Below are 141,597 nucleotides of genomic sequence, written 5' to 3'. Positions count from 1 at the left end.
GGCAATGAGGGATGCGTACTCCTCCCAATGTTGGACAACAAGTTGTGTTTTTCTGTTTGGCTCTTGAAAAATGAGCAGTAGTCCGTGATCAGCTTGTGGCTGCGATTGTTATAAAGCAAAAGATACTGGTGTAGTTTGTTTGCTGGAATTTGTTCAATCATATTTTGTAGGGAGTCCAAGCATTTCCCAAAATTTACTTCCTGAGTGCTTTTCTTCAGATCTTGATGGATGGCGTGTGAGGTAGCACTTGGGGATAAGTATTCCTCTAATCAGGGAGACAAATGGATCACATGAGGTCCCAATGGCATTTCAAGATCAGAATCATCCTTGATCATGTCTGGTTGTAATAAGCTTGGACTTACCTTGATGCTGCTCTTGGTAAATTTTTACTAGGTTGGCGGCCTCTTCCGCTGCCTCTTCATGCTCCCCTTTGCCGGAGAAATAATCTATGAGGCCTATCTGTGTTGCTCCGAGTCGCTCAAAAGTCTGATCTCCTTTCCAATCCGGGTAAGGTTGCTGAATTCTCCCCATCACTGGAAGGATGTTATGATCGGGTTCAAAGATCTCCTTCAGCAGCCATTTGAATAGTCTCTGGTGCTGCAATCTCTGGGCGGGTGCTGTCATCCCCGATTTGTTCAGAACGGTCTGATGCAACTCGTAGACGTATGTGAGCAACTTCTTGAAAAGTACCTTCAACGCACTCACTGACTGCACACGATTCTCTTTTCCTTGGGAAAGAACCCTCAGCAATCGGCTTGTCATCGCCGCGTGTTTAGGATGATTCATGGAAAACCGTAGACTCGGATGGAATTCCGCTGTCTCGTTTGTCGTAGAGCAATCAAATCCTGGTGAACTGATCTTCCCTTCAAAACTCCTCTGGCATTCTCTGACAGCCGCAACCGGAGCTTTGGTATTTTTAAAGTAATTAAAACCATTCAGGTGTGATATTTCAGGCTGAATGAGATTCAAACGTGCCTGCTTGCCTTTCGGCTCATCCGCAGGTAGCCTCTCGATGTTGGCCACTGAGTTTGAGGTATTCAGGCTCGTCGATTCCTCATCACGGGTGCGTTTTCTCGAGTGTTTCAAGGGCTGTGGAGTAATGCTTGTGGTGATAGAGTTTGACGGCGACCCGCACAAGGCCTCATGAGCTACAACGTCCTTTTGTTCAACAAAGCTTTCCTCCGCAACTGGCGGAAGGTTCAAGTCGAAGGGTCGTGGTGCCAAGATTCTATCAAAACAAGACAGTATCAAACACAGAAGGCAAAAATGCCAAAAAATCGCTTGAAAAGCCATTGTTTGGGGGGCTTTTGTGTGGTAATGACCTGCTGTCTACATGAACTAAAAATCGCTGGCTCTATATCTCAGTTTAACTTCACTCCGTAAAGATAGCGTGTTATTATGTAAGTAGCCTGCCAAACACCTTCCTTGCCCTGACCTGCGTTGATACATGTGAAGGATAACGGCTGGCGGACCCACGTTTCACTGGATAGTGCGTGGTACAGAAACTTTCTACTGACAAACTTTACGGCAAGGTATGCCTCCAAAGATACTTTTGGTCAGACTCATACACCCTTTGAGTTGGATCTGTACATACTTGGGTTGTCTCAAGGGTGAGGGAGGGTCTGGGACTGCGCATCTGCCGCAGGGACATGCAGGCCGCGCACACGACCTGCCGCGCGCACTTGCCTGGTTGCAGCAAAACTGACTTGGGTTTTTTTCCCTACTGGACTGAGAATTAGCAAAGAGTTGTTTGGACAGGGCCAATAGGCTTATGCCAAAGTAAAGCTTTTCTATTTACCACAGCAGTGTCACCCCACACACATTTTGTTGAATTATTCATTGTTCATATAATTGAGGCTTGGAAAAAAAAAACTCCCAAAAATTGGGAAAACAACTCCAAAAAGTCGGTTTGTGTCCCGCGGCCAACCCCTCCCCAACGTCCAACCAGACCCATTCTTGGGTCACAGGTTTTTTGGGGGCTGTTGACTAATAGTAAATTTGGCCAACATTTGGGAGTTCAGGCCGCCAATAGAATACAATGCATGTGAATTGGGTCACCAACACAATCCAATACTTGGTATATTGGTAGAATCTGTACTGTATCTTTTTTTGTCAATAAAATCCACAGTGTTGGAATTTTTCTTTGACACGCTACATGGTATTGTATTTTTATTGAATAAAATACATGCTATTGTATTTTTTATTTGATACAATACACCATATGATATTGTTTCTTAGATCCAACACATGGTATTCTATTGTTTCTTTGATAAAATACAAATTATTGTATTGTTTTTTCGGACTTACTTCGCGCACTGCGTAAAGCTCTTCGCGCACTGTGCAGTGCGCGAAGTTTGCAAACACTTCGCGCACTGCGCGTGAAGGGCGCAACTTTTTCAAATTATTTTTTGACCAATCAATAGACAAGCTTATTATTGTCCTCTGTGAATTTATTTGGAGTTTTTTGAAGCTTCCTTGTATGCTTAAAAATCCCACCAATGAAAAAAACAAGTACAGCCATTTGGGGACCTGGAATTCATATTCCCACAGGCCAAAAAATACAAATAATTTAGTGAATCATATTAAATATGTATTTAAAAGTTTTGGAACTTTTTGGCCACTTTGTACAAGGACAAGGCTTTCAAAAACCAGTAACTTTTTCTCAAGATATGCCAAAATGCGCCAGTAAGTGGTGAACTTTCCTAATTTTTGAAAGCCTTATTCTTGCACAAAGTGGCCAAAAAATTCTAAAAAGTTTGAATTCATATGTATCATGATTCACTAAATTATTTGGATTTTTTGACTCGTGGGAATATGGATTCCAGGTCCCCAAGTGACTGTACTTGTTCATTTTATTGGTGGAATTTTTAAGCATACAGAGAAGCTTCAAAAAACTCCAAATAAATTCACAGAGGACAATAATAAGCTTTTCTATTGATCGGTCAAAAAATAATTTGGAAAAGCTGCGCCCTTCACGCGCAGTGCGCGAAGTGTTTGCAAACTTCGCGCACTGCACAGTGCGCGAAGAGCTTTTCGCAGTGCGCGAAGTGAGTCCGTGCTTTTTTCAATAAAATATATGGTAGTAAGTTCTGATGTATGTGGTACAGTACCACAAACAAAAAAAAATACTGGATTGACTGATACCGGTATCACATTGGATTGTTTTACTGTTGCCACTATGCTACCACCTCTGTGTTGCGTTATGATACACTACAGCCTTGGTGTTGTGTCAGGCTACACTACTGCTGCCTCTGTTTTGTGTTACACTAACTACTGCCATCTGCATTGTGTTACACTACACTACTACCTCTGCATTGTGTTACACTACACTACTGCCTCTGCATTGTGTTACACTACACTACTGCCTCTGCGCTTTGTTAAGCTATACTAATACCTCTACACTGTGTTACAAAATTTTACTGCCTCTACACTTTGTGACATGTACACTACTGCCTCTGTGCTGTGCTATGCTACACTGTAACTGCCTCTAGGCTATTTTATGCTAAACTATTGCCTCTGCACCGTGTAGCCTGCTCCCAGGTAGCTTTCCTTGAGCTGACCACTGAAATTTGGCCCAAAATTCAGCCCAGTCTTTCTGGGGTATAAGTACTAGGGAGCTTCACTAGTGATAAGGTCCCTCAGATCAGTTTACCAAGCCCACCAGATTTGTTGCATTTGACTACCCCAAACTCAACAATTGGGGCCTTTTGATAATTTCCCCATTTTTTTACCTTCAACTCCTGAGCCTCCTTGAATTACCTTCCTGAATCTGTAGGGCAGCTTTGTACTATATAGGACTATCCTACTATTCCATAAGGACTCTGGTTGTATTTGCTTAAACCGCTGTAAGAATCAAAAGTGGTTGTGAGGCCCTTTTTCTGAATGGTGAAGGGGATGATGGAGGTAAAAACTCTGATCTTCGGCTACTCAGATAACAGGACCCACCAAATTAAGCTTGGCAAGTTTTTATGAAGTGATAGGAGTGGTTGGCTCAAGATGAGTTTGTTGATGACAAAGTATAAGGGTGAATTTCTGATATAAGTGATGTGGTTTGGAGTGATGATTCAATTCCTCACAACAAACACGCACTCCTACTAGTGTCTAGTGAGTTGGATGGTAACCCAGTAGCTGGGTTGTGAACAACATCTAACATCAGAGGACTGGCTGTTTTGCATAAACTGATGGATTACTTCAATCAACAATAGGGTGAAAATCTTTCATGGATGGAATTTATATGAGCACCTTTCTTTAGGCTCTGGGTTTTGTGTAATCATAAAGTGTTATAAATGTGGTAGAACAGGGTTACATGAATATTTTTCTTGTTGGTGCAATATATTTTCACAATTCAAGAATAATGCATTCACACTCAATAAGGACACAGAAAATGGGGCCTTCTGCAGGTTCATGTTTTAACACAGGATGAAGTTCATGGTGAGTTGTAATTCCACCTCCTGAATATCACACCTTGATCAGATAATTGAATCTTTTTACATCTATGCATAAAGTTTCAGATTAAATAGGGTTTCAGGAATTGTGTTGAGGGTGTTCAAAGTTGAAATCATAAAATTTTCAAATCATTAAATCACGAAATCATGCCACTTTTGAGTGATAATTTTGTATGTACCATTTTAGAATTATTGATACGTTTTGAATTTTTGGGGAGTAGATATTTTTTCAGCTTGGATTTTTATGATTCTATGGTGTTTTGATTTTATGCAAGTCAACTTTGAACAACCCTATTGATGATTAATAAAAAAATTGAATATTTCTGGATAAAACTCTTGAAGAAATGTTGCCACAGTAAAAGCAGCCACAAGTTTTAAATTCTCTTCACTTCTCCATGCTCCAGAGAAGTAATTAATTAATTCTAGTTGAACTGGTTCAAATAATTCTAGGCCTTCATTCTCAAATTCTTCCCAAGGTGCAATTATCCCATTGGCTTTGGTTGGACCCATGATAGGAAAACTCTTTCTTGATTTTGGATTCAGAATAATTCCACAGAACCATTCACAAAGTTCTTTTAACCCTCTTCTTTTTTCTGATTCTGTTTGGGTTCCATATAATGCTTCCATGAGCATCATGTGAAGCTTGCATATTGATTTGAGAAGTCTGGAGAAGATATCTTTGATATAAAGTTTTACTGTGCTCCCTGATTTTTTGTCTAGTACTTGGATATATACTACATTCTTGATTCCTTTTAGAAAGTAGCCAGCCAACGGCAATGAAAGATGCAAGCTCCTCCCAATGTTGGATGCCATATGTTGTTTTCCTGTTTGGTGCTCAAAAGATAAGCAATATGACTTGATGAGCTGATGAATCGGATCATCATCGCGAAAACAATAGGAATGTAACTTTTTTGTTAAAGTTCCTGGAAGTCTGTTTAATATTGAGGCCAAGCACTTCTCAAAGCGTACTTCCTTTTGGTTTTTTCCATCAGGTCTTCATGGACAATTTTTGAGGAAGGAATTGACATCAAATTTTCAGCTGAATATTTCAACATTGGGACATTATAATAGTATTGGTTAGCATCATCATCAATGCTGTGGGATGAATCAACACTTATATACTTACCTGAGTTTTTCTCTTGGTAAGTTGCTACCAGATAGACAGCCTTCTTTGCTGCCACTTCATGTTCTCCTTCTCCAGAGAAATAATCTATCAGTTCAATCTGCGTTCTTCCAAAGCTCTCAAGGGGCCGATCTCCTTTCCAATCCGGGTATGGCTCTTGTATGATACCCATGACCGGAAGAATTTTATAACCAGGGTCGAAGATCTCCTTCAGCAGCCATTTGAATATGCTTTGGTGTTGAAATCTTTGGGCGGGTGCTGACATACCCGTTTTGATTAAAACTACCTGATGTAATTCGTAGATGTATGTGATCAACTTCTTGAAAAGTATCCGCCACGTCGCATGCGATTGCACGCGAGCACTTTTTTTGGGCAGAACTTTCAACACTCGACCGGGCCTCCCATACCTAGATTTCATCATGGCAAATCTTAGAGTTGGGTGGATGTCCGCCTTCTCGGGAGGAGCCGTAGTGGAATCGAATTCTTTGGAATTAAGCCTCTCTTCAAAAATCAACTGGCATTCTCTGACAACCGCAACTGAAGCTTTAGCACCTGACATGTAATGAAAATAATCGAGGTCAGAAATTTTATGTGGAATGAAATCCAGACGTGCTTTCTTGTCTTTTGTTTTGGCCAAAGCCTCGATGTTATCCCTTGGGGCCGAAGAAGAAGCACTCATGTTTGAAGGCTCCTCGTCACGGAACTTGCGTCGTCGCGAACCTGTATTGGAATGCCGTGTGACGCTTGGTGCCAGACAAGTTGACGACGGCCCGGCTAAGACCTCATGAGATGCTACTTGTTCTTCAACCGAGTTTTCCTGGGCGACCAGCGGATAGTTCAAGTCAAAACGGAAGCGTGCCCAGATTCTTCCAAAGCAACACAAGATGAGATAGTGAAGGAAGCAGCGCCTCGACACCAATGAAAATGACATCCTTATTCTTCAGGGGGGGGGGGAGAGTCTGGGTTCCATGAAGATTCTCAACATCTTCTTATGTATCATTAGCGCAGCTAGAGTAGCTACTTTGAACGCCGCTAATTCTCCAGACTTGTTAGCGCAGCTAGCTACCTTTAAACACCGACAATCCTTCAGGATTTCCGATTCTCCGGTCGGATGAGATCATCAGATCTCCTGTGAATTTTGTTTTTTTCTATCGTCTGCCTGAAGTATCAAAGTCAGTGCTAGAGTCTGCGGCACAGAGCGTGACGGTGGCATGTGTTTCAACCAAACCTCAAAAAAAAAAAATCCACCAGGCGCCCATAGCACGGAGCTTTCCTGGGCTCATGTAAATATGTGTATTTACAAAGAGGGATTGTGATTTTGCCTTCGGCCGTATTGAGATTCCTCAGTATTAGCATACTTGGCAACCGGTTGATGGCAATAGACAAGATTTGAAACCTAGATGAAACCTAATTGTACCTGCTTAAATAGTAACCGTTGTACTCAGTTTCTATTTTTCTTCATCTTTGTTTTGTTTCCGATCCGATCAACTCCCTCGCACAGGTGTGCTCGTCGTCTCTCGTCCCTCAGTCTCTCTCTTGTGGTTATTGACACTCGTGGTCTTTGCCAAAGGTTGTTTGTTTGTTTTCTTTCTCATTCACATTTCTTGTTTTTGTTGAAATTGCAACTATCCAGTTTTCCATTTCTCTCACTGTCACATCTCTGTCACTCTTTTCCTCCCTCCTCGATGAATATGCATGTCCACCTTCTGCCCACAACCTGTCCTTCAGTTGTAATAGCTATAAAAGTTTGTGCATCTAGATGATAAATCCTCATCAGTTCCTGGACCTTTTCCCTGAGACCCTTGAGTCTTTTATAGTGAGAGCATTTTTCCCTCTCACAAACTAGCAGTTTAGCCCTCTTTGAGGGCTTCCTTGTTTTTTTCTCCGCCTCAAGCTTTCTTTGTCAGGCTTGTTTTTCACTCTTCCCTCCGGCTCCAAGTCCAAAATTCATCAGTTTTCATTCTCACTCATCAAGAAATCCAATTTTTTTTTGTTTCCAATCCAATCAACGTCTCCCTTGCACAGGTGTACTTATTCTCTCTTGTGTGGTTATTGACACACTTGTGGTCTTTGCCAAAGACCGTTGCACCCTATTATTTCTATAGGCCACTGGTACATACAGCAGTTTCAAAAAAGAATGGCAGTTGGGTCTTGGATCTTCCATCCAGGGATTTAGATCCAAGACCCAACTGCCATTCTTTTTTGAAACTGCTGTAGGAGGCATGTTGGGCCATGGGGTGTGATTGGAAGCCCCCCCTCTTGTGGGGTCTGTTGGAGATGAAGCTCAGAGCATGATCAATCAATGATCTTCATTAAAACTCAGTGGAATGAACTTATAAGGCCCATGTCCCATAGCCAGAATTTCCAAATTTCAATTTCAAGCCCAATTTCACTTTCATCAAAACTTTAAATTCACACACTTGAAATTCATCAGCCCAAAATTTCTAACCTGACTAAGTCCCTCTATTGGAGGGGGGACACTGTCACGCAGGGACCCTCCAAAGGAAGGAATTATGCTCTATGTCAACCCCACGGGGATAGAGAATTGACAAAAATTGACTTAATTTTTAATCTCTTGTAGCACTCCGGAATTTTACCATACAGCTACAAAGTTGCTCAACAATCAAAGGGGCTTATCCAGGAGATTCAGACTGTATCACTCTTGAGTTGGCAAGGTCCTTTGCTGCTTTGCTATCCAAGGTTTTGTGCTTGCATTACTCCAAAGTCATTTTCATACTATACTTGCTTAGTCTTGCTATCAACATGTGTATTTAATTTCCAAGAAATCTGAAACATTTTCATACTTTGTGCAATACTACAACAAAGTGACCAGTCATCATTCATCAAACATTAAGACTGTCATCTTTGAAGGTGGAGGAGAGTTCAATTTGAATGATTTTCTGGATTTCCTCAAGAGCACGGGCATTATTGTTCAAGTCACAGCACCTTGGAGCTGGGACAAACAAACCTGTTGCAGGTACCCCCTATCCGCTTGCGGGTACCTGATTGATTTCAGGGGCAGTCAAGAGGAAGTACTGGAAATCTGGTGTATCCATAGTAGCCCTCTTGGAAAGCTGGTGTAAATTATACATACCAGCCTGTCAAGAGGAATCTATCTTGGCGAGTTGGTATATGTATACCAGCTTGCCAAGATGAATCCCTCTTGGCAAGATGGTGTATCATACCAGCCCATCAAGAGGAATCCCTCTTGGCGACGAGCTGATGTATGTGTAGTATACCCACTCGCCAAGAAGAATACATCTTGGTGAGTTGGTATATGTATACCAGCTCGCCAAGTGCAACAAAGGGTAGTTACCTTATGTTGTGTTATCCGCGCAATTTTGGTAACGTACCTACCCCTGTTATCCGGGCCCCCTGTTACTTTACTAGTAACAGGGTCATTTCAGGCCCCGCGCGTAACGTAACGGGCCTCATTTCTGAGGCCTGTTATCATGTTATCCCCCGGATAACGCAATAACGGAGCTTTTGAGGCTTTTTTAGCCTCATTTTTCGCCTGTTCTCAGGGGCTCTGCGCGCCTGGATAGCGCAACAAACATAAAAAAAACGTCTTAATGTGGTGCAATAACATAATCGCACCACTGTTACGCGTAATGTGTAGATAACGTAATTGCACCGCCATTACGCGTAATGTGTAGATAACGACAAAAATTCCGTTACATTACTGTTATCTATGTGTTATGCGTAGCGTAACTACCCTTTGTTTCCAAGTGGAATCCCTCTTGGCAAGGGGTTGTTTGTATACCACTTGTCATGAGGGATTCCACTTGGCTAGGTAGACGGGTATTGGGGGGGGGAGTACCTGCAGCTCATCAGGCCAGACACCTGCACCTGCTGGCAGGTACCTGAGTGATTGCCGCCAACAGTTACCCACCCATGGACACAGGGTACCTGATGAAATCTTTACTACTGACTCAAACTTACACTACCACTGTAACTATAACTAAAATAACCACTGTGACCAAACCTTCCTAGGCTGATGGGGGAAAATATCTGATGAGAGGGGGAAAGAGGCCTTCTTACATATTGAAGTGTGAGGGAATTTGGCTCTAGGGGAACTCCTTGTGAGGGCTATTTTCTGCAGGGGATATCACTTGCACAGCAAGATATGCATGTGTTGCACTGCCTGCCAAAAAATGAGGTAATGGATTCTTCAGGAGGGTATATCAGTTGCTCAGCAATATATGCATGTGTTTCACTGCCTGCCAAACAATGAGGTAATTGATTCTGCAGGAAAGCTCCTTGAACACCTTATCTGCCTGCATATGCTGCACTGCATGATATCATGTGTTGCTAGGTGACCCAAATAACCTTCTGTAACCTACTATATGCCTGCCTGTCCAGCTTTTGCCTTCTTCCATTCAGAATATTGGGGTTCAAAGCCTCTCCTACCACCTTGCTCCTTCCTTCCTCCTTCCTCCTTGCCTAATTAATTTTTTCATCCATATCCCATCATACTGAATCCTAGACCCTTATAAAGTAATATAACACCCTTACAAAGATAATATACCCTTATACAAGTAATATAACCTTAGAAACGGCCTTCCTTGATACACCACACCATTCTCCCTTCCATTCCTGGTTGAGAGATGTGCTCCCAATACTTTCCACCTCTTCTGTTGATACACCACACCATCCTCCCTTCCATTCCTACCTAGTCATGGTCCTCATTCCATCCCTGCCAAGACCATACATCCTGCATAATCCTAGTCTGCTGTTCCATCCGTGATAACACCATCCATCATCCATCTGTCCTCCCTCTCTCTGTAATGACTCCATCCCTCCCATGTACACATACACTGCTTTTATTTATATATAAATTCTGTTGGAATTTGTCTTACAATGCTGATTCTTGAAATAGAACTTTCCTAGGTGAGCTGTAAGTGTGCACTCACAACAAGATAAATATAACTAAATGTTTAATGCATAATGTTGCAGATTTGGCAGGTTCACAATTGGAACAGCCAATTAGAAAGACAGCAAGGTGCTCAGGTAATGATGTCATTGATGACAATGTGGATTGAAGATCTTTGAACTCAAAGTGAGTCAAATGATCCTAATTCACAAGAGAAGAAAAGATATTAATTAATCTCTTTTATCTCAGTCAAACACTCTTGACACCAAATATTGATCTATTGAATCAAAAGATAACAAATGCAAATCTCATTAAATGTATAAGCTCACCATCAGGTGAGTAGTATACATTAATGAACTTATCAGAATAAAACACTGATTAATAATTGCTATTGTTATCAGCCATAGATCAAGAACATACAAGTTAAATTTATTCCTCACTGATCTGCTTGCAAAGCAATTCATAAAAGTAAAGATGCTTGTTTTGATCAAGCAAAAGATACTAATAAGTGTTTCTTGACTGTATTATTTGAATGTTTATAGGAACAGATTATTAGCCTTGAAAATCGTAATGCACTATTGTCATTATCAATTTATTTCTTGACTGTATTATTTGAATGTTTATAGGAACAGATTATTAGCCTTGAAAATTGTAATACACTATTTTCATTATCAATTTAGTATCATTTCATTCACTCTTAGCTAGCAGGTTTGTATTCCTTCAAGGTAAAATTTAACTTATTTCTATCTCTAAACTATTATTGTTGTACAAAGAAATAAATACTTCAAGTTGTTTGAAATCTTTTAACTTCCTCCTCTCACAATGAATGATAGCTGTATCTATGCTGTCCCAATACCTCAGCAATGTGCTTTTGACATTGTCACACCAATGGAGCACCACAGCGTGAAGGTAGCTCCTGGTGGATGCTTGGGCATGTCTCCTAGCAAGCCAGAGGCTTGCAACTTCCTACACAGCGGGCCCACAGCAACCAATTGGGGATGCACCCAGATGGTCGCACTGACCCTGCAACAAGGGTAAATTGGTTTGCGTTGTGGTCAAGCTAGTCAGGTCCCACGCATTGGGGAAGCAACACATGAGGATCCTGGATGGGTGGCAAAATGGGGGAAGCAGGTCCCCGGAACACACTTCTGAAATTTGAAAAATGGGATCCAGTCAGATCACCTGGGTCACAGGGCTCAAAAGGTGTCCAGATTTTATGATCTGGGGCTCATCCAACCGGATTAGTGGCTGGAAGACTATTTGATTGGATCACATAGGTCATGTCATCTGGTGGCAGGTTTTCAAAAGCTGTCCAGACATTGACTCACAATCAAGTTGCAAGATATTTTTGGGGGGCACATGTACTTGGACAGATGGACCAAGCAATATGATTGTTTTTTGGATCAGACACGGTTACAGCAAAAGACACTGCCAATGGTATTTTCTGGGGGGGAGGAGTACACAGATGGGCTCTTGAGATCATCATTGGGACTGGGGGTACATAGGAGATTGCACAGACAAAATACTGTGGGGCAGGAAAAATACTAACTTGCTATCTGGGCAGTCAGTGTATGGGGGAGTATGGGGGTTGGGTGAGCGCGGAGGCATGATTGTTCTTATGATGGCAGGAAAGATATGATGTACTTGTTTCTGCTGGATGTTAAAACTCACAATGCATTTTGCAGAAACTTAGCAGAAAACGATTGACTTGGGCAGGATTTGAACCAGCGACCTTAGCTTGAAGCTAAGACACTATACTAGAAGTGCTGCCTTTACCAACTAGGCTACCAAGTCCATTCCTGATGTGTTGATTTTGACCACTGAGGATTACAACATTTCAACACTGGAGAGGGTGGAGATGAGTCTGGAGTCTGGGGGAGGAGCCAAGGGTCTGTCCCTCAAAGGTGAGGAGATGTTCTAGGCGGATTGGGAAGGTGGACTGTGGGTGGAGGAAACATTTTGGATTGCACAATCCACACTTCTCTTAAAAACTCAAACAAACCAGAAGCCCCCTGGAAAGGGCTCCACTGCTTTAAAACCACTGTTGAGGTCAGACCTGTGGGTGGAGCCAAGGATGGGCCCCCAGGGAAGGGGCTACACTACCACTGGTTTTTGGTGGTGGCACAGCGTGGGTTGACCATTTAATGACAGAGCCCTACTGTTCTTGTGATGCGGGCAGGACAATTGAGTCCTTTCTGAGTCACAGGTGCGTGGGGGAGCCGGGCTGGTGACTGGGAATGTCCCAGCACTGGTACAAACTTGACACAAGTCCCTTGTACCCAGTTCGGTAGAGGGGCGCGGGTGGCGTGTGCAACCCCACTACCATTGGTGGAGGGACTTGCACACAATGTCAGCCTTTTGGCCTGAGAGCAGAAAATCATTTTGGTGCATAGCACCCTTTTTGCACACTACACCTTGCAAATTCAGAAAACCTTGATTTTTTTTCAACAGAGATGATGGCCGGCATCATTCCGTCATAATGATCTCTTCAAAATTTTAAATTTGACATTATAATTAGTTTATACCTTTTTTTGAAAGTTGCTGTTTTTGGCAAATCCTTCTTGACCATCAGAATTAAACCCCATGATATGTAGTGAAAAACCTAAATAAAATCTCTTATGCTTTTTCTTATTCTTTTCTGGCCAAACTGAATTAATAATTCATTTGCCATAAAGTGGAATAAGGCATTGCACTGTCAAAAAGAGGATTTTGACTTGATTTTTGTTTGTCACTCAAAAATCAGGTTCACAAGGCATGAGAAAGCTACATATCACAAAAGATGCACATTGGGACAAAGATGGATTCCATCTGTTGGGATAGTCAACCAAGTGTGTTGCTTTCCTGCAATAATTTCTAAAGAGGTAATTTGAGTGATTTTGCAATGCTGCCAGCCCCACGACCCGACTTTGCGCACCTATCTACAAGAGTGTTGCCCCTGCAACACCTCCAGAGCGGCTGCTTGTATAGGTGGGGGATGTTGATTTTTACATCCTGCGCTTTACACGGTATGTGCAATGTAAAACCCCAATTATGCAAAATTGCACGTGTGAAGCCAATTAACTAAATTTACGTGTGTCAAGCTAAATGGGGTACCACGTTAAATCTCCTATGTAAAGTGTGACATGTAAAAGTGCACGCTCGGTGATGTAAAAATAGAAATTACAGGCTATAATTTGGGTGCCCATAATTTTGCAAGACTTATTTTGCAAGACATAAGCCCTGTGAAACGGATTGCGTGCAAAATTCCAAAAGACCCGGGTTTCATTGTAATTTTGCATGACATTGTGCGTAACACATGACATGCAAGAATAATGCATGCAAAACATCCCCCGCAAAATTATTCCCGGGGACCCCCGCCCTGTAATTTTACAGGCCTCCTTGTGCAACACTTGCACTACAGTCATGCAAGATTACAGCTTGCACCCACATCAAACAATTTTGCATACCATGTTCTTGCAAGACAATATTGCATGCAGCACATGCATTGCAAAAATATCCTGTACTCCGGCCAATTAGAATTTTGCGGGCTATTATAATATAAATGTAGAGAAGGAAGAGGCTTTGTTAAAGTCGGGTATTTTTCTTTGGTTGGTTGGTGGGTTTTGGGTTACTTACGTGCTCAGTAGCTCTTGAATTTTTCTGGGGCCAGTGGGGGGTGGGCCAGCGTACTTGCATTCTTCCCGGTTGCAAAGCATAACTCCGAGGCACTTCACATGTATCACTTTCCACGAGTTGTTGTTCCGATTGTTGACGTTGACGGTCTGGGAGTAGCCGACCTTGGGGATGTTTTCAAACCTTGTGTTCTGCGGAACCACAAATGTTGTAGATTGGTTGGGGTAGAGGGGGTAACCTTGCCTGTCAAGCAAGGTGCCGTGATCAATGAAAGTGCTAAAGCCACTTTCCATTGCGACAGGCAACTGCCATTTGGGCAACTTGGGTCTTGGGTTTGGTGGCGGTGGGACAATATCTGGTGACGGGACGGTGGCGGGTAGTTGTTTGGAGCGGACTTTGCGGGCCATGGGATATGTTGATAGTGAGCGAGTGAGGGTGTGGATGCAATTAAAAGGAATGATGTTAGCTGATACTGGTAATTATTTTGGTCGTGCTGGGGACCGGTTGAAAGGAATGTGTGTGAGAGGTGGGGAAAAATTGTGGAGGGGGGGGGGGGGGGGGTTCTTACTTACCTCAATTTCTATCCAGAACCGTTGAGCAAATCAAACAAAAGGAGGGAATGGATGTGCCGTGTTGGGAGATTGAGGTTGCCGCATCTGTACCAATTGTGAGTGTGGCCAAGGTATGGCCGGAACCTATGTCAAAAGCTCAATGAGGGTATACAGAGTTTGGATGATCCAAGAAGGGGAGAGTGGTATGTGCTGAACTCTAGAATCTCCGATGGGTGTAAGAGTTTGTATGTAATTTTAATTTACACTGCGGGGAATTACAAATTTGCATGCTCCAAACGGAGCATGTTAACTCGCAGGGTGTGAAACTGGGGGTGCAGGTCCGCAGGACTAATTTTGCAAGCCGTGCCTTACATGTCAAATGTTTACGTGCGGTGGTTTGGCCTCCGCCGAACGCAAATTTAATCTGCAGAAGCCCAAAGTGTAAATTTACATGGGTGCTTTTTACATTGCATGAAGCGTGTAAAACATACAATGTAAAAATACTCCACCCCGTATAGGTGCGACCTGCAGTCACAGGTGCGCCCGATTGGGTCGTGGGACGCCACGGCTACCCACGGCACTGTCACGCACTGGCGGCGGTTCCAATTCATGCGAGTCCCGCTGTGTACAGGGGAAGGGAGGTTCTGGTGAAGCGTCCCAAAGCCTGTCGCTACAGGTTGGGCCCAAGAAGGAGTACGGTGGGCAAGCTAGCAGAATCTACGCAAGCCTCCATTCAAGAATAGCAACACCCCCTTGGAGAATAAGTATGGCGGTTTTCTTGGTCTTGAGGCGCTGCTTCGTTTGCTATCTCATCTTGCGTTGCTTTGGACGAGTCTTGGCACCCTTCCTTTTCGACTTGAACTATCCGCTGCCGGTCGCAGATGATATCTCGGTTGAAGAACAGCAAGTTGCAGCTCATCATGAGGTCTTAGCCGGGCCGTCGTCATTTTTTCTAACCCCAAGCGTCACACAACATTCCAATATAGGCTCAAATCGACGAAAGTGCCGTGACGAAGAACCTTCAAACTCGAGTGCTTCTTCTTCTTTGACCCCCGTGGAAAACGTCGAGACTTTAGCCGACCCAAAACACAAGAAAGCACGTGTGGATCTTATTCGGCCTGAAATTTCATACCTCGATGATTTCCATTACATCTCAGGTGCTAAATCTTCAGTTGCGGTTGTCAGAGAGTGGCAGTCAATTTTTGAAGAGAGGCTCGGTTCAAAACAATTCGATTCCACTTCGGCGGGTCGCGCGAAGGCGGTGATCCACCCAAATCTACGGTTTGCCATGATGAGGTCTAAGAACAGGACGCCCCCCGGTCTAGTAGTGTTGAAAGTTCTGCTCAAAACAAGTGATCACGTACAATCGTATGAGAAGTGGAGAAAACTTTTCAAGATGTTGATCACATACGTCTACGAATTGCATCAGGTAGTTTTAATAAAATCCGGCATGACAGCACCCGCCCACAGATTGCAGCACCACAGACTATTCGACTGGCTGGTAAAGGAGATCTATCAACCTGGTTATGGCAATCTCCCAGTGATCGGTATCATTCAAGCGCCTTACCCGGATTGGAAAGGTGATCGGCCCCTTGAGGGATTTGGAAGAACGCAGATCGAACTGATAGATTATTTTTCTGGAGATGGAGAGCATGAAGCGGCAGCAAAGAAGGCTGTCTACCTGGTGGCAACTTACCAAGAGCAAAACCCAGGTAAGTGCATAAGTGTCGATTCAGCCCACAGCATTCACGATGATGCTTACCATTATAACGTCCCATAATTGATTTGTCTCAATGATTTATTCAGATGAATATTCGATGTCATATCCTTTCTCGAAAATCATCCATGAAAATCTGATTGAAAAAAACCAGAAGAAAGCTCGCTTTGATAAATGCTTGGCCTCGATATTAAACAAACTTCCCGGAGCTTTACCAAAAAAGCTGTATTCCTATAGCTTTCGTGATGATGATCCAATTCATCAGCTTATAAACTCATACTGCTTATTTTTCAAGCATCAAGCAGGAAAGAACTACATCTTATACAACATTGGAAGGACCCGGCATCTTTCATTACCATTGGCCGTTTACTTTCTCAACAGAATGTCAGGTGTGAGTTATATTGAGATACTAGACCAGAAAACAATGAGCCCAGTCAAACATTCCATGATTGATATCTTCTCAAAACTTCTCAAATTAATTTGCAATCTTCATTTGAATCTTCTGGAAAAATTGGATGGAACACAAACAGAATCCAACCAAAGAAGCTCAGTAAGAGAACTTTGTGAATGGTTCAGTGAAATAATTATGAATTCAAAATCAAGCAAGAGTCTGCCTATAATGGGTCCAACCAAAGCTAATGGGTTAATTGCACCTTGGGAAGAATTTGAAAATGAAGGCTTAGAGTTATTTGAACCAGTTCAACTAGAATTGATCAATTACTTTTCAGGAGCTTGGAGAATCAATGAAAATTTAAAGATTGTGGCTGCTTTTACTTTGGCAACATTTTATCAAGAGTTTCATCCATCACTATTCAATCATTTAGTTGCTCACCAAACGCACAAAAGTTGAAAACCAACTTGTAGATGAAATCCAGAACTTCAGGCTCAGTTAAATTGTATTTCTTATGTTTGAAAATTTAGTATTCAGACAATTGAATCCCAGCTCAGTATGCCTGTTGGACCTGTAGAACAAGTGGGTGCAGACTCCAGAGGAACTTGATAAAGACCAGCAATTTAGTTAGCATTAAAATCTCAAAGTGGTGTATTGGATTGGCAAACCAAACCAATAACAATAATTTATTGCTGGTATTTGTACGCGTCCAGTTATTTAATTTAGGCTGAAAAAACACCAGGTACCCATGTCCAAGAAGGGTACCCGCCATGGTGCGTGCGGGCCAAGCGCACCTCAGCGCTTGTACTGTTGGATTCCACTGATACTGCACACCACCAACTGCCGTGTCATACACATCTGCAGAGATGCTTTGTATAGTGCTGGGTGTCTGTTTTTGGGGGAAAAGGGTGGTGATGGACGGCTGGGTGTGGGGCCCAGAGGTTTGGTGACACCTCAGCGCTTGGCCCGCGTGCAGTGGTTTCAAGCTGCAGAAAAATTGGTATGCTGCAGCAGAAATCTTATGAGGATGTGGCACAGTTGTCCTTTTAAGTGTGCTGTTTCCAGTTAAGTCACCTGGCGGGTACACAAGTACCAAGGGGACATAATACATATTATTATTTGTGCTGTATTGGATTGGGATACCCAATACCTATATCTTCAAATCCTTGTGTTGGATCACTTTTAAAATACACACTCTCAAGGGTGAAAGCGCAGCACAGCGGCTTTGGTGGCCGCTGCACTGCGCTGAAAGTAGCGGCCCTGCCCGCTGTGCTACCGCTTTTTGGGTCTGGCAAGAAGCGGGGACCTGCTAATTTCAGCGGTAGCACAGCAGAACCGTCGCTGCGCTACCGCTTTTTGAGCTGGCCACGTAGCGCTCCCCGCTGCCAGCCAAAAAAGCGCAGCGCAGCTGCTTTGGTGGCCGCTGCGCGGCGCTGAAAGGAGCGGCCCCGCCTCCTGCGCTACCGCTTTTTGGGTTGGGGAAAAAGCGGGGGCCTGCTATTTGCAGCGGGACTGGCGCTGTGCTACCGCTTTTTGGGCTGACCGCACAGCAGTTCCCCGCTGCACTGCGCTAAAAGACCACTTTTTTGTAGCGCAGCGCAGCGTTTCAGCCTTGACACACTGCAAGAAAAACTCTAGAAACTGCTTGCAGTTGAGATGCAAGAGCTCAAGGCAAGCTGTGCCTCATGCATGAATCAAGCATTGGTTGATTCCATGCACATTGCCTAATTTATGCAATAGTGAGTCTAAGGTACAACAAACTGAGTACAGGAGTTGATACTGTGCAAATTGCCCTTTCATGTGCAAATTCCCCTTTCATGTGCAAATTCCCCTTTCATGTGCACATACCCCTTTCATGTGCACTTATCCCTTTTGTATGCATTCACCCCTTTCATAATGTGTACATACAGCAGTGGGTCAGCTATGCTACCATAGCTGTTAGCGTAGCGTAGCGCAGCACAAATGCGCTGTTTTTTAGCGTAGTGTTAGCGCAATTGCGCGCATCTGCGCTAACGCTACACGCACAGGGTGCAAAGCTATTTTAGCTTTTAGCGTAGCGTTAGCGCAGATTCGCGCAATGGTGCTAACACTAAGCACGCAGGGCGCAAAAGAGTGTTTGCTACGCTGCGCTACAGCGCTTTTTGAGGCAAAAAAGGCCTTTTTTCCCCTAAAAGCGCCATAGCGCAACGTAGCGTAGCGTAGCGGCTGTAGTGTAGCGCTAACGCTAAACAAAAATTAGCGTGCTGTTAGCGCCGCTGAAAATTAGCGCAGCGTAGCGGCGCTAACAGCGCGCTAACGCTATTCAAAAAATGCCAGCGCTTTTTGGTGCTACGCTAAACGTTAGGGCTAAAATAGCGTAGTTTAGCGTAGCGGCCCACTGTTGGTACATAGCCCTTTATGTGCACATACCCCTTTCATTTGTGTATATCTCTTTCATGTGCATGTATCCCTTTCACAATGTGTACATACCCCTTTCATCATCTTTTCATGATCCTTTCATGTTGAAATGTCCCCTTTGAGTTATTTACATCCCTCTCAATACCCCTTTCATCATTCAGGTTTACATACCCCTTTGATGTTTACATATCCCTTTCATGTGCAAATACCCCTTCCTGCACATACCCCTTTCATGTGTTGAGTTGTCTGTTAGTCTGCTACCATGATGTATCATGTGAGCCTGAGTCTCCATAGTGACAACAGGACACAAGAAATGGGGGGGGCAATAGTTGTATTTCTTGGGATAAAGAAACTACAACTATAAGAGAAAAAGAGAAAGAGAGAGAGAAACCAAGCAGGATAAGGAAAAAGAGAAGTACTAGGTTATTCTAGTGGGAATGCACGTCCACTGGCAATGCTACTCTTCAGAAGAGTGCTGCTAATCTGTGCTAGAAGTGCTACAGCTTCCTCTCAGGAGGGTATCTGGATTAGATAAGTTTAATCCAGCCACAATCTTTTAGCTTCCTTCTGGGTAGTCAAGGTTCTTAAAGGGAAACCTGAGGGACAGCCCTGTAACCTAAATTTGAGGCAAAGGCCAAGTGATAATAAGAGACAGCCCTGTGATCAAGATAGAGGCAAAGGCCTGTGGATTTGGAGGGACAGCCCTGTGATCAAGAAGGAGGCAAAACTAGAAGAAAGAGCAGATCAAGCAAAACACAGAGTTGTACCTCTGAGATAAACAAGGTTCAGTGAAAGAGGTTACTTACTGTCAATATCCTAGGCGCCTGTGACGGTAGGTATACTGGGAGTATAGTAGGCTCTTTGGTGGTGATCCTGGAGTTATCTGGGTGGTGGTTCTGGTGTGCTTGGAGTCTGTGCATCCTCCAGCTGCATGGGGGATCCTGACTTCAAAAAATTTCAAGTTTGGCTGACATAATCACACATGTACATGTGGTTGGAGCGCTCTGTTGCGCCTACCAGGCGCTGCTGCGCCTGCACGTCACAAACAAGGAACTCTATGAAGGAGTTGAGCTGTTGGAAAGTGGCCAGTGGACACTAGGGTTTAAATTCCATGAGAAAACAGAATCTGAAGTCAAAACAAGGTTAAACCTTAAGCATGAAAAGATATAAGAGATTTGAGGTAGAAATAATGATAAAGGCAGACTTTAGGTCAGCTGCGCTGACTCTAAGGCTGACATATCACCACAGTATGGAGGGCTGTTGGATCGACCCATGAGCAGTACCAACCAACCACCCAGCTGGCAGCCACAAGTGTCTGTAGCCTAGTTGGTAAAGACAGCACTCTAGTATGTGTCTCAGCATAGCTGAGGTCGTGAGTTTGACTCTAACCAGACACATCTTCATTTTACAGTCTCTACAGGTTATGAGCCCAGAGCTACCTGAGTGCTACTTGCTTACAATAAAGACTTGATGAATTTGTGAATGCTGACTTGTAAGACCACGCAAACTCCTATGAGCCTACATCTAGATCATGGGTTCAATCCCTACGCTGATCATCTTTCCTGGGTCTCATTCCCACTCTCTCTTGGGGTCAATCCCCACTTCCCATCATGTAGCAAGGGGGGGGGGGTGTTGAGTTGTCTGTTAGTCTGCTACCATGATGTATCACCACAGTATGGAGGGCAGTTGGATCAAACCTTGAGCAGTACCAACCAACCACCCAGCTGGCAGCCACAAGCGTCTGTAGCCTAGTTGGTAAAGGCTGCACTCTAGTATGTGTCTCAGCATAGCTGAGGTTGTGAGTTTGACTCTCACCAGACAAATCTTCATTTTGCAGTCTCTACATCATGAATACTTACCCCTTTCATCATGTGTAAATATCCCTCTTATGTGTTAATACACCTTCTCACATTCCCCTTTCATGTGTACATATTTCTTTCATCTGTACATATCCCTTTCATGTGTACATACCCTTTTTTTGTTATTCTGGCTGGATTCAATGGTGCATGAAGTGGACAATAAAAGAAAATAAAAGGGTGCTCAGGGGGATGCTCATTTGCCTCAGCCTACTGCATGAGCACTACAGCATGTTCAACATTGAAATGCTGAACAAGGTACACACTCAAGGTTCACCAGCACAGAATTTGGGTGCTTGACTCCAGCTTAATCTGATCCTTGATTGAAGCTTGCTGCATCTCAACTGCAAGCAGTTTCTAGAGTTTTTCTTAAAAATCCATAGTATTGTTGGAAAAAAAGATCCAGTATGTGGGTTGGATTAGTTGCAACATTGTTTTACATGTTGATTTTTTTGTGCTTCATATTGGTGGGTGTTCCATGGGATCCAGATTTTCTTCTGTGTATGGTTGGAAGACTGGAATCTTCTCAAGGGTTTATGGGTTGCTTTTTTTGTTATATCCCCAGGGTTCAGGGCATGCCCCTGTTAGTCCGGGGTCTTTAAGTTGGGCTGAGCCTCATGCCCTGTACCAAACCTTGGGTCCCACCCTTAGGCTGGCTCAATGATTTACTGTTAATTGGGCTGGGGCTTCCCAAACATGATGATTACTGGTCATTGTATTTGAGTTTGAAGAGACAGGGGATGGATGACCAGTGCACTTGTTAACCACAACATTTGTCCAAACCTTGCAGTGGACAGCTGTCATGGCTCATTTAGTTGGGGAAGCCCTAGCCCAATGAAAAGAGCACGCTGTCCATCAATCTTGTCATTTCCAAGCTTGGTAGGCAGTACATAATGGGCATTGGGCCTGGAAAGGCCAATCTTGATGTCCAGTATTTATATGTCCAGTAGAGAATGTTAAATTAGACCTGGATGCTGGTTGGTACCAGGTAGAGATGGCAAACGGGTACCCGCGCGGCGGTACCCGGCACCCACCGGCGGGTACTCATCAGGGTTGTGGGTACCGCCGCCGCGGGTGCCAAGTATGGGTACAGGTGTTGCTTTTTGTGTGATTTTTGGGTGTGTACCCGGGTACCGCCGCTTGATACCCGCCAATACTGCTACCTCTTTTCCGTTGTGTATGTCCCCTGCCAGTCCTGTGTGATATCCGCAACTGCGGCGCCACCAGCTGGCCGAGAGAGATTCCTCTTGGAGAGCTGGTGTATGTACAAATGCCAGCTTGCCAAGAGGGAGTCCTTTTGGCGAGTACTGGTATACACACACCAGCTCGCCAAGAGGGATTCCTCTTGGCAAGCAGGTATACGCCTACCCGCTTGCCGAGAGGTCGGAGAGCTGGTGTGTGTATACCAGTGCTCGCCACTTGCCAAGAGGAATCCCTCTTGGCAAGCTGGTGTGTGTATACCAGTGCTCGCCAAGAGGAATCTCTCTTGGCAAGCTGGTAATGTATACTTGCTCACCAAGAGAAATCCTCTCTCGGCGGCAGGTATACTGATACCAGCTCGCCGAGGCTCGAGAGGGATCCCTGAGAGAGTCCCTCTCTTGTAGAGCTGGTGTACACACACCACCTCGCCGAGAGGGATTCCTCTTGATGAGCACTGGTATACACACACCAGCTCGGCAAGAGGGATTCCTCTTGGCGAGCAGGTATATACACCCACCAGCTCGCCAAGAGGAATCCCTCTCTGCAAGCTGGTGTGTGTATACCAGTGCTTGATCTCTCTCAGCAGGCAGGTATATGTACACTTGCTCACCAAGAGAAATCCTCTCTCGGCGGCAGGTATACTGATACCAGCTCGCCGAGGCCCAAGAGGGATCCCTGAGAGGGATCCCCTTGCAAGCAGGCACATATTTACAAAAAACAACTTGGCGGGTACCGGCGGTACCCGCCAGAAAGACCCGGGTACTGCTGCCGCGGGTGCCAAGTACGGGTACGGGTATCTGTTTTGGGCCAAAAAAGCAGGCGGTACCTGGACAGGCGGCGGGTACCCGGGTACCAATTGCCATCTCTAGTACCAGGGTACCCATTGTTTTTTTGGCCAAAGTGTGTACCTACTACCATACCCGGCACCGCCTGGTGGGTGCCAGGGGTACTTAAGGCAGGTCATCTAGGCCATTGAGAGTACATTCTTGATGGCTGAGATGGTTCCTCCACAGTCATCTTGACACCAATGATGTAATACACATTAGTGGCCCTAGTAGCTGGCTGCTAACAATTTTGCCCATTAGCTTTGGCTGTAACATACAGCTGCTCAATCCGGCTAATTACGCTAAATGAAAGCTAAATTACTGAGAATTAGCTACCTGTTACCGCTAAATTAGCTGTAATTTGTAGCTAAAATTAACCTTTTTTTTCAGATACCTGGTAGCTGTAATGGTAATTAACAGCTGGCATGCCACAACACAGTGCAGTGCAGCAGTCCCAAAGAAAAGCGGCCAAGTTGGTGTTAGTTATGCTAAATTTAATTTGATAGTTGCATCATGGTTGACACGCAAGATGGCCTGGCAAGCAAGACTGTACAGTCTCAATGGCTGGGAAAGAGCGGTTGTGAGCAAGCAGAATTTCTTGCCCCACTGAAGCAACAATCAGAAATTCCAAGTCAAGCTGCTTGGGAGGGTTGGGCTTGTAGTTGGTGAGGTGATTTTATTGAAGTTGAGTTGATGAGGGAAGAGGTTGATTGATGTGGACAAGATAGTTAAACGTGGAAGGGAAGGATGCATGAGTGACCTGGAAGTGGAGGGAGGATTGGGGAAGAGTGGCAATGGCTGGGTGAAGGTTGAGGTTCTTGGAGATAATCTAAGTTTAGGTTGATGAGATTAAGTTTCAGTGACCATTACCATTGATTTTACAAGTAACATTTGGGGTGGGCAGCCCGTTGGGTGTAACAGTTGTGATGAGCTGTGAAATATTCAGGGGTGTGAAATTCAATGAGAAAGGTTTGATTTTCAGTGCATTTTCAGATGAATCAAATGGTTAAATAGTGATGGATAAAACTCTTGATAAAATGTTGCCAACATGAAACCAGCCACAGACTTAAGATTTGCTTCACTTCTCCATGCGCCAGAAAAGTGGTTGATTAGCTGCAGCTGGACTGGTTCAAACAACTCTCGGCCTTCATTCTTGAAATCTTCCCAGGGTGCAATTATGTCATTCACTTTGGTTGGCCCCATGATGGGCAGACTCTTGTCTTCGTTTGGAAACATGAGTATCTGACAGAACCATTGACAAAGTTCTTTTACTGATGTTATTTGCTCGTCTTCTCTTGGTGTTGCATCCAATGAGTTGAGAAGATTGAGATGAAGCTTGCAAATGAACTTGAGGATTCTTGGGAAGACGATATCTTTGGCCTCAGTTCTGACTGGGCTGTTTGCTTCCTTGTCTATTATTTCGATAAACATCACACCTTCCATTTGTTGTGGGAAGTAACCGGCCAGCGGTAATGAAGGATGAAGAGTCCTCCCCTTGTTGGGTGTGAGGAGGTGTGTTGCTCTTTGTTGCTCAAAAGATATGCGGTATGAATTGATAAGCTGATGAACTGGATCACCTTTGTCAAGATTGTAGGAATGCAGCTTTTTCGGTAAATTCTCGGGAAGTCTGTTCAATATCGAGGCCAAGCATTTCTCAAAGCGTACTTGTTTCTGGGTTTTTGCCATCGGATCTTTACGGATGATTCTTGAGGAAGGTATTGATCTCGAATATTGGTCTGAGTATGCCATCATGGAGAGAAATCGACGTTATGATGGTAAGCGTCATCCTCAATTTTTGTGGGTTCATGGATCGACGCCTATGTACTTACCTGGGTACTCATGTTGGTAGGTGGCGACTAGGTAGACGGCCTTTCCTGCCGCTTCAGGCTCTCCATCTCCAGAGAAATAATCTATCAGTTCGATCTGCGTTCTTCCAAGTCTCGCAAAAGGCCGATCTCCTTTCCAATCCGGGTAAGGCTTCTGAATGATACCGAGGACTGGGAGAGTGTCTTGACCAGGTTGAAAGATCTCCTTCAGCAGCCAGATGAACAGTCTGCTGTGCTGCAATCTCTGGGCGGGTGGCGTCATTCCGGATCTCATTAAAACGGCCTGATGCAATTCGTAGACGTATGTGATCAATATCTTGAAAAGTTTCCTCCAGTTCTCATACGGTTGTACGTGATCAGTGATTCTGTTCAGAACTTTGACCACTCGACCGGCCGTGCCGTCCTTCAATCCCACCATGGCAACCCGTAGTGTTGGGTGGACGTCCTCTTTCTTGTGACCACTCGTGCTGGAATCGAATTCTCCTGAATTGATCCTCGTTTCAAAAAGCATCCGGTACTTTCTGACCACCGCCACTGAAGTTCTCACATTTGGCTGGTACTGGAAACCTCTGAGGAGAGATATCTCAGGCTGAATGGGATCCAAGCGTGCTTTCTTGTGTTTTGGCTTGGCTAAGGCCTCGATGTTCTCCACTGGGGCCACATAAGAAGAAGAAGAAGAAGAAGAAGAGGTACTCGTGGGGTTTGAAGGTTCCTCGCCACGGGATCTGCGTCGACTCGAGCTCGCGATGGAATCTTGTGCGACGCTTGGGGTCAGAAAATGTTGCTCTTCAACCAAGCTTTCCTCGGCGCCCGGCGGCGGAAGATTCAAGTCGAAAAGGAGGCATGCCAAGACTCGTGCAAAGCAAGACACGAGGAGATAGCGAACGAAGCAGCGCCTCAAGACCAACACGAACGGCATGCTCGAGGGGGAGTTATGTAGTTATCTTGAGTGATTCAAAGAGGTTCCCGAATCTGTGGCAGCCCTTATAATATACCGCGCCAGTGGTTTTGGTTCGATTTTCGGCAGCGTGTTTCAGCTTTGTTATCCGAAGATGGCGGTGGAAACCCCCGTGCAGGCTTTTCTCAACACGTATCCGACACTGGTGGGCTCGGAATGTACAGAGCTCGAAGTTCATGGGCCGAGCTGGCACATGAAGAGGAGCTTGTCGTGGACCGGCAGCGCGAGCTGTTTCTCCGGTGGACGCGGCTGGACAGTCTCGTCGGCCAGGATGGAATCTGCCTGGTCCACAAGGTCATGCAAAGGGATCACTCAGGTTGGACACGATTAGGCGTGATTATTCCGGCCCGGGTGAAGGATATTTAGTTTTGTCGGCCAGCTGGGGGACATGCTTCGCGGTGTTTGGGGTGTGGGCGAGGCTGCACAGTCTCGGCGGTCGGGAGGCATTGCTCCCAGCGGGAAGCTCGTGAAAAGGGAGGATGGATCTTTCCCCGGTTGCATTCCCCCGGGTGGACAGTGGCCGGGCAGGGGCTGGACAATGTGTAGGACCGGATACATACATCTACGTGGTGAGCTATCCGTCGGATCGGCCTAGGAGCGGATGTCCCACCGGATAGCGTGCCCAGGGGCGAAGAGCGAAAGAAAGAAAGAAAGAAAGAAAGAGTGAACCAACGATGGGCGAGCAACCAGCCGAGCGGCCAGCAGACGGGCAGCTGCACGGGAACGCACTCGGCTATCTCCTCGTACTCAGCCAGCCCAGCGCACGCCTGGCACTCAACTGCCCCGAGACCACCATCGGCTCATCACCCCACCTGGCCACCATCTGCCTCGAAGACCCCGCCAGGATACAGGCCATCCATCTCATCATCCACATCGACAACAACCACAGGGTCAGCCTACTCCCAGACCAACAAACAAGCAAGCAAGCAAACAAACTAACTAACTAACCATATCCCAACACTCCTCCACAGGCTTCCCTCCAGGTCGTCGGCCCATCCGGAATCACCCTCAACAACAGCCATCTCCAGCCATCCCCAGAACCCGTGCCCCTCAACGATCGGGACACGTTCTCTATCGACCAGTTCCCGTTCAGATGGGAACAGCGCTGGGACAACCATCTCACCGACTGGTCAAGATTCACCTCCCCCAGCAAACAACCACAACAACAACAAGAAGAAGAACCACAAACACTCCTGCTCGACATCACTCCAGAAAAACATCCCAGCCCGCCCAAACTGCTCATCTCTCCCACCAAGAACAACCAGCAATTCACATTCCAATGGGACCAAGAATCCAACGTCTCCTTCCGCAGACGCCCCAGAAATTCCATCGACACCCACAGATCCCGCGCCCACAGCCCCACCGACGCAGACCAGTCGAGCGAAGACGAAGAAGAAGAAGAAGAAGAAGAAGAGAGCGATGAGCTGCCAACAACAGACCCATCTTCGCTCCCACTGACCGGGATATCTCTGCAGGAATCTCCCCAGGATCCGCCGCCGCCATCATCCCCACAGGAAGCCAGCCCCTCCCAGCCCCCTCGACTCAAGAGTCTGCTCCAGAACCTGCTCATCAAACAGGCCGTCCAGGTCCATCTGGCCCACCACCCCCCATCCACCCTTCCCGACGACGAGACACCCTCCTCCTCCTCAGCCGCCGCCTCGGGATTCAGCAGCAGCGAAGACGAGCAGGAAGACGACGATCCAGAGTCGACTGACACGGACGATGAGATCCTGCAGCGTCCTGCCGAGCCTGCTGACGTCAGCATGGCCTCCTCGCCGCCTGCCAGTGTATGTCCCTTCAACATTCTCTGCCACGATCCATGTCTCCTTAATAACTAGTCACATCAGCCGAACCCCACCATAGCCCCTTCAGACGCGATCTGCCCCAGCAACCCGGTCTCGCTCCCAAGCACGCTCGTCCGGCCCACATTCGACCGCCGCTCGCTCTCGCCCAACGCCCAGCTGCTCTCGGAGTTCCAACAGACCGGCTCTCCCACGCGCACATCGCCCCCCAAGACGCTCGTGTTCCCGCTCAAGAGCAGCTTCAGAAGACAGTCCTACTCCGCCCACGAGCTCGCCGCCTTCTCATCACCCCCTCCTTCCTCCTCATCCACCTCGCCCTATCCTACCACCCCCTCCCCTTCCTCCCCCTCCTCCTCCTCGTCGCGCGCCGTCCGGCTCAATACCCAGATCAACAGTCGCAGTCCTAGCTTCCCCGTCGACCCTCACCCGCCGAGCAATGCAGAAGCGCTTCGTAACCGTCTGCGTAGCAGCGCAAGAGCTCCGGCCTCTGCCCTTCCTTCCCCGCCGCCACCGCCGCCACTACCACCACCACCAGTCCCAGAGCCCACCCATCTCACTCCAGCAGCAATCCCTCACCGGATCATCCGGACCCCCCGCTCTTTCCTCATCAAACGTCGCGGAAGCCTGACCCCCCTCACCGCGCCCGTCTGCGACAACACCCTGCTCCTGCTCCCATCGCAGAACGAGGAGGACTACCAACACGCCACCCTCGCCGACGACAACAAGAAGCGCAAAGTCCGCTTCGACCGCGACGTCTTCTGCTTGGAGTTCGACCAGCTCCCCGAAGAACTCCCGCTCTCTCGCCAGCCCAAACGGGCCAAAGTCCTTCCGGAAGACGACCAGCCTGATCCAGCAGTCAGTCTGCCCCCTTTTTTTTTCTTCTTCGTTCCTGGTCCGAGACGAAGAGAGGAGGTTGAAAGTGTGTGTGTGTGTGTGTGTGTGATGCAGACTACTAAGCGCAAAGGACAGCGGAGGAACACGGTCTCCGTCGACCGGCCCCGCCGCCAATCGCCCCGCCTGGTCGTCCCGCTAACAGCGCCGATCGAGGAGGAAGAGCTGTCGGATCTGGAGGCGCCGAGTGCGCCGGGGGAAGGAACGCAGGCGTGTGCGGCCGCCGCCCCGGTCGATCTCAGCGGCCTCTCGCTCTCCAACCCACCTTCCCCCAGCCCCGCCGATGCCGCCCATCTTCCCTCAGGTACCGCTGTCGATCCTTGCACCATCATCCCTGCTTCTCCCCCCTCCTCTTGACACCGCAGCCCCCTTCCGTGGACCCCCACCCCGTCATCCGCACCCCCGCCCCTCTCTTCTCGCCGAGCCGCCGCACTAACCTGTTCTTCAAACTCGGGCCACGCTGCTTCTTCAGGTCCCCGTCCGCCAGCTGACCCGCGCCCTGCAAGCCTCCCAGGACCACCCTCCTCGAGCTCAGTAGCCGCCGAACAAGAAGGAGAGGCCAAGAGCCCGGCGCGCAGAGGATCGATGATCGACGCCCTCGCCGCCCGGCTCTTCTCCCAAGACCCCTCGTTGATGACAAGCCACCGAAGACGGCAATCGGAGCCCGCACGCCTAGACGAGGTTGCGCGCCGCTTGGACACCCTCCAACTGAGCTCCACCGGCGACGGCGTGGAGGGGGCAGACGAAGTCGGCCGGCCGGGCCGCGTCCGGCCCCACTCGGCGCCCGCAGCAGCCTCCTCCATCGTCCCCTCCTTGCCCGCATTCTCCCCCGCCCTCGTCGGCGTCAAGCAGCTCTTCTTCGGCTCTTCCGCCGCCGCCCGCGCGTCCTTCGGCGACGGCTTCAGCGCCCTCTTCAGACGGCTCCGAGGCCACCCTCCGACCCCGCCGTCGCTTTCGTCCACATCCGGCTCCGACTCCGACTCTTCTGCACATCATGATGACGATGAGGATGGTGGTGGTGGGGATGATGATGGTGGGGAGGATGAAGAGCCGAAGAAGGACGAGGAGGCCCGGCGCGCAATACGTCCTCTTTCCCCAGACGCCATGGCCGTCCCTGCTGCCCTGGAGCGCACCGCTCCAGCTCCCGCGCCTCGGCGCGGCCCGGGGCGTCCCAAAGCCGGGCCAACGCCTGCTCTTGCGGCGCCCGACGAGCTCTCTGGACCCGCGGCCCAACCCACAGAAGCGGATCGGCCGAGACGGCCCCGAGGGCGACCGCCGAAGGCCCGCCTGCCTCCGCCCTCCTCCGCCGTCACCAGCCCCGCTGCCGAGCCCGCCGGGCGGCCCCGCGGCAGACCGCCGAAGCCCCGTCCGCCTCCCTCCGCGCCGGAAACCGGCCCCGCTCGGCCCCTCTCGCCCGACACCCTTCCCCGGCCCCGCCGCCCGGCCAGAGCTGCCCTGCCCCTCTCCGCCGCCGCCCAGGACACTCTGGCCCCGCCGAGCCGGCCCGCTCTGAGGCCCAGAACCCGCCGCTCTCCCCTCCCCCCCTCCGCCTCTTAACCGTTTTTTTGCAATAAGCGGCCTTCAAAAGCGTCAGTCCTTGGACGCTTGTTTTCTTGAGTGTGTTCTTTTTTTTTTCTCGGGGTTCTTGTACTCTTGTTGTATATTGCATATCTATATAGTTCTAAGGAAGCATGAATTGAGCGCTTATTTTTCGCGGGTCTGTGCTCTATATATTCCGTGAATCAATGGCAATGTGCGGCGCGGGTGGATGGAGTTAGTTCGAGTCGAGCTGGGCTAGCTCTTCTTCCGAAAGCCCGTCGAGTCTACATAACAAATACTCGACCTAGTTTTGTGTTGTGATGAGGTGTGCCCCCAACAAGAGCGAGCAAGACCGGGTGAGAGTGAGTGTGGGTTTATATACAAAAAAAGAGCAAGGGATGTATAAGGGGGGGACTGACTTCGACCTCTCTTGTCAGCGGGATCACCCAATTCTTGTACATTTCGACGACCACCTTAGCGTCCATCTTGTGCGTGACCTCGGCGCCTTTGTGATGCGCCGCCGGGCCATCGCCCTCGGAGATCTCCTGGCCATAGGTCAGCGCCTTCTTGGCCAGCCGCTCGATCAGCGCGACCTCGACCGCCGGCTTCGTGATCAGGCCTTCCAGCGCCGCCCGGTCGCGCGCCCGGATGTGCCCCACAAAGGCCTCCGGGTGCGCCCGGAACTTGGACTCGGCCACAAACTTGCCTGCTCATTCACCGGGCCGGACAACTTCGTCAGCCGTGTGCTGCGTCCTCTCGTCCACCACAAAAACCCCTCTTTGTGGGATGATGGTGGCGGGGGTATGCAAGAAAAAGAGAAGAACAGCCACCATAATGGATGCGGCGGGAGACGGCCTGCAGGATCTCGACGTCTCTGGTCGCCGCGCTTCCGTACTGGCCATCGTCGTCCGACCGGCCGTCTCTCTGGGTGAGGACGGGGACGATGTTGTGGATGTAGAAGTGGAGGATTCTGGGGTTGATGTTGATGGGGTTGGGGTGGAGGACGGTGGGGGGCAGACGGAGGAGGGGCAGGATGGGCCGCGGGAGCTCGTCGGGCGGCGTGAAGGGATACTCGTCCGGGGCCTCGTACCGCCGCACTTTCGCTGTGCTCCGAGCCGCCATCATGTCAACAACATCCGCCTCAGACGGCTGCGCGGGAGCAGCCGGACCTACCATGCGTCCTCTCCGTCTCGCGCAACATCCATCCGAGAAACGAGCGCTCGTTCGACTCCGTCTGGAGCCCCGTGAACGCCCCCGAGCTCTCGTATATGGCCCGGTTATGAGCGAACTGCGCCCGCTCGATCATCACTGCCCTCCCCCCCCAAGTAGACAACAGCCCCCGGTGAGTGTTGTGTTCGGCAGCGGGCTCTGGGAGATCGGCGCAGACACGTACGGAAGGTGATGGTGTCTTCGAGACGCATGAGGATCCGTCGGATCGCATCGAGGTCCAGCAAGTCGTCCATCGAGCCCGGCCGTCTTGTGCAGTGTTGCCGTCCACGCCAGCGCCGCCGCCGCCGCCAGTCCTGTGTGCACATCTGTCCCGCGAGTGTCACTGGTCTGGGCGGGTGACTTCCGCCGGCCGGGCAGCCTCAGCCTTCGCCTGCATCCATCCTCTGGACCCTCCTCTCCATCCATAGTGAGAATGGAGGTGTGCTGTGAAAGCACCCGAAAGAGTCCACAGTAGAGAAGCTTGTGGGTGGATGATCAGAGGCGGCGGCTTGAGGGATGCTCAAGGAGTGCGAAACCTCTTTAAGGAAAACACTCCTACACATCTTTATCCAGGACAATCCTGGTCCCGTCAGCCTGCACAGAGCAAGAAGGACAGCGAAGCGAGCATGTTTCTGCGCCTGGACGAGCTGCGTTGGGCGCCTCGCTCTGGAGCAAAAACCCCCTCGATCCCTCGTCGGACAGTGTCCGGCTTTGCACGCGCAGTCCGCGTGGAGAGCTTATCTGCAGCCCATAATCAGGCCCTCACAACCATCCACCCCGCACATGCGCCCACAAAGAAATCACGATGGAGAGGCCCCAAGAGTCTGTATATTACCAGACCGAACGAAGGATCACCGCACCAATAAACAAAACACGACAAAAAAAAAAACGAGTTATTTATATATAAAATAAGACTGGAGGAAGGGATAGGACAGTGATATTAAGTATGTATGTGAAAGGGGGCGAGGGGACAGACGTATATAGAGCGGGGAGGCTTGGGGGAGTCGGCGCGCTTAAACAAGTACAAGGGGGCGTGGCAACAAAGAAGCAAGACGACGGGCAGGGCAAGCGGAGGCAGACGAGGGGGGACTACTACTAAGGGGACGTAAGATCAAGCAAAAAAAGGGGAGAGATCGGCGGGGGGGGCGGGGGGGGGAGTTATCGGGCCTGTTTGTGGGCGTGGGTTTGGATGGGGTAGTTGGGGACCTGGATGGGAGCTCTGGAGGCGTGGGTCGGGGGCGGATGGGTGGGCGGAGTGGACGGGTGGCGTTGGCGGGGGCCGAGGGGGTTTGATCGGGGGGGCGAGGGATGGTGTTGTTGGTGCTGGGGATAGTGTTGGGGGCTGGGATGGGCGCGCGGGGGCAGCTGTTGTTGTTGTGGGTGGTGGTGGGGATGGGAGTGAGGAGGAGGGAGGGGGTGGCGGGCGGGAGCGGCGCGGGCGTAGGCGAGGTCGGAGGAGGGGAGGTCGTTGTTATAATGGTCAGGTTTAGGATGATGGTGGGGGTGGGTGGGGGCCGGGACGGGGCCGCGCTGGGCGACGGGGGCATGCATGGCGCCGGGAGGGAGGCCATTAGAAGCCGGCGGCCCACGGACCTGTTGTTGTTGTTGGGGATGGTACGCGGGGGCTCTCTGGGAAGAGGGGATGGGGGAGCCGCCGGAGCCGGGCCGGGGCTGGAGAGGGCCCGCGGGCCGAGGATGGGAAGAGGGCGGGGAGGGCCCGGGAGGCTTGGGGTTGGTGGTGGTGTTGTTGTTGTTGTAGACGGCCGGGCGGATGGGCGCGGCGACGGGCGGGCGGTGGGCGTTTCCGGTCGGATGCAGCTGGCGGTCTTGCGCCCGGCCGGCTGCCGGATGGTGGCCTTGCGGCTGCGGCTGGTGGGCGTGCGGCTTCTGTGGAGCCGGGTGCGGGGCCTGCTGGGTCTGTGGGGGTGCACGGGTGGCCGAGGGGCGGGCGGAGAGCTGGACGCCGGCAGCTTCGGCCGCTTTCGAGATCTCCTCGTCCAACACGTTCAACGCTGCGCACACAAGGATCCCTACACATAGTACAGATATCATCAGTTTTGGGGGTTTTTTTTTTTTGGTAAGGAAGGGGCAAGTCCGACTGACATTCGACCATGTCTTCGTTGCCCTCGCCCAGCGTGCGCCAGACCGCCTTCTCTTCTTCGGTCTTCCCGGTCACCGTGATCTTGGTTTCACCGGAGGACTTGGAGCCATTCGGCTGGGCCTTGAGGATTTTGCCAAACTCGATGCGTTTGGGCGGGATGAGATGGCCCGCATATCTGTATAGAAAGAGAGAGTCAGAGCAGTAGAGAGTGTATGTGTGTGTGTGAGTGCGGAGACTGACGTGAAGTAGAATAGGGTCCACCAAGGACAGTTGGGGTTCGGTTTGCTGACTTGGAACAGGGGCTGTTCGATCTGGGGGTTCTCCGGGTTGGGCAGGGTAAGCTTGTAGACGGGGTTCTGGATGCCTTCGTTGCGGATGGTCCACTTGAGGTTGCGGGAGGCCTCGCACTTGATAGCCGAGCGGTCGGCGGTGGACTGGGGGTGGCCGGTGGATGACTGGGTTTTCCTGGTGTGCTTGGGCGGGAATAGCTTGGCTACGCAGAGGTCGCCCTGGTCGGAGGGCGTGAGCAGGTAGTTCTCCTGGTTGCAGTTGGTGTGGAGGTAGGTATACAGCACCTGCTGGGGCTTGCCCTGCGGGGTGACGATGAGTGTCGGCAGATGGTCTGGGATCGGCTGGTGGCTGGGGGAGGTGTAGATGGCGTAGTTGGCTGACATCGTGGTTCGTGCTGGCTCGTCCTGGCGGGGGGCGGGCTAGGCCCAGGCGGGTTTTATTGCCCAAGCACAGCAACCGCCCCCCACTGGCGACCATGGGAGAACAACCCAGCCTAGCTTCTCCTCATCCGGCCCACAAGAACCAGCGGACGCTCACCCTCCAGCAAATTCCTCACCTTTCTCAACTTCTCAAAGCGGGCCAAATTCTCACCGGCCACTTCTTTCTTCTGTGTAAGTAGGCATGACTTCCTACTGTCTCTAGCCCTTGAACTAATACCCCAGGGCCACCGGAGCCAGCGAATGTAAATAGAAGTGGGGAAATCGAGGCAAAGGGCATGGCATTCGGGATATCTTTTCTATTCATATTGCTGACCAAAAAGACAGGAGAAAAAAAAATCTGGATTTGTTCTGATTGGCTGTGAGCATTGCACACTATGTATATATTCAATTTGTTTCATCCACCTGTGGCCACTACATACTAACATACTGTACCGAGGTATGTAGGGGCGGTTTAATACACGCTAGAGGGTGTTTTTTAGTGTGCGATTCTAGCAACTCCAAAATCCCCAGACCTCCCGCAAACTCCAAAAGTCGGGCCACTCATTTTTTTACAAGTCGGCGGCCGGCCTACCGGTCATATGATCCCCCTACTGCAGCCAGCCCACAGCACATCACCCCCGTCATCACACCTCCACTCGGCACTTTGTCCGGCAGACCACACCCCATCGGATCACCCGGATTTCCAACCGATTGTAATATTTACAGTGCCCAGTCTACAGTCTATCCACCGTTCTAATTCAACTCTCATAAATCAGAACCGTGCCAAGTCCAACATTAGCGTAAGTCATATCCTCCCAATAATTTAACCAAAAAGGAACTGTAGTTGATTTAAACCCACACAATTTTCTGCTTTTCTTCAGATCAAACAACCTTACACCACATATTGCTGACTCACAAGCAACACCGGTAGAATATTGCTTCATGTTTTATGATCCCACCAGCACCCCAAATAAGGCAAATTTTGACTGAATGAAAATAAATTTCTTTTCCGCTTCCATCCAGATTGAACACACAGATTATCTTCAAGCCAAACGATCAATCACACCTCCAAGAACTCAAGCCGCACTCACACATCTTCCACTTGCCTCCGCCATCCCAAATGGACTTATTTGGATACATGTCTCAGTGCCCGTCCTTGCTTTGTCTAGATGACGGATTTGAACCATTTGAACTCTTGCACCGTGAATATAGCGCTTCCGATCCATTCGAAACTGTTGTTAATCAGTCAAATGATCTGTCTCACTACTATCCAGACCCATACCAGCCATTGAACCCCGACCCAAACCTGCAGTATGGAAGGCCCCTCAGTCAGGTGAACCCCCGAGGTACCTTTGAAATACCGTTGGATCCAACGAATGGTCTGACAGTGCCAGCCCACTTTAAGCCGCCAGGACCAGCTCCGTTACCTCAGGACGGCCAGCCTATGTACCATACTGGACAACCTGATTTATCTGCACATCGTCCTCCAGCCACCACTAGCGCTGCAAACCCCACAAACTTGGCAGCCCACTCAAACTCAGTACACTCGTGTACCACCAGCCACGAATCCAACCCTGAAATCGCCAAACTAAAGCCCCCTCCACGTGCTAAGACTGCAGCCAGCCTAGTTGAGAAAGCCGATCATATGGAACTCGACCAGCTCATGAAACTTGTCGCTCAAAATGCTCAATATGCTTGTCTTACAAGTGAAGACAAGCTTGAGCTTAACTCTGCGTACAAGGAGTATCAGCAGAAGCTTTACTTGATAGCGTACAAGAACAAGCTTGAAATCGGACCGTGTTTACGATATGTTGGCGAGGGGGCAAATCCCAGAGGCTCGACCACCTATAACACTTTCTGCAAGTACGATCCAGTTGCTAGGAAGGCTTTTAATGATTGTGCGCTTTCTTGGTATCTTCCTTGAATTATTGAGTTCGGAAATTCACCGGTAATATTTTTTTGATTGCAGCAAACATGCATCCCGATGATCGTAAGCGTGAATGCGGTAGACTTTGGAAGCTAGTAGATCCTGCGACTCAGAAGAAGTGGAAGGATCCTGACTTCTTAGAATCCTTTTTGGGACAAGACAATCCAACTGATGGCATCGATATTGCAACCAACAACGAAAACGCCTCCACATCTTTACTTAAAAAGCACAAATCAGCAACCTTTGATTCGGATTGCTGGGCTCGCAAGGTCGTTGCTGACGTAAGTGATGCCTTGATTTAATTCTGTTTGTTTGGTGTGTTGCATCTGATCGTCCCTTTTCTCATTAAGAAAGTTGAAACAGCTCAGCCGAAGGTTTGGTACTGAAGGCTTTCTGGTTGTTGGATTGCAAGGCAAAGATGCCACTCTAAAGTTCAGCGGGGGCAGTCATCTAGGCAAATTTTTTCTGGATATGTACTCGACTGAGGACGATCCGGTTTTCAACTTTGTTGATTTTCTTAGAGGTCAACACGTCATCAAGAAGATCACCGGCAAAGAATCTACACCAGTTGTAACAAAGAAGAGACCCCGCACACAGAACAAGCCCTGTCAATTGTTCACAAAACACGACAAAGGAGAAAAAGAAGCCAACATTGATTTCATCCGAGCCAAACTCAATTCTGCAATCGGTAAGCTTCTTCTTTTGAAACCGTGTATGTATGTAAGAAAATTTTTATCAAATCCACTCTGCTTTTATCCAGAAAAGGCAACGCATGGTCAATGGATCAAAGGATGGCCTGGTACTCGCACTCAATGGCGACTTTTGAAACTCAAAGTCAGTTTGCAGGTGAAGGACAACGATTGCGGTGTTACCCCCCAGCACTTCTGTAAGCGACCGGGGGACATGGGAGATAAACACGCCCAACTTGTTGTTGAAGCGTTAGAGGAAGATTGGGTCCAGCTCATTGGCCCACCCGCTCCCAAAAATAACGCTCTAGGATTCCACGTTGATGGTCAAACTCTCGAGGGTGACACTTCACCAACCATAGTTTCTGTAGGTAAATGTGATGTGGTCCTGAAACCGCTGAAGTCAAAGAGGAAACAAAAAGCGGCCCCAAAGAAAAAACGCAAGCTTGGTTCTTCCACCACTTCTGACTTGGAGAAATCTGGCGAAAGCAGTGAGGAGGAGGATGAAGATGAGGTAGAACAAGCGGAAAAAGGTTTCGAGGATGATGAGGAGGAGGACAGTGATAATATGGAATAAGTAGTTGTAACCTGTCTTTTTATTCTTAGATAGTCTTTGCACTGTGTAAGGCATTTTTAACCTTCCTTAGTGCAAGGGTTGTTCTTTTGTAGTCAATTTTTTTCTAATATTCCTTCCTCTGTCCAAGGCTTGCATTCTAAATATCACTATATATACACAACTGACTAGCAAAACATGATGGTCTTTTTCCTCCAATTCAATAATTTTTATACTTCTATAAAGAATATTAGATAGAGATAGAACAACCCAACTATACATTTTTTCCCTCAGGCATAATGTTGACCACTTCTCCCAAAAAAAAACAAATTCTAAATTGTAGATTGAGCAGATCTGGTATGGGCTCAGTCTGGGCAGTTTGGAAAGAAGGGATATGCTTGACAGCAGTGATGATCTTGACAAGTCCACAGTTTTGCGGGGCATATTGCTGTAAAAAAAAGACTATTGCAGAGGCACTATTAAAGGCACTATTTGCTGTGGAAAAAAATCAAGAAATTTCAAGAAACTGCTGCCAGTTGACATGCAATATTATAAAGGCGCTTTTGTAATATTGCATCTCAACTGGCAGCAGTCTCTTGACTTTTTTCACAGTGATTAACAGTGTCTCTGACACAGTTAATAGTGCCTCTGGCACAATAAACAGTGTCTCTGACACAGTTAATAGTGGCTCTGGCACAGTAAACAGTGTCTCTGACACAGTTAATAGTGGCTCCGGCACAGTAAACAGTGTCTCTGACACAGTTAATAGGGGGTTTCAAAGTAGACCCGTGCATGCATGCAGGTCACTTTGCATAACCCGGTTTTGCGGGGAGACTGCAAGTCGGCGTTCAACATTTGAGTTGAACACCGGTTTGCCTTGCCTTGCAAGTTGCATGTGCGGTTCTACTTTGAAACCCCTTAATAGTGCCTCCGGCACAGTAAACAGTGTCTCTGACACAGTTAATAGTGCCTTGCCTCTGGCACAGTTAACAGTGTCTCTGACACAGTTAATAGGTCCTCCAGTGAGTTTTTTTGAAATTTCAGCCAATCTGGAGGAGTATCAGCAAAGTTGCTAAAACCTCAGACATAAACCGTCCTAACAGATAAATCCCTGTCCTGCCTGCATTTGTCCAAATCAATCTAATAATGGTTTTTGTGAAGTGCCATCTATAAAATAATTATTATATTCCTACTAAATGTGATGCAACACAGTGTACTGTTAGTATAGCAGCAATAACAGTCCGCCAATGCTACCACATCAGAAAAAACTGTTAAACACCATAAAATGTGTCCTGTCCGATTCAAGAATTTAAAGTGTATATTTTCCAGTCAAAATAGCAGTGTATGTCAATTATTATTAATCTTTTCTTGCTCCAGTCAACACATGATTTCTTTGTTCATGCACATTAAATTAATTTATCAAAGACTAATCCATCCAATTGTCAGTTCAGTTGGAAATCAAACACAAAAGGGATCACAATATCCAAGTACACCCTTTCCCTAATAACAAGGGTTTTTGGCAAAACCTCTTGCTCAATCTAAGCAAATCTCTGCCGTCCTATGTAGCCTAAGGAATAAAATTCAAAATTTTGAATAGAATTAGTCATGATACCCAGTTGCTTTTAACTTCAAAGCTGTTGGGACTGATGTACAAGTCATTCAGATTGCTCCTTTCCCCACAGTGAAAATTTGATTAGAAATTATCCATTTCTGCTTGGTATAGCTCTGGCAAGCAAACAAAATTGAGCAATTATCTTTGAGAATTCCAGGATACATAACTGGTGCAATGTATTCAGTTCAGAAGATCCAGGAGAGTACCATTGTTGATATTTGGTTTATGTAGCTGATCATAGTGTACAAGGATGGGATTATTGCGCGTTTAACTTGGGCTGGGTTTTGACAATTATCCTCTCTTACCTTCATCGCCCTCAGCTCCCTCGCCCATCCGGATCCTCCTCGCCGTGTCTATCAGATTACTTTGCCGTCTTTTTGCTTTCTCGGCTTCTCTGCCGCTGGCTTCATCGGTCTCAACTAACTGGCACAGCCCTCGGCTCGATCAACATCGCTTGTCTGCAATTTCCCCGGGCTTCATCAGTATCGTTTATCTCGATTTTTCCGCCTCGGTCACCAATATTCTTGACACCTCTCGCAACTTACTTATCCAGCCAGCTTCAGGTACTCAGCTTCCAAACCGGTGAGAGAAATGGCCAGGCGCACAAAGATAAAAAATCCACGCGAACCTCGCTCCCAACGACTCAGACGCTCGCAGAATGCCGCCCTGAACGCAAGCGCATGGTCTCGACTACGCAGGAGAGAAATAATTGCTTCAGAAGAACCAGACAGGATTGAAAACTCAGAAACAATGCAGATTCCTTACGATCCAAACGACGAGTCTCAGCGGCAGCATGAAGATTCCGAGTCCGAAGATGAGGAAGAAGACACTACTTCGAGATGGTTAACTTTCGCCGAAGAAGAAGAACAAGAAGAAGGCATTGACCCCTCCATCCATTCCATTCAAGAGGAATATCGTCGACGAGCTAGAGAATTCAACTGGTCATGCTTGATGAAACAACTTCACACCTGGTACCTTACGCTCAAGTTGCACACGAAGAACTGGTCGGGCACGAACGCATATGAAGAATACAAGTCAGACGCATGTAAATGCACAGCTCAGCAGAAGACGACTCGCCCCATTGACATGGTGGACATATACGGTATGTGCCTTTGTTTTTTCCTAATCAGCAAGATCATGCCCAGTTATGATGACCATCTTGACACCTCCCTTCACTTTTATCAGCACAAAGGCGGAGGCCGGTTGAATTTTGTAAATGTACATATGACGCAGTCCGTCTATTGCGGCTCGGTTATCTGGCCGGCTCCCCGCTGAAACCTCAAACGGCGTTCTCGCTCCCTCTGCTGATCTTCCACAACTCGCTTTGGAACAACTGCAACATTGGGATGTTGCCTTTCACAGTTGCACTCACTGAGTTCCTCGAGCCGCGCTCGGAGCGACTATGTGTCAAGGGCAAAAAACACGTAAGTGATGATTACACTGATAAAAAAAGATGGGAAACTAAATCATAGAAAAACCCTTTGGTAGGCCCGAGATATGCGAAAGCCCTTCTCAGCCGCAGTTGATCTATTCCGTTCACTAGAAAGGAGGACAGACGACTTGATGGACGAGGCGCTTAACCTGACTGAGCACGACAAATTGGCAAATCAATCATGCCCAGCTTGCTTTGGTCCGAAGCCATCTAACGACGCTGATTACCCCGCGTCCACACGGAATCGTCTTGTCGTATGCTTGGATGGAAATTTTCAACACCGACACCACGCGAAGGCAAGCCGCGATTCTGAGACTCTTTACATGCCCAACATTTTCCTATCCGAAGGTTCAGTCGAAAAAATGACCGAAGAAATCCGGCATATGGAGCTTGTTAATAAGCCGCCAGCTCAGGTGTGTGTGTTTGTGATGACGTGTTTGCTTGGCATATGAACTTCTCTGACTTGCACTGGCCATGGTATTACTAGGCGGATCGATGTGCAGATGCTCATAAGGCTGCCGACGATAAGAGGAATGAATCCACTTGGAAGGGGTGCGACGACACCGGGCTCATGGGATGTTGCTGTTGACATGATGCAGCAATCTCCTTGGCAAATATCTATAAGTCTGGCGAGCTAAGGGCCCTCCCTTTAGCATTGCTGAAGAAGTTGCTTGGTGTGGATCCGGATCGACCGGTAGGAATTTTATACGATATTGGATGCTCCCTTGATAAATATATCAAGTTGGTGAGCTTGATTCGCTCGCTCCCTTCCAATTCTGATTCATTTCAAACTTGAACTAGAAATGATGCACTACATCTCTCATCTACCAAATAGCGTGGTCTTCTACCGGATTTGATCAAGGGCGCAACGTTTGGAACTTCAATATTTCACTCGTATGTCCACAATTGGACGTGCCAGTTGGATTATAATCCTCGCTTGAACAAGGGGTGGGGGCTATCTGACGGTGAAGGGTTGGAGCGAATGTGGTCCTATCTGTCAACGCTGGTCAGTTCTCTGAGATACGCAAGTCGCAATCACCAATTTTCCGCACTCGGGCATCGATTAAAATACCACAACAAAAGAGGGATGAAAAAACTCGGTGAGTTTCTCTCTTTTATTTGGGATTAGTGACCCTCTGACCAGACATTTTTCAGTCTATTGGCTGTCCAGGAAGTTCAAATTAGCATCAATTCGACGCAGGGAGATCCGTAAAGAGCTAGAAAAGATCTTATTGCTCGACAATCCTTTCAAGGCAGGCCGCAAGTATACAGTATCATATTTCAGGAAGCAATGGAACCACCAGCGAACGTTTCGAGCAGATCACACAGATGAAGAGCAGGAGCGAAGGGAAAAGTTGGTCAAGATTTATGAACATCGAGCAAATCTTGAACTCCTAAGGCAAGTATTTCCTTAAACTCCCAATTCTAGAGTTACTGCTGAGCAAAATCAATGCAGAGAGCGCCTGACGGATCCGGACCTTGATCTTTTATCGGATGCGGAGGTCAAGAAGATTTCTGATAAGATCGAAAAGGTGTCCAAGAAACTCAACAAAGATGCTGCGGAAGCTGAGGCATTGGGTATTGATTTGCCTTCCGGGGAGGAAAATAGTACGTTTCATTTGATTGCAGGAAGCAGCTTGAAATTGATTTCTGTTTTTTCTGACAGGCGATGAGCAACGGCTGCTCCTGCTGTTATGGAATTCGAAAAATGAATTATACACCCAAGCTGTCCAACTCCGAGCAGAACGCCAACCCTTATTGGATGCGAAAAAACTTGGGACTCGTGTGGGGACTGAGCTCAAAGAAAAAATCCTCAAAGCAATGGGGAATCGCCGCCCAGCAGTCGAACGATTACTTGACAAGTATAACAAACTGTTTGCTGAATACTTGCAGAAATTTCCGAATCAGCAATCAACCGACTCATCCCACTATCCTCTTGATTACAACACTTTCTCCAGCTGGCCCCTTGATCACCAATTCTGGAATGACGGGTTGTATTTTCAGTCAAAGGCCCCTTGGGCAATCGAGCCAAATGTGCGAGCGGGTATAAACTGTGTTCTTATCTTGGACAGAGTCCAAGAAGAGTTTGAACTCATTTCTCAAGAGTTAGCGAGGGCAGTAGGTTGGGCAATCAGTTACTATACTCATGTGGAGAATGTAATAACAGAAATGGGTAAACGTGTGTTAGAATGTACATTTGCTGTTGGATACATTATCTGATCTTTTACATTCTTTTTATAGGTATCACTCTGCTCGGAAACCAACCGGAAAATGTAGATGTGGATCGTTTTGACAGCACGGCTTGGATCGAAGAGATCGACTCCGAGTAATTCGTAAAGAGCTACGTTGTCGACAGACTCTTCACGCAGCCTTGGTTGAAGAGTGGCATTCACATGTCCCATGGCTTGCAAATCATTGTCAGCCAAGTGAATACCGCACATCAATGCTCCGCAATTGGGACAACATGCGGACTAAAATGGGCTTAGCAGAATATGCAAGCTCATCAAACCTGCCTGAAGTAGATGTTGAGTTGGAGGAGGCAATACTCGAAGTGGGAGCGGACGATGGGGAGGATGCTGAAGAAGATATGTTTCTTAATACCGACGCGGAGGATGACGGCACTGATGATGATTAGGAGGTTGATATCACTATTGCCGGCCAACAACTCATTTTGACTCCCTTGACTTTCTTTGCCTGGTTAAAACATTTCAATATACATGCGTCTTCTTGACAAAAATTTCATTCATCCTTTTTTTACTTTCAATTTATTTGTGCTTTTGCCACACTAATTATTTCAATTCCCCATAGTTTTCACTTTGTTCTCTGAGACAGAATAGTGAATGAAGTGTCTTGTAATTTCATCATAAATATTATGCGCGATTAAAGACCAAGCAAAACAAAAATTGGAACTTAAGATTGAAGACTTGTATTTGTTGCAAAGGAGGGTTTGGAAGGTGGGTTAGAGTGTTTGTGTTGCATTGACAGGCAGTAGTGCATGTGGAGGTTTTCATACATGTATATATCAACCGGTGATGTGTGCCACCGTGGTGGTTGGCAGTCCGGGTGATCCGTGTAGTGTGTTCTGCCGGACAAAGTGCCGGGCGGAGGTGGGTGTGATGTGCTGTGGGCTCGCTGGAGTAGGGGGGTCATATGACGGGTTGGTCGGCTGCCGACTTGGAAAAAAATGAGTGGCCCGATTTTTGGAGTTTGCGGGAGTTCTGGGGATTTTGGAGTTGCTGTATTAACACACTGAAAATCACCCTCTAGCATGTATTAAACCACCCCTACATGCCTTGGTATACTATACTAGTATGTAGTGGCCACAGGTGGTTTCATCCTACAAGCACAGGCAACATTGTAACTGGGAGATAGAGAACGACATCCAACCTGCAAGAACAGCGATTTAACAGAAATAAAAATCAGCAGTAAGAAGGAAAAGAAAAGCAATAGATATTCATAAATAGTTGGAAGAAGAAAACTCCTATATTATCTGACAGTGGCATCAAATTATCAGTAGCATGTGTGCATGCACCAGACATCCAAGTTGAGGGGATGCTGCCAATGCATGAAAGTTGAACCCCCTACACACTCCATACTTCAAACTACCATTTCTGCCAATCCGTACAAATATGTCTTCTGGAAAAATTGACATGTAGAACCGTCAGATGAGATGAGTAACTGTTTTTTACTCTTCAGGCATGAACAAAGAATCAGGTGTTTTTTTAGATATCAAAGAAATTGGCTTGTAGAATTGGTGTCAGGCTTTAGCTGGCAAGCAAGACCCAGTGACCTCTTAAGCAGATAGCTCTGTGTTTTGGTACACCAGCTGCACTTGTCACAATTTTCACACTCATTTCACCCTTTTATTCACATTTCACACTCATTGATTCTTTCATTGACATAGCTTATATATGCTTGTATCCAGTCATCCTCATGAAGCATGATATATAAGTTGAGCCCTTGGACTCTATTGTTCCCTAGACTTTGAGAATAGATGATCATAGGACCTCATTTTATTTACTCATTCCTCTTGAGCTAGAAGATACATCAAACAATCACTACTTCAAGCATTCTCAACCCTGTCAAATCAAAAAATCACTGCCTGGATCCTTGATCCTGAACTTCTCAAATCATCAAAGGCTGGGCATAAACTCTTTGGATTAGATTCAACCCCATCTACAACTCAGAGCCAATTTCCAATCCCAGTAAAATTCCATCAAGTGGATTTTTCATCCTCCCATGCAGAGTAACCCGCCGCTGACAATTGGACACTTTGCCACTATTACTGTCTCTATAGACATCTAGAATTGGTACAGTATGTGGGGTATTCCAACCTTGAATTTTCAATTGGGATGGCTGAACCAGCTAGCAACAATTATACAAAGGCCTCAGACCCTGGAACTTACTGGAGTTTATTTTTGCGGCTGCCTTGTATCAATCAGCCCCACCAATTGAGGGGATTGGAGCCAAAGATCCAGAGGCGCTCTCACTCTGGCATCACATATGGTTTATCTCTCAATATATTACTAAAATAATCATGTCTAATAGCCATCTGCATGACAAAACAAAATCACAAAAAAACCCAAACAAACATTAACACCAAGTTGATCTCAAGGTCGCCCCAGACCCTGGGGTCATGCCCTGGGCCCTGTTTTTTGGGGACACCCTTACTTCAACCTAATCTTTTTAGCTTTCATTATAGCTTGGGTTCTGTTGGCAAATAATCTGGGTAAATTTTCATCATTACACAACTGTTGAAAGGAAACAAAACCTATCAGACACTACTTCTTCCTTGCTCCTTCCACTGTTTGTTTTTAAACAGAAAACATGTAAATACTGATTCTCATTCTGTTTGTTGATCTCTTATTTTATTAAATCTGATTATAGATGCAGAGAAGGAGAAATAAAAATTAAGAAAACATGAGAATAACTTATCATCAGAAATTTCATACTCCATCTTCAAAATTTTATCCAAACAATCAAATTGGTATGAATGAATTTGGTGTGATTTTTATATTTATCTCATGATAATCCTTCTGTATACATTCTATAATCAGGTAGAGGTTTGGTATGTATTAATACATAGAAGAGATTGATCAGCATTTTTCTTTCCAGAATTTTGCCAAATTTCCATTTCAACTCAAAAAGGCAACATTTGCTTGGCAACCAAGCAGTGATGTTTCCCGTTTCTCTCCATTTCAAGCTGGATGATTGTCACAGACTGGATATAAAACAAGATTAGATCCAATTCAATGAAAGAGACGGGTAGGTGTCTTATGGTTTTAATGAAACTTGAAGTTGCACCAAAGGGTTTGAAAAGGTAAAACATGTTATTTGAGTGGATTGATAGAATGCCAGACACAAGCAGGAAATAGTGGAATGGCCCAAGGAAGAAGGCAGAAAATTTTTATACTGTGGATAGTTTCCAAAGCAGAACTTAGATGCATTCATCAAGAGGTAAATTATAATGGAATAGGACTGCTGTAGCACATACATGGCAAGCTATTCAAACTTTTGGGTTGGTGTATATATCAAGGAGACTGTGGCAAATTGAAGAGATATAAACAGAAAGATTGAACTAGATTAAGCCATGTTGAACATAGTGAGCCAAAGTGGAGCTTTATCTGACATACCTCAGCCTTCTCTGGGGACATGCTGACGCTGCCCCAACTCATGGTCAAAGTGCATTTTGAGCAGCGGAAACAGTATTGTGCTGTCTCACTTGCTAAAGGAAAAGCGGGTGCATGGCAGCGGGTGCAAGGAATGGGGGGCTGTGTAAAGTCTCATTTCAAAGGTCAGGAGATCTTCCTTTCGATATCCCTATTAGCCCAGCTGAAATCAAGCCAATGAACTGACCCTTTGGAGTCCGTCAATCTGTGGGTTTTGACACAAAGAACTACTCTCAATTGAGTCATCCTCAGATCCACAATCAGGACAGGTAGAAACTTGATTGCGCCATTTTGTGATGCAAGATTCATGAAAAGTGTGTTCACAGGTTGGCCATCTATATCCGAGGCGCTCTTTTTTGCCATTAGGCCCATTAGTCGCTCGACAAATCAGACATTTATTGCTGCTCTGGTTTGGCAACTTAAAAAGACAAGAAAATAAAAGAAAATAAAAGTTATCAGCTTCTTGCATGATTTATAAGATTGGAGTTAAAGCTCACATCACTTGATTCACTTGCTGAACTTGAACTCCAACATTTCAAACGATCCACAAAGGATGGTTTTGTTCGGAAAGACCCAGAAACAAGGCTAATTGCTGCATGAAAAATCTTTGGATAAATAGAAGACAGCCAATTTTAGCACACCACCAAACTTCAAAGAGACTGGAGAAATTACCAGAAGGAGTTTAATCAAGTTGAGAACCATTTGGGCAGGGCAAGTATTGGGAAACTAGAGTAAATTCTGGTCTTTGAAAGAGCTTGGTAAGATGGAATTAAGGCCTTTTGTTTTGTCGAGCAACATGGCATACAATGTGACGAAATTTTGAAACATTTGTACCATCATTAACATTGTGTAGTCAAAACAGAAGATCTTTAAAGTATTGGCGCTTCGATGAGACCGAAGGAAGATTAGAAATTTGGCCTGTAAAAAACCTACAGACATGGTGAATATAGTTGACTGCGAGTCCAATAACACAAGCCTACAGTAACGAAGATTCCTTGGGAGAACTATGAAACAAGTGGACAAGTCGACTCCTGCAGTACAAAAGGGATGAATGATTGGGCTTGATGATGCTACATGCAACTTACAAGTATAGCGCAGCATCAGAGGCTATTAAGTCATTGTCCCAAGTATGTATGATTCATTGTGAATTGTCAGAAGAGTACATTGTCATAGGGTTTGGCTGTTCATTTAGACTATGAGCTGATTTCCATATATTTTGTATTTGGATGTGGGAGTATGTAGGTATAAATCAGAACAGAGCAGTGGATTCTAGTGGATTGGTTGTTGTTTTTGCGCAATTCTAATCTTTTGTATATTTAAGACACAACAGATGTATGCATGAACTTGGCACAAGTACTATTGGATGATGTTCATGCAGATGACATTTGTTCTAGAAAAATCTCATAGATTGGTGTCAGTCAACCCATCGGACTTGGTCATATATGTGTTTCTCTTTCATTTTGGGGCGACATTGCACAAAAAGACCGATTGTGAAACATTTGGGACAATGTGGAAAGAAAAATGTCTAGACATTAGAAACTACATTCATTGATCATCATCATCAAAAACACAAAGGAGGAAATAAATTAGTGTGACAATGAAGAATGAAAACCAGGAAAAAAAGAGCAAGGAAGGTCAAAAGAGTCCAGCTAAATCAGCAAATGGATCATTGGCCGGCGGTTTCGAAGCGGGTGTTGCGTTTGGCTGGGTATGCTGGGGTTGAGTAGAGGGAGGAATAGAGGGATTTGAAGGGGTGATAATGCGATTAGGAGCCGAAGCAGCAGTAGGGTTGGAAAGAAGGGCTGCTTGATTGAAGTTTGAAGATGATGAGGCGGAGGGTCCACCGAGAGAGATTGCCCCTGTTGCATGAGGTGATATACCCTGCGTGATTGACGAAGATGATGAAGGAATCCCGGCACCCCAAGCGTGAGAGTTTTGAGGCGAGAAAAAGTCATTCCGAGCTTGTGAGTTTGGAAGTGTTGTCGAACTTGTCCCGTGAATAGGCGTAGCATCGAAGAACAAATTGCTGGGTAATCCGCCGGCCCCAGTGGCGGGCTGGGCTGTCTGATCTGAGAGCGACATGGTATCTAGTAGACCATCTACTAAGCTCACATTTCCGCCGGTCTTGTTTGTAGGTGATGCGCCTTCATCGGGATCATCGAAATCAATCAAGCTGACTTCCTTGGCCCGAGTCTTCGCCGTAGCGGTATCCTTCCCAGCAAACCTGATGATATCATCGTCGAGTGGCACAATAAGCACGTTGTTGCGTTCAAGCAGCCAAATTAATTGTGACACTTACGCTGGATTAATTTCCGCTGTAGCAGTGAAATCGCCAGCCTTGAAAGCAATGTAGCGCTCCAAAACATTGTTGGTCAAATCATTAATGAGCAGTAATCGATCTGTAATAGTATGAGAGGCATCAATGTCTTTTGTTGTCTTTAGCTTAGACATCTTAGACATCTATTCTTATCTTTAGCTTGGACAGAAGTTGTACTACGTACCCATCATGTCCGGATTGTCAGCTGATTCATTAATCCACTTCTGCAATTTAGGTTGAACCTGTTTACATTTTTGGGATAGTTGCTATTTGGATTTGCCCCGAAGATTGGACATCCCAAATGTCAGACAAATGAATCCATCCAGACTTAGGGCATTTGCAAAGATTCAACTCACATCGAACGCGTCTCCCTCAACAAACTTTTCGCCTGGCTGTGCGTTATTCAACAATTCATTCAACAATAGCACCCTCGATTGCACACGATCCAATTCCTTTTGCATCTGGGCTTGATAATCCGGTTGTTTGTCCGGCTCCTGAATGATAAAAGATTTTAAGCCGGTCCTGTCTATTAACGCGATGATAGGGGACATACCGCTCCCGCCATAATTTTCATCAACTCCTGCGCCGCGGCTAGATCTTTAGGAGTACCTCGCCGGATCAGCTCTTGGAGTTTCTAGTGTCCAGTGGGGTTCAATTAAAGGCATTGAAATCATATTTAAATTAGCTTTGAGTAATTGGCCCGTCTACGTTGGTGTTGAAAAGTAAGAAGTCGTAAGCTTTTACCGCAGATTGTGCCGCTCGATCCTCTTCCTCAAGTTCTTCCGCAGATTTGAGTCTCTACAGATCGTTAAGGTTCGAAAAAGAGTCATCCCGTTAGCTGTTTTATGATGACATCTTATTTTTAAAGGGGAGATACCACTCACATCAGACTCGTTTAGCACTTGAGCTGCCCGCCGATCAACATCTGGAAATCGATATCCTGCGTGTGTATTGAGTGAATTAGCGGGATTAATGCCCGAGCTAGAGCTGCGTACGGATCCTTCACATAGTTGGGATCGAGTGGTGAAATCTATTGAGGAACTGCTTGCCTTTGTAGCTAAGAAGGCGGTGCATGTCACGAATATGGACCAAATCCTCTTTATGCTTGCTCGTCACACAAATCGTCAACTTCCACTCGTGGATTAACTCTAAGATTTTCTGCATCGGTGGTGGAGGGAACACTGGAGGCTTTTCTGGGAAGCGGCGAACAAGTTCATTGAGAAATTCTTTCGTTGAGACTTGCAGGTGGAAGGGATAACCACAATTTTTGACTAAGATGTCGAGGAGCTGGAAATTGATTTTTTGCACCACAACAATCGCAGGTTGAAGAAAGAGCAATTGAAAATTCCGAAGCGTAGTGGGGCATAATAGTTAGCCGGGGTGCTCAGATGTACCTAATGAAATTCACAAGCGAAAACATACGTGAAGGGCCAACATCGAAACGTGGGTATTCCTCCGATTGACATGCTGTAAAGTAGCCATTGCCGCTTCACGGGGAGTATTGGCTTTCTTCATGTTGATCAAATCTCTAGACGATCCGGATGAATTTAAGACATTTAACAATCAATAGTTTTTGTCAGTGATTGTGTTTCTGCAGTATGTTGTAGAGTGGCTGGCTTGAAATTTGCAGGCAATAAAAACATCGATTCAACAACTGACGCAATCTCCAGATTGAGGGACATGTTTGGTTGGCTGAGCATCGGGCTACAAGCACGCTCTGAGAATATGATTGGGCAAATTAAATTGAAGAGGTAGCTACAATTAGTTCAGTAAGGTGGAAACCCAACGTACAAGTGAGACGTACCGATATAATTTTCCAGGAGCGTGGGTTGGCCGTCCAGGCCGGACCGAGCCGTTCCGGAGCCGTACATGATTTGCTACGCTGGGACGCCTGGGATGGAAATCGAAGACGAGAGGTGATGACGTTGCAGCTGGAGTTGGGAGAGTGAGAGTGTAAAGAAATGCAGCCGGGATGGCATCAGAGTCAGATTCGTTGCCGGTGCTTCGGGTTTCACCCGAGTCGGATACCAGCTGACAGGCATAATGTCACAAGGCATCCTGTCGAGGGGCCGGGGAGACACCCTTACGTGATACCCGGGAATTTCCCATTTTGAAACCGCTGTAGTTTTGGGCCCCGTTTGGAGCCAATATAAATATGGGTGATATAATCATTTGTAAATTCAATAAAAAAATACAAAACTCAAGATAAAGAGTCCAATTTTTTTTGTAGGAAACCTACAATACTGGTCTCATCAAATATGAAGTCAGATTTAACTGATTCAGCCATCTTCAGCACCATAATACCATTTATGGTGTTCAAAGTTGGTTTGCATAATTTTATGCATGCATAAATCATAAAATCATAAAATCTTTTTTGCAGGGGATATGACTGTCTGATTATGTAATACAAAATTTCCTCACCAAAATATTTTTATGATTTTATGATTTATGCATGCATAAAATTATGCAAACCAACTTTGAACACCATAATTATATTGCTTTGTTTTGGTCAAAAGCAATATAATGGTACTACAGTACTGAATATGGCTGAATCAGTTGAATCTGACTTCATAATTGAAGAGACCAGTATTGTAGGTTGCCTAGAAAAAATATTTGGAGGCTTTATGTTGAATTTTGTAGTTTTCATTGAATTAACCAATGATTATATCACCTATATTTATATCGGCTCCAAACAAAGCCTTGATTTTTTGGAGAGAACCAACTGTTTGAAACCAACTATGTCAGTATGTTCAATTTTGCAAATTTTGGCATAGTGGATTGAAAAAAGTTACGCAAGTAACATCTGCAGCCATTTGTGGGGGTTTTGGATAAGAAAAGTCCAAAATTGATATTCTGGTTACAAGGGGAAGCCCCCAAATTTGGGGTTCCAGAGGGTGTTAAAGTTATAGGGGTTTGTAAATCACAGGAGGTGAAAGGCAAAAGGGTAATGTGACAGCTCATAGGAAACGGATTAAATTCTTCAAAACTTTGATGTTGCAATTCCTGGGTGACTATCTGCATAACAGAAACCAAAATTAGTGCAAACTGGTGAAATAAATTCAAGTTTTTTGAAGAAACCAAAATTAGTGCAAACTGGTGAAATAAATTCAAGTTTTTTGAAGAAGAAACAAAATTTGTGCTGGAAAGACAATTGTCGGGGAAATATTGATGAGGGAAATTCATAAACTCTGAACATGAGAAGAAATTGCTTTCAAATGCACTTTAAAGGCAGTCCAGACTTGTCTGGGTCAGATAAGAAAGGAATGCGAGGGATAGCTACAGAATCATTAACTCTGTTACCTGATATGACTCTTGCGTGAATCACATTTGGACCCAAGTTTTCCACAATCAACCTGGTTCCATTACAAAGTCCCATTGTCCAATCAAGGTTCCTGAGCATTATTATTGGCACTCCACATTTCAGTTGAAGAATATGAGGTGGGGAACCTGAGATGTTCAACCCTTTGATATACTCTTGCAAATATAGGTTTTGGGGATCATCTTGCACAGAATCAAAGCTTGTGTAAGCTCTTCCCTGAGATGGAATGGATTCTAGAATTCTAGAGTTGATTTGTTTCAAATAAATATTCTTTCAGTCTTATGAGATGATTCAAATTTTGCTCCTGAGAACCCCCATGAATGACCATAGAAGTAGGTGGGTTGATTTTGCTGTTTTATTGAGTGATACCTTCACATCTCCAATGGATAAAAGAAAATTCTGAAATTGAGGATCCCCTGATGCACACATATTGGCTTGAAGTTATATGATATTTTGTTGAAAGTATCTCCAGCAGTAAGAGTTAACAATGCTTGCATCAAAAATCTGGGGACATGTTCCCTTCTGCACCACTGGTAAAACCTGATGTAAATAACCTCCAAGTACAATTACCCTGCCACCAAAGGGTTGATCTGAATCCATCAAGTATTGGAGTAATCTGTCTCAGTGTTTACCAATTCAAGGGCATGTCTATGTGTCATTGGGGCTTCATCCCAAATGATAATCTTTCATTGCTTCAACACATCAGCCTTTTGAGAATTTTTTGTGATTGAATAAACTGAATTTTGCAGAAGCTTTTGAGGAATTCCAAAATTCAACTGAGCAGTCCTGCCATATTCCATTTTCATAGCTGCAATTCCTGTGGGTTCAGAGAGAATATAAATTAAGATGGTATGGTTGGGAAAATGAGAGCTCACCACTTCCTGCACCTGTGATAGCAACTATTTGGGTTGATCTGAAATTTTCCAGTAAGCAGTTGTATCAGAAGGTCTTTCCAGATCCCCCTGGACCATCATTAAATAAGCAAGCAGGTTGTTCTGAATAACATGCATTGATGATCTGATCAAAGGCTGATCTCTGCTGATTATAAATGATTTGCATTGTCAATTTGAGATATCCACATGTTGAAGACCATTTTGTAAAAGGATTCAATTGATCAATTCAATCATCTGATTTGTCATGAGTGCATCATCTTGAAATTCCTGATGGCTCTCCAGTCTTCAGTCATGTAAGGAAGAATTCCATAAACACAGAGGGTATGAAGGTTGAAATGTTGCTATAAGTATGCCAAATAAATTTTGCAAATAATTTGGCATCATTGTTTCATTTGCTTTGGCCATTGTGGCTTCCAAATAATGATCATTTTACAACAGACCCTGGGCCAAAGAAGCTGAACAAAAAATGTTATAAATTTGTCTTCAAAATTTACAAAGATCCTCAAGAGAGGTTGCACCAGTGACATGATTGAGTATTAGCCGTAAATGCCATCTTTCTGAATCAGAAGGATAAACTGCAGAAATTCTACCAATTCAAAAACCCCTCTGCCTTGGCTTCCATTCTTTGCTTGTGGGGTGCCATGTATAGTACTGGACGTCAAAACAAATTATAGAGATAAGTTGCAGATGGTTTGCAAGAGAAAATCCTCCAGCATGCTTCTGGAGCTGCTACCCATCAAGAATTTCTGAATCTAGTCACCCCATCAATATCTTCTTCAACATCCAAGGCTGATTTATCAGAATATTTGTACAGGTATTTGACTGCACAAATTTCTACATTGATGTGACAGTGAAATTTGGCAGATAAGTATGAATTGGAGGGCATGACCCAGCAGTTTTCAATGATAAAGTGGTTATTTCCTCTTGAGATTTTTGGTTCATTGTAAATTCTCCTGTAAAACTGGTAAGAATTTTCATTCATTAGAATTTCAGAGGTGTTGATTTTGGGATTGTTGTTGTGGGTGTTGTTGAAATTGCATTTGATTTGGTTTTCTTGCATAATGTTTGGGAAAATGAAAATCTGGATTAGAAAACCCTCTTGAAAATTGTTGTGATGGAATGGGAAAATGAAAATCAGGGTTATAAACCCTTCTTGAAGTGTGTTGTGATGGTATGTATTCTCTAAAGTGGCTGGTCTGATGATTATCAAAGTGGTGTGTCTGTTGATTACCAAAGTTGTTGTCAAAAATTGATCCTGTCCTGGTAGTTTTGTGTACATGAAGATTATCTAGATCATTATAAATATGGGAAATATTGTTAAACCACCTCTTTTTTGGTATTGTGAAAAGAAAATGAAGGGTAAGAAGATGCTGCAAATTGATGTTGCGTTTCTCTGAATCTAGCTTGCTGTTCCGCAGCATAAGCTCTTCTCAATTGTTCATTGGATTGTTGCATTTTTGCAATGAAAAAAGGAAAGGATTATAATCAGAACGGGGAAGTTAATTGAGGTGTGATGAGGAGAATAGTAGTGGGTGGTGTCTGATGAGTGGATTGGTTGGGGGGAACTAACAGCACATTGTGTTGATTTTTTTGTTTATATAATTGGGGTGTTCAAAGTTGACTTGCATAAAATCATAACACCATAAAATCATAAAATTCTAAGCTGAAAAAAATATGTTGCACCCAAGCACTCAAATTAGAGCAACATTTCTAGAATGGTACATATGAAATCATCACTTGAAAGTTTTATAATTTTATGATTTTATGCATTGGAAATTTTATGATTTCAACTTTGAACACCCTTAATGTGTTAAATTGAAGGTTCAGATGGGTACAATCAGCCATTTTCAAGGTTATAGATGTGTAACCAAGTCTGATGAAGCTGATTGCTTCAACAGACTTGGTTGTTGGTGTGAAGCCAAGTCTGATGAAGCAGAATTGTTGTGGAAGTGGTTATCAATGACATTGAAGACAATTACCCAGGTGTGGATATCTGTCCAAGCAATCTGCACATCCCCAAGGGAACGCTGAACAGAGTCAAAGCAAGTCCGTTGAACGGAGTCCAGGGATGGAGTATAAATTTATGGGGTCCTTCCAGCAGACTTGGAGTTGTCCACTCAGTCTTGATGGCCACAGTCCTCCAGAGAGCGCGAGTATGCCTTGCTGAGGAGGTGTGAAGCGGCTTTAACTTCCTTCACCCAATGGCTGGTATACACCCAACAATCTGCTTGAATGGACTGGGTTATAGATGTCTCACCCTGTCTGTTCAAGCAAAAAGAAAATTGATGCCGGCGTTACATGCATACCAAAACCTGTGTTACAGCTTGCATAGACAGATTTTGTACAGGATATCGACGCCGGCGTTACTTGCATAGACAGATTTTGTATGGGTTTGTTTGGCCCCCAGACCCTATTCCTTTAGTTATATGTAGATAATGAGGATTGATAAGACCCCTTTGTATGGCAGCCTTGTTTTGTGCATTTTGAAAATAAAATGAAAGGGAAGAAAATGCTGCAACAGATCATTTCCTTTCTCTGAATGTACTTTGCCATTATGCTGCATAAGCTCTTCTCAAATGTTCAATGGATTTTTGCATTTTTGCAATGAAAAATGAAAAGATTTGAGAATCAGAATAGGGAATTTAATTGAGGTGTGAATTGATGAGTGGGACAGTATACTCATCAAAGTGGGTGGTGTCTGATGGTCAGTTGTTGGAGTGTATGTAGCCAAGCCTGATAAAGCAGATTGCTTCAACAGACTCAGTTGTTGGTGTGCAGCTGAGTCTGATGAAGCAGATTTGTAACAGAAGTGGTTATCAATGTGTTCACTTTTACCGGTGACACATCTGGAAGCGAGTCCGTTCAAGCATCCAGTGCTGAATGGAGTCTCTTACGGACATGCAGTACGGATGGGTTGAACGGATTCCGTTAACCTTACAGGCACGCCGTACAAAGTTGTGGGCGTGCCGCGTCGCCATCCCGTTCCAGAAGACTGGCACACATATTTCAGAGACACAAAGCTGGCTGCTGAGCCTTGAGGGAGTCCGTTCAAGCAGTCTGATTTGAACTGCAATGGTGATGTCTCACCCAAAGCTGCTTGAACCTGCTTGAACGGACTCCTTAATACAAAAAGAGCTTCGACGCCGGCGTTACATGCTTACCAATGCTGGCGTTACTCGCATGACATAAATTTGTACAGGATATCAACGCCGGTGTTACTCGCATGACAGATAACTTTACAGGTTTGTTTGGCCCCCAGAAGCTATTCCTTTAGTTATATGTAGATCATTGCTGATGTATTGATTAAAATCAATGAAAAATCACTTCTAGAAGCCTTTCAGACCTTCCTCAACCCTTATAATGTAACATAGGAGCAGGAGAGGACAGGGAGGAACTAATATGTATGCACACTATGTTTGCACCTTCAAGCACAAAAACAAGTTGAAACAAAACACATAAGTATGAATTTTTTTCCCTTGGAAGGCAGATTGAAACAGGGTACGTCAGTATGTCCCAGAAGAAAAAATTCCCAGAACTGTCCATTTGAAACAAGTTTCACAGGTTTAGGTAAGTATCATTTCTGCCAAAAAAAACATTTTGAAACAATTTACGTAAGGGTGTCTAGTAGGGGCTTGCCGGGGTCCTGGCAAGGGGGCTTAGGAAAAGCGGGAAATCCCAGATGAAGAAGAACAAACAACTTGATTCAGCAGGAAAGGCAAATTTTTGGCTCATCTATGCGCGGCAGTCTCAGAGTTTCACCCGCTGTATACCACAACTTTCAAATCATCGGTGTGCGGCTTCCACTCCCTTCCCTGCGGAAAGGGTTGGTGGCAAATCAAAGATTTCTGGACAGAGGGAAGGCGTGTCAGTGACAGAAACCAAAATAGATGTGCACTAAAGGCATTGAAAACTTGACCAAGTAATTAGTTAACCACCAATCCAAGTTTTCTTATGCTTTCTGTGCTCATGGCTCATATCTAAGCATTGACTGCCGTTGTACTTGTAGATCCTGGGATGACAAGTCTCATTGATATTGCTTATCATTATATTCACCAGGGGAGACTTTGACGCACTCTCCAGAGAGTGCCAGAGTCTAATTTTATGTTGTTCTGGGTCTGATGTGAGTCAGATGTGGATCAGGAAACCATTGATAAATTATTCAGAAGTCAATGGGAAGTGTGTCAGAAGTGATGCGGAATTATCACAGGACCTTGTGCAATGTTGTATAGAACCATTTAGTTTTCTATGTATAACTTAATTACAATCTGTCATGAAATCATAGTTAATCAATGCCCAACTATTACTCATTTATGGTGAATTTCTGTTGATCAATTTCTCTATGTCAAAGGGGTGCCAAACAATGTAAATGTGACCTGCGGGGGCTTTCATGGCTTTCTGACCAGTTTTTGCTTGTAATGGAGCTGTGAAAGGCGCCTCCAGTGATATGTCACCCTAATGTACGCGCGTACACGAAGGTGACATTGGCAAAGTGGAAAAAAACTAACATGCATGTGCATGGAGACATTGGAAAACAAACAAACACAAGAAGAACTCACAAGCTTATATATTTAAGAAGCCATGATGTCTATCTGCAATCTGGGACCACACACCTCCAAGCTTGACTTTACTCATATTTTCACCCTACTTTCATCCTTTTTTGGCTCAATTCTAGATGATACCGGCCTTCTTTAGGGAAATATGCCAATTCAGATGGGCCTTTCCCATCATTTTAACAGGGATGTACATGTTGTTGATCTGCGGGAGGCTCAACCTGTGATTTGTAACAAACTTAAACATACGCACATGACAGTTACATTAGCAAAGTGAGAGAAATTATCACCCTCATGCAACAGTGGGTCGCTACTTTACTTTACGATAACCGGGCATGTAAAGTAAAGTAGCGTCACTGTGATGATCCCCGATACTCTAACGATACTAGTAACGGAAATTATCTGAGGGGCCTGATATCGTAGCGAGCCCTTTTTTTTTTTTGCTGAAGAATCTGTTATCGTAGAGTGAATGTTTTGGTATAACCCCTGAGTATCAAATTTGAAATAAACGGTTTAACCCTGAGTTTCAGCCCGGGGATTCTCACATTCTCTACCGGGGATAAAATTCATGATTTGGTGACACAGAGGCTTAAAGCTCAACAAGCTCCCACATTGTTCAATCTCCACACCGAAGTCCAGTACTCCCAGCATCCAATCAGCTTGAATCCAGTTTTAACAGCATGACAGCCCCAAATCCTCAATCCACCCGCAAAGACCCCTCCGGCAACAAACTTAGTACCGGGTATGCGACTGATCAGTCAGAAACTCAGAATCGCCGCCGCTCTTCACGTGCATCGTCACTAGTTGTTGCGCCAAACATGGTGGCTGTTTCATCTGACTCGCGGCTCAAATTGACTCGTCCTGGCACCCAAAAACGATCCGCAGCGGCAGAGGATTCAGCGGATTCAGGTCAATCCATTGAGATTGAAGCTCAGTCTGAGGCAGAACCAGTGAGTGACTCTGAACCAGTGGCCGCAGCTAAAAAAACAACCAAGCCAAAGAAGAAGAAGAAGAAAGTGTCGACAATTCCTGAAAAGAAGACAAACACGTCTTCAGCCTCCAAAAAAAAAGTGAATTCTAAGAAGACTGAAACCACGGTATGTGAATTTAATGAATACATTATCATATCTTGTAAAAATTTTGATTGAATTGGATCAAAATGAATCATAAAGCTTACATTTTTACTTGATTTTACTTGACAAACAGGACCATGATTTTGACCAGGATACTGATGAAGGCTCAGTAGTCGTACGCTCGCAAGGAGGCAAAGCTAGGAAGGACAACATCGCGAACGTTGAGGAGTTTTTCTACCCACCAACCTATAAGCAAGGCGATCCCGAGGGGATCAATCTGAGCTATAAATGCCGATGGTGTAACGGTGTCTATCGTTCAAATATTACTTCCAACGGGAACTTGGTTTCCCATCGTGATGGATATACCCAGCTCGGGAAAAGTGCTCGCGGCTGTGTGAACAGAGATAAAGCCAAGCTGGCAGGGACCAAGCTTCCCCCTTCTGTGGCCGAACGAAGGATGATGGAGACCAACCTTAATGGCGACCAAAAGCAGACCGGCATAGCTGGATTCCTCGAAGTCCAGCCACCCTTTCTCAACCGCGTTTTAAACCAGCTCATAATGATATGGCAAATACGTCAAGCACTCCCATGGTCGCGCATTGAGGACCCCTATCTGCGTGCTGCATTTCAATATGTTAGTAGGAAAGCAATTCTATACGGCCGAAGATGGTCCTCGGACGAGTCAAAGGCGCTTTACTCAATGCTCAAGTCAAATGTTTTTACCGAGTTGAATGTTTGTCCGTCCTTGAGATAAACTATTGCAAAGAGATGCAGCTGACAGTTGTGTTACATTTTTGGTAGAATCTTGCAACCAAGTTTACCCTCATCCATGATGTCTGGACAACAAAGGGAAACCGGTTTGCGTTCATTGGCGCCGCGGTGGCATACATCGATGCTGATTGGAAATATGTGGTCCGGCATTTGGCATTAAAGATGCTCCCATGGAGACATGCTGGTCACCTATTAGCGCGTCCAATTACTGCTGTCCTCAAAAAGAACAACCTTTACCAAAAGATGAGTTGCTTATTTTTTTCGTGATGCTTCCTGTTCTAACGGGGCACTTTTTTTTCTGTGTCATTACATGTTGGCTCAGACAACTGACTCCAGCTCGAACAATAATACAATGGCACGGACCATGTACGATCTCCTACATGATAATGTTGCAACAATTGCCGCCGACCTTGGAGTGAAGTCAGCCGAGTTCGCAGATTTAAAATGGCACCCCAAAACAATGCACGTGCGGTGCTTTTGCCACAAACTTGCCCTCATCGTGAATTCGGGACTCAAAGCACTCTCCCTGAATACCCTAACTCCAGCGAAAACCAAGGAGTCTGTTTTGGGATTTTTCCCGGTTCTAAGTAAACTAACCGAAGAGGCGGAGCTGGAGGATACTTCTGAACAATCTGCAGCGGTTAAGACAAAGCCTCCGCATGCCGAAGAATACGACGGAGGGTCCGAGAGTGACTTTGGTAGCGCCAATGAACTGTGTTCAGTAGATGACAAAGCCAGCAATTGTGACAGTGACAACCCTGAACAAGAAAACACCACTTTGGCCGACGAGAATTCTGATACCGAGCTCAACATAAATACCAAATCCGAAAAACTCCGGCGTCTAACTGTGAAGGTATGTACATCATCCTCTGCGTCTGGTTTAGCTTGGGCCTAATTCTTTTCGTGTAACTTCCATGTCATAATTAGCTTGATACTGTTATCAAACTAATCACTCGCTCGGCGGCTCAGCGGGCCAATTTTGAGCAAACAGCCGAGAAGTTGCAGGTCAAAGTGGCCCCTTTGATTGCAGGTTACGGTATCAGATGGAACATCAAGTACCAAAGCTACCAAAAAGCCCTTGACGCCCGCGATGTAATCGACCACATTCTGAAAGAAGACCAAAAGCAAAAAACTGACAGCCTCTTCGACAACATACTGTTCTCCCCGCGTGATTGGATGGCGATAGAAAGTTTGAATGATGAGCTTGGGGTAATTCATTCGCAATTCTCTCTCCTTACTGTCATTGCTAAATCATCAAATATGTATCTAACAAATTAGTCTTGTTTTTGTGTACTTGGCTAGGTGTTTGTCAAGCTGACCTCTCAGATGGAGGGTGATTCGGCTACAGGTACACATGTCATACCGAGGTACCTGGAGCTCAAGGAAAACCTTGAAGAAAAGCTCGATCGTTCAGCTCAAACGGATGCGCTTCACCCAATGTACTACGCAATGTTGAAACGGGTCGACAAATATCTCGATGAAGCTATGCAATGCGAGACCCTGGTGCTTTCTACATTGATGCATCCTTGTTACAGGATGCATTTATTTGAGATTGTTTTTGGGGCTGAGAGTGCTCAGGTTACTGAAATCCTCGACTTACTCAAGCAAGAATTTTGCAACACCGAAGCTCACCAAAAACACCTAGCCAGCATGAAGAACGCGCAGACCACGTATCCGAATGCGGTTTCTATAGATAAACCGGTGAAACCTTTACCAGTAGCGAAATCACTCATGTCTCGTCTTGCTTCTCGTATGACCGCGCAACCAACGACAGCCCAGGTCCAGGAGGATGAGGTTCAAGCGTACTTGTCAGCTAACCTGTCATTTGAGGATGGTGCGATTGAAGATAAGAACACACCTTTGATGTGGTGGAAGGTATTGCCCATTTCATTTCCCCTTTTTTCGTCAATCTCGATAACATGCTGGACTCAAGCTGATTTCATATGTAATAAACAGGCAAACCAAGCACGTTACCCAACCCTTGCAGTAATGGCCCGGGCTTATCTGGGCACCCCGACTAGCTCGTGTGCAGTTGAGAGGCTATTTTCAGCAGCAGCTGATGTATGTAGCAGCAACCGAGGTCGCTTGCTACCCTCCACAATGTCGCATTGTGTGAGCAGCCTTATGTGGCTCCGTCAAGAAGTCCCCCTGACAGGAAACTTTGCGGAGGCTGGAAAGGCTTTGAAAGCTTTGGTTAAGCCCAGCCAATAGTACACTCTCCTTCGCAAATCTGCTGCTCAAGTTATTGTAGTTATCGAACCTTGGCTTTAGATATCGTAACGGAATTAAAAAATAAACATTTACATTGCCTGATATCGTATTGGTATAGAGAAAAAAATAATGAGAAATTAGGTTATTGTAAAGTAGGCTAAAAAGTGGATCCCGGCAAGAAAAGTACCGGTATCGAGCAAAAAAAAACTACGATAACGCTACTTTACCGATAACTGTAAAGTAGCGACCCACCGTTGCCTCATGCGCATATAAATAATATGAATTGAAACCCAATAATTCATCTTAATTACCAAACACTTCAAATTGAATTATGCTTTTATTGTGACCATTGCGTCTTGGTGGTTTCAACTGCATTCCAGTTGTGTTCCAGCTGACTTCTGCATGACTTCTGGATGGTTTATGCATGAATCCAGGATCAGTTTCAGATAATTTGCGGATTAGTTCCAGAATTTTTCATTAATTCTGGCACTACTTTCATCAAAGGCATCCAGCACAGTTACAGAAAAAGGGTACAGTATGGCACTCTCTGGAGAGTGCGTCAAAATCTCCCCTGGTGATTAGGTTCAAGAGTTACAAAGAGTGTGTTAGAGTCTGCTTAGATCAGGAATGGAATACAATCAGGTCTGGCACCAAATCCTGTCCCACATCTGCGGTGAACCTTGGGGCAGAGCCGTGGTTGAGTTACAGTGGGGTGTTGGCTTGGAGTCTGGACTCAAAGCTCCAGTCCTTGAACCTAAATACCCAGCTTTATGGTTTGACATCTAATCCTGTTGTGCACCAGCCGCAGGCAGACAGATTGGTCACACCGACATTGCTTCTCCACTCAGAGTGATCAGATACAACCTGAGCTGTGCATCTGCAAAATAATAAGGTGGCGAAAATTCTACTGGAATACGCGATTCCTGTGACACACCGTAAATGTGTTCTCATTTCCTCTTGTCTATCAAATCAGAGTTGGGGATATATTAGAGTGTTTAGTCCACTTCCCAGACCCTTTGAATTTAGTCCCACTTCCCAGACCCTTTGAATAATCAATCTACATCGGGAAACAATTTCTTGGGAGCCTCACTTAACAGATTCACTAAGCGATGCTCGCTTTTCTTACGACTCGTCTGCTTGTTCCTCTGGGTTTATGGATGTTTTGTAGGTCTAACGCTTCGGTGGACACGACTTGGCCGGAAACCATCAGGGTTGAAGAACAAAATACTTCAAAAATGGGCGATGGTCTTCATCTCACCCTAAGTTTAGCACCACCTCAAACACATCACATCAACCGAGCAGATATCACTACACTTCCAGGGTTAGAGCTATCATTAGGAAATCAAAGGGCAGTCATGAGAGAGGTTGGAAGAAGCTTTCTGGTTGACGCACCGGCTTCTACGAGTCACCGGGCTCCTCCTAATACTAGCAACTCTGACCCGTCTACCGCTCTATCCTTAGGAAATTCATCTAGGCAAGTAGGAGATAACTTGCTCATTGATGCTTTGGGAAGTAGGAATCACCGGTTTCCGATTCAACATGACCAAGGAACTGGTCCCAGTAAAGTTCCACCTCCAAAACTATCCTTAAAATATGCGACATTTCCCGAGAAATTTGGGGGAAATATCCTAATCGATGCGCCAGTTCTTGGTAGTGGCCAGGTACCCATACACTCAAAGAAAGCTGATTCCGCCACTGCATTTCCATTCACCATTGCATCCTTAAAATCGCGAGCGGGGCCTTTTGAATTTTCTCCGGTCAAGTTCGAAGAGCGGCTCCTACAGAATGTCACCCCGCTGATACAGAAAGAGAAGATGATTGAAAATCCAGCCTTTGCTTTGGCTACCATAGGTTCACGATCAGTGCCAAAAATGCATGCAGCAACAACCAATATATATTCAAAGGATCTTCAAATGGGCACTAGGAATTCTTCAAAGCATCCAACCAGCCTCTCATTCCAAGGCTCATCAGCCATTGAGGGTCATCTCACAGTAAAACTGGATAAAAAAAGAAAAATTGGCCAAACTTTGACTGGTTTTACTAGTATGCTGAGCCCTTCAATCAAAAGTGGAAACCAAAATGCGAACAACATGTTCTTTGGACCAAAGAAACAGAAGGGGGAAAGGCTTGTCAAGAAGCTCAGTTTTCATATAGATGTTTTCAAGCGTGATGAGTACAAATCAGTGAGACATAGAGTGAAAGTTGGAAAAATGGTTCCAAAAATAATCTCACTGGGTCAAGAAAATCAGCTGAAAATCCCCCTCATGGATGCAGGCCATGTTCGTAAATTTTTCTTTAGATTTTCAAAGCACAATAGCCTCATTTCCGATCAGGGGCCGGAGGGCGCCTCAGAGGTTCAACTTCAAGAAGATCAGAATAACACCCCTTCATATGAACAAGAAGTAAAAGCTCAACCCATACATGAGCTCAAATCAGAAAAGGTCCAACAATTGGATCGAAAAAAACTAATCAGATCTTCGTTAAAACACATGCACTATGAACAGAATAGATGGTTTGAATATTGGACTGCAAGGACTGGTTTGAGATTTGATGAAATGAACTCACTCCAATATAAATCACCAACACATGACAAAGGTTGCACTGGAAGGAATTTTGCTTTACTTCTATTTCACATTGATATGATTGGCACTATACTTCAGGACTACTGTATCACTATTACAGATGATAACAAAGATTGTGGTGCCAAACTTCTTAAAGATGCGTATGAGTTATTTGAACCAACAATTGGAGATGAATCATTCAGGAAATATATATTCAATCCCAAATCAATCCAAGAACCAACTGATCATACTGCCCCACTTACTCAGAAACAAAGATCCAGGCCTACAACTGCTTTTGAATGGATTTGGCATTGGATAGCAAGACTTATTTTTCAATCACATGAAGAAAAATTAAAGGAGATTTTCTTTGAAGATGAAAGATGTGAAATTCATCATCTCATCAAAGGTTTCTTTACTGATGTTTTTGTTTACTCTATTGAAAAAATGACACAAATATTGATAGATGATGAAAAGAAACAGAGGACTTGATATCACCCTTTTTTCTAAAAGTACCAAAACAGCTGTTCATAAAACCAATGATAATTCTTTTCATCAGTCTTCATATGATTTTTGCCAAAAAACAGGCATCCAGCACCGCCTGGCGGGTGTGGGGCGGGTGCGGGCGGTACCCGCTCACGGGTGCCAGGTACTGCCAAACAGGTACTGGTCAACATTATCTACATCAGGGCACTAATTGGCATAGTGGTTAAAAGATGAACCATTTTGGGGCCACTGGCTCAATTGAAAGGTGCCAAAAGGAGCAGCCAACGGTTTCTTTGATCCAGAACAATGGAAGATCCTATAGCAATTCTGCTGAAGGCCAAATAAAACTTGAGGGCCCCTGTAGTCAACTTCAGGTTGTACATAAGCAGGAATTTTGGTGATGCTAACTGCAAAAGGGGTTTCATTGGTTGCCCCTGTGGTAAGTTTGTGTGAGAATACACACCTAGGTGAACGGCACCAATCTCATAAATTGACAGAGGTGCCGGGATCTAAACCAGCTGTGGAATTTGGTAAGCATTGAAAACCACTTCTGCAGTCTAAATCAGCACCACAATGTTGTGAAAACTGAAAAAATCTTATTGATGCGCATAGGTACAACCATTGTGAGTAGCAAGATTAGGCTCAAGGAAACTCCTGGCCCAAGACCTCTATCCAAGAGAATAACAACCAGCGCCAAAGGTAAGCGGTAGTTATATAACTCAAGGATTGAAGGAAGATTGTAGCTAACGCTTAGTCAAAAATTATCTCTTAGACCAAGTCAAAGTAGATCAGTCAGAAAACACTGAGTCAACTCATCTTGGAGGAGACCAAATCAGTAAGAGTGTTCATGTACTGAGATGAAAGCTAGCAGAAAGCTGAAGTCAAAGCAACATTAAACTCTTGCAGATAATGTTGTGGCACTCCTTCGCCGCATTGCTAAAAAGCAATAAAACCGGATACAAAGTCCAGAAAGGCTGTATCTAAGTAAGGTAAAAGTTGCTATCCTATTAAAGATGAACAAGAGTGATGTCTGACAACTTACTTTATTCTAATCAGACCATCCAGATCCCGCAACTTCAGTTGCGCTAGAAATTTCTATTTCCTAGCCTCATTGTCTCTTACTCAGTAGATAGTGGCCAGCCATCTGCTCTTAGGTAAACAGACCTTCATCGTCTGATGCATAACATAAACTTGTATCTACAATTAGAGAAGATTCTAAAAAAGAAATGAATCTTAGTTCTTTGTAATCTTTCAGTTTGAACGGGGGTGTCAGCTAGCTACTTTATCAGAGCTAACTGATCAAAGAACAAAATAATAAAATAAATAAATAAATCAAAGTATAAGTACAAAGAAAGCACTACCCTCTCAATAAAGTGCAGATTTGCAGAAACTTGAATGAACTAGGGACTCCCTAGTTGTGGTAGGGAGTATGCGCTATCCTTGAAAAGAGTCTGAGAAAGCACTCTTCCTTGAAATTACAAAATCAAATAATCCAAGAAATGAATCCCTCATTACGGTGATTCTCCTGGTCAATGATGAGCTGGTACAAGAAACACCATAACAAAGAGGCAAGAAAAAATCTATAAAATAAGCTGTTCTTGTGTCTGGAATATTGGCAGATTCATCCAAACAGGCACCCAAAACTGTACTATTCTTCTCAATACACTCTTCAACAAGCCGCTACCGCTCCCGTGTCTGATTCAGATTGAAGTTAAAACTTCTCAACGTCCTACCTTGCACTCCCTTTTGACGCATATCTCTCTCCAACTCATAGATTGAAAGTGAGTCCTGCTTTTCTTTAAGTTATTGTCAGATATCTTCCTAGATTCCCAAAGGGGTTACCCCAGCAAACAATACCTGTACTCCAGGCCCCCGCTGCATCAGGCATCTTGAACACCCCTGCTCTGCAAGCCCTGAAATTATAATGGAGGGCACTTAAATACCCTTGACTGCTATATTTAAACCCCTCCTATAAAAATATTATCCTTTTTTTGTCTTTGCCAGTATTCAAACCTTGAAACCGTGCTCTATTCTTCAGCGCTACCACTGAAGCATATATTTTGCAGCCAGCATAGCTAGAAGACAATGGTCTTGGTATTTCCGCAACTGACAGGGGGAAAAAATATAATATCAGTCTCCCAGACCAATCTTATAGGGTTGGGCTTTAGGCATGCCAAAAAAATGCCAGGTGCACGCCAAAAAAGGCGTGAAATCCAGACCACTCCAAGATTTTTGGAGTGGAGGATTGTTCACTCCAAAACCAGCCCCCATTTGGAGTGCCCAACCCGGCACTCCAGGCTGGTATGGAGTGAACACCCTGCCACACCAAACAATCCATATTATATTGGCAGGGCTCACCCTGGCCACCAATACACATTGGTAGGCCCTGCTAATATTTTATTGGTCTGGGGGACCAATCTTTCATTGGTAACCCCTGTTTGACCTTATTGCAGTGTAGCAGCCACTTTTATGTGGCTTGAACTTCTATGTAGCTTTAGCGCAACACAGCTAAATTAAGATGTGTTTTCAAATTTGGCCAGATTCAATTTGCATGCAATTTTGCAAGTTGACATTCAAGTCAGATATTCAGACTTGAAAGCAGAGTTGAAAAATTGCATGCAAGCTACATTTTATTATTCCCCTCAGAAGTTCTTGATAAGAGACCCATCCAACTTTGGATCCATCTGATAGCTGATGGGTAGGCACTCATTACATTTCCTGGCCACTGGAGTTCTTTGTGGTGCACTCCAAAGAGTATGGAGTCCCCGGTTCTGCACTCCAATTGACTTGGAGTACTCTAGTCTGTACTCCAACAATCATTGGAGTGCACACTCCATACACTCACTTTTGGAGTGCTTTTGGGATTTTTTTGGAGTGCATTTAGGCTGACCCTAAATTTAGCTCCAAAGTTTGGTAAGATTCAATTGTGAACCCATTATGCTGATTAAAATGGCCAAAAAACATCTACATCTGTCAAACCTCCTGTTGTAATTGATGTGGTTTAAACTTATAGAGGGGAAGTGTAGTGGAAATTTATCTTCTGTGGGCTGAGAAACAGAGTTGAACTGGAAATATGATGTGTATGCTGGCTCAATATCACCTGTCAATTCATCTATGATCTAGTAACCATTGTTTACATATTCATGAGGAAGGACTTTTCTCTAGCCTCATCTGCAACCTTTCTTTTTAACGTGGCAAGATGTTGCTTAATCGTTATAATCGTGGGCTGGATCCTTCCCCTAATCTTAGAAGAAGTTGGCCGGAGTTTTCTACTGAGTAACTTGAGGCCATCCCTAAAGGCGACTGCGCATTCAATTGCAAAGGATGTTTGGACTTTTTCCAAGATAAATTCGTGTATGTCCTCGATTAATGCACCTGTAGTATCGAGTTCGCGATGGTCCTGGACAGGTAGACGCAATAAAACCTCTCTAATCACGCCGGGTACCAAACGATACTCAAAATGTTCAAGCTGTTGGGCGGGAAGGAAATCTCGAACGCCTAAAGTATTTGTGGATCAGTCAGCATCCAATTCACATTTGGTTCGACTTTAATAATGACCCCATCACCTTGCTTAGCTGCTTGTAGTACCGCATCGACTATCTCATTCCGCTTTGCTTCGTCGCTTTTGATAAGAATTCGAGGGGTTTCGTCCGTAATTTTCATCAATTCTGGCTCTGCATCTTCTTGAATGGTCGACAATCGGAATGCGCATCGGAAGCAGGAGCACATTGCTAGGCATAGGATTACTTGAGCTATAACCTTTCGGTAGAGAGATCCTGGCAGACCCATGTTACTTCGGTGTTCGAATGGCTGGAAGGTATTGTATGAGAACCGGAAGGAGATGGGGAGTATGTTTAAAAGCTGTTTGTTCTGCCGGACAAGCCAAACCGCTCTCGTGGAATGATGGGTGAGAAATTCTTGAAACAACTTGGCTTCTTTATGAGCTTCTAGATAGAAGCTCATCGGGTCAAGTGTACGTGTCGAGCCATCTGTCACTCCTAACAAGAGTTAATGAGATGCCTTTCGGAACTCCATACTTACAATCCACTGGAGGTCTATTGAGGCATGTTTGTGGGTGATTACACTCACCGAATACCGCGGATGCCACACTCTCATCCAGCGGACTGCATGCCATAACTGGAAACTCGAACGATTTGAGAATGATTTGTTCCTCGAGTTTTGTATGATTAGTAAATACTCCTGACATTGATCTGCTCCTGAGGCCGCCCAGGGCCGCCGTCCGTGCGGCCGGTGGATCGGAGAATGTGAAAATTGATTGATTGAAGTTGGGCAGGTGGTGACCACCATTGCATGTCGCGTTTCCTTCAGGACATGACATGAAGTTTTCAGGGAAAGCAAGTGGTACCCACTGCCTCTGGGTTCTTTCTACAAGAACAAGAATGGGAGTGTTTGGCAGATTTCTCAGGTCTTTCCATGGAGTATTACATTTCTCCCTCACCATGGTGAATCTCGAAACAGTTGTTGCTAAAAGAGCTAGCTATGTTGTCAAGTTTCAGTTCCCTTGAACTGAAATGACGCACAAGTACTACTTTTAAGTTTTATCGACTCAGAAGGCCCAAGTGTGTCACTTGCTTGGCGTCCCTCTTGAGTCTTGATACATAAGAAACATGGATGGTCCTGTCAGGATGACAGCGAATAAGGAGTATGACAACAGTTGTTCCAAGATGTATTGGTGAAAGCGTAAAAATCGGGATTCCTTTGGAAGGAATGCAAGACGCCAGTCATCCAGCAAAGAAGGCCAAGCAAGACATAAATATGTAGGATCTAACCATTTTATGGGGGTAGCGGAAGTTCTCAAAGAATTTTGCAAGTCAAGGGAATTTGGTTAAAAAGCAATGGCTAATGACTGCTGGTATAAGTGGAATCTTGTAATTATAAGTCCCGGTTGCGGACGAATTCCCAAAATTAAAATTACACATTTTGCAGGGATACTTTAACATATATTTAAGTGTATTTGTCAACCTGCCTGCACAATCGGCAGAGAGGTTTGATTCGTGCGAAGTAAGAAAAAAAGGTCCATCGCGTACAAGTAGGACCCACAAAGATTATGGATGACTGCTGGGGGATTAGTCAAGATGTGGTCAAGCGTTATCTTTCTACATGTCCAACTCATGAACTGTTAGTTTCACCGCTTAAAATAGCTTGAATCATTATGTTTCGGTGATCCTCCAAACGCGGATTGATCCATCGTCACCGGAACTAGCGAAGAGTCGGTGGACACCTGTCCGCCAATCAGACTGATCCAAATCGGTCGATTTGTTGGAAGCTTTCACTTTACACCAGGCAACATCGTTTATATCGCTAGTCCCGTGCGCCTTTTTCCGTTGCACCAAAAGAACAACGTCCGGCTGAGCAGACGAAATGTCCAGGCCAGAGACCGGAATACCCTTCGACTGGTACATGCCGGTTAAAAGACGATTACTTGAATTGTTCTGAGTTTAAAGATCAGATGGTCATGAAGCTTACAAGTTTCAACACGTTGATAATACCGTCTCCGCCACAAGACACGATCATACCTAGACATTGCGACTCGTTTTGGTTATGAACCGTAGCAAACGTCCAATCCAGGGAGTAGATCGTCCGAGAATGATAACCAGATAGCACAGAGACGCATGTCCATCGTTCTCTTTCACTACGACCAATTCGCCACCCCCCAGTAAGACCTCCATCTCTTCCTTCGACTCCACCTTGAGCGAGCTTTTCACGGTGCCAGATCCGAATCGATAGGTCGTCTGAGCAGGACGCCAAGTATTCGCCACAGGGTGAGAAGCTGGCGTCCCAGACAGTAGATTGATGGCCTTTGAGACGATGGAGTAAGGTGAAATCCCCATCGGCAGTGACATCTTCGGCATACAGATGAATATTGTTGTCGTAGGAGGTCGAGCACAACAGATCTTCTACTGGTGACCAACAAACCGATTTGACGTCTTGTTCGTGTTCCATGAGAACTGAAATGACCTCGTAGCCCTCATCATCTTGCATAACGTTGTGATTTTCCTGCGAGTCATTTCCGATCAGGATCTCCCAAATCCAAACACTCTTATCCCTAGAGCAAGTAGCCAATAGATTTCCGTTTCGGTTCCACGAGACACCTTTCACTTCGCTCTCGTGGCCTTCGAGTGACATCAAACACTCCCAGCTCTCTTCTCCCTCTTCCTCTCCATCTAGAATGGGTGATTTAGGCCTTCCTGATTCGTCTTCCGAGTTCAGACCGGCTTGGTTGACTTTTTGCTCGAAATGATTGCTCGACCAAATCGAAGCAGTAGAATCGAAAGAGCCAGAAGCCAAAAGGTCTCCCTTTGGAGACCAATCTATGGATCTAACGGTACGAGTATGAGCGCTGGGGATGGAATCGATGTACTGAAACTCGAGCTTGGAGTCCGACCCGTCTATGAAATTCGGCCTGAGATGGTATTGATAGAGTCGTAACTGTTTGTCTGTAGACGATGAGGCCAATATCGGACGAGTGAGATGCCAAGCGACGGACCATGCTCGATCGTTGTGACCTGAATGTAGAAACAATCAGATATATTTCTTATTCATTCGTGAGAGTTACGAGACCAGAGGACTGACTGCTATACCTGGTAAGACTTGGACTAGCTCCAGATTCGTTTTTTCCCCTTCGTCCTGCGATGGTGTTTGGATTGAGGCTGCAGTGGGTGGGCTGGTTGGCTGAGACATGGTCAATACGGCAGTCACGCAACTCGCCAGCCAAGCAGAACAGCATACAAACTCGCAAGACGCTACTTTGCATATGCATGGTTGCCGGTGAGAGCTGCGCGCCAAAGAGAAATCCGTGGCGACAGGCTCCTTGTCTTCTGATTCCTGATTCTGATCTTTCTCAATTATCAATGTTGATTTAAATAATTTTTTACTCATTAGTAACGCTTGCCAGTCGATTCTCTCCGGTGTCTTACATAGTGGACAAGTTTCGTGTCGTCCCGTGGAATCAAAGAGCAATCAAGCTGTGGATCAATTAAATAAATTATAGGCAGGACTGACAGTACAAGGGGAGTAAATACATAAAAAAGTAAGTTGAAAAGGCAGTTATCGGAATAAAAATAGTTAGTCGGAGGAGGACTACGTATTAATACGAACATATACAGGGAAAAAGACCTGCATGGCGATCTGTGAGGAGAGGACATTACAATGCGAAAAGTAAAGTAAGATATGAAAAAATTACAAGGTATTCGGACACTATCGTAGCTAGCCTTGTATGCCTTTTCATCTACAACCTCCTGAGTGGTTAACGCAAGAGGTTAACATAGAAACCTAGTCCGTGGTCGACTCCGTAACTTCAAGCGCTTTGGAATTTTGAAGGTCGAAACATAGAAGAGATCGTGGACCGCGGCTTGCGAACCTTGCCACTTAATTCACTGGGCAGCGGAATACCATGCAGGTCCTTTTTATGCCTTCGACACTCCGAAACTCGCTTGTAAGATTTGGTGCAACCGGGAAAATCGCAAGCAACTATATTTGTACGCAACGATTAGGGATGGTAAAAAGGATGAGAAACATGATTCAGGACTGGTTAGTGATCAACAGAGAGGAAGATGTACGAGAGCGTACCTTTTTTGACCTGTGAATGGGTATCTCTGAGATGGGCTAAGAGGTTGCTTTGCCGAGTATGGCCTTTGCCACACTTGTGACAAATGAATATTGGTTTCAACGCTGGCGGTGCTTGAAAGTTTGTTGATTGGACATCTGGGTATTGAGTTGAATTGAAGAAATTGGCCATCTCCGGGATTTGTGGTCGAAGTCCCTGAGACCAGGACTGCTGTCGCTGTAGATCTTGCTGCCATAATTGTTGAAGTTCGAGCTGATGTAGCAGTTGCTGCTGCTGCTGCTGGATATGGTGTTGAAGAGGGTAAAAACTTTCGAGTCCCAGGTGTCCCTCATTGGCAATCGGATTAAAGAAATTCGGTTGGGTATCGACGTTGATGAGGTCTTCCGGAGCACGTTCGTAAAAGTCGTTCTCGAAGAGAGTGTCTGGGACGTTTTGGGAAAACGTGGAAGCTTCGTTGAAATGACTCAGATCTACTGACGAGTGGCAAGGGGAGTAGGAGGATGATCGTGAATTCAAAGTAAACGAGGAGGACAAAGAAGGCGAGCTGGAATGAGAAGAGGAATTCGAAGAGGTAGAGGATGGGTACGCTTCGAGGCCAACGTTTTCTCCTATAGGTTGTGCCTGAGAAACATTCTTGTACTTTGAAAGCTCATTCCCAAAGTTTTCGAGTGCGCTGGAATTAAAGAGTTTTCTATTCGCATAGCCCCCCGGGCTTTCGATCTTGACCGAGGCTGTTGACTTGGAAGGGCTGGCTGCCGGGGTGCAAGTGGATTCGAGGCCGGTCGAGAAGTTGATGCCGATTGAAGGGGAGCCCTTCTGAAGCGTCTCGTGAACATGATTGCCGTCTTGAGATGACAGGGTCGAGTTTTCTCCGACTGAAAAATTGGATGTTAGAAAGCTTAGCAATTCTGAATCAGGCTTCCCCAAGGCTTCGGAAAGTAGTGACTCCTCAAGGCTGAGTTCGCGTCCAGTGTGATGCTCAGAAGATTGATTCGCTGGAACTGCCGCGCCAAAGGGATTCGTAAACAACCATTCTCCGTTGACCCGCGAGCAGTTGTTGAGATCCATCGAGGACACTGCATCTTGAGTGGAAGGGGTCGAACTCAAGAAGTCGGTTGATTGGTACGAGCTAGAATTACCGCCCATGGGTGGCGAGGCTGTTCTGCCAGCATAACCGATGACTCCGGTCGCTGCTCGTCGAGAACAGGATTCGGTGCCATGATCAGCTACGACTGAGGTTGATAGGAAACTGCCGAAGGTTGATGACATGGTGATATTTTGGTGACACATAACACTACCAGAGTGATGAGGACCGGGCATTGTCGTAGAGCTGGGACACATCGTATAAGCCGGACGGGGTTGACGGGAATAAGTACCAAGAGCCAAAGAGCCGTGGCAAACTGGAAAACGAGCGGTTTGATTGATTATTACGAACGCCGAATGGAAGGTATGAACAACAGAAAAAACGATGAGCGTGGGGTTTTCGACAAAGCTTGATTGATTAAGAAGGAGAACAGATATATAAGGAGCTCGAAAAAGTATTATTAGGGGTAGTGAAGCGAAGCGAAATATCAAATTTCGAAAAGAGACGAGTTGAGAATTAGGGGTGAGAATATTAGGCAACAGTAGATATGATAACAATTGGTGGCACAAGAAACAAGAGTACAAATGGTTCAAGTGGGACTCTTCTTATAACATCAGGTCGAAAGTATTAGGACCGGGTTGGATACATACCATATTGATTTTGAGACTGAGCAGAATGTACTTCACCTGTGACTGTTGAGCCGGCATGATGCGAAAATGATGGGAATAACGGCTCAGTAAGAGCTTGTTTGCTGCGCACCCATTGAATCCAAGCACCAAAAGGCGGTGGAGAAGAATGGAAAAGGATTTCAATTAGCAAGTTAAGCAAACCACACGAGAGAAGGAAAGGGCTAACGAAGAGCTTGTTTCCGCTAAGGGAACGTTAACATCCAGGTTAGGCTGGTTACGATCGTTTTGAATCGGCGACGATAAAGGTGAAAGTATCGCCAACAGTTCTGGGTTAGGGAAAAAAGGCCCAATCGAAACGGTTTGGCTGGCCGATTTTCCTCTAGTTTTACTTGACAAAGGGTGGGCACCCTTTGTTGATGTGAATGGGTATGACTGCTTCATCAGGCTGTAGGTGGAGCGACCAGTTCAGAAGACTATCCGTTCTTTAGGTAACTGAATCAAACCCATTCGATAAAGGAATGCAAGATCAGCTCAGCTTCTATAAACTAATTCAAGTCTTCCCTAACCAAGAAATCCGAGGCGAGAATGGCGAGGCTATGTCTGAAGACCATAGACAATGAATGTGGCGCGTGCTCCTTCCAATGCCATTTCCCCGGAACATGTATGCGTGTTGTACACGATGTGCCGGGTGCTTGAAGTGAGATATGTAGATAGCAAGTTCAAGCCGCCCATGTCAAGCTAAGGCGTAATAATATCGCTTGAGCTTCGTCTTTTTTACGACTTCATTGTCCTACCAGTGAAGGGCAGCGAGAAGGTAATGGGAAGTGTGGTGTTCGGAAAATGCATAACAAGCTCACTGGCAGGGATGCCGTGAGATGGGGTGGTATCCAAAAATACTACTTCCTTGATAACAAGCATAATGAAGACGAAAAACTGTATCAAGGAAATGAATGGGAATTGATACGAACAGTTTTCTTTCTTACAGCCGCACTGGCAGCAAGCTGAGTCACAAGCTGTAGAACTACGATTTTCGAGGTGGCAAAGATGAGCTCTTGTTGCCTTGGTTGGAACGTATCTCGACAGTTTAGGCAAAGAAGATGGAAAGAGAACTACTTGGGACCTCTGGGTCAAATTCCCTTTATAGCACATCTGGCTCTCGAAGTCCTTACTGGCACACATCTTTCCTCTCATACGGGGTCCTCGGCCGTACTGAGTCATTGACCAAAGTTACTCATCACAAGTATGAGCAAAAGTCCATAGCAAGGAGATCGCTGGAGACCGCTATATGTACATCTTGAAGACCAAGATGGAGATAGTGAATTAGCACATGCCAAAATCAAGGTTGGCTGGCATTCACCGTAATCGCCAACAGACTGGTCTTTTCTTCCTACAGTCAAGCGGAACAGAGCGGAACACACCCCATACGTACAAATATCCTACATGCCTGGCAAATCCAAGCTAGCTGAACCCAGAATATTTCCCGACCTGTGATAGCAAACATGAGTTTATGTGCGATAAATATGTTATGTAAGGACTAAAAACTCCGAGAACAAGCACTGTCAGCTTTGTCCTCGCCTCGTTTAATAACCGATTAGAAAAGGCTGCAATTGCACATCTACGTCCACACCATCCAAGCATGTTTTCCTGTGTATGCAGCGGTTTATATAGGCTTGGAGCGAGTATTTCCAACGCGAGTTATTCATATATTCTTCTTATTTGCTTCGTTGCATGGATTGATATACAAATTCGAGCGGGTGGATTTCTTTCCTACCTCATACCCTTCTTGTCATGGCCGAAAGAACAAAAGTTATCGGAACAAATGCCATGATCAGATGACCCAGAAAGATTTGGGCCGAAGTTGAATGCGCTCAGCCCACGATTAAATAGCACTACTAGAGGCAGTTGCAGCTTCTTCGACCCCAGCTCCTTTCTAGAATTAGAAAGAAAAGTCAGATTTATGTAACTGTCTCCTTCAGTTTTATGTAGCACGATACAAGAATATGAGGTGGCCTTGACGGGAGATATGCAGAAGCGTTTGCCACATTTCTTACTTACCTTGATTACGAGCTCTGCAGTCAGATGCCGTCACAAGCGCTTCTTACTGTGATCGCCCTTTTGGAATTTTTTTGCATCATCCCTCCCCTTCAAACATCTCTCCCCAAGTATATAAGTATCGACAAAAAAATCATGCGATGACTCGCTTGGGTCGCTTGTCCCCCCCAAATTTTCTCTGTATGGATCATGGATTGGATGCTAGATTTTGATCTTTCAAGTAAAAATCTCACTTTCGGCCCCCGGTGGCCGGTGCTCTCGGGGAGGTGACCGAGCCAGGATAGCGGTCAGGTCTGCATACATAAATATTTTGCACGCGCTTGTGTGTGTTGCTGGCCTTCGAAAACATGGTGCATGTTTAACAACATGATGTGCAAAGACCACACAAAGACCACACGCCCACCGTTGCCAAACTCGCGCAATGCCCCGTCAAGACGTGTGGCCTCAATAGCGTAATCTCATCATCAGCCCCGGTGGGGTTGTCACTGTGCCATGGCCCTGCCCCCACCCAAACCCTGCTCCGTATCCCGGCATGCGCGGCCAGCTTCCTGGCTTCATTTCCATGTTGGAGGCGGTATTCAGCCCAACTTACCTTTGCTCTCATTCTCCACATACATATCCCATGGTCACGGTTATCAATCCAGTGCATTTGAGATCGTTGAAACTGAGAATCACTGGGAACCCGGTTAAAAACTTGTGCTGGAATGATGGGAAAAGAGTCTCAATCCTCCTCCAATGAGGTACATAGTCACTTTGATTCTTACGAGGAGGAGCGTACCATCCTTTCACTTACGTATGTATTCCAAAATTTGTAGATTTATTTGCCAACCAACCAGCATCTGTTGGATTTGCAAAGCACATCACCTGCTAAAGCTGACCATTGGTTAAGAGGTGAAGAGGTTTTTTTTGTGGCGTTCATGCTGTCGTGACTCGTCTGGAAACCAGTCTGCTGATGCACCAGTGGATGCTCAATTTACGTTGACTTCAAGACAGTCGCCAATTTTTACTCAGCTTGGTCAGCAGGATGATGGTTCCAACGTTAGCTGGGCTCCGGGTGGGGCAAACTACATAGCTCCCTGACTTCATAAAACTGCTTCATGCAGTAACATGTGGTAACTCACTTTCTGGTCGGTTATTAACCGAGCCGGAGACAAAGCTGAAGGTGTTTGTATTTGTATTCGGGGGTTTTACTAAATTACATAAATCATTAACCCAGTCACTCTTGGTCGGGGCATTGGAGTCTATTCATATTGGAGTGCAATACTCTGGATTTGATGTAGGATATTTATTTATTAACTACATCTGCCTCTGGGTGATCACGTTGTATGCCAACCTTGATTTTGTTATTCGCCAATTCACCATCTAGCACCATCTTCATCTCAGTTCTTGGGATGTGGGGCGGTGCCCAGCCTTTGTGAGGAGGAATATAGGCCAATGCAACCAGGTATGTACTCGAAGCAAGAAGAAATGCCACTGTTAAGAGACTGTGAGCCTGAAATGAATAGACTTCGACTTGACAACCATCTTACCATTGCTTGTACTTAAGGTGATTGGCCAGTCTGACAACATGAATTCATCAGAGTGGCTCAATACGATCAAACCCTGCACGAAACGGATAGACTTGCTCGCGAAATGTACTCCTTTTCTCTCGTAAGACAATTCTTCGGTCACGGCAAGTTGTTCTCTGCAATGAGTGTAGTATACAAAGAGGGCGTTGATGCAAAAACTCACTCAATCCGATAAACATAAGAAGGATTGTATTATTTCAAACGGAATAAAGTGTAACTGTCAATAAGCAGTCACCAATCAAAGAGGAAGAAAAGACCGTCTGTACGATAAGGACAAGGTATAGATAGAAAACAATGATCAAGAATGGAGTTAATTGATTGAGAAAAACAAAACGAGTGACAGTTGCTCATGAGAATATCAATGAGCGGAGGAAACAGAAACGGAAGCAGAATTATTGAAGATCTGGAAAATTAGTGGTTAAGAAAGAGAAAAATAATCTGGGATATCCGATTGTCCAAGGAGAAGGCTGGCTAATCAGACCTTAAGCGGTGGCAAAAATACCTGTTGATCGAAGGAAAGAATAGCAAGCATTAGAGGTACACGTCGGACGAGTGATGGCAGAGTTGGATACGCACCTGCAATGACGGCGACAGCGGCGATTACGTGAGACTGCAAATGAATAGCAAGTTAGCTAACTATTCATTGAGATTGTGGAAGATGAGGAATCTCTTACAGTAGAAATCGCAAGAGGAGCTGCACCCGAGTCGGTCGGTGGGGGGCTGTTAGTACCGTTAGCCTTGCTCGAAGGAGTGGTGTTTTCGGTTTTGGGGGCTGGGTTTGTTGGGGAAGAGGTGCCATTGGTCTTTGTTGGGGTAGTGGCCTGATCGGGGACACTTCCCTTGACCACAGTGCCAGGGATAGTTGATCCGGTGTTGTGGCCCTTAGCAGAGATTTCGGTAGAGGTCATGTTGGCCTTTGCGTCCGGTACCGATTTGGGTGTCGATGTGGTGTTCATAGCTGATGGGGAAGACGGCCCGGACTTGGCGGAAGGGTCGTTCGAGGTTGGGCAGTTGCTGCCGGCAGGGCAACTGGCAGAGTTTCCGTTGCCGGCACCTGAGCCATTGGGGTCTGCGGATACTTGGACGGGGACGCTGACTAGGCCGCAATGAGGGGTGTGCGAAGGCTGATCGAGATGTGGAGGTCAACAAACGAGATGGAATGTATACTAGAGGAGCGAAAGCTACTCACTCCAGAAAACATGTACTGAGAAACAACCAACGAAAACCTGGAATTTCAGGTAGGAAAAAAGTCCGGTCAGCTGGCGAAATTCCTTCGGGTTTTGTTTCTTCCTAGCAATAAATGACCCACGAAGTCGCGGCCGAGTTCATTTGTTCCCGAGCAGGGATGCTCATAGACCAGGTCAGTTTGCCTTCAGCATCGAAGGGAGTTTGGGTGGTGTTGAGTAGGCCGAGGAAGACTTCACCCAGGGAAGTAGGGTGTTGGGCTTCCCCAGAGTTCAAGCCAAATCCGAGCAAAACTTGCTGGGATCCCTTCATTGAGTCTGCAAGACAGAAGGTGTGAGTCAAGAAGGCTATGCGGAAATAATGGCAACGTGGGGGTGTCGACTACCTTTCTCGATTTGGAGAGTAACATTCAGGGAGGCACCGGCATGGAAGTTAGCCCCGGGTGCGGGCGAAAGAATCTTGACGGTGTTGTCCGCAGATACGGCAAGCGAAGTGGCAGCATTGGCCAAAAGAAGACATGTGGTGATTAGGGAGATCATTTTGCGTAGTATAAGTTATCCTGCCTAAAGGGGTACGGAAACAAACAGCTAGGGGGAGAGAGATGGAAACAGCCGGGGGATTCTTTGGATGCAAAGGAGTGTATAAGGAGACTAGGGAATCAGACAGTGAACACAAGGAGGTGGAGACAGGCTGTGCAAATCGGAGACTGACGACTAGGGTGAATATATAAAGAGCAGCCAGAGTGTGCTGCTAAACGATACAGGCTTGGGTCAAAGAATTTGTACAACGGTAACGAATGAGGGCGGCTGGCACTTAGTACCGGGTGGCAGGCTGCGAGAATTCGATCGATAGTTCCATGCGGCTTGCTCTTGTCTGTATGGCATTGAGATGGCAAAAGGAGGCCATGCAAGATGGACAGATTCTTGCCACTTGGCTGGCGCGCCCACTTCCATCAATGGATGTACCGGATATGCCTGCCAGCGGTCGGCCTTTAGAAATTTCCATCGTCCGATTTTTTCAATGCTGCATTCGGAATCTGAGCACGAGTATTACGAATGGGCTTCTATTAAATGAATTCTTTATGAACCTCTTTAAATGCCAACACGATATACTCGGTCACACAATTCACTTTGTGGCTGGAGTTTTGAACAGCGGAGTGGATGCCACCCATGAAGGATGAGTTGTAAATCGGAACCTATCGGAACCAATTTGGCCCACGTCTCATCACCCACCAGTGACGTCGATGGCGGAAAATTGCTCGAGTCCTTCGTGATCCACACTTTGCGCAGGACAACCGATTGCAGGAAATCACCTCTGCCTAAGGCACTAGAAGTCTGGATCGCGTCAAGCCAGCAATCTCCCAACTTTCAGCTCTTCTTCAGCGCGGGCCGGCAGGGACCGCCAAATTGATTTTCTCATCGAAACACCTCATCTTCCTGGTTGCAGACGAGCTGGCAAATATTTAGACCTCCAAACGAGAGCTAGAGGGTGTCGAGACTCAAGTTTGTGTAGCAGACATCCATCATCTGCGCCCACTGCTACGACTTTGGCTTTGCCAGCTCTCGCGCGCACCATGTCTAGATGCTAGAGAGAGATCTGGCAGCGGTGATAAGAGATAAAGATATGGGAGCAGAGCATGGGGAAGCTGTAGTGGAGACGATGTACAAATATGTATGGAAAGTCATGTGTGGTCGGAATGGCCATTCCGGTCTGCATCTAGCAGTAGCACCAACCATCCAACATGCCTCGAGCCATGATACAAGCAACTGTCATCAAGCACAGGATTCAGAGCGGTGATCCAAAAGCTTGCAGTACCCAGCCGGATTTGGGGAGTGGCGGCGGTAGAAATTGCTTGAGATATTCGCCTGCGTGTTTCCTTCCGCCTCAGGAGCAAACACGGTGTGCGTGAGGCTGATATTGGTGATAGGCATCTTGAGCCACCATGTCCATCCGATGATTTGTTTCAAAATTATCATCCAGAGCTGTGCCTCTAGTCAAAGTGGTCTTGTCTCCGGATGTGCAAGTAAACGATGGACGGGAACGGTTACTGTGCAGAGGTCTAGAAAGCTCAGGGGGCAGCATAGGCACCAAAGAAGACGGTTGGTGAGGGCATGAAACACTGAGGCCGTGGATAGGTGTTAGACCTAGGTTAGCTGATTGCATTTCCTAATCTTTGGGGGTTAAGCACGCTCCAGTCCAGCTGTGGATGTTTTGGATGCCATCTGGGGTTCCGGAGCGGATCGTCGTGCGCACTGAGAGTCAGCAGTCAGCAGCCAACCAGCCAACACCAACCACTCGGCAGCATGGAACGAAGGCGATTATCGAGACACTCGTTGGCTTCTTCGTCTCCGATTGGTCCAGTGGATCCGGTGAGCAAGTGACTTCCGCCATCACTAGTATCATCCAAGAGACTGACGACATCCTACCGTCCCAGTGAATCCATCGCGTTCGATTGACGCCACTGGAGACCACCGGTCTTTCTCTCAGCAACGCCCATCCATCATGAGCAGCTTACTGGCGGTCATGCTCGTCACCCAAGCCGATCAGTCCTCGCCCTCTCTCGCTTTTGCGTGGCCTCCCCGGCCGCAACCGACGCCGAGGCTAGATCGGCCGGTCTACAAGCAGGAGCAATCGCGCATCTGTGGAAGCGACCCGAGCCTATACTCGGGCAAGAAACACGCCCATGGGGCTCACTGGACCGATCATCGCGACCATCACGGCAATCGGTTCGTGCGGGGCGTGCAAGAATCGGATCTTTGGGACGGCCATTACGGCGAGAGCTCCTCAGACGAAGCCTCGCCCAGAGCCTTCAAGCAGCCCATCTCCCGGAGAATCATCAGCTCCAGCTCCTCCGGCCTGCCCAAGCCTAGCCGACATGAGCCCAACGACTTCGACGATGAGGACGATGATTCGAGGTTCCCAGGCCTGTTTTACGAAAGCCATCATTCCGATTCGGTCCGCCTCAGTGCGAAAAAATCCAACAAACAATCATCACCGAGGAGGAGGACGAGCTATCTTGGCTTCGAGCCGGACGAGTGGGCCGATATGCTCACCCCTCGAATCCATGGCGCTCAACACCTGAACACCCCCAAGGGGATGGCCAGCGGGCGGAAGTTGGAATTGGTCATCGACGCCTTGGCTATCATCGCACACCCCGTCCTGGTCAACCAGAAGCCTACCATGAGTCAAACCAATCCCGAGCGCTCGATGGAACGAGGCCGGACGAGGACCAGGTCAGGTGAAAAGGGGATGCAGAGCTCCCCGCCGGTTTCTCCCAATAAGCCAAACTCTCAATCCCCCTTCTTAAAGCCAGCGCTTCCCACTCACACATCCGCTCCCCGGACCTCGTCCGCTGAGCCACCCCTCTCAACCACCGATGAAATCGATCTCAATACACTCGACCTCAACGATCCACCACTCGCCACCCTGCCAAACTCATCCTCCTCTCCCTGCAAGCCGCCCCTCCCGGCGCCAATATCCCAGCTGACGAGGATGATGACGCCTTCGATCACCCCTGTCGACACCTCCACCCGCGTCTTTTTGCACCCTCGCTCCTCCGCGTCAACTCGAAGCAATTCCAGTCCATCTCCCGTAGCCCTGCCGGCCCGGTTTAATATCCGGGACCGGTACAATCCCATCCCGTATTCGCCCATGTGTGGCTTCCTCACAGCAGCGCCGACTGCGAGGCACGATGAGAGACAGCAGCCCAATGAGACCCTACCAGCTCGGTCTGCTCAGCTGGCACCCTTGCAGTCCTTCACCCTGGCCTTGATAATCGATACCCCACCCGCTTCTCACCTCTCACAGCACCTCGAAGTCTACTACAGGGATGTGGTGTTGAAGCTGACAGCAGCACTCAAGCATTTGGAACGGGAGAGCTCGTATCTCACCAGGGAAGTCCAACTAATCATGCGCAAACTGTCCGAACGAAGAAGCTCATATTCCAGCCGGAGCAACAGCCAAAAAAGGCAGCCGGAGATCGAAGATATGATGGAGTTTGTCGAGCAGAGCTCGGACCTTGCCCGGGCTCTGGCGCGGACCTTCGACGACCTCAAGACTCTCGGCAGTACGAGTATCACCCTCGATCATCAGCTCGACCTCGACTTACTCCTTCATCGCGAGCTATTGGATAGTAATACTGTCCCCGAGAATTGGCTCTTGGCTAATAGTGTCAAAACTCCCTCACCCGAAACTGGGGATCAGGATCGGTTCGCCCATTTGGAATCTTGGAAAAGTCTGCTACTCCTTGAAGATCCCCAAGTCTTGATCGAGCAAACTGCGCCCGGAAGTCTCCTGCGCGACTTTATCGCAATCATCAAGCCCGCCTTGACGTGCGTATGTTGCCATGTTACCTCGAACAATCCGATCGATTCTAATTCTCTCGCTCTGTTATCATCCCTTACGATGTGCATTGCAGGCTTTCTGAGTACAAGTTCTTACTAGACACCGATTCCAGCACAATAGCCGAGATGACGGACCACTTGCTGTATTGGAGGAAAGCAAAGTTGACGGACATGATCACCCTACGAAATTCCTATCAATTAACTTGTCCCCCGCAAACCGACCCATCAGCAATTTCTCCGGATCGACTCCCGATCTCGCGGCTCCAGCACGAATTCTCGAGCACGTTTCCGAACCTGCCGCACCTGGTGATGATACTCTCGTTGATCAGCCAACGATCGCGCCAGCCGTTCTCGAGCATCCTGCCTATGCTGGCCCCGAACCTGGAGAAGTCGGAGTCGATGGCCGTACTGGTGTGGCTATTAAAGCGGGACTTACTGCTGAGGGAGCGGACACACGTGCGGATCAAGATCGACCGGGAAACGAAGATGAAGGTTGCCCTGTGGGAGCAAGAGCAGAAGCAGCAGAAGGGGAGCGAGGAATACAACGAGGAGATTGACGAGCAGAGCTCGCTTTCGCCAGGCTCCCAGACCCGCAACCGAGCCCATCCAAGCAGCTCCCAGACCGCCCAGGCCTCCTCTTCGCTACCCTCTGACAGCCGCTACCAGCCGCTCTCGGAATCGGGCTCTAAGAGGACAACCTCTGAAGCCAACCGGGCAGAGTCGATGACCATCCAGAGCCCGCAGCCGCAGGGGATGACCTCCGAGCGGTCATTGACAACCCAGCAGCCCAGCTCGGTGCCCGACGGCCTGAGCCGCCACTCCCGGCTCACCCAGTCGCTCCAGCCGCGCTCGCTGACCTCGATCGCGAGCTCCGACGACTTCGGCCGAGAGCATCGTCGCCGGCTGCGCCAGCAGTCCGTCCAGTCCGACTTCTCCGCCCTCAGCGAACCCCATGCCCGTGATCAAGGCTCCGATGGTACCGCCCCCGCTGGCCTCATCCTGCTCCCCCATAAGGTCGACCTCCTCGCTGACAGCATCATTGGCGAACCCGGTCAAGCTACTGCTCTTGAACAGAAATGGCTCGACGAAATCTGCGCGGAAAAAACCGATGCTCAGATCAGAGCTTTCAACTCGTTGAGTCTCCCTCTCCTACCTTCTCCTAATCCCATCTCCTTTCCTCTTCCATCTCAATTTCCTCGATCTTGGTACTGACATACGTCACATTGAAATTACTCAGCGCCTTTAGATATTTTAACGGGCGCTATGCGCTCGAAGAAATCGTCTCCAGGTCCGGCTTATCCAGGAAGGCGTTGAACGAAGTCTTGAATGAGTTCAAACCCAACTTGATTCTGTTGATTCATCCTTGAATCCGAAAGAATTCAAGGTACTGCAACTTTATTTCATATAGAAGAAACGAAAACAAGTTAGAATCACAAAGAGTAGCTTTGTAGTTACCTAAAGTCGGTTGGCGCCAAAGGCGTATGGGTGCGCAGCATGCGCTGGTTCTGCCCTAAAGGCGCGGCTGCCATGCGGCGCACACTGTGTTGTTGGCTACAAAGCCTTTGTCATTGGGAGTTTCACCGGCTTTGACAAAGCCGCTGTGGTGTGAAATGTGATGGTAAACTGATTTCCTCAGTCCATCCCCGAATGTCGACAATGACGGCCAATTTGTTCATGAATCTCTTGACAAATAATAGGCACACCTTTTCTTCATGCAAACCACAACAACTGTGGGAATCCGCCCACTTCCTCCACTTCTAGCACTGCAGGTCCATGTAGACCAAACCTGTAACCCACACCATCGTCAGCTCACCTATATTGTACCTGACGTCAGCTCTCATCAACAGAAAACAAATTGGAGGCGGGGACCCAACTCCCCTTCCCCGGCAAGCAGAGCTCCTCAGGGGGAGTTCAGCACTCCAGAACCAAAGGAATTAAACTAATGGCTACATCTAGCAGTGTGCTTGCCATCCCCAGCAGTTTAAATATCCGTCAATCTGTACTGGGAGAGGAATATGAAGCAGGCAGGATTTTTGAGGAAAAGAGTCAAATCCCTGGGGATGAAGATGACACCACTTCATCACTATCAGTACTGATAAGAAGGATAAGCATGTAGTTCAAAAATCACCCCACCTGGGAACTTTGTTATGGTCTACTATGTGGAGAGGAAGATGGAGTCTGGGATCTGGGGTTGTGGAGGTTCTGGAAGTTCTGGATCCTAAGTTGGTAGATTGCAGGATGAGAAAGCTCTCTGGATATCCAGCCCCTCAAACTATGAGTGTGTGGACTGTAAGATTTTTTTGACAGGCTGTGTCAGCCTTAGAGATATTACAGGTATCCAAAAGGCTGCAATAAATAATTGTAAATACTTAAATGTTATTGCAGAAAAGAATTCCTTGCCTTATTTTAAGGGGGGTCACCCACTCAAAGTAACCCTCTATTCCTACTCCTTCATATACATATTGTATAATAAGAATTGGCCATAAAATGTGCCCAAAAAAGGATTACATACAAAAATTAGTAAAATAAATAAAGTACCTAAAAATAAACTACAGTACATAAAAGAGTAATGTTACTTGTGTAAAAATACCCTGTGAAAACATTATGTAGTCTTCTACTGAAGCTCTTTCACATCACAATTGGTTATAAACATGTCATGTGACAGAGTCAGGGAAATCAGACTATAGTAATACAAATAAATTGCCCACAGCCAAGCATTGTTCACGCCTACACTCCAGGATACTCCCATAGGGAGAAAAGGACTTAGTGGTTGCGCCCACTGAAGTCCCCTCTATAAATAGCGGCCTATTTGGCCCCCAGGAAAAGGTCCCCCAGACATTTCACCGCCTAATAAACTGTAAGTTTGCCGTGAAAATTCTCCCTGCTACTATTGTAGCCCCTTTTCCCTTTAAACCACCCTCAGCACGCAAAATCCACTGGATTAAACCCTTTGAATCATCAAAAATCCCTGTCAAGCAGCCAATCAGTTTAAGCACTTACCACCTACTTTTTACACCAAATTAATTCCCTGTAATTAATAATTATAGGGGGTTAATAAATGTACCCGGTTTTTCCGCCTCTGTACCCGGTTTTTGCGTACCCCCTTTTCCGTGTACGTACCCGGGTTTTTTTTCTACTCATTTCTACGCAACGCAAATAATATCAAAATTCATCTAAAATGATGAACATAATTATCATGCAATCAGAACTACAAAAAAACTATTTTTTAATGAATTAATTATTTTTTGCATACCCCCTTTTCTGGGGTACATACTAAGGAATAACTTTTTTGTTACATGTAACAGACACACAAAAAATTCAGGGCACTTATAATCGTGAATGTTTTGTATTCCCTGAAATTTGTAGGATTTTCAGGGAGTGTGCGGCGGGCTTAGTAGGAAAATCCTTGCTAGCTGAATAACTTTTTGTTACAGTTTCAATCAGTCTAAAAATTTCAGGGATTTTCAAACTCTGTATTTTCTCTGTGCCCTTACATTTTGAGCAATGGGGTGGCATAAAAACATGAGATATAAGGGGTGTGTAGCAGTCTTAATAGGAAACATATGTCTAATTGGATAGTTTTTTTGTTACATGTCACAGCAGTCTAGAAACTTCAGGGAACTTTCAAATATGCATATTCTCTGTGCCCTTGAACCTTTAGCAATTCTTTGGCATCAGAACATGAGTTCTATGGGGTGTGCACTAGTAGGTATTATGACTACTGCACATCCCTTAAATCTCAGGTTCTGAAGCCATAAAATTGCTAAATATTTCAGGGTAATTAGAATATGCATATTTGAAAGTTCCCTGAAGTTTTTAGACTGCTGTGACATGTAACAAAAAAACTATCCAATTAGACATATGTTTCCTATTAAGACTGCCGCACACCCCTTATATCTCATGTTTTTATGCCACCCCGTTGCTCAAAATTTCAGGGCACAGAGAAAATACAGAGTTTAAAAATCCCTGAAATTTTAGACTGATTGAAACTGTAACAAAAAAGTTATTCAGCTAGCAAGGATTTTCCTACTAAGCCCGCCGCGCACTCCCTGAAAATTGTAAAAATTTCAGGAAAAACGGGTACCCAAGTGCCATCTTTACACCCAACCAATTTGATATTCTAGCACCAGGAAAAAAATACAGTCACTTGATGGCAAGTGAAATGATGCAGCTTTGGTTTCTGCTCCAGCGCTGCTCCAAGTCTGCTCCACCAGCACTTGTAGAGCTTTCAGGACTGAACCAGAGCACTCTATATGGCACATTCAGCTGATCCTAAATTTTTCCCAGGAACAGCTGATGCTCATCAAAAGCTAAGCAGTATGCATTGACTGAGCCTGGGCCAAATCTGAGAATTGGCTATTCCAAGCCTGATACAAAGCCAAGTGCCAGCTGGACCAAAAATATTCCAAATCTGAGCATCAGCTTAGCCAAAAATAGTCCAAAGCTGAGCATCATCTTGGAAAAGGTTTTTGAAGAGCTGAAGATCAGCTGGGACAATACTGTTCCAAAGATTTGTGAAACTACACGCCTAGGTGAGAGGCCACGCTCCCATAAATTGGGAAAGCGGCCGGGAACTCAATCAGCTGCAGAATCTGGTAAGAAAAGAAAACCACCTTCTGCAGTCCAAAAACACAGCCGCGCGGTTGTAAAACTGACACATCAACTTGATGTATGCAGGTCCAAACCAAGCAAGCAGAAAAATCAGGCTCACAGAAGATCCCAGCCACAAGACAATCACAGACAGAATCACCAAAGCAAGCACCAAAGGTAAGCTGCTGGTCTCTTTGTCTGTTGAGCTGATCCAGATGTCAAGCTAACACCACATCCCATGTCCATCAGTCTCCACTGAGCAGGACAAAACAGACCAAACCAAATCCACTCAAAGAGTAGCAGAGACATTTGGTGAGTTGTCCTAAAGGGTACCATTTTCAAACTATTCTGCTTTGAGTGTTTGGGTGGTACAGATTTTTTCTGCTTAAAATCTTCTGATTTTATGATGCTATGATTTTATGCAAGTCAACTTTGAACACCTTAATTGTAATCAAGGGGATAAATATCCAACCCAGTCCTCAATTGGATACACACCCACTCAATGAACAACCTGGTCATCAAGTGGATACACACTTGCTTGACAACAAGCCCTGTCTAACAAGATGCCTCAGGCAAATGGGTACTGGTTAGCTTGGCACTGACAAATCTTGGTATGGTGATTGCATAGTGTAATGGTTTACTAACCTGGTCAGTACAGTCCTGTCACTGATGAATCTTAGCTTTAACAAAAGTCTAAATGAAAGTCAATGCTATGTCGTAAATCTAGACAACATTACTGCACTAATCCACTGTTTCTCCCACATCAAACAATAACTAGACAAAGAGAAGAAAAACCCTTGTCCACCGCCAACAGTGGGCCGCTACGCTACGCCAAAAAAGAGCTAACAGCGGATTACGCGGCCCTTTCCGCAGGATTGAACCACTTAAACTGGTGAGAATATTCTAGGAGCCTCCCTGATCAAAATGGTCCAGCAGGACCATTGCATCAGGGAGTCAGGACATCCTGATTACCAGATGCAGAGCCAAAATTCCATTTTGAGGACAGTTCAGCTAACATGGCCTGTTTTGCAGCATTCAACTGCTTGCCTTGCGTGGATTGAACTATAAGCCTCCCTGAGTGATCAGTCAATTAGGGCTGCACAATTCAGGGAGTTTGGAAAATCCTGTTGCCACTGCGCCGCTGTAATTGGCAGTTAGCTGATTTCTAGCACAGCGTAGCGGCCCACTGCTGACTCCATGTCAGAACAAATTGTTCCCCAAGACGCAGTAGCAAAATAGCTAATAAGAGTTGTGCTTGATGCTTGCTTTCATCAGATTAGAGAAAGAACATAGTTCTTTCTCCCTTTTCTATTTTACTTCATACTCATCTCTATTAGACAGCGGTCAAGCCGCCTGCTCTTAGTTAGGTAAAAACCCTCTCAATGACTCTGCCTTGAATAGTGATGTATATGGATTAGAAGAGTGAATCTGATGAAAAGAAATGCTCTTAGTTGTCTGAAATCTTTCAAGATTAACACCAGCTGGGCCAAGAATTTTCAAAAGCTGAGCATCAGCTGAGCCAATCCTGGTCCAAAGCTGAGCATTGGCTGATTCAAGGCTGGTCCACAGCTGAGAATTGTCTGAGGCAGGGCTGGTCCCGAGCTGACCATCAGCTGATCCAAGGCTGGTCCACAGCTGAGAATCAGCTGATCCAAGGCTGGTCCACAGCTGAGAATCAGCTGATCCAAGGCTGGTCCACAGCTGTGCATCAGCAGCCAAAACTGAGGATCTCCTGTGGAAATTCTGAGAGGTAAGTACAAGGGCAAAAGCGCTTCGCTGAAAGTAGCGGCCCTGCCCGCTGCGCTACCGCTTTTTGGGTCTGGAAAGAAGCGGAGACCCGCTAATTTCAGCGGTAGCGCAGTGGAACCATTGCTGCACTACTGCTTTTTGAGCTGGCCGCGTAGCGCTCCCCCGCTGCCAGCCAAAAAAGTGCAGCGCAGCTTTTTTGGTGGCCGCTGCGCAGCGCTGAAAGGAGCGGCCCTGCCCGCTGCGCTACTGCTTTTTGGGTTGGGGAAAAAGCGGGGCCCCGCTATTTGCAGCGGGGCTGGCGCTGCGCTACCGTTTTTTGGGCTGACCGCGCAGCAGTTCCCTGCTGCGCTGCGCTAAAAGAATGCTTTTCTGTAGCACAGCGCAGCGTTTCAGCCTTGGTAAGTAGATGGGGGGGAGATGTGATTAGATGGTGGGTAGATGGTGGGTCGCCGGAGCTGGCATCATGTCACCTGTCATCAAGTGACTTTTTTTTCCTGGTGTAGGTGCTTTCATTTAACAATTAGTTCAGGAAAATTCACTGGATTCAAAGCTAGAGGCTATGCCCCTTGACTTCATTTGGATGGCTGAAAGTCACACAGGGGTGTGTTTGGCCCGGATAATTAGCTTGGTGGTGGAAAAGTTTGGGATTGAAGATAAAGGAAGTTTAGTTGGCAATGGTATGAACAGTAACAATACTCCCTTGACTGAAATTCAGGTATCCAGATATGTAGGATTGTCAGCAACATTGCATCCAAGAACAAATTAATGGTTAACAAACTCAAGAAGCAGAAGTGGGTGTGGTTCAGAGGTGAACCACAATGGATTTGATGTTTTGCACATGTTCTCACTGCAAGAAAAACTCTAGAAACTGCTTGCAGTTGAGATGCAAGAGCTCAAGGCAAGCTGTGCCTCATGCAAAAATCAAGCACTGGTTGATTACATGCAAATTGCATAATTTATGCAAGATTCACCAGGAAAATAAAACAGTCAGTTGATGAAAAGTGACATCACATCAGCTCCAGCTAGCTACCCACCATCTATCCAATATCTATCCACTATCTACCCCAATCTCCCAACCATCTCTTCAACTTCCAAAATTTACCAAGGAGGTCCTGTTCAGTTTTTGATGAGCCCAACTGATCCTCAGTTCTGTCCAGCTGATACTCAGCTTTGGTACCCAGCTCATACTCAGCTTTTTTGCTCAGCTCATACTCAGCTTTTTCACGCAGTTCACTCTCAGAATTGTAATAAAGTATTTTGAACAGTCCTTTCAAAGGTGATTCTCAGCTTTGTACTAGTCCTGGCTCAGCTGATGCTCAGATTTGTACCAGTCCTTGCTCAGCTTGCTGAGTATCAGCTGAGCCATGCCAGGGAAAAATATGGGAGCCAGCTTGGACAGGAACTCAGGGTGTAAATGAGTCAGGCTGACCCAAAACCAACCCAAGACCTGTTGGGTTTTGGGTTGGGTTCAGGCACATTCTTAAAGAAAATGACATGACCCAAACCCGACCCAACCCAACTTGTAAAATTGTCGGGTTGGGTTTGGGCAGCCTATTTCCTAATCGGGTCAGCCTGCAAACCAACTATGACGCCTCCAACAGTCAAGTTGGGGGGTTTTGGCGCCTATGAGGTTGGGTTGACCCAAGACCCAAAATAGTATGACATTGGGTTGGGTTTGGGCAGCATATTTTAAAATCTGCCCCAACCCAACCCAACCTGCGCTAAATGTTGGGTCGGGTTTGGGCACTGTTTTTCAACCCAAATCCAACCCGTTTATACCCTGAACAGTAACAGAGCTGAAAATCAACTAGGCTAGGTCCAAAGCTGAGCATCAGCTGAGCCACGGCCAAGGCTGAGCATCAGCTGAGCCACGGCCAAGGCTGAGCATCAGCTGAGCCACGGCCAAGGCTGAGCATCAGCTGAGCCACGGCCAAGGCTGAGCATCAGCTGAGCCACGGCCAAGGCTGAGCATCAGCTGAGCCACGGCCAAGGCTGAGCATCAGCTGAGCCACGGCCAAGGCTGAGCATCAGCTGAGCCACGGCCAAGGCTGAGAATCAGCTGTGCCAGGGCCAAAGATGATCATCAAGTGGCTGGTGCCAAAGCTGAGCATCAGCTGGGGCATGGAAAAAACTGAGCATCAGCTGAGCCAGGGTAAAAGCTGAGCATCAGCTGGGCCAGGGCCAAATCTGAGCATCATCTGGTTTTGTCACATTGAGTGCTTTGATCCTGACACCTGTCATGTGAGCCCTAGATGTGCTGGTGGAGAGGAGCAGAATTGGAGCAGTGTTGGAGCTGAAAACAAAGCTGCATCATGTCACTTGCCATCAAGTGACTACTTTTTTTCCTGGTGAGTGAGTCTAAGCTCCAAAAAACTGAGTACAGGCTCCAAAATACTGAGTTGATACCTGTGCAAATTCCCCTTTCATGTGCACATACTCCTTTCATGTGCACATATCCCTTTTTATGCATTCACCCCTTTCATAATGTCACCCCTTTATGTGCACATACCCCTTTCATGTGCGTGTATCCCTTTCATGTGCATGTATCACTTTCACAATGGGTACATACCCCTAAAGATGGCATTTGGCACCTGGGTACCACTAGCGGTACCCGGGTACTGCCTGTTATTTTCACTCAGACAAGCACTTGGTACCGCACCTGGCACTGCCTGGCGGGTGTCTGGCTGGTGCGGGCGGTACTTGAGGCGGGTACCAGCGGTACCCGCAGCACTGCGGGTGTCCAGTTTCTGGGCAAAAAAAAATGGGTACCCATCCGGGTACCCGCCCAACCTGTTGGGTCAGAGATTGGGTCAATAGATTGGCAGCCCAGCGGGAGCACCACCCAATTTATGTATCCTGGGAGCTTTGGGCACAGTAATCAGCAGGATGTTACAACAAAAATCCCCCGCTCAAGGCCTCACAGCTCCTGGGGTATAAGGCGGGTACTGCTACAGGTACCCGGGTACCTGCTTGTTTTGGAGACAAAGCAGACACCAGAAACCGCACTCGGCACCGCCTGGCGGGTTTCTGGCTGGTGCAAGCGGTACCCGCCCGTGGGTGCCGGGTACCCCCACACGGGTACCAAAGTGCCATCTTTACATACCCCTTTCATCATGCGTTCATGAACCTTTCATGTTTACATGTCCCTTTTGAGTTTTTTACATCCCTTTCAATACCCCTTTCATCATTCAGGTTTACATACCCCTTTGATGTTTACATATCCCTTTCATCTGCAAATACCCCTTACTGCACATACTCCTTTCATACATACAAACCCCTTTCATGCACACATACCCCTTTCATCATGTGTAAATATCCCTTTTATGTGTTAATAGCCCTTCTCACATTCCCCTTTCATGCTTACATATTCATTTCTTATGTACATATCCCCTTCATGTGTACAAACCCTTTTTATGTTATTCTGGCTGGATTCAATGGCACATGGAGTGTTATAAAATAAAATAAAAGGGTGCTCAGGGGGATGCTTGTTTTCAAGGTTCATTTGCCTCAGTCTACTGCATGATCACTACAGAATGTTCAGCATTGGGATGCTGAACAAGGTATACACTCAAGGTGCACCAGCACGGAATTTGGATGCTTGACTCCAGCTTGAGCTGAGGCCTGTTTCAAGCTTGATGCATCTCAAACTTCTGGGGTTAATCCTAATCCAAATTTGATATTGAAGACTGTTGCACACCTTACCTGTTGGCAGGTGCTGTGTATGGACACAGATGTCCAGAAATTAAGAAACCAAGTGCGGTTACCCAGACCCATGGTGGGTACACGGGTTGACTTGGCAATCCTTAACTGCAGTGCACAAGTCTCAAATGCTCTGTGGACTCCAGGTATTGTGTTTTGATAAATCCTTGGACAAACCGGTGCATCGGATGACTGAGAGTTATGTGGTTACTAGGGAAATCGCGGCTGCGCCGCGCGAACTGAAGCAAATCAAACAGGCCCCACGCACAAAATATAATCTTGGCTTACGCCCACACCCCTTCATCTCCAAACAGACTGTCACTGTCACTATTACGCACGGACCCAGTGCTCATAATCAATCATCATTGTATCTGCAAACATACATGCAAGTACATACTCCAATACAGCAACCCACCATTTCGCAAACCCAGCAGAAATAGTCTCACAGAAACATAAGTCCATGCAGTTAATTTGCGCACAATACAATAGTAGCGGCAACAAAAACATTACACCAAAAAAAAACTGTATCATGATGGGTTTTGAGAATCCACGAAGATGGTAAAAGTTAACTGACTGTGGGGGAACGTGGCCGCCAAGGCATGACAGCCCTATATTTATGTATGTAGACCAAGACCACAAAGTGAGCACCAAGCATACTGATTGCTCACCAGAACTGGCCATGACAAACCTGGCTACAAACAAGACATATCACCGTGAGTCGTGACAATTGCACTACCCTCACTCACAATCAAGGCAATAATCAGAGCCATGTTAATTCATTGTCGACCGGAACCAACAATGATAAACCAGCGGTGGCCGCGGAATCAAAACTGGTCCTCTCATACCACTTGTTCCAAAATGTGAGATTGCTTCTCCGGAATAGTCATTGCCACGGTTCCCGACACTGCCAAGTTTCTTAAGATGGTATTGAATGCATGGCTCTCCCACATTCAAGATAGACACAAACACCGGCATAGGCTACAATACCGCAATGGAACTTGTCAATATACAATGCCGGGGAGTATTCCTGAATGCCCACAGGCACTTCCCCCAATCATATGCTGGAATAGGTGCAACGTATGTTACACAAAGCCTTGGATACGGTACAGCCACACCAGCTTGCACGAGAAAAGTTCTATAGGACGGCAAAATCTCTACTTCCGGGATTGAGTTGGTGACGTCACTAAGCGCAAGTTCCACATCCGGAAATGCAATTTAAAGAAGGAGCAGCGGACTGAGCCATGTTGCCACTTCCGAATTGTGACCTAGGAACCAGCAGCTCTTAGGTTTTGTACACAGTAACTGGAAACTTGATATTTAATATATTCTATCGACTGAAAAATATAAAAATGAAAGTTTGCAGAGGACTATGATTATAAAATAGAAACAAGAAACTCTACAAAGAAGAATATGGACATGGCCACGGTGTTGTGGACAAAGCAAGTGATCTCTAACAATACCACAGGCGTTCAGATTGGACCCAAATATGAGGCTGTAGACTGCGGCAGAACTGAATTATAACGCTTCAGGAACCAGTTGATCAGCCTCATCTTGCACAGCCGGCGCAGAACGCTTTGTGTACTTGTGTTTCTTTGGGGGAGTGGTGGTAATGTCTTGGCCGGAGGATTTTCCGGCTTTGCACTTTGAGAAACCCTCATCAGGGCCACTGTGCTGTGAATTTGGGAGCAGAAATTGGGTGGATCCTGGGTCCGCAGCAGATCCTTCGTTGTCGCTCTTGAAATTAATCCTGTTATGAGAGACACAGTCCAAATTGGCCTGGGGTCAGGAGATGGATTGGCTTGTCAGGACAGTAAGCTCACTGGATTAACCGGCGCGTCTTGACATTAAGAGGCCCTGCATCCTGTAGGTTGGTTGCGTTGGTAGATGTTTGCCCGGCTGATACAGACACAGACAATGCCTAATATTTCAGAGTCAGTCCAAATTCACTTTTGATGACGGTTACCCATTACGACATACATTAACTTCAAGCATACGATTCTCAAAACTGTACCCGGCAATGTAGCCTGAGATGACCACCTCTTGACCAATTTGGAATAGGCCAAAAGCTTTAGCAAGGTTCCGGTTACCGGCAATCTTGTATTGGACAGCAAAACTAACAGAGGTTCAAGTCTATGACAAAGCGTTATGTGTGAGTAAACATGACAACAATCAAGACCGTTGTAAAGGGCTCTTGGATCACAATTAGAAGAGTTGGCTTACTTGAACATCGTAGTCAGTGTGACGGATCTTCACAAACAGATTGTTGAACTGAGTCACAGATGATGATTCATCCTTCGCTTCTGCCTTGGAAACAACAACCCCAAATCCGTAACACCCTGCTTTGTTAGCAAGTGAAACACTGTAGCCTTCTAAATCAGCGATAGGAAAAGTCATTTCCTGGTCGTAGTAAAGGACCGGGGGGGTTTTTGAATTTGGTGAAATGAGCCGGCCAGATAGGAAATAGATTTTGTCTTCTGAAAGAGAAGAGGTAGTGGATCCATATCCCTGAAGTTTGATTTTCATGTTTACATCCTCACCAGTCTGGTTGTCGACGAATGCTAACGTTGATTCGAACATGAGCTGTCCATATGTTGAACCAGGGCTGATTGCGGGCAGGAGCTAAAGAGAGAAGTCAGATCGAGGCGGTACAGAAAAAGCGGAAACCCTCACCGTCTTGGTGATGTCAAATGGGGAACGGGTGAACATAGGGTGGCTTGGGCGCCTCAAAGTTGACAGTGCTGGGGCCATTGTGTTGATTTGATTGAATAGTAGCGGGAATGGTGGGGGAGGGGTGTGGGTGTGGGACGAGGCCAGGCGGTTGCAATAGTTTAAGTACCTTCCGAGATTGAACAGCCTCTGTGTACGGGCAATTGCCGGTTTTGTTAAACGACATATTGCTTGAGCGGTTGGGAATTAGTACTTACAAGAATGTGATTGTCACCATGAAGAGTCAAAATTTCAAGTGATGCCGGTTATGGGCGTTGGCTTTTGGCATGTCGTTGGTGTGGGCCCAACCGCTTGCGCAGATTAGGTTATGTCAAGTTGTCAAAATTTCACGCCCGGGAGGTGGCGGCCTTGGCAAAGAAAAGAAAACGGACTGGTGAAGAGAGGACATCGGCATTGGAAACTGAACATCAACAAAGAGTATATTGAACTGCCCATTACATACAAGCCGGGTGTGCGGTGGTGGAATGCGTACAATGAGAAATGCAGTGAAGGTGCATCGAAGCGGTGCAGTGAGCGTGCAATCAAAGCGGCGGTGTTCGGCAATGGAAGGGAATCAAAGCGTATGAAAAGATACACCGAGCTCGAATTGAGAGCAGGTTTTGACTAATCCGGCCATGCAAATTAGAGATGGCGGCTGATACCCGGGTACCCAAAACAGGTGCGGGTACCCGGCTCAAAAATCCCAGAATCTCAATACCCGCACCCGCACCCGCACCTGTGCAGGGGGGCAGGGGCAAGTACCCGGGTACTTGTTGCAAGTACCCGCGGGTGCTGACGCTTTTTGAAGACTCTTGCATTGCTAATAAGAAATATCATATATATATATAAATCCTAACCCTTCATTTTCTTGCCGATTTGCCTTGACTTTTCCTAATAGACTCTTTTGCTTTTTGCTGCTTTGCCTCGTTCACCTTATTTGCCTTCCATTTATGTAACACTCCCGGTTTAATTATACCATTCTTCGAGTAAAAAGCCACGGCCATACCTTTCGTGACTGACGAAGGACTGAGCCGGTGCCTTCGGAGGGAAACATAATCCCTCCCAAAGCTGAACGATCGTTCAACATCGATGGTCGTTGCTGCGGTAGATGTAAGGCTGTTGGCGAAGCAAACCAGACATCCAGGAGAGGGAAACCTTACCAGGACAGCTTAAGACATCAAGGGCCATCTGCAGCAGACCCCCGTGATGATTTCCTGCACGCCTTTGTCGCATCCACCATTTGAGGGGATTCACCGGCTGACCATCGGCCGTCAAAGTTAACCCTCCAGCGAGCCACATGTGAATCGGATCGCTTGATGCGTTACCTCCTCGAGCTTTGGAGGCACCAATCAAACCTGCAAGAACTCCTTTTTGGGGCTGTATTACAGTGAGGTATTCAGTTTAGATCAAATTGGAATCGATGGATTATGATATACTTATCCCATGTACTCACCTTGGGACAAGAGATTGGTGTTTGTGAAGACAATGGCTGGTGAGATACAGGTTTGTAATAGGTTTCCCACATATCACGAGTGATCCTGATCAATTCTTCGATCCATTCTGGTTGCCACTTAGCGAGCTTGAAGTAGTCATCTTTGAACGATGGATGCAGAACTGTAGAAACACCATCAGTAAAATAAGAGATTCGCAGTAATTATCAAAACCATACCCATAGAAACCCGGTATAATGGAGAGCAGTCGGTCAGAGTATAGTATTTATTTGTGAGCTGAAGTCCAGCACGGCAGGCATTTCTCAATGCCGGGGGGTAATCGTCGCGCTTATCTGAGATGGCAGAAGAAAGATGGCTAGTAATCTGGTCGATGAAGACAACAATGTCGGCAATTCGAGCAGCTCCACGCATTGAGACCTGGAGAGTAATGTCATAAAAAGGTTGAAGAACCTCAACGAGGTCACGCGCTAAGTCGAGATCCTCCCGGTGGATGTGATATTGTCGCGCTGGACCGTGGCGTTTGTCTTTCTGCCACTCAAGGCTTGAATTTGAATAGTATCAATCAGCACTGACAGTTGAGGTTGCGAGTAGGAAAAAAAAATCGACTCACATTGCTGCTGAGCATCGCAGTATATCTTTCAATTGTTCCAGAGTTGCATTCCACCGGGTCCGAATGTCACGCCCAACATTATGTGGTGTTGAACACTCACAATCCTGACAGATCTCTTTGAAGAGAGTTTTTGAATTTGGAGACTTATTCAACTTCCTGGAAATGGCTCAAAACTTCATTTATTATCTTCAGTAATTGATTGATCAAATTATTAATGAGTTAGAGATGGTCGCTTACCTTGGCTAAGGTCTCCTTGCACGATTTGGAAGTGTATCGATCATCCTCCTCCTCGTCGCTCAACTCAATCACATCGATGTCCTCCAGTTCAATCTCATCTTCACCGGTGAGCTCAGCGGCCAAGATATGGTTGTCCTCGCCTTCGTCGCGGTTGTCATCATAGTCATGATCTGATTCATCAGTAGTAAACCTAAGTGTAAATGTGTAAAAATAAGTCACAGTACCGATGTCGCAGAGAGCTTATAATCAGATTAAAACTTACAGTTTTATTTGTTCTTCTGGATCTTCATATTCCTCATTATCGTCAGATTCTTGGTCCTCATCATCAAGTGAGCTTGCCGCAGTACAATTGCTTTTGTGGCTTCCAAATGGTCGCAAGATCACCTGAGCAATCAAGTTCAGGATGTGAGCAAAGCAGCGGATCCATTGACCTTCACCTTTGATCCTGGGCCATTTGAAAGATTTGATCGCTTCAATCATAGTCTGGTTGTTTGAAGCGTTGTTGGTCACGATCCCAAAAATCTATTAATCGTAAAAATAACTGATTGATTGGCAAAACAAAATTGAATAAAAACGAGATCAATCAAAAATCTAACCTTATCCTTCACATCAAATTTCTCAACGATAAGCTGTACTATTTCAGCCAGATAGAAACCCGTGTGGCTTTGTTGCAGCTTGACAAAGTCGAGAGGCATTGCCTCCAAGTGATATCCACCAGCGTCTTCTTCAACTAGACGATATATCACTGTACCTAGTATATCAAAACCATTCGGGGACTGCCACACATCTAGCCCCAAGTACATTGCACCGTGATGGTTCTAGATTAAGAAAAGAGTGGGTATTTAATGAGGAGAGGATTCAAGTACATAGACCATTAAGGAAACTTACCCGAAGTGATTCTATTATTGTCTCCTGCACGGCGGTATATAATTGAGCTATGTCCTCCGAAACAGTTCTGCGTGCCGGTAGATTCTTGTGGACCACCGGGTGCAATAAGCGTCGATGAGCTTCGTCTCCAAGAGCTGAAAAAGGTCGGGCAGCTTCAGCACACCAAACGGCACACAGCTGGGGTACCTGGAAATCAATTCAGACTCAGTGACAACTTGCTGAAATTCTCGGGAAGGGAAAGGGAAAAAATTGGCTCACTTCTCGCGGATCAATATCACCTGTCCCAGATATCCCCATGGAAGCCAGTTTTTGGTTATGACTTGCCTCCCGTTCTTTCTTGGAGCAGCTCGCTACATGTTTAGATAAATTTGATGGGGAAGTGTTGTAAATCGGCCAATGTATTTTGCTGCCACAACTGAAAAAAATCAAAGAGATGATGATCGATCATCATTAGATACAGGTAGGACAAAAATACAATAACGGCGATGAAATTGACTTACGTTTTACAAGGGTAAGCAATCATCCTCCGACCGTTTTTGTCGAGTAAATCGGAGAGTTGCGGGGTTTCAAAAGCAGCATAGCATGAGCTGAGACGATTTCCGTGAAGTCTCTGTGCTTTTTCTGGAAGGTCACAAAGTCATAAAGACTAAAGTTAATTTTTAGGTTAATCTTGAGTAAAAGTTGACTTGACTTACTGAGCTCTTGCTCATCGGAAAGCCCTCTAACCTTTCCGTTCTGAGTGCTTGCTGGAGTTTCGGAGTCATTGACATTCTCATTTCCATCAGAATCGTCGGGTACGTCAACTATTGTGCGGCTTCGTTTTTTTCCAGATGGTTCAGAAGGTTCTTGATTTCTGGCCGGGATTGAGATAGAAGAAGATGTTGATCCGGTTGACTTGTGGCGCTTCCTGCTTCTTCCCATGGTGGAGGCTGAGTGGTATGGTGATTCGGTGAAGAGGGGACTGACAGTACGGATCTCTATTCTCCGGCGACGGGGTTGAGTCAGGTACACAGCAATATGCTTGTATCTATAAGCATGTGTCCAGATATATGTATACATATCTTGACCGGCAAAATTGGGCGGGTGCTGGCAAGTACTTGGTCCAAGTACTTGCCAAATTTTCACCTCAAAAGTTGACACCCGCACCCGCACCCGGCACCTGTTTGCGGGTACCTGTCTTTGAAAACAGGTACCCGCAAACAGGTGCCGGGTACCCGCAAACAAGTACCTGCTGACATCTCTAATGCAAATTGCAGTGAGCGTGCAATTGAAGCGGCAGATGTTTGGCAAGCGGAGGGTATGAAGAACTATACTACATTTTGGGTCGGCAATGAGGATATTGTGCTGCTGGATTTGGGAATTAGCTGGAAGGAACTTTCTGCAAGTGTGCATTAGCTTCACATGGATTTGGAATTGACCATATCCGACTCGTATTGTGATGTGTTATTGGGCAAAGCGGGCGGCGGTTGATTTTGGACATTTGTAGGATTCTTCTTGTTCGCAATAAGACGGCACGAAATACCTTTGGAATCCGGTAATGGAAGTGAATAGATTTTTGGAGGTCAAGGAATGAGGCGATCCGGAATAGAATGAGGCACGGAGAACTTGTTGATTTTAGGAAATTTGATTGTTGCAAAGATGGCACGAAATACCTGGTAATGGAAGTGAATAGATTTTTGGAGGTTGAGTAATTGTTGGATCAGGGAATAGGGATTAGAGAAGGACTCACAAAACTATAAATCAAGCAAAATGTATGATAGCGATAGAATTATGTGTTCGAATCAAATCAACGCATTGTGAAGGTAAACAATAATTAAACAATAAGGTGAGTAGAGAACAATAAACAGGAACAACGGCCTGAGGAGTACACAATAGGGGTCAGGAGAACAATAGCCTCTGCAGCGGCGGCGGATTCTGAAAGGTATAAATAGAGGCTCTTGATGTGAGGAAATTGAGCAAGGCTCCGGAGTTTCAGACTCGCTATGGAAGCCTTCAGTGGGGGGAAATGCTGCAGAAATTTTTCCAGAAAGTGGGAAATCTCTGGTTGGGATGCTGCACAGCAGAAATTTTTGCTTTTGGTTTTTGCCACCCACAGCAACAATTTGTGACATCATATTTACATATGCCTTGCTGTGATTAAGCAGTGGCAAGCGTCCCACCCCATCATCACCACTGACCACCATTGCTGCAGCCTTTGGGTGCTCCTCTTGACGACACTGGCATCACTAATACGAGTCCCAAGACGGTTTTCCGGTCCTACGCTCCGGACACCAAGGTTCATGCAGTCCAAATAGCACTCAAGGGCCTGTTGTTTCCAGACATTCAAAGGCTTTTCAGATTTTCGATTTCGCGACAGTCGTTTGGCCGATGGCTCTATCTCTGCCAAGAAACTTGAGGCGTTATCAGGGATCTGGATACTCACGGAACCCGTGACCAACCGGCAGCCCTCTCTAGACAAGACTGTACCTTGCTGATTGAGCTTGTACGACTCGAACCAAGTTTGTTTCTGCACCAGATTTGAGAGAAGTTGTACAAATCGACAGAAGTCTTGCTCAGTACTGCAGGTGTTCACCGGAATCTTGTTGACCATTTGTCGAGGAACTCTGAAAAAACCAGAAACCAAAGACATTCGCAAATTCTTGGTTGCAAAACCACCACCGGTGCAGTTTGCCGTCGCCCTCCCCTGCTTGATCCTGCGCTCATATGGAGTCATGGTGATGCCGCAAGGCAAGCCCGCTGCCCGTCGGACATGACACATTGGGCGCGGTGTGGCCTTCACCAGGAGTCGCACTACGCCTCTGCTTGAACCAGTGGACCGCCCAGGCATCAGATTCCCACCCGACCAGGCTGTTGGCTCGGTCGTCCTGGCCCCGACGGCAACTTTTTTCCTGCTTTTTTTGTGGCGAAGTCAACCCAGCTTGTTTTTTCCTTTCTGATTACAATCTACAGATCCTCTTCCGCATTGTTCTGGTGCAGGACAAACACATTTTTTTTTTCAAGTTAGTTCTTGACCTTTGTAGTCAAGGGACAAGTACTTAAGGTCCGACTGAGTGGGAACCAGAGTGGCGTGTCTGGAAGCCTGGACCACCGCTTGGCGTGCAGTCATCTCATAGGTCGCCGACTGTGTGACAACCTTTTGATGGGACGCCGACGCTGCAAGGATTGATTTTGGCCCGATTGATGCGCCAAAGCCAACCTTGCTGCCCGGAGCGTGGGCATGGTCAGACTTGTCGGCAATCAGGCCCGGTCAGAGTCAGACAGCTCATTCTGACCGCCTGCAAAGTGGCAGGGTGGGCCCGGCCATAATTGGACGAGGGAGCAAAAACGCCGTCAGTCCTGTTCTATATTCCGGGAGAGCAGCTTAGACAAGGTCGTGTAGACCTGCTGCTGCATGCAGAAAAACTTCAAGAAAAACATCAACATCCACATTTTTCAGTCAGAAAATGATAGAATGCTCCACACTTACAGTGAGTTGAGTTGGGGGTTGGTATTTTGTTGCCGAGTCTCCAAAGGGTGGGTCTATCTGACCGTGGCGGCGGGATAGATGATAATGTGCTGGGCCAAGGCACACTGGTGACTGGACTACCAGCTTCTGTGGCCAAGATGATCACCAATGACAATATCATGGCCTTTGAGGTAAAAAGAATGAAAGAAAACGGTGAAGATCCTTGAACCTTGGGGGAAAATCCAGGAAAATCCTGCAAATCCGTCCAAGGATTCTTCAAAACACAACATAAAAAACCAATTATTTCAAGATTTTTTGACCAATCAATAGAAAGGCTCTTTATTAGCCTCTCTGAACTTTTTGGTTATTTTTTGAAGCTTCCTTGTATGCTAAAACAAATTTTGAAGAACCAAAGGAAAGATAGTCTTTGGAGACCTGGTTTAGCCAAGCAGCTCTTAAGAAACCAGAAAAAAAACTCAGGATGACCAACAGCCTGAAACTATGATGTCCTATGACCTATGTCTTGATAGCTTTACACATCACTTCAGCCAAACTGGATCATTCTAAGAGGGGATATTTCATAACAATCTAAACAATTTTTCCCTTGCCTTAAGAGAAGGAGGGACTCTTTCTTTGATTGTCATTTTGTACAAGAGGAAACTCATTATTTTAATTTATTATGTCTTGACAAATGTCTTCCAGGAACCTCAATCTTCAAAACTATGATTCCAAGCAATATGTTGCAAATCCAGCAGTCCTTCCATGTGGTCTTGGGTAAGAGGTCGATTGTGATTGGGACTTCATGCAGTTTCAGCTTTTCATTGCGTGATACTAATTTTGTTTTGTCCAGAGAGGGTGTCCAAATTACAAAACAAAGAATTGGGGACAAAGAAAATAGAATGAAGGAAAAGAAAATGATCAGGAAGAAAAACTGATATCAAGGGTTGCCTTCAACTATTTTGGGAACGTTCTGTAAAGTTATGAATTGCTAAAGACATCTGATTGGTCCAAGTAACGCACCATCTCTTATAATAATTTTGCACATTGAGACCATCAGTTTTTGGAATCAAAGGAATAAAATACAAACGAACGAGAAACAAAACGGACTCAAAACGAGCTTTAAGCGATTGTGCTATTGTGTTGAAAGCTTCATGAGTAACATCCATGTTGCCCCGATTAACAAGCTGTAGATGTGTCAGAATTTTGTAGACATCTTTGGCGACATGTGAAGCGGACCTAGCCAGAGTGTCAATTTGGTCGGAAGAGATCTCCGTGGAGATTGGAAGACGTTCCTGAGCCAAGCCACGTTTCGATAATTTGGCGAAAAAAATCCTGGATAGTTTAAAGATTGGTATTGCTAATCTTGCTAGTTGGATGAGTGGTTCACCGGCAAATTTGGCGGGACGCGGTGACTGGTCCTCGACGGTTGTTGAATCGGTTGGTGTATTGAGGTTCTCAATGAGAGACTGCAGGTGGCTTTCTATGGAAAGTCTGTCAGATCTCCAGAAATGTTGGACAATAGCGAGCTCAGATGCGCGGAAACAGTCTGTCATCATCTTGATCGCATCCGATACTTGACCAACGAAACCTTGTAATCGTTTTGCGTGAGAACTGATGCCCCAACTGGATATGCAGGGTGGTGCCGACGAGAGTTCCATCTGTTCGATAAGTTCATCGGCCGCCTCAAATAGGTCACACATGCGCCGGGTTAGTCTTTCTTCGAAATTCATTTTCAGGCGCTCAAGTCTATATGTTTTGAATGCTTTGAGATAATGATCATTGGATCGATTTGGCAGAGATGTGGGCTCTGGACATAGGATGACAATGAGATGCATAATTTGATCCAAACTGTAGTCGAGTTCCGCTTGGATCTGTAAGACGCGAATGAGCTTCGTTTTTGGTTCATTTTGTAAGCCGAAGAGGTCTAGCGCTAGCGAGAGAGAGGTGATCTGGTCTTGCAGAAGAGGCAGAAGGCTAGAATGCACTGATTCGCGAGGGCTTCCTGTGCTTTAACTTTGTCAATAGAGAAACCCGAGAGGGTGTGTTCGATATATGTTTTGTCGGTGAGCTCAGCCGTTTTGGTCTGATATTTACTACGCAGACTTTTGAATCCGTAAGTAACTAGATCTAAATAAAGTGAATTCATGGATTTCAGTTCTATTGGGTCTATAGTCTCGGTCGATGGAATACATACCTCCATAGTGCCAATAGAGCCTTTGATGTTCCAGCCTGCTGGATGAAGGTGAACCGGGTGATTCAACCATGAGGGTTCTTCCGCCAGTATTTGCCTGCAGCCCGCTATTTTTTCTTCCAATTCTTCCTTTCTTCCGAAGTCTTGCCTCTCTCCACCACCCCGAACTTAACACAAGTCCCTCACGCCTACGCTCGGGGGGGCCCGATGGGCCCGCCTCCCGAAGGGAGGGACTTGCATCCAAAGTCAGCTTACAAGGGGGAGAGCTACCAGCCAAATGGCTGGGAGGTGATCTCACCCCCTCAATTCATCACTAGCACTTCAAAAAACATCCCGCCGCCAGCACCATTAGAAGCGCAAGATTCCAAGCACATTTATTCCAGCTTAAAATTCCCAAATAACTTCATCCCTTCGAATAAATCATTATGTCAATAAAATGCCACTGTAAACAATCCGACTTCTTCAAGCCCGGATATCCCAACGGATGTATCTGGCGTTATATACATAACCAAGTATCACACAGCAGAAAAAACAAATACATATTATCAATTTTTCACCATTCCGACTAACAATCATGATGAATTGATGATCAGATACTAGTATGTATTCAGCACCTGGCTGCAGCGAGTCAAAAAAAATGTGAGAGGGTTTATGGTCTGATGATCTGAACAGTTCCCCACCTGTCAAGCTTTACTTTGCAAAAGGAAAGAACAAGACCAACTGCAAATCGCAAGCAACCGGCTATTTTGCACCTTTTTTTTCCAAAAAACAAGGAAAATATGCCTAAGAAGCAAGGCTACAACTTTGCCAAATCAGAATTGTTCTGAAGGGCTTTGCTTTTGCTCAAATGATTCTTGAGCTTAAAAATGGTGAAAATTTCACCATTTTCTCAAATTGCTCAGGCCACGCGGGTGACTTTGGAGGTAAGCCTCTCCTACAGAGAGTCCCTTGGGGACCCCCGTTCAAGAGGCTTTGTTAAGCTTGCCACCACCCCATCTCTCTCTCTCTCCCCTCCCCCCGGACCCCATTGCAACCTAACCAAAACCTAACCGCCTCTCATTTGGTCCCGCCACTGGTATTGCAATCCGCCCACCCGCCAACCCAACTAGTGATACCCCACATTTTTACCGGTCCAGGTCAGTCCCTGCCCCCAGCCATTACCTTTTTTGCCGTCCAGCTGCCTGATTGTTTTATCCGCTGTGGAACTTCTACGCAGGGCGTGATCTGAGCTTGGAAGGGAATATAGCAAAAACTAGGTAAGTTTAGGCTAAAGGTGCTTGAAGGGCTGCCTTCCTATAATAAACTCTTAGAGAAATTTACACTACGAATTTTAGTGTGGCTAAATCAGAAGAAATATTCTTAAGTATTTCTACTACAGACCCTAAGAACCAGGACTCTGTACGTGGGATGAGAGGTGTTATAGTTTGACGTAAGTAACCTTTTAGAAGGGCCAATTTATATTTGTTATGTTATCAAGTTCTCAATTTATGATTTCAATTTATATTATAATTATTACTATTATGATCTTACTATTTAGATGGGTGATGGAAGCGGAAGTAATTTCTTAATATTACTATTTATGCTGGCATTACTATGCTATAGTGGTGTGATGAATGCAGAAGTAATCTCTTAATATTACTATTTAGTGCAAGCATGGGGAAAAAGGAAACAGGAAGGGGCAAGGAAGGCCTCCTTTTATAGATGAAAACTCGTCTGAGAGTGGTTTTGGTGATGTACAATAATGTATGTAGTGTGAAATAAGAAATCAGTGTGTGAAAAAGAAATTAATATAGTGTGAAAAGAAATTAATGTAGTGTGAAAAGAAATTAATATACTGTGAAAATAAAATGGCTACTTTGGGAAAGATGATCACGTCTAAGATGAGATTTACCAACATGTGAATGCAAATCTTTGAGGGGAAATATGTGTGAAAACAAAACAGCCTGAAGTGGCTGTGCGCCTAGTATGAGCATGAATCTACGTGTGAAACTAATGATTAACTATGCTATTTTGTGGCGTGATTGATTCCTGCTGAATGGACTTTCACAGGTTTTCTGGGTGATAAAAAAGATGTGACATCTGAGAGAAAAGATTTAATGTAAAGGATTTGTACTAAAGATATTTAATATGTAATTTGTAATGTACTATAATGTTTAAAACTATACTGTTGATGGTTGATTGATCTCACCACACCGCCCCCCCCCCCCCCCCCCCCCCCCCTCCAAATCAAGCACCGCAATCCCCTCAGACACAACTCAGTTAAAATCCTAGTGCCCGTACCCAAATCCTTCAACCGGAAAACCTCAAGCAAGATTTCAATCATCATTGTAAGTGGCTGGGCTGATGTTCTCACCGCATTTCTGACCAGTAATTGATTTGTTCCCCCTTGCAAACTGTGGGCCTTCAGACAATGGCCAACCACTCTAACCGCTTGACTGCCAACACCAACCAAGCTACCAACAATTTCTTCACGCTCACCTGCTGTGTTGGTATCAATCGGGATGCGCCCAATGCGGGCGTGGGCGTGTCATTGACACCAACATGACGGGTGAGCGTGAAGAAATTGTTGGTAGCTTGGTTGGTGGTGGCAGTTTGTGAATGACTTCATGGCCTCGGGGACGGTGGACTGGCGGGGCAGGGCAGAAAGCCCTGAACCCAGCCTGGGTGCGCGTGGTTCAAATTCGGTGACACCCCCCTGTGACACTTGGGAATGGGAGCGGAAAAATTCAGCCTTAATTCAGCACTTCCCAAAAAGCTTGCTTTGAGGGACTGGTAAAATATGCAAAAAAAAACGCATCCAATTTTTTATGCCTCTCCATGTTGTATCTAACCCAGCATGGCTCAGCCATTGGGGGAAGAAAGTGAAACTTCTACAATTTTGGGATTCAAGTTTTGAGAGCCAAACCATGAAAAACGGCAAAACTGAGGAAATTTTGGCAAAAATGGCAAGTCCACATAGTTTAAGATACTGCCATGTTAGAAAAGCTTGCAGTTTGGTAGGCCCAACTTTTGGGCTGCTGATTTCAGCCTCAAAGCCTGTATGGCTCCTGTACGTTGTGGTGGACAGACTGGTACACGCGGCAAGATGCAAAGCAGACTCCGATGCCTGGACCACCAATAGTTTTGAGAGAGACTTCTTGATAGTGGTTCTTCCAGTTGGTTTGGTGAGGAAGTCCTCTGAGTTTTCAGTTGTCTTGACGTACAGCACCACAATCAGTTCCCTGACAAATTGACATGTGCTTTGTCCGAAATCCATTCTGCGACGTCTCACTCCTTTCCAGGTCAAGCGCCCCTCTGTTGTCAATCTCAACTTTGATGCCCGTCATATTAGGATATATGAGAGTTTCATCCGCTAGATTTGTGATCCATGCTAGGTCTTGTCCAAGGTCAGAAAAGGCTTTGTATTCCGCCTCTGTGGTCGACAAAGAGACAGTTGTTTGCTTCGTTGATTTCCAATTTATTAGATGGTTCCCCAATTGCACAACGTAGCCGGTGGTGGATCTCCTGGTATCAGGACAATTTCCCCAGTCCGCGTCAATGTATGCTTGAACTGTTGCTCCTTCTTGTTTGATGTATGTTAGACCTATTTCCCTTGTTCCTTTCAAATATCAAAAGACTTGCACCGCTGCTTGATAATGTTTGGTGCCCGGGTTTTCAAGATATTGAGACAGCGTGCTGACAGCGTATGCTATGTCCGGTCGAGTCAAGATGCTAAGATAGTTATGGGAACCAACTAGTGCTCTGTAGTGTACACCTAGATTCTTGAATGCCTTGATCTCTGCTCCCGTCGATTTTTTAAGATATTCCCGCGGATTCAAATGATACGATGCCGAGTGCAGAGTTGCTAGATTGAACTCCTGCAACTTACAATTGATATACTGTGTTTGATTTATTTGCAAGCCATTGTCAAACCGGTCAATGTTCATTCCAAGGAGAAACTTGGCTTGCCCCATGTATTTGATATTGACTTCAAGCTCCATCTTGGCCTTGAAGACTTCGGGTTTGTCACTGATGATTACTAGGTCATTGACATGCGCAAATAATGGCGCGCGCCGGCGGCCGTTGTTAGGTCCCGCCAACGGTGAAACCATTACGCTCCATGTATCGCGTAACAGCTGTAACATATTTTTTCTGTATTGCCGTTACATTTTTATGTATTGGTGTGAAATGAAGTATGAAGTGAATACTGCACAATGAGCTGATAAAAAACAAGAATACAAAAATACCGTAGCGGAGCGCATTGATTGCTTGATGCGCTACAGCAATTGTATTTGCAACACAAATTTGTTTGCCAATGATCTGCCTTGGTACACCTTGGCCCATAAATGATGTATGCACATTTTGGCATTTTTTGTATCAGCGTGCAATTACGCTACAATGTAACGGCGTTACATTACATGTAGCGTAATGGTTTCAGCGTTGGTCCCGCAACTGAATGAATTATGATTAGGTAATCTGATTGGGTCCCGCGACTCAATCAATTATGATTAGGTAATATTATTGGGTCCCGTGACTCAATGAGGGTTATGGCAAAGCTCTCAGCCCTCAAGGCCTTCTCAAGTTGAACGGCGCAGCGCGGCACATCCCCAAGGTGTTTCAGGATTTCTTTTCTTCTTTTTCCTTCCCCCCCCCTTTTTTTCGCTGTGTTGGTTTATTTATTTTCTCAGTTTATTTGCTTTTCCATTATGTTCTATTATTTTTCCTTCACTCTGCGCGCTTTGCAAAGGTTTTGGACGAGGAGGGTTGGTTGTTTGTTTTGTTTTTGTTTTGTTTTGTCCTGTTTCTGTTTCTTGTCTTGTTTGTTGTAGCGCGCGCGTGCGCGCTAGGTTGTGATGAGATGTCTGCTAGATGTCACAAACTCCAAGGTTTGAGTTCAGTTCAAACTCAGGCCTTGGAGGGGCATGGACCTACTCTGAACCAAATTTTCAGTCTTTCCATCAAAATTAAAAGTCTATTGTTCTTGGCGCTATTTGCCCGTATTCTGCGTTTTCACACGACTTCTTAAGTTCAATCCCCGCAACGCCGATCTCTCCCAGCTTCTGGTTTTGATCACAACCCCGCCGGCAGTATCCCCGGCTCCTCTCTCAACACAAACACCTCCAGCCGTCAGAAAATCAGCCCCCCCCCCCAATGCTACACAAACCTCAGCGCTCATTCACGGTTAATCACCCCGGAGGGCATACGCTTCTCAGGTTTTCTCATTTCTAATTCCCCTCCGCCAACTGCCTACCGCCTGGCATGGTAGGAGTTCCTCAACGTCAGCAATGCCATCAGAAGAAAAGAACTAGTTTCTTTGTTTTCCACTTTGGGGCCTCGAGGGCCCCACCATTGGATTCCTGGAGCAATTTTACCTTGATCCAGCCCTCCCTTGCCCCTTGCCCGGCCCGGCACCCATGTCCAGCAAAACCAGCCGCCCAAACAGGTTTTGACTGCGCTTTACCGGCCTGTGGCTGGAATGCAGAAATAATTTTCAGCCACACAAGCCCACAAGCTTTTCTAACATGGCTGTAATACAGCCATTCATGAAAAACTTGCGGTTCCAGCACCCTGTGAATCCAACAAACAATTTTTTTTCCAGCCCCCCGGCCTGTATTCTTCCATATCTTTGTATCTTCCACCTCCTTCTCTCCCATACCCCCGCCCATGCCCCCACCAAAATGCCCCCCGACCCAGCCCCACCTCCCCGCCCAATCGGACCCAACCACATTCCAGCTGGACAGCCAGCCAGCCATCCCGGATCCCAATCCCCAACCGCTTGCAACGCTTTTTGCTGCTGTCGGTGAGTCCCCATTGCATGCTCCCCCTCCCCCCCCCCCCTGGGCCATTGAATCTGCCTGATCTGCTTGTCCCTGCCTCAGTTTCAGTCCTCCTGGTTCCTCAACCACACCAAAAAAAAAATTCCATTACCAGTGAGTCATGCCGGGGTTTTTTAAAGACTGCTATCAATTGCTCTCACCCCCCCTTGATTTGTTCCTAACCCACCTGTCCACAGATATTCTGCTCCAGGTTGCCGAGATAAAGCCGTCTGTGTCCGCAATCAACCCAACCAGGGACCTTGCTGTGTTTACATTTGGACCTATCTCTTCTGACAGTAAGTGTGAACCTGCTCTGCTGCGCGCTGTTGACGTCCTTTGCTGACGTGAACCTGTTGCCTCTTGGACCAGACAAGGTGTTTGTTAAATACACGCCAGAAGTCAAGGTGATTGTGGTCAAACTTAGCCAGAGGGGCATGCCCCTTGCCAAGATCAATACCACGATTGACCAGAATGTGTCGCCGGACTCCCTCTCACGCTGAAACAGCTTATACCGCCAAACCAGGGACGTGGTCAGAGATCCAGCGCTCTATCTCAACCGTGGGCGCCCATTGGCCTTTTCTTGCAAGGAGGCAGAGTTTGTATTGATGGCTCTCAGAGCCGTGCCAACTTTATACCTGGATGAGATGCAAAGCCACATCCAAGCAATTACAGGGACTCGGCACCCAATCAGCACCATAGTGGCTGAATTGAAGACTTGGCTCCTCCTGACTAAGAAGGTGGCCCAAACCTACAACACCAACCAAGACAAGGTGGCCCGGTTCCGATATACGGACCGGATTGGGCACTTCCCACCGGAATACTTGGTATTCCTTGGTGAGTACCCTTGATTTTGGTCCATTACCAACGAACCTGTGTCCTGTGAGGTGCTGAGTTTGTTTGCACCGGTCCCAGACAAATGTGGGGTGTCTCTTGGGACACACACATGGGACACTGCGTGGACAACTTGCGGCCAACGCACAACAAGGATTCCCAAGGTGCTCCGTGCGAATTGAGTGACTGTGATGCCTGCGGTCTTCTTGGATGGATTGCTTGGGGTAATAGCCCAAGTGGGGAGTATGTGTTGGCTTGAAATGCAATACTTCATTGAGACAGTATTGGTGAGCATTTTCAGTTCCTCTGACTATAATTCCTCCCCTGCTGAGTTACTGATTATGTATAGCATTCCCCCAGATGCCAGCTATGAACCCGTTTCCGGGCTGGAAAAGCATACTCTTGATGGATAATGCCCAAATCCACCATGGGGTTGAGATTGCTCAGATTTGCGCGGCAGCGGGCGTCTTACTTATGTACCTGCCAACCTACTCCCCGGATTACAACCCAATTGAGAAGGTGTTTGCGGTCCTCAAGTCACAACTGAAACGCCACAAGGTGCTCACTGGGTCCCGCGCGGATGCCAAGATCATCAAGGAGTTCTTGCCAACATTTGTGACTCCGGGATTGATGAGGGGCCTCTTCCTTGGGAGTGGTTACTCAGCTGGACAACAATAGGGATTATCTTGTACTTGCTCATGGGCTCCGCGCCGCGGTAGGGACTCCTTGATCCTTGTGTTCCCCTCCTCTATTATTTTACTCTCCTGGCAGGGACTCCTCAATCCTAGTGTTCCCCTCCTCTATGCTTGTACCCCCCTTTGCATATGTGGACTCCCCCTGCGCAATGTGCTTGGCTGAAATTAGGGCTCGATCTCAGATGAATTGCTCACACGTTTATTGGTCCACAAAATAATCACCCGTGGTTCCATGATGCATAATGAGACATAAGGCCCCTCAACAAGGATGCGGGGCCAGGCAGACAGGATATGAGCTGGCTCGCATCCAAGACTGACTGATGAAAGGACCATGATCCTGAATGAGGATCCTGGGGCGCGGAACAGCCTCTGCTGCCAAGGTGTCTTGGGGCGCTGGCACTGGGCAAGGATTCCATTGGGTGGGGCAGTAGAGACTCCCACTCTGCCTGAAGAAAATATCATACTACATTCCGTGTATGGCTTTTTTTGTAGTTCTATCAGGAAATTGTTCCATGGTTTTTGCGGGACTAGCAACAAGATATATCATAGAAATAGGGGGGGATATCTTAGCACAATAACAACCAAGAATAATGGAGATAGATCATTGATATCGTGCTAACAACCAAGACAGAGATTGTCCCAGGAGAATCCAAGAATCAAGAAAAGACAAAAGAAAGTACTTACCTCAGGATTTGGGGCTCAAATCCTGCTCCTATGTTAACCATTCGAGGCCTTGGCGGGCTATGACCAAATCTCCTGAGTGGGGGGCACCTTGGAGCGCAAAATTGCCAAAGGCAATGGCTCCAAATCTTCTGAGGAGGAGTCTTGGTCATCATTGCTTTACTCCGGCGGCGCCGGGCCATTGGAGGCGGCTTGCGGGCCGATGATAGCTGTGGCAGGCGTGGGGAACACCGGGGTTACCAAGGTTAGGGCAGAAGTTGAGACCGCAGAGGCGTTGGTGGTTGCTTCAATTGCGGTCCCGCGCGCCTTAGCCGGAAGCAGTACCGCGTTGTCTGCAACGGTGTGCGTAGGGAATAACCACCTCGCCCCCTTCATCAGTTGTGAAGCCAGGGGATGGGGGAAGTTAAGCTTCTTGAGTTTGGAGGAGGAGACGTCAAGAAAGTAGTCCCATTGGCTGATGTGGAACAACTTGATCAAGCCGCAGGGGAGGTGATCCTCCTGTGGGACGTTGCACAGGTTGAGGAAGTGCTCAATGTCCAACGCGTGGCTGTTATCATTCAGTTGCAGATGGGATGTGGGCGAGCTGATGCTGATCCAGGAGTTGGGCGAGTCCAATCTGGGGGTTGGAAGCTTGCAAGTCTGAGTGAACCGTGGAGGAGAGCGGGCTCTTCAAAAGTTGAGACAGCTGACCGTCTGCGTGATACCATGGGGAGCGGGGCTGCGGGCCAATTTGCGTGCCGGGGACCAATGGACGTCTGTTGGTAAGCCATGGTGAGGCATGACCTCAATGTCCGAGCTCACATCACAAGTGTGGCAAGTCAAGGGATGCAATTGGAGCAAAGGATTGGCCGACATGCGGGCCGGATCCTTGGATTCTCATCAGTTGTGTATCCTCGGATTCTCATCAGTCGTGTCCGGCACATTGTTTTCTTGGCCAGGGGGCACCCAGAATGGAGTGACAGGTGAATCTTCACCGCGGAGATCTGACCAACAATTGTGATCGTTGTCCTCAACGCCTAGTCCAGTTAAGTCAAAGCCAAGGGGATTGGTGTCATTTGTTGCTGGGGACAAGTCGGCGGGGGACTTTGTTACTGCGCCGGAGTCTGGAATCCAATGACCTGGGAGGGTGCGGCCAGCTGAGTTGACTCGGACGGGGTTAAACACAAAGCCCTTCTTCTCAGGCTTGGGGGCTGGCACACATTGCGCAGTCAATAAGGCCAAGCTCTTACTAGGTGACGCACCCTTTGCAGGCGTGGTAGGCGGGGGGGCTCCCTTAGGGGCAGAGGAAGACAGGCCCGGTGGTTTAGTTTTTGAAGCACACGACTTGTGCTTGCTCAGTCGCGCCCCTTGCTTAGCAGCCAGCTTGGCCAGAGTGGGCGCGGGTCTCTTATCCTGGGAAAATTCAGGGATATCCGGGGGGTTGTCTTTGTTGATTCCGGGTATCTTGTGCAGGAGACAGCGGCTCCAATTTGTCAGCGCGTCCCGAGTGACACAGATTGATGCGCCCGGGTCCTTGGGGTCCTTGATCCTCATGCACTCGGAGTTCATGCCGTACTTCCCAGTTAGATACACGTGTAGATCTGTGGCGATGTGCAAATGTTCTTGCTCATCCACTTCAGCGTGGGGCTGTTCCAAACATGACAATCAATCTCAGATCAACAAAAACGTGTGGGGCCAGTGTGGGACCAGAACAGGAGACAAGACTTACATTGACAGCCAGGCGGGCCTGGGTGCGTTCAAGCACCAAACAAGTATTGTCATGCCCATAGCTCATTGCGAGGGCATCCTGCTGCGACCATGCCTGAGAAGATCCAGAGGGGTATTTGAGTCAGCGACCCCAGGAGAACCTTATGAGCGTCATATACAGCCAATCCGAAAAAGCTTGGATGCTTTGGAGGGAATTTCCACTGGAAATTCCTATGGGATTTTCCAACCTTGTATGCAATGAAGTGACAAGGTTGGACATTTTGATATATGCAGGATGCCTATATCAAAATCAGGCAAGCTCAATCAGAGACTTCTGGCTGTTTTTCCCGGATTTTGATTACAGAATCAGAATCCTTGACCAATTTTCACCCTGGAGTCCCGTTCCGACGAACGCACCCGGGTGTCATGGTGCCGGTCCCCCCAGCGGCCTGCATTTTTTTTCGCTACCGAACGGCGCCACCAATAGCAACTGCGCTCGCGGGGATGGATATCCATCTGTCAAACTGTGTTGTTGGATACACACAGGTTGGCAAATCCAGAAAGAATTTCCGCTGGAAATTCCATCCAAAGAAGCCAAGCTTTTTCGGATTGGCTGTAATTTCACTTACTGCTTGTTGCACCTTGGCCAATTTGCGCGGGTCCTGCATAGACACCATTACTGATAGAGAGGCCAGAGGATTCCTGCCTGCTTCCGCCACGAACTCAACAAATTTGTCCTTGTATTTGACCATGACATTCTTTCCCTAGGCAAAAGTCTCGTTGGAGGGGATGATCAACTGCCACTTGAGCAGCCCCTCCCCCTGCATCTTAGTGAGATGGTCCGCAAGGAAGGGGACAAGTAAGTTGAGGGAATCAATGCAGTCGTGGTGGAACTTTGGCCAAGTCTTATGGTGAAGAACAGTCTTCAAGTACACATTGCTCTCCGTGATAACCTGTTCCCACGGCTTTGTGCTGGCAGTGGTAATTGCGCAGATTCACTTGCGCAATCTGGCTGGCGGCGGACATCTGGTAAACGTGATGCTTTATGAGGATCATGCGAGGCGGCAGAGGGCCTCTGGGTTCCGTGATTGGGGCTGCGGTGGCTGGTTGCGCTGGATTGACTCAGGGAGCAGTGGAGCCGGGGAAATTGGCTTGCAAGGTGTTGCTGTCCTTGTAGAAAAACTTGCAGCTGTTGGCCTGCAAGTCCGGAGGCTGACTTGGGCCAAGGTAAGACTCTTGTTGCTGCCCAGGGAGATTTGCAAACGGGAGCGGGTCAATGCGGCTTGTCAGTGTGAAGAAACAATTGGCTTGTTCATTTTGAGATGACTGACACCGGGAAGGCCCCAAAAATCAGGATAATCAGCTGACATTGACTGGTTCAATGTTGGGATGGGTTAGAGGAGAGTTGATCATCATACATACCATGATTCCAACAAGGTGTCCGGTTGGGTTGATTGCGGACACGGACGGCTTTATCTTGGCAACCTGGAGCAGAATATCTGTGGACAGGTGGGTTAGGAAAAAATGAAGGGGGGGTGAGAGCAATTGATAGCAGTCTTTAAAAAACCCCAGCATGACTCACCGGCAACGGAATTTTTTTTTGGTGTGGTTGGGGAACCGGGAGGACTGAAACTGCGGTAGGGACAAGCAGATCAGGCAGATTCAATGGCCCAGGGGGGGAAGGGGGAGCATGCGATGGGGACTCACCGACAGTGGCGAAAAGTGTTGCAAGCGGTTGGGCAAGGCTGAAACGTGCGCTGTGCTACAAAAAAGCGGTCTTTTAGCGCAGCGCAGCGGGGAACCGCTGCGCGGTCAGCCCAAAAAGCGGTAGCGCAGCGCCAGTCCCGCTGCGCTACCGCTGAAAATAGCGGGGGCCCGCTTTTTCCCCAACCCAAAAAGTGGTAGCGCAGCGGACGGGGCCGCTCCTTTCAGCGCCGCGCAGCGGCCACCAAAACAGCTGCGCTTTGCGCTGCGCTGCGCTTTTTTGGCTGGCAGCGGGGGAGCACTACGCGGCCAGGTCAAAAGGCGGTAGCGCAGCGATGGTTCTGCTGCGCTACCGCTGAAAGTAGCAGGTCCCCGCTTCTTGCCAGACCCAAAAAGCGGTAGCGCAGCAGGCGGGGCCGCTACTTTCAGTGCAGCGCAGCGGCCATCAAAACCGCTGCGCTGCGCTTTCACCCTTGGGTTGGGGATCGGGATCCAGGATGGCTGGCTGGCGGTCCAGCTGGAATGTGGTTGGGTCCAATCGGGCTGGGAGGCGGGGCTGGGTCGGGGGGCATTTTGATGGGGGCATGGGTGGGGGTATGGGAGAGAAGGAGAGATGGAAGGAGGTGGAAGATACAAAGATATGGAAGAATACAGGCCGGGGGGCTGAAAAAAAATTGTTTGTTGGATTCACAGGGTGCTGGAGCTGCAAGATTTTCAAGAATGGCTGTCACTGCAAAAATAACTTGGTCAACTGCTTGCAGTTGACATGCAGGATACTCAAGCCAAGCTGCCATTGTAACTCCACATGAATGCAGAAGTGCCTTTCTTGGCACAGTCACTGTGCAAGGTGCACAGTGACTGTGCATTGAAGCTTGGGTTGAGTTAAACCTTGAGTAAGGCTGGTGTAACACCACAAGCTTCCTCAGAGTTGCCGCATGTCAACTGCTCACAGTTGACACAGTTTTTTTTGCAGTGTGTAGTACTGCATGACACATCAAGAGTGAAAATAAAAGACAAAGGCAAAGGCAAAGAGAACAAAAATAAGAAACAAACTGATTACAAGGATGTGAAGCCCAGTTTTTTTGGCAGTCATATGAAGATGTTAACGGCTAAATTAGACATACTATAAACACTACATGGATACAGTTACTATTACTGCTCTTTCAAGGTAGCAATACCTCAAGAGTAAAAAGAAAAGAGAAAAACTGCATTAAGATCAGGGAGTGGGTTCAACCTGTTTGGCAAGATATTTAAAGTTAAAAGTGGCTAAATTGAAGACATAGCTCCAACTATCAAACCAGGTTTTGTGATAAGTGTGTGATTCAAAACCATTGGTGTCTTTGATCAAAGGAAGATAGTACATGAGGACAGGGGATAGAGTAGTTATCACATGAGATTCAATATCATTGGCTATTTGTACGGTCTCACGGCTAGTCGCAGCGCCAAACCCAGTTGCTTCAATTTTTGGATAGAGTAGTTGTAGGCTCTTGAAATCTTCGCCGAAGATGGCAACCAAATGGGCTAGATAGTTATTCTGTTCCAAACTCATCTTTGTGTAAGTTGGGAACCGTTTTTGATTGATCCCTTGTTTTGAAATCTTGGTCAGGAAAATCTTGATTAACTTGATCATCGGAATTGAGAGTTTGGCGAGTTTGGCAGCTTTCCTGACTTGAAGATTTTCTGGTTCAGTTGATTGTTTGGTTTGGAGTATATCGGCGGCGTGGATGATTTCCCAGATTTTCTCATTGATACAAGGTAGCTTGACAGCCCATTTCTCTTGGGCAAGATTGAGCTCGGAGGCTTCTATTGATTTGATAATTGAATTGATCCCGTAAGAGGCATAGCGTACGTCCTTGATGAAGTCATTTCTATAAATGCATCCATCAAGCTGAGCAGGCTTCACTACGGCAGGTGCAAGTTTGATCTGGTGAAAGAGCACATGGCCCAGAGCACAAACTTCATTGATATGGTATATTGCATCATGATTGAAGCGGCGCTTGAGACGCTCAAATTGATAAGATTTCAAACCTTTGAGGTGTTGATCATCTGTTTGCTCTGGCGCAAGCACCTTCCGTCTTGTAGGCATTGGGGAGATTTTGGCAATGATAGATTTAATTTTGTCTATTGTCTTCTTGAGTTCTGACTGGGTTTGTACAATCAGCTTGCACCTTTCATCTGGCTGTTTCCAGAATTTGGAGGGGAGTAGTGATACTGATAGAGTCTGGATTTGCTCGCGGAGCCGTGGTAGAAGAGAGCAATGCATCCAATCCAAGAGTTTTTGATGTGCTTTAACTTGATCAACAGAGAGGGCGGATAAATCTTCTTCCAATGAACTTTCAGCATTCGGCCCTCACTCATACTTGTTTGTCAGGCGTTTAAACCCAAGGTAAACTGGATCTGGAGTGTGGTCACTGAGTCAGCGGGGGTTTGCAGAGGTCAGGAACAATGGTCCGGACGGGCAAACTTACCTTCTTGAGGCATGTCCTCCCTGATATTCCAGCTGCTTTTGCAACGGGAATCTTAAAGTAAACGGTCAGGTTGATGGTAGATGTTCCAACCTGTTCCAACGCGAGAACAGAGAGGCAAAAATGGGCCTTTACTATACAGATATTGGTATAGTATTGTTATCATATTTTTTTTGGTCCAATAACAGTATTGTTATTTCCATTTTCAGTAATGGATTTTTAATAATATATCCAAATACATCAGGTTTTTTTTCTTTTTGGAGAATACTATATCCAAATGAAGGAAGAAACAAAAAAAATCTTAATACTATACTGGCCAGATGTGGCCAGTACCACTACTTTGTGTTGAATCAGGTGGAAAGAATTGTGTGTTGTGGGATTTGAACCCACGACCTTCTACATTCATGAGAGCTGCTCTTATACCACTGACACTACAGGCATGTAGCTGTCACTGCGGGATGCAGCGTCACCCTGTCTTTGCAAGCCCGCGTGACTGCGCAAGTAGGCGCAGTCACTGCGGCCGCAACCCCAAATGCAACGTCAGGTGACGCTGCGGGCCGCAACAACACCTATTTCCCCGTAGTGCAAGCTAAACACACAGTTGGTCTTACTGGTGATTTTTGGATAGTAGATCATATAGCTTGGCCACTCAAAATGGGGCTTGAAGCATATATTCCAACATGTTGTAGGGATGAAAATCTATCTATTTCTTGGGCTTGGGGATCAGAGCACCCAAAGCCTTTCCAGCCTCAGCAAAGTCCATTGAGAGGGGAAAATCCTCACAAAGCCACATAAGGCTGCTGACGGATTGTGAAATACTTGAAGGAAACAAACTACCACATCTGGATCCACACACATCTGCAGCCGCAGAGAACAAGAGCTACCCGGTGTTCCTAAATAATCCTGTGCTATTAGCGCAAGGACCAGGTAAGTGGAATGGTTTGGCTGCAAAATCATCAGGAGCCCCCATTTCATTGCCTTATGCGTACACCTGGTTAAGTGCGTTATTGCGGTAACCAGGGGTGAAAAAAGTTACTATACCTGCATTTTTTGTTTCAGTAAAAAAACACAGAATACTATACGGGCCACTTGGATCAAGGGCCAATACTAGTACAGTTATTAGTATAGGGTGGTACAACCAGACCTATACTATAACAGAAAGTCCCAGTTATTGTAGAGTATAGTATAGGCCCATTGTTGAGAGAGGACAGTTTAAATTCATACTCGGTGGCCCGCGCAGGCCAAGGCCGACCTCTTTTAGTCCCTCGCTTGGGCCGGCCAAATGATAAATCTACCCGATGACGTTCGATGACGCGCCTGTCCCCCCTGGATCTTGGAAAACCCCCAGTTTTATGCGCTGTCTACGTTGCATCATGGGTTTCCCTCCCTTGACTCAGTTTAGTAAGAGATGCTGTCAAGCAGAAAGCAACGGTGCAACAGAAAAGTCACCATGCTTGTGCCCGGGCGGTCAAGCGTAGCCTCCAAAAATTAACGGAAAAAAAGCCGGGTGGTATTGCGATGTTGTGATGAGTTTGAAAAACCAAGAAGAAACTATTGTTATTTGGTAGCTGGGATGGACGCCGATGGACGGCATCAAAAAACACAGGCTATGTAGAATTCAATGACCAACTTTTCATCACCCTTCGACTCTTGAGAGATGGTCTCAGGCAACTCACACTAAAAGGAGGACCGCGCCCGGCCGAAGCCCGGGCGGGTTCAGGCGGCCCGCTGGACAGCCGACTTGATTGCCTTCCCTCACTGACAAGTGCCTCGACTGTCGTGGCTTGAGCCACACAAAAGCTGCCATGATCTCTTGCGGTAACTTGAGCGCAAGTCGTTGATGACAAGAGCTTTGATTTTGGCTTCGTATTCCGAATGACAAGTCCATATAGTTTTAAATAATAGTCCAGGTTTTGTAGTTAGATATACATCAAGAGTGGAAAGAAGAGAAGAGAGTGAATTCCAGTTTTTTTTTGGTAAGATGTATGGAGTTAACCATGGCTAAATCGAGGACATTGAACAGTCTACAGCGCTTTGGTTATGAAAGACAAGGGAAGAAAAGACTAATCAGGAACACAGAGTGGAGTCTTCTGGTAGTATTCGACGAGAGCTTGAAAGTTGTGAATGGCTAAGCCGAGCACATTATAAGGTCTACCGGGCTTCGGCTATGAAAGAAAAGAGAAGAACAAACTAATCAAGATCATAGAGTGAAGTCGAGTATTTGGCGAGAGATTTAAAGTTACGAGTGGCTAAATCAAAGGCGGCGCTCCAAGTATCAAACCAAGTTTTGTAATATTCACGTGATTCGAAACCGTCGGTGTTCTTGATCAAAGGAACGCAGTACAAGAGTACAAGGGATAAAGTGGTTTCGGCACGAGATTTGAGATTGTTGGCGATTTGCATGGCTTCACGGCTATTCGCAGCGCCAAACCCGCTTCCTCCGATTCTTGAAAGCAGTGATTGTAGCGCGAGGAGATCTTCACCGGAGGTGTCAAGCGAATGAGTTAGAGACTGGATCTGTTGCGAACTCATTTTCGTGTAAGTTGGAAAGCGTCTTTGATTGATCCCTTCTTTCGAAATCTTGATGAAGAACATTTTGATTAACTTGGTCATCGGTATTGCGATTCTAGCGAGTTCGGCAGCTTTCCTGACTTGCAGATTTTTCGGGTTATTTATTTGTTTGCTTTGGAGTTGGTTGGCGGTGCGCACGATGCCCCGGATCGTCTTGTCCAATTGAGCAAACTGGAAAACCCATTGTTCTTGGGCAAGATCGAGCTCAGACGATTCCATGAATTTGATAGTTAAATCAATCCCGCGAAAGGTAATCCATGCGTCCTTGATGAAATCGTTTCGGTAAGAGCATCCGTCAAATTTATCGGGCTTGACTGCGTCCGGTGCGAGCTTGATTTGTTGAAAGAGCTCATGAGCCAGAGAAAAAACCTTGTTGATATGGTACAGCAAATCATTGTGAATGCGGGGCTTGAGAAGTTGGAGCCTAAAAGATTTTAAACCTTTGAGGTGTTGATCATCCGTTCGCTCTTGCGCAAGCCCTGTAGATGTTGGACAGATGCTCGTGATGATTGATTTGATTGCGTCTGTTGTGTTGTCGAGTTCCGACTGGACTTGTAAGATGAGTTTGCGCGTTTCCTTTGGATTTTTCCAGTAATCCGATGGGAGCAGTAATATTGCGAGGGTCCGGATCTGCTCGTTGAGTCGTGGTAGAAGGGAACGGTGCATCCAATCCAAGAGTTTTTTGTGTGCTCTGACTTGATCAAGAGAGAGGGCTGAGAACGCTCCGTCGAGAGAGTTGATACCAAACGTCCACGGCTCAGAGTATAATGGTTCGTGTTTTTTGATAAGGCGGTCAAACCCTACGAGAACTGGGTCTGAAGTGTGTTCACTGGGTCAGCTGGGGTTCGCAGAAATCAGCATGAGATGGCCCAATCAATCGAACTTACCCTCTTGAGGCATATTCTCCCTGATTTTCCAGCTGGTTTGTGACGGGGCTCTTGAAGGATAAGGGGAGTGTAGGTGTGGTATATGATTTCGATTATTATAGGAAGATGGACAGATGATTCCGGAGAAAAGTGTTGGTTTAAATATGCACGCCGCGTACCGCTTGGGCCGGTCAAATCCCACCCCTTTGATGCTCCGATCTGGATTTCGCCCCTTCAGAGTTCCGAGACAGCTTGCTTTGCCGGCCTCCAGGACGGCATCCGAGAAAGGTGTCACCGTATCAGCCTTCTCTTGCTCTCTCTTATCTCCCCTGTATGTATTGGATCTCTTTCATCGGATGCTCCCCTCCGATTCTGGTGTATACCCCTTTCCTGGCCCGCTGGTCGTGACTTGTGTGTAGTTATCTTGCATATTCCCGGTCCTCTGTGTCATCAACAAATTACCCAAGGCAATAACGACATGAAGTTTGAATAGACGGCGTGTGTAACGTGTATCTTGGCGTTCCTTGCCTTGACTTGCAAGTTGCAACTGTGAAACGGGAGAAAAGAAACGTCACCATGTTTGAGAGCAGTACAGCCTTCAAACATTAATCCAATAAAAAGGTATTACGATGATGTTATGATGAGTTCGGAATATGTACCAAGAAAGGGTGGTTCTTGGGTATTTAAACAGCTTGGATGCACGCCGATGGACGGCATCAAAAAAGACAGGCTATGTAGGAGTTCAAAGACCAAATTTTCATCACCCCTGGACGGTCTTCAGACAGGTCCAGAAGAGTACAGACGAGTCTCCATCTTTCCACCCAATGGACGCCTGGCCAAAGTCCGGCCGGCTACAAGTTGCATCAATTGCGGAAACTGGGGCAAAATTGGGCCGAAGACAATGACGACAAGAGCTTTAATCATGATTTACTATTCTCTAAGACAAGTCTACATTGGTCCTGCTTTGATGATCATGAAGTTAGACATCACGAGTGGAAACAACAGAAGAACAAATTAGTTAAGGGGGAGTAACGTGCAGTTTCTTTGGTCAGACATCTATATTTATTATTGCTAAATCAAACAAATTGTTAAGTCCACAAGGTTTCAGTTGTGCAAGGAAAGGACAAGGACCTATTTAATTATTATAAGGAAGTCTAGCCAAGATTTTGGCGAGAGAGTTAGTCGCTGAATCAAAGGCAGTGTTCCAAGTAGCAAACCAAGTTTTGTAATAATCACGCGATTCGAAATGCTCGGTGTCTTTGATCAACGGAACACAGTGTAAGAGTACAAGGGGTAGGGTTGTTTCCAGACCAGATGTCATCTTGTTAGCGATCTCTATGACCTCACGACCAGTCGCAGCGCCGAGTCCAGTTTCTTCAATTTTTTGAAACAGTCGTTTTAAAACACCGAGGTCTTCACAGATGGCGGTGAGCGAATGGGAGAGAGAGTCGATCTGTTCCGAACTCATTTTAGTGTAAGTTGGAAATCGACCCCGATTGATCCCGTGTGTCGAAATCTTGTTAAAGAACATCCTGATTAACTTGAGCATCGGTACCGAGTGTTTGGCGAGTTCGGCAGCTTGGCGGAGTTGCAGACTTCGTGGGCCTTTTACCCGTTTGGTTTGCAGTCGATTGGTGGTATTGATGATGCCCCAGATTGTCTTATGCATGCGAGGTAATTCGACAGCCCATTGGTGCTGGGCAAGATTGAGCTCAGAGGATGCTATCACTTGAATAGTTGCATCAATCGAGCGAGAGGCAAGGCGTACGCCCTTGATGAAATTTTCTCTGTAAGAGCATCCGTCAAACTTATTAGGCCTCACTTCCTGGGGTGCGAGCTGAATTTGTCGAAAGAGCTCATGGGCTTGTGTACAAACTCTATGGATACGGTGCATTGCATCCCCATGAAAGCTGTGCTTGAGACGTCGAAGCCTGTAAGATTTTAAAGCTTTGAGGTGATGATCGTTCGTTCGCTCTGGCAGGAACATCAATGACTCGGTACAGGTTGGGCAGATGCTAACAATGATGGATTTGACTATGTCTGTTGTGTTTTCGAGTTCTTGCTCGGTTTGTAAGATGAGCTTGCGCGTGCTCTCCGGGTGTTTCCAGAATTGGGACGGGAGTAGCGATGCTGAGAGGGTCTCGAAATGCTCTTTAAGCCGTGGTAGAAGCGTACGATGCATCCAATCAATGAGTTTTTTGTGTGATTTGATTTGATCAAGAGAGAGAGATAAGGGAGCTCCGTCTGGTGAATTATCATCGTGTGACCGTCCATCGCATGAATCTGATGGTTGATATTTGTTCATCAGGCGCTTAAACCCAACAAGAACTGGATCTGGAATGTGATCACGGAGTCAGCGAGGGTTCACAGAAGTCAGGATGGATGGCCCGAACAGGCAAACTTGCCTTCTTGAGGCATGTCCTCTCTGTAATCCCAGCTGGTTTTGTCACAGGAAATCGAAGTGTGAGGGCAGGTTGAGCAGATAAAGTCGATTGTTTTGTACTAAGATTACAATAAAGCTTACTCCTCACGACAAAGAGAAGAGACTGATTAAATACGCTCTATACGCGGTTGGCCCGCGGGGGAGGGCCTAACTTGGCTAATTCCCTCCTCGGGGGAGCGAAGCGACCTCCGAAGGAGGCGTCCCCAATAGAGGGACTTGGTTAAGTTAGGGGGAGGGCAATGGCTAACTTGGCTCCTCGCTTGGGCCAGTAAATTTATACCCGAGGACGCACCAATCCTCCTTGGTGAACTGGCCTGAGAGGATCTTAACGGAGAGCTATCTGCATACAGCACATCTTGCCTTTCAAGTTTCCCTCCCTTCATTTTTTTGAGATGCCGTCAAGCAATAAGCTACGCCGAAGTAGAAGGAAAGATGACTTCCCATGCTTGAGCCCGGGGCCCGGACGCCCAAGCGCAGCCTTCATAAATTATGTGACGGACTGGTATGTATCACGATGATGTCATGATGAGTTCGAAAAACCTCGAAAGATTAGTTCTTTGCAACAGAGCTGGGATGGACGCTGAGGCAAGGCATCAAAAACACAGGCTAGGGATTAAAAGACCGAATTATCATCTGTCTTTGGTGTCAACTAATATTAATGCTGTTTTAGGTACACAGACGTACATCAAGAGTGAAAAAGATAAGAAGAAAAACCTAATTAACAGGGAGTGAAGTCAACTTTTTTGGAAAGACGTATTAAGTTTTTGAATCATACACATTGTATAGTCTACGGGGTTTCAGGCGGTTGTGCAAAGAAAAGAAAAGAGAAGAAAAAACAGATTAAGATCGGGGAGTGGGGTCAAGCCTTTTGGCAAGACATTTAAAGTTCCGAATGGCAAGATCGAAGGCTGTGCTCCAACCATCAAACCAAGTTTTGTAGTAATCGCGTGATTCAAAACCGTCGGTGTGCTTGATCAAAGCAAGACAGTACAAGAGTACAAGTGACAGAGTAGTTTCCAAGCCAGATTTGATTTGGTCCGCTATTCTTATGGCCTCACGGCTAGTCGCAGCGCTAAAGCCATTTTCACTAATTTTTGGAAATAGTAGTTGCAGTTCGATGAGATCTCCGCGGGAGTTATCAAGCGAATGGGCTAGAGAGTCGATCTGTTCCGAACTCATTTTGCTGTAAGTTGAGAGACGTTTTTGATTGATTCCTCGTTTCGAAATCTTGTTAAAGAAAATCTTGATCAACTTCATCATTGGTATTGAGAGTTTGGCGAGTTCGGCAGCTTTCCTGACGTGCACATTTTGTGGTTCTCTTGATCTTTGGGATTGGAGTCGATTGGCGGTACGGATGATATCCCAGATCGTCTCATCGATACGAGGGAACGCATAAACCCATTGCTCTTGGGCAAGATCGAGCTCAGATGATTCTATTATTTTGATAGTTGCATCGATCGCTTCGAAGGCAAGGCCTACGTCCTGGATGAACACTTTTCTATAAGAGCATCCGTCAAACTTGTCGGGTCTCACTGCGTCCGGTGCGAGCTTGATTTGTTGAAAGAGCTCATGGGCCGAAGTACAAACTTTATTGATATGGTACACCACATCATTATTGAAGCTGGGCTTGAGAAGTTGAAGCCTGTAAGATTTTAAACCTTTGAGGTGTTGATCATCTGCTCGCTCTGGCGCGGACACCATCGGCCCTGTGCATGCTGGGCAGATGCTAGCGATGATAGATTTGACTGTGTCTGTCGTGTTGTCGAGTTCTGACTGGGTTTCTAAGATGAGCTTGCGCGTGTTCTCCGGTTGTTTCCAGAATACGGATGGGAGCAGCGATACTGAGAGGGTTTTGAATTGCTCGCGGAGTCGTGGTAGAAGGGAACGATGCATCCAATCCAAGAGTTTTTTATGTGCTTTGACTTGATCGACCGAGAGGGCCGAGAAAGCTCCTTCGAATGAATTGGAATCATACGTCCATCGCCCATAGAATGCCGGTTCGTATTTGTTCATCAGACGGTTAAAACCAACGAGGACTGGATCTGGAGCACTCAGTCAGCTGGGTCTTGCGGAAGGGTGTCAGAATTAGATGGTCCGATCAAGCAAACTTACCTTCTTGAGGCATGTCCTACCTAGTTTTCCGGCTGATTCGGTCACAGGTTTATTAAAGTGAAAGGGGAACGCGGCTTGGGGATATAAGGAGAACGCAGGTTGGGGATATAAGTTCGATTGTTATTATTTAAGGGAGATGGACAGGCGATTCACCACCCCACCAGACCGTAGACGGAGAGACTGATTAAATATGTGGTGGGTCTCGCCCGGTCGTGATGTCTCGATCCGGACTCCGCTCCAGATCCGGCCTCGACCAGTGTGTATCTCTCTCATCTCGCTGTCCGATTCTGTCTTATCACCATTTCCCCCTGCAGTTATCTATTCCCGGCCATCTGACTGCGCCCGTAACATTCTCTGTGCCACCTTAAACGACAAGCTGCCGCCCACAAACAAACTAAAAACCACAGGGGTTCGACTGCAAGACTGTGATGTCCCGGGCCTATTCCCCTCCTTCGCCGTCCTCGGCACAGTTCCTTTGTAACACTTTCTTATCTTCTTTTTGTCTTAATAGAGATATACCATATCCCTAGTTCCTATCGCGGCCTTCGGGCCTACCTGTGTATTGCTATTATCGGCCTTCTGGCCTGGCATCTTGTCTTTCCTCTCGTCTATGTTAAAGATCGTATTGTATTATTTGTATTCTAGTCAGGCCCGATGGCGCCTATAAATAGAGGCCATCGTGCCCGCTGAAGTAAGATCCTCAGTTCATTTTGTCTACAATCTCCGTACTCCTAAATTCCAAGAGATCACAAGATCACCACATGAAGGCCTCTATATATATACCCTTGGGTCTGCATTTGAATTGCACCTTTGCTCCCTCCTGCTTTTGTTGGGACAAGCGGGTGGACCGGTGCAATTTTGTCGGAAAAGGTTAACAGACCTGCTTTTATGTTGGGACAAACGCTAACTTGAAGCACAACGTGAACACCCCCGCGAAGCAGGATATAGGGGAACTGGTGAATACAAAAACTTGTACACTGCCAACCAGCTTTTGGCTATGGGTGGGACTTGGAAGAAAAGTATCCTTGGAGTGTTGGTGGGACTTAAAAAAACACCTACCAAGCAGGTTCAGGCTTTGGTGGGACTTAACAAAAAAAAGTTCAGCTGGGACTTACACCACCGCTCGATTCTCAACTTCGAGTTGCGTTGGCGCGCCCGCGGGGTCAAGGGAGTGTCAGGTTTGACCTGCCTGCCGCAAATTCGACTGCGGAGGCAGGTCGACGCCGGGGATGGGTCAGATTGACGTTGGTCTGACCCATCCGACCCAGCTGTCAAGCCAGCATCGACGGTGCATTGCGCTGGCATGACAGCGGGGTAAAGTTACTGCAATGGCTTTACCCAGCCAACCTCTTTCGGCCCTATTGAGCAGGCCGACGGCACGGCTGGGTTGGGCCAACCTGACGGCCCCGTCGGCCTGACTGAGTGTCAGAAGAGTGTCTGACACGGCAAACCAGCCAACGGAGGCTTGCCAGCAGCAGCAAGCCAACGTCGTGGGCTGGTTGAGCCTGCGTCAGACCCCGGCAACCGCTTTTGAATGTGTGAAGATCACGAATTGTGCCTTCCGGCTATCAAAGATAGCCCCATGGCTCCTGCCCCACGAGAGCGACTCCTCCCCTATCTGATTCAATCGCGCCCTGGCCTCTTCTACGGTCCTTCCCGCCAAGAGGTCAACAACATCATCAATGAAGCCTAAAGACACCTCATCCCTATCAAAGTCAAATTGCCTTAGCAACAGATTGGAGTTGTAGATGATGTACAGGATTACTGATAAGGGTGAGCCCTGCGGGAGCCCCTTATCAACTTCAAACTCAGCTGATTTGTAATCCGCGAGGCAAAGTCTTGTGCGTCGACCTTCCAGGAAATGGCCTATGATCTTCCACAAATAGGTGGGGCATCCCTTCCGACGGAGAGAATGAACCAGGCGGCAGGGGTTGACCAACGGGTAGGCCAACTTCCCATCTAAGAACAGAGCCGTGACTGTCTTGCCCTCCCTCCATTTCCGCTTTACCCACATAGTTAGCGCCAGCAGAGCGTCTTCACACCCTTTACCTTGGCGTCCTCCTGAGTGTCCATCGGGGATGATGTTCTGCAATTCTGCCCAGAAAGTAAGTTGGTCATCAATGGTTGACTCAAAGACTTTGCTGATTGTGTTGAGCAGGGCTATTGGCCGGTACACCCCTGGGTTTGTGTAATCCGGTTTTGCAAACTTCCTGATAATGACTGTGGTGGCGATGCGCCAGGCAGCGGGAAACCGGTCCTCGCGTATGCATCTGTTCAAAAGGGTAGCAAGAGTATCAGCCAGCTCTGCCGGGCATATGGAGAGGATTTCATTGGGAATGCAATCAGGCCGTGAGGCCTTCTTCTTTGCCAGTCTACTTAGAACTTCAGCTAACTACTCGCAGGTGACAAAGGGGTATACCACAAAAGAAGAGGCCTCCACCGGGGGGACATCCAAAAAGTCGCAGCCACTCAATACCACTGATGTGCCTGCAAAAAGGAGCTCAGCCTTGTTGGTACATGTAGATGACATGTACAGTGACCTCGACTAGGTGGCCTGTCACATACTCTTGTAGATACTATTTAGAGTCATTCCATATGTATGTAATTAATGAAATCATTGATTCCTTGAGCTCTACCTCCAACAGGTCATGAGCCTCTTGCTAGAGCAGCTTGAATCATTCTGAAAATCTTTATCATACACCCGTAGCCGGCCTTGACGAGTATTCTCTTCCGACACCGTTAACCCCAGTAGTCAACCGGCAAGCCAATAACATCTCCACATTCCCCAGATATCAGTAGCCAGCATTCAGACGAGTAACATTTGACAAATAATACAAAACCATTGAACATAGTAGTCAGCCAGCGAGCTCTTCTCAGACTTACATACTCCTTTCCTTTTCCCGTAAACCCTGAAAGCCATACACAACCAATCAACAAATAGAATTTCTTGTTATAGCTCCACTGAACCTCCAACATGAAGAAACAAAATTAACATATAAATAATCAATTGACTAAATATAACAAAAGAAAAAAAATCAAAAAAAAAAACTTTCCTTTTATCTTCCCGATTATCCGACCAAACTCAACCATTGGAAGAACAGTTCCAATATAAATACTAGCCTTGTTCACTATCCCCACGGTTTAATTTTGAAAGTGTTACTCTCTAAGCGAGATCATGGTGAATATCCTGCAGATATTTGTGTTGGACTTATCACCCATAGCTGCAACACCGCTGAAAGATAACATTCTAAGGGCCTGTACCATACAAAATCTGTTTTTTTGGTGCAGGTAAAATAGTTTTTTTTTTGCGCTTTTCCGTTATTTTGAAAAACACATATCTGAAAAAACAGGATGTGATAAACGTGTACCACAAACATCCCCAAGACTCCAGAATTTCCACAATCAACCACCACCGGTCCGCATCCACATCATCAAGATCCAGCACACCCAACACATCCACCAACCATTACAGCCATGGACAACAACCTCTTTGTCACACTTGCCGCCGCCGCGACATCGCTCATGGAGATGAACAATATCTTACTGTCATTTGCCGCCGCCGGGGTTGCTTGCAAATACCTCGGAAGCCTCTGGAACACATACGAGGCATACTACGGCGATGGTGGGCGAGCCAGGTACACTCGGTTCCTACTAGACGAAGTCAGACCAGAACTCTTTCGTGAAATAACTCGAATGGAACGAGCAACATTTAACAGTCTTGTTGAGGAGTCGACGATGAATGGGCTGCTTAAAAATGGAAGATTGGTCTCGGTCGAAGAGCAGGTGCTCATCTTCTTAGATATTGTTTGCCACAACAACACCATGCGCCAGACGGCGGTCAAATTCCGGCGTGGTTTGTTCACTATTACCCGGTAAGCCCTCCTTTTTCTTCTTCTTGATATTTGAATTTGAATGATCAAATATCTAACAAAGATTCCCTCAACTAGCTACTTTGGAATAGTCCTCGACTCGTTGATAGCAATCTACCCAAATTATGTCAACTTTGACATGAATTCATGCAAGCAGCCAGAGGAGATCGCGCGAAACCCAAAGTATCGAGCATTCAAGAACGCACTAGGAGCCATTGATGGAGTATTTATCCCAGCACAAGTACCTGCCGAAGCCCAAAGCCCTTGGCGAAATCGCAAGCATTTCATTGCGCAAAATGTTCTTGCTGCTGTGAATTTCAACTTCAAGTTCGTCTATATTCTCGCGGGTTGGGAAGGAAGTGCCCACGACACTCGAGTGTTTAACGATGCGACTTCGAAAGGCCTGAAAATACCTCAAAAGCAATACTTTCTTGCCGATGCCGGTTATGGCCTTCGACAAGGGTTGATGACTCCATTCCGAGGCACCCAATACCATCTGAAAGAACAGGCCGCTGCAGGACTCAGGCCAGCGAACAAAAAAGAACTTTATAACTTACGACACGCAACACTTCGGAATATTGTTGAGCGCATGTTTGGATGCATAAAGAGGAAATTAACTATCCTCCAATCGGCCCCCGAGATCGAACTAAAGAAGCAAGTCCGATTAGTCTACGCGCTATGCATGCTGTGGAACTACATCCGCTGTCATGAGAGTGTTGACAATCTCTTCGACGATCCGGACGAAGACGCACAAACACTTTTACGTACACGGATGGGGGAAGATGAATCCTTTGATGTCACTGAAGAGGATTCAATAATGAAGCATCGACGCGACCGTCTAGCTAAAAAATTGTGGACTCAATATTTCACCTACAAAAATCAAAGTTGATGGCCTGTACCCTTTGCGATTCTTAAACATTTGATTTTTTTTCTGCTAGCTTTTTTCTTTTCTCTTTGGTCTTCATTTTTATCTCACATTTGGCAGTGCAACACTCTCGATCGACCATGTAACCTTTCAGCAATACGTAATTGCAAAGCAAGACAAGTATATCAATAAGATCAGCTATATGATTTTAAGACCGAGTGATAAAAGCAATGGATAACGGCCGATAAAGACAAAATCAGAGCAATAAATCACAATTGGGAAATACAACTGTATTGATTGATCAATCAATTGGGAAAGAAAGAGAACTGAATTTTGATCAATCGAGAAAGAGGATTGTATTTGATCGATTGAGAAAGAGGATCGTATTTTGATCAATCGGAAAAGAGAACCATATCAATAAGAGCAATAAGAGCAATAGAATGCAACCAAGTGACTGTTAAACATGATTGATGATGAAAAGGTGAAGCACATAAATAGATCAGCGAGTGGAGGAATGACAGATTCACAATACAAGTCATGCTTACAATTTATTCTTTCTTTTTGTTTTCCTTTGCCTCTTTAACCTTCTTCTCAAGCCACACCTGGCAAACATGATCGTTCGCAGTCCAAAGGAGGGTAAGGAAGGTGCGGGCCGAGCCGTTGTTCTCGAGGACGGATGCAAAATCGACATAAGTTTCATCCGAGACTTTGTTCAAGTATTGGTCAGCACAAACTTGAAGTGCGGTATCAGAAATGGTCCTTTGGGTTTCGCCATGAGCAATGGCAGAAGTGGAAGGTTGGCGGGGTGGCTGGTTGCTAGAGACGGCTGAGGCAATCTTGGCGAATTCACCCACAAGATTTTTCGAGGTTTCCGATACAGCATTTATCGCGCCGCTGATGCTTTCCATCTCGGATTTGATGAGCGCATTCTTTGATTCGCGTACTCGTTTTGTTGTATTTGAACCAGCGGTCTTGAGAGAGGATTTGGGTTCAATATCGATATCGCTACTGCTGTCATCATCACTGAGCGGAACAATCTTTCTCTTGGCTGCTGGAGTGAGCTTGACTGCTTTGGTGGTAGTCGGAACAAGCTCGGAATTCGCTATTTCTCCAGTTGCCGCCTTGCCCGTAAATACACTGTAGGCAAGATCGTATACCGGAAAAGGTTTGTCCTTGAGTCTTGCAAAGTTTCGACGAGGATGAGCGGCTATCAACTCTTCCCACACAGATTCATCGGCTGTGACTGTACCCCGTTTGTTGTTCCAACCAAAGCCGCTTTGGTCTCGAAGAAATTTGTAATCAATGTAGAGGGTCCGGAGCGCGTTCTTCTGGTTTTTGATTTGATCAAGGCTGAGTGCAAGACTGTACTTAGTATTCAGTTTCTCCTGGACGATAGGCCAGGCTTCCTTCTTCAAGCCACCGTTATCAGTTTCTAAGCCAGCGGCGTACTGAGTTGCGATAGACTCAAGAAGAGTCATCTTTTGATCGGTGGTCCAAGTGTGGTTGGGAGTTTTGACATTGCTTTCATTGAGTTTCTTTGGTTTGGCTGTTGGCTTCTTGGGCTTGGTTTTCTTGGACTGAGCCATTGGAGTAGGTGTTGTTGGGTTGGGTGTTGATGAGAGTGGTGGGATGGTGTCCATTAGGACAACTGGATCAATGAGATTGATGGACTTGGGCATTTGATGCTACTGGGATGGCGGCGGCGGCGGAGAGAAAAATAGCATCCAAAAAACAGGTCCGGACCTGTTTTTGAAAATGGGTGATTTTCAAGGGAATCTGTTTTCTGGATTTCACAAAAAACAGGTGCTGTGGTACGTGTTTTTTGGGGAAAACTGTTTTTTGTAGAAAAAATCAATTTTCCCAGGAAAAACTGTTTTTCCGCCCGCTATGGTACAGGCCCTAAGTTGAAAATTAGTGGGAGCGTCAACAAGACAGGACGGCCAAGTCTGCTAGCAACCCAAACACAATGCCCAGCCTCCAGATCAGGCTCCAACTTCTTTCCAACTGCCTTTTATCATCAACCCGCACCAATTGAGGGGATCAATTCTGAAATCAGTCACTACTTGAAGGAGTATCCCGAACCACAAGGCACTAAGATCCTTGCCTATTGGCTGGTCAAAACAAGACTTATCCTATCCTGTTGAAAATGGCTTGTAAATACCTGTCGATCCCGGCAACAAGCGCGGCTTCCAAGCGTGTATTCTCCAAAGGCCGACAAATTGTCTCCTGGCAGCAATCCGCCCTCAAACCAAGGAACATCGAGCACCTGTTGTGTCTTGAGGGATGGTAACAGGCTTTCAATGGCCCCTTGTAACATCCTTTCATCTTTTATCAGTGCCTACACCCGTTTCCTTGGGGTTCTTGCTTGTGCTTCTCAACTTGTTTCATTAAAAGAAACCTGTATATACTACATATGGCCATTCTAATGTCAAAAAAAAAACACAAAATCCAAAAAAAAAGACACCACCCCCAAAGAAATCCTTCTTCCGGAAAATAACACTATATGCCCCGGGGTTCAGGTGATTTTTAAGGCCCATCCCGATGCCCCGGACCCTGGGGCATGAGCCAAACCCCGCTTTTGGGGAACAGCCTTATTGCTTGAGTCCCAAGGAGGTCGTCTGTGTGATTAGTGAAGGAAGAAAATATTGAAATGGGTAGCATGAAGACTTTTGTTGATGAAGTCGGGCTCAAGGGGGGAAAACAAATCCCAATCCCCTACGGGGCTTGGGGGTCACATTCATGCTCTGTTACCGGAAGTGCAGGTCTGTGCACATGAGGACATTGTAAAGCGGGTCTTGTAGCCTAGCCCCCGCGCACACGTGAGCTAGGCTAGAGGCCTCCCCCCGGCCTAGAATTGTGGATTGGTTATGGGGTCAAACTGGGATTCACTTCAACCACCACCAGATATCCTGAGTGGGATATCCAGTAAGAAATACAGGATACCTCCTATTACGGAGTGTGCTTTGGCACACTCCTATTACAGAGTGTGCTTTGGGATACAGGGTATCCTGGATTTCTTACTGGATATCCCACTCAGGATATCTGGTAGTGGTTGATGTGCAACAGTGACATTTGGCTCTCAGCTCGTGCAGCCAACAAGGATCTCTGCAATTAGTCATTCCCCAACAAATTTCATTCTTGGCGCGTCACTTTCATTCAAAGAGTTTGCCATGAGGAATATCACACAAATGTACAGTATGTACTCTTGGAAAACACTCTTATCAGTAGTTATTTTATCTATACTTCACTTCTTCAACACTGTTTATTTATTTGTATTGCATACTCTAGAGGAGATTAAAATTCAGGAATAAAGCCGTTTGTTGCACTACTTGAGCGTCTTAAAGACTCTGTTTTTGGTGACATGTGAAACACATTGGTATTCCACTTGCTTCACCATACAGGAAGCGACCTCCTTCGGAGACGCTATGCGCATCCTCGGAGAGACTTTGTGATTAAGCTCGGTGACACCGCGGCTTTAAAAATAATTTTACCGTTGTGCTTGTATGGCCTTTCCTACGTAAACTACGTCAGGCTTAGATTGCCGCTCAGATGATTACCCTGATGTCGTGTCTTGTTAATGCAGTATGTACCCCTGGCGCAGTTGGAGTGGGGACGGGCCGGGCCGCACCATCTGGATTCTGGCCCGCCAGACGGGGTACTCAGTTGCACCGGACAGCCCTCGCTCCCCCGGCCGGGGCCGCGCATAAAAATGGTTACATTGACGCCCAAGCCGGTTCGATATTAACAAATGGTTCCCTCAATTCAGCCTGGGCGACGCAAAATCGACCCCTCATGCCGCCCTCAGTACCAGAAGCTCATGGACGGCGACTCGATCTACACCTGCTCAAAGTTTACTTCGGAACGTGAACCGCGGCTTGGGGATTCAATCTTTCGACCGAGCAAGAAGTTTAAAAAGTCCTTGATGGTCGAACATGGCCCTTGGTTTTTGGACTTGGAACCAGTTTTAGAACGTCGAGATCAAGGTCGACATCGGTTGTGGAAACGACAAAAGAACAAGAGGTTGAAAAGAATTTCATCAGCCGCTCGACCAAATCCACAACAGGCAGGTCCGCAGCAAGCAAACTCTCAACATGCAGACCCTCAGCAGACAGACCCTCAACTTCAAACAGCATACTCTCAACGGACAGATCGCCTAACGGCAGAACCACAACATACAGACCTACAACCTACAGACCTACAACCTACAGACCTACAACATACAGACCTACAACAGACTGACCTGCGAGCAGCATACCTACCACAGGCCGACCCCCAACATGCCATATCCCAACACGCCAACCTCCAACAGGCCGACCTCCATCAGGCTGATGATGAAGATGCAGATAGGACCATTACATTGGCGGCTTTCGGTACACAAGGAACTTGCAGTCTTCCGATCGACAACACCGTGGAATTTCCCCCGAGAGCTGTAACACCGGGTCAGTCCATTCAAACTTCAGTACTGCGCTATGCGTTAGTTGCGCCTAATTGATTTTGGACACACAAGTTTAGACCTCCCATCATCGGTAATATATCTCCTGGGAAAAGCGCAGAAATTGTCCGATGACTGATTCAGTTGCCCCTGAACAGGACCTTCTACGATCGATCCATCACGAAGCAGCCACGTTTTATAGCTCCCACAATGTCTTATCGATCCCTACTCCCCATCGTGGCCCTAGGCCAAAGAATTGGGAGGAACCTATCGCTATGGCGCGAGCTCTTGATGGATCTGCTCTGGTGGCTATTGGTGAGTTAATGCTCGAACCATTCACATACATATTGTCCGTTCAGTTCATCTAAAGTGGCAGGAGCCCTTTCCTTCATACGCCAAAGATCGTACAACTTGCATCTACAGTAGCCCGACACGTTCTGATAATTTCCCCTCTCATTCCCTATCTTGGTTTCTGATTGATATATGCCTAGGTGTTCTACTGGAAGAAATTGCAAAAGACCAGGTAGAAAGTGCCCTTTGATCCGCTGTTCCAGTGTAAAATCAGAATTTTTTCCTCTAGCAGGGCGCAAGGTAAACTCACTCCCCCCCCCCGTCTCCCAAGGTTCGAGTGGTGATTTTTCTAGTTGAGCATTTTTGATGGGGAAACTATTTATTGTTTGAATTCAGCTGTTTGCTTGAATTATTATCGACATAAATCAGTCCATATCTCGCAAGATTCGGGTGGTCGAGCCGACCCGGAAACGGCCTGAGACTAGTCGGGTCGCGGGTTAGGTTCAGGCAAGTCGAGGCAGATTTTTAGAGAAACTCTCCTGACCCGAGCCCGACCCGACCTGACTTGAAAGCTTATCAGGTCGGGTTCGGGCAGCTTATAGCCTTATCGGGTCGGCCCGTGAACCCGACCATGACCTTGGCTGTACCCCACGGCCGGTCAGAAGCATCATACAATGAACAGAGCTGGATCCCCCTGCATCTTTCGAGTGTCACACCCAAAATTTTGTCACTAAAACTGGCCGAAAAAACACTGAGCTAGTTTTACCCTTCTTCTTTGATTTATGTAGTTTTTTTTTTGTTAGATATGTTGAATGTATGGGGAGATAAGGTCTTTGAGTGCTGGTCTTTGATTAATAGCTGGATCGAGCATATTGAAGGTGGAATTCCAGCGTGTGGCGCTGTTGATGATCGGCTTTGAATATTTGACATCGTTCAAACTTAACTAAGTCCGAAGGTGGGGGCGCAAAGCGCCTCCACCGGAGGGTCTGGAGGACTTCCCGTGCGATCTGGGACTCTCGCAGATGTCAATATAGACCCGAAAATTCTAGATTTTTGCAGGGAAATCTAGCTTTTTGGGGTCTAGATCACTTCTGGGAGACCCGCAGATTCCGACGGGAAGTCCTCCACTTATGCGGTATCGGTGATTTAGGACTGAGAGCGAAGGCCAAAAACACTGATTTTGACAAATTTTCCCATTAGCTCCTTCACCTCCGAGGATCCCAACAATGTTTTTGGATCAGATGAAATATCAACATCTTGTCTAATTTTTGATGCATCAATATCATCATGAGTCCTCCTGCCTCACTCACAATGATACATCAAAGATGGTGGATGGCAAAAGCCAACCCGGAGACTGTTAAAACAGCATTTTTAGTGCAAATCCATACACTTGCCTTGAGGAAAAAAAAATGACAGGTACACCACAAGAGCGATTTTGGCTCCCTTGGACTGACAACCCAACGCCAAAGGGGCACACTTCGGGCTACTGTGTGAATACAGGGCAGCCCGTCGTCAGGCTCTTGCAAGGGTCAGTCCACCAATCTTCTTTTGGTCAAGATGTACGGCGGACTGACCTAGGTCAATCCACCGCCGGTCTGCCGGCCTGTTGCCGGCAGGACACTTGGTGGCTCGACCTGGGTCAATCCGTCGCCCGTCTGCCAGTCTAATGCCGGGCGGACTGTTGCTGGCTTGACCCACGCCGGGCTGACTGTCAGCCTGACTGTTAGCTGCCAACTCCCGCACCCGTCAGACTGCCAACAGGTATTTCCCTGCCCTTTGACGGTTACCCGCCAGGGAACCAACACCCCAGATTGTCGGCAGCCCAACATCCTCACAGGCTGTTGGTCAGCTGCCCAGCATGTGAACTGGCAGCCCAACCGCTCAAAACCAAAGCAGTCCGCAGCAGCCCACATTTTTCCGAGTTTGATGGGAGTGATTTGAATCTTCTCATAAAAGCTCTTTATCTTCCCTCTTTCCCCCCCCTACCTGCTTCATTCGGAAAACACATTCATTCAACTTAAGTATCCTCTCCACTTGCCTCTTTCCTTCATCTTCTTTTGTCTCCATCCTCTCACAATACTTGTTGCGGCTCATCACACTCATTGCAGCCAAACACTATCTTGCCCAATCCCGCACTCAGCCCTCATTTGTCCTTCCCGTCGTTCTCCCAACACCCACCGCTTCACTCCCTTGCCGACATATCACTCAAGTCGTCCGAACTTGTCCAGCGGCACACTTAACTCAACTCCCTTGCCAACATGTTGCTCAAGTCGTCGGAACCGGACCTGTCTGTTACCCCAACCAAATGTTGGGGTGTTATATGATCTCTCTATATTCTCCCTCTTTCCTTCCTGAGTAGTCCAAACCCTACGGGGTCTATTTTTTCTCTCTTTCCTTCCCGAGTACCCCGAACCCTATGGGGTCTATTGTATATAGACGCAAGACTCTTATTAAAGGTGTGTGTGGTGTGGTGTATGAAATCAAAACCTTAGTAATTATTACTACCTGCCAAAAGTTGGCTACCAAGCGTTGGATTTGCAGAATCCGGACTACCAAGCAATATACCTTGCTCCGGTGGTCCATTGGATGGGGGTGCACAGCTCACTGTCCAATCATTTTTGGTCCATCTGCTGCATCCATTGCAGCTGGCTTGACGGCAACCAAGTGGGCGGTCTGACCGCTGGCCCCCATCTCTGATCCTGTAATCAGATACATCAGGATGGCGGCCTGACAACTGCCTGCCCACCCCATGGGGCGGGGTGACGCCAAGGACGGGGCAGGCCAACCGCTGGATGCTGCCTTGCAATATCTCAGGGATTGGTAGGAAGTATCTCACGAGGGTCAAGACAACAACGGCCTGCCCCTGCTGGCGGTTGGACATGCAACAGCCTTTGTCGGCTGGCCGACAGGGTGGCTGCCACTACCAAGATGGATGAATTTGTGATTTTGTATATTGATCAATATAGTGTATATTGATCAATTTATATTGATCATTTTTTTTTCCTCTTGAGACCTTTGTCTGTGTTCCATGTCTCCTTAATAATCTTCTATAATCTCTCTCCTTCCTCCTGTGTTAGCTTCAAGCCACAGGATTTTTTTTTTTTTTGCCTGATAATATTCATAAATTTCTACATGCACCATTCAATTCTTCATGAAAAAAAGACATTGCAAGTTTGAGGATTAATCCAGGGTGGCTGAGGGTTTTTTTTTTTTTTTTTTTTTTTTACTTCAACAATTGATGTGATCAGAAGTCTCCAAATCTACTTTTTTTCAAAAAAGGAAAAACATTGACCCCTGACCTGTCTCATGATACCATCCTGCACAAATTGTTAATTTGGTTGGTTGAACTTCCTGAAGATATTGTACATCATACTTGAAGTGCTACATGCATAGAAGGCCTTTTTGAAATTAGTTTACCATGGTTTAGCATATTTTTGTCAGGTTTTTTTTTGATCTACTTTTGTTATCAACTACAGATTAATGAGGAATATTTCCACATAAAATTTCATCGGACAATTTTTCTGCATATAAAACACAGAAATATTGTGTTTGGGGTCACATCCATTATGCAGCAGCTACAATCTGATCAATTGCCAAATATCACTACTTTGATAGTTTCTTGGTGTTTCTGCCACTATATCTCATCCCAGCTTGGGAATTCTTCCAAGATATTATTGCCATAATTTTGACAAGCCCCCAAAGTTTCATTATGTACCTTTATTGACCACAAAACCCCAAATGGAGCAGCTACAGTCTGATCAGTTTCCAAATATCATTACTTTGGTAGTTTCCTGGTGTTTCTGCCACTATATCTCATTGCAAATTGGGAATTCTTCTGCCATATGGTTACCAAAATGTTCAAAAGCCCCCAAAGTTTCATTATTTACTTCTACTGACCACAAAACCCCCAAATGTAGCAGCTACAGTCTGATCAGTTCCCAAATATCACTACTTTGGTAGTTTCTTGGTGTTTCTGCCACTATATCTCATACCAGCGTGGGAATCCTTTTGCCAGATGGTGGCGAAAATGTTGATAAGCCCCCAAAGCTTCATTACGTACCTTTACTGACCACAAAACCCCCAAATGTAGCAGCTACAGTCTGATCAGTTCACAAATATCACTACTTTGGTAGTTCTTTGGTGTTTCTGCCACTATATCTCATATCAGCACGGGAATCCTCCTGCCATATGGTTACCAAAATGTTTACAGGCCCCCAAAGATTCATCATGTACCTTTACTGACCACAAAACCCCCAAATGTAGCAGCTACAGTCTGATCAGTTCCCAAATTTCACTACCTGGTAGTTTCTTGGTGTTTTTGCCACTATATCTCATCCCATCGTGGGAATCCTTCTGCAAGATGTTGACCACAATGTTGAAAAGCCCCCAAAGATTCATTATGTTCCTTTACTGACCACAAAACCCCCAAATGTTGCAGCTACAGTGTAAGATTGAGAAGTCTGATCTTGTATTGCAAACACTTGATAAAACCAGTAGTAGTAATAACTTGAACAAAAAAACAAGCAGAAGAATCAATGATGAAAAAACAACGGTGAATAAATGAAAGAGTTGTTACCTGATGAGTAAAAACAAAAAATCAAAGACAGACAGACGATAAGATGACGGTACACTTGAGACAGAAACTAAAACAACAGAAATTGATCATAAGTAACAACAACCCAATTTGATGACAGAGCCAGTTAATGATACCTCTAGATCTCCCCCTGGGTACCTTGCGTGATATTGATGTGAAGTACTGATTGAGTCTTGATTGTTCGGCTTGAGTTGATAGTTTGATCCTTGGGTCTTGAGTGTTGTTTGAGCTTTGAAAATTGTTGGTCCTGCCCGCGAGTTGTCCCAGCGCACTCAGTCCAGAGAACTCCTTTCTAGAATGTCATGGAAGTTTATGCAACTGTGTAATGCATGTGACATTTCAATCCAACATACAGTCTGATCAGTTCCCAAATATCACTACTTTGGTAGCTTTTTGGTGTTTCTGCCACGATATCTCATCCCAGAGTGGGAATCCTTCTTCCAGATGGTTACCAAAATGTTTACAAGCCCTCAAAGTTTCATTATGAACTTTTACTGACCACAAAACCCCCAAATGTAGCAGCTACAGTCTGATTAGTTCCCAAATGTCACCACTTTGGTAGTTTCTTGGTGTTTCTGCCACAATATCTCATCCCAGTGTGGGAATCCTTCTTCCAGATGGTTACCAAAATTTTTACAAGCCCTTAAAGTTTCATTATGAACTTTTACTGACCACAAAACCCCCAAATGTAGCAGCTACAGTCTGATTAGTTCCCAAATGTCACCACTTTGGTAGTTTTGTGGTGTTTCTGCCACTATATCTCATCTCAGTGTGGGAATCCTTCTGCCATATGGTTTAGGATCTGTCAAAACACAATAGGGGGTTTCAAACCACCTCCAGGAAGTCTTCCAGGTCGGAATTTCCAGGAAAAATTCCCCCTGCCAAAAATAAACTCCTGGGACCTGGAGTTTGAGTCCCCCCAAATGGTCAAGAACAGGAAATGGGACCCAGGAATTTGGCAGAAGACCCTCAATAAGAATTTGTGAATGTTGTAAAATACTATGTGTTTTGTAATCATAGTTTTTGAGTAATTCAATATATTATTCTTGATACAAGAATGGTGTTTTTTTGGTGCTGGTAAATTCAAAGTAAAAATCTAGCCTGCAACGGCAATGTATATAGCATGCTTGAGTGTGATTTTAAGATGCAGCCAAAAAAAGAAATATTATAGAGGTGTAGACACCCGGGGGGATTTTGATGCATTCTCCAGAGAGTGTCATACTGTACCCTTTTTCTGTAACTGTGCTGGATGCCTTTGATTAAAGTAGTGTAAGAAGTAATGAAAAATTCTGGAACTAATCCACAAATGATCTGAAACTGATCCTGGATTTATGCATAAATCATCCAGAAGTCATGCAGGAGACAAATGGAACACAACTGGAATGCAGTTGAAACCACTAAGACACAATGGCCACAATCAAATCACAATTCAATTTGAACTGTTTGTTGATTGAGATGAATTCTTGGGGTTCAATTAATATTATTTACATGCATATGAAGGTGGTCATTGTTTTCAATTTGCTAATGTAACCCTCATGTGCGCGTGTAAAAGGTTGTCACAAATCACAGGTTAGGCCTCCCGCAGATCAACAACATGTAC

The 141,597-nt window shown here is 46.2% G+C and overlaps 20 protein-coding genes across 20 annotated transcripts in view; 6 read left to right on the top strand and 14 right to left on the bottom strand.

Moving 5' to 3' along the window:
* Positions 1-6,499, bottom strand: part of PtA15_13A188 (uncharacterized protein) — a gene marked incomplete at both ends in the record, with an annotated part of 6,977 nt that extends 478 nt beyond the window's left edge. The window contains 4 exons of the mRNA XM_053162360.1: positions 1-265; positions 363-1,228; positions 5,415-5,484; positions 5,572-6,499. The exon at positions 1-265 is cut by the window's left edge and continues 478 nt beyond it. Coding sequence (XP_053026344.1) covers positions 1-265; positions 363-1,228; positions 5,415-5,484; positions 5,572-6,499 — 2,129 coding nt within the window. The remainder of the gene's footprint in view (positions 266-362; positions 1,229-5,414; positions 5,485-5,571) is intronic.
* Positions 6,500-15,370: 8,871 nt separating this feature from the next.
* Positions 15,371-16,384, top strand: PtA15_13A187 (uncharacterized protein; the record flags this gene model as incomplete). The annotated part of the gene is made up of 1 exon (XM_053162359.1): positions 15,371-16,384. One exon carries the CDS (start codon positions 15,371-15,373, stop codon positions 16,382-16,384), a length of 1,014 nt encoding a protein of 337 aa, XP_053026343.1.
* Positions 16,385-23,967: 7,583 nt separating this feature from the next.
* PtA15_13A186 (uncharacterized protein) lies at positions 23,968-25,326 on the bottom strand (the record flags this gene model as incomplete). Its single annotated transcript, XM_053162358.1, has 2 exons — positions 23,968-24,725; positions 24,819-25,326. 2 exons carry the CDS (start codon positions 25,324-25,326, stop codon positions 23,968-23,970), a joined length of 1,266 nt encoding a protein of 421 aa, XP_053026342.1.
* Positions 25,327-26,447: 1,121 nt separating this feature from the next.
* On the top strand, positions 26,448-30,023 carry PtA15_13A185 (uncharacterized protein; the record flags this gene model as incomplete). The annotated part of the gene is made up of 6 exons (XM_053162357.1): positions 26,448-26,663; positions 26,745-27,560; positions 27,621-28,430; positions 28,524-28,770; positions 28,939-29,394; positions 29,566-30,023. The coding sequence occupies 6 exons, from the start codon at positions 26,448-26,450 to the stop codon at positions 30,021-30,023; spliced, it is 3,003 nt and encodes a 1,000-aa protein (XP_053026341.1).
* A 217-nt stretch (positions 30,024-30,240) lies between these two features.
* On the bottom strand, positions 30,241-31,468 carry PtA15_13A184 (uncharacterized protein; the record flags this gene model as incomplete). Its single annotated transcript, XM_053162356.1, has 5 exons — positions 30,241-30,309; positions 30,425-30,711; positions 30,836-31,108; positions 31,179-31,313; positions 31,399-31,468. The coding sequence occupies 5 exons, from the start codon at positions 31,466-31,468 to the stop codon at positions 30,241-30,243; spliced, it is 834 nt and encodes a 277-aa protein (XP_053026340.1).
* A 904-nt stretch (positions 31,469-32,372) lies between these two features.
* Positions 32,373-33,989, bottom strand: PtA15_13A183 (uncharacterized protein; the record flags this gene model as incomplete). Its single annotated transcript, XM_053162355.1, has 3 exons — positions 32,373-33,244; positions 33,318-33,490; positions 33,556-33,989. The coding sequence occupies 3 exons, from the start codon at positions 33,987-33,989 to the stop codon at positions 32,373-32,375; spliced, it is 1,479 nt and encodes a 492-aa protein (XP_053026339.1).
* A 1,156-nt stretch (positions 33,990-35,145) lies between these two features.
* PtA15_13A182 (uncharacterized protein) lies at positions 35,146-42,565 on the top strand (the record flags this gene model as incomplete). Its single annotated transcript, XM_053162354.1, has 10 exons — positions 35,146-35,923; positions 35,995-36,233; positions 36,307-36,640; positions 36,713-37,009; positions 39,124-39,385; positions 39,451-39,645; positions 41,407-41,589; positions 41,665-41,843; positions 41,902-42,192; positions 42,477-42,565. The coding sequence occupies 10 exons, from the start codon at positions 35,146-35,148 to the stop codon at positions 42,563-42,565; spliced, it is 2,847 nt and encodes a 948-aa protein (XP_053026338.1).
* A 4,974-nt stretch (positions 42,566-47,539) lies between these two features.
* Positions 47,540-50,092, bottom strand: PtA15_13A181 (uncharacterized protein; the record flags this gene model as incomplete). Its single annotated transcript, XM_053162353.1, has 11 exons — positions 47,540-48,128; positions 48,204-48,303; positions 48,406-48,487; positions 48,578-48,715; positions 48,775-48,855; positions 48,966-49,019; positions 49,106-49,161; positions 49,271-49,508; positions 49,644-49,749; positions 49,881-49,938; positions 50,026-50,092. 11 exons carry the CDS (start codon positions 50,090-50,092, stop codon positions 47,540-47,542), a joined length of 1,569 nt encoding a protein of 522 aa, XP_053026337.1.
* A 7,571-nt stretch (positions 50,093-57,663) lies between these two features.
* Positions 57,664-59,722, top strand: PtA15_13A180 (uncharacterized protein; the record flags this gene model as incomplete). The annotated part of the gene is made up of 2 exons (XM_053162352.1): positions 57,664-57,718; positions 59,466-59,722. The coding sequence occupies 2 exons, from the start codon at positions 57,664-57,666 to the stop codon at positions 59,720-59,722; spliced, it is 312 nt and encodes a 103-aa protein (XP_053026336.1).
* A 7,493-nt stretch (positions 59,723-67,215) lies between these two features.
* PtA15_13A179 (uncharacterized protein) lies at positions 67,216-68,421 on the bottom strand (the record flags this gene model as incomplete). Its single annotated transcript, XM_053162350.1, has 3 exons — positions 67,216-67,551; positions 67,617-68,080; positions 68,172-68,421. The coding sequence occupies 3 exons, from the start codon at positions 68,419-68,421 to the stop codon at positions 67,216-67,218; spliced, it is 1,050 nt and encodes a 349-aa protein (XP_053026335.1).
* Positions 68,422-69,253: 832 nt separating this feature from the next.
* On the bottom strand, positions 69,254-70,784 carry PtA15_13A178 (uncharacterized protein; the record flags this gene model as incomplete). The annotated part of the gene is made up of 3 exons (XM_053162349.1): positions 69,254-69,496; positions 69,570-70,609; positions 70,685-70,784. 3 exons carry the CDS (start codon positions 70,782-70,784, stop codon positions 69,254-69,256), a joined length of 1,383 nt encoding a protein of 460 aa, XP_053026334.1.
* Positions 70,785-71,400: 616 nt separating this feature from the next.
* PtA15_13A177 (uncharacterized protein) lies at positions 71,401-73,824 on the bottom strand (the record flags this gene model as incomplete). The annotated part of the gene is made up of 4 exons (XM_053162348.1): positions 71,401-71,573; positions 71,673-73,070; positions 73,405-73,505; positions 73,610-73,824. 4 exons carry the CDS (start codon positions 73,822-73,824, stop codon positions 71,401-71,403), a joined length of 1,887 nt encoding a protein of 628 aa, XP_053026333.1.
* Positions 73,825-77,485: 3,661 nt separating this feature from the next.
* PtA15_13A176 (uncharacterized protein) lies at positions 77,486-78,727 on the bottom strand (the record flags this gene model as incomplete). Its single annotated transcript, XM_053162347.1, has 6 exons — positions 77,486-77,505; positions 77,580-77,613; positions 77,678-78,127; positions 78,193-78,229; positions 78,313-78,505; positions 78,574-78,727. 6 exons carry the CDS (start codon positions 78,725-78,727, stop codon positions 77,486-77,488), a joined length of 888 nt encoding a protein of 295 aa, XP_053026332.1.
* A 1,667-nt stretch (positions 78,728-80,394) lies between these two features.
* On the top strand, positions 80,395-83,898 carry PtA15_13A175 (uncharacterized protein; the record flags this gene model as incomplete). The annotated part of the gene is made up of 4 exons (XM_053162346.1): positions 80,395-80,557; positions 80,623-82,519; positions 82,606-83,664; positions 83,769-83,898. The coding sequence occupies 4 exons, from the start codon at positions 80,395-80,397 to the stop codon at positions 83,896-83,898; spliced, it is 3,249 nt and encodes a 1,082-aa protein (XP_053026331.1).
* Positions 83,899-94,084: 10,186 nt separating this feature from the next.
* PtA15_13A174 (uncharacterized protein) lies at positions 94,085-95,317 on the bottom strand (the record flags this gene model as incomplete). Its single annotated transcript, XM_053162345.1, has 5 exons — positions 94,085-94,316; positions 94,390-94,487; positions 94,547-94,663; positions 94,790-95,188; positions 95,240-95,317. 5 exons carry the CDS (start codon positions 95,315-95,317, stop codon positions 94,085-94,087), a joined length of 924 nt encoding a protein of 307 aa, XP_053026330.1.
* A 16,941-nt stretch (positions 95,318-112,258) lies between these two features.
* On the bottom strand, positions 112,259-113,022 carry PtA15_13A173 (uncharacterized protein; the record flags this gene model as incomplete). Its single annotated transcript, XM_053162344.1, has 2 exons — positions 112,259-112,431; positions 112,953-113,022. 2 exons carry the CDS (start codon positions 113,020-113,022, stop codon positions 112,259-112,261), a joined length of 243 nt encoding a protein of 80 aa, XP_053026329.1.
* Positions 113,023-116,641: 3,619 nt separating this feature from the next.
* PtA15_13A172 (uncharacterized protein) lies at positions 116,642-117,575 on the bottom strand (the record flags this gene model as incomplete). The annotated part of the gene is made up of 2 exons (XM_053162343.1): positions 116,642-116,667; positions 116,819-117,575. The coding sequence occupies 2 exons, from the start codon at positions 117,573-117,575 to the stop codon at positions 116,642-116,644; spliced, it is 783 nt and encodes a 260-aa protein (XP_053026328.1).
* Positions 117,576-120,144: 2,569 nt separating this feature from the next.
* On the bottom strand, positions 120,145-121,425 carry PtA15_13A171 (uncharacterized protein; the record flags this gene model as incomplete). The annotated part of the gene is made up of 2 exons (XM_053162342.1): positions 120,145-121,340; positions 121,413-121,425. The coding sequence occupies 2 exons, from the start codon at positions 121,423-121,425 to the stop codon at positions 120,145-120,147; spliced, it is 1,209 nt and encodes a 402-aa protein (XP_053026327.1).
* A 1,101-nt stretch (positions 121,426-122,526) lies between these two features.
* PtA15_13A170 (uncharacterized protein) lies at positions 122,527-123,285 on the bottom strand (the record flags this gene model as incomplete). Its single annotated transcript, XM_053162341.1, has 1 exon — positions 122,527-123,285. One exon carries the CDS (start codon positions 123,283-123,285, stop codon positions 122,527-122,529), a length of 759 nt encoding a protein of 252 aa, XP_053026326.1.
* Positions 123,286-134,428: 11,143 nt separating this feature from the next.
* Positions 134,429-135,653, top strand: PtA15_13A169 (uncharacterized protein; the record flags this gene model as incomplete). The annotated part of the gene is made up of 4 exons (XM_053162339.1): positions 134,429-134,747; positions 134,931-135,119; positions 135,257-135,427; positions 135,604-135,653. 4 exons carry the CDS (start codon positions 134,429-134,431, stop codon positions 135,651-135,653), a joined length of 729 nt encoding a protein of 242 aa, XP_053026325.1.
* Between the last annotated feature and the right edge of the window lie 5,944 nt (positions 135,654-141,597).

This window comes from Puccinia triticina, chromosome 13A (genome assembly GCF_026914185.1).
Source record: "Puccinia triticina chromosome 13A, complete sequence".
Lineage (NCBI taxonomy): Eukaryota > Fungi > Basidiomycota > Pucciniomycetes > Pucciniales > Pucciniaceae > Puccinia > Puccinia triticina.
This window is presented reverse-complemented; position numbering and strand designations above follow the sequence as displayed.